Source organism: Manis javanica, chromosome 10, assembly GCF_040802235.1.
Source record: "Manis javanica isolate MJ-LG chromosome 10, MJ_LKY, whole genome shotgun sequence".
NCBI classification, from domain to species: Eukaryota; Metazoa; Chordata; class Mammalia; order Pholidota; family Manidae; genus Manis; species Manis javanica.
Window position 1 is genome coordinate 77,651,918 of NC_133165.1, and position 144,179 is coordinate 77,796,096.

The 144,179-nt window shown below is 38.3% G+C and overlaps 1 protein-coding gene and 1 long non-coding RNA gene across 3 annotated transcripts; one reads left to right on the forward strand and one right to left on the reverse strand.

Annotated features, from left to right (window-relative positions):
• Positions 1-43,464: 43,464 nt before the first annotated feature.
• Positions 43,465-46,249, reverse strand: LOC108390464 (uncharacterized). The gene is made up of 3 exons (XR_005054177.2): positions 46,102-46,249; positions 45,417-45,487; positions 43,465-44,219 (listed from the first exon to the last, which is right to left on the reverse strand). It is a non-coding gene; the product is annotated as an uncharacterized lncRNA (long non-coding RNA).
• A 61-nt stretch (positions 46,250-46,310) lies between these two features.
• Positions 46,311-91,096, forward strand: LRIG3 (leucine rich repeats and immunoglobulin like domains 3). Of its 2 annotated transcripts, none has more exons than XM_017649495.3 (19): positions 46,311-46,816; positions 52,373-52,444; positions 52,648-52,722; positions 72,836-72,967; positions 73,552-73,695; positions 74,717-74,860; positions 75,158-75,301; positions 75,707-75,850; positions 76,775-76,855; positions 77,716-77,787; positions 79,963-80,034; positions 80,498-80,661; positions 82,622-82,942; positions 84,046-84,327; positions 85,267-85,719; positions 86,476-86,631; positions 88,213-88,443; positions 88,542-88,817; positions 89,989-91,096. In XM_017649495.3, exons 1-19 carry the CDS (start codon positions 46,581-46,583, stop codon positions 90,231-90,233), a joined length of 3,444 nt encoding a protein of 1,147 aa, XP_017504984.2. In that variant the 5' UTR covers positions 46,311-46,580; the 3' UTR covers positions 90,234-91,096. The 2 variants fall into 2 exon arrangements, with proteins under 2 accessions (XP_017504984.2, XP_036848174.1); XM_036992279.2 differs by having other exon boundaries at positions 46,320-46,816; positions 88,300-88,443.
• The last annotated feature ends 53,083 nt before the right edge of the window (positions 91,097-144,179 follow it).

The window sequence follows — 144,179 nt, forward strand, 5'->3', positions numbered from 1 at the left end:
GTTTAGGTTCAGGTGAGGATCCTGGCCATAGGAACCTTCACTTTATCCACATGGGCATAATCAGTAGTGTGCTAGAGTCAAACCAGCTCCCAAAAGTTGATTGTGTCCTTGTCTTCTCAATTCTACATACAGTAAACTTGTGAGATTGAAACTGGCCATGGTGGAAGTATTTACACCACAGACACAGGGGAACACTGCAAAAATCAGAGCTTTTTTCCAGAGCCAGCTGTTGAACATTTACCATGAAATAAAATTTTTAGCTGACTGTAAAGTAGGGTATCATACCCACAGTGTGCTGACAGGGTTTAGTGACATTATTGAATTGTTTGATTTTGCTATTTTCTATGTTGACTGTAACTATTCTGGCTTCGAACGTGATCACCAAAGCAGTCCATATGTTTATTTGAACATGGTTTATTATAAACCATTAGGGCCATTATAGAAAATCATTAATGAAGAGCTTGATTTCTCATTATTTTAAAAAACAATTAACTTTCAAATTAGGATTGATCTGTCTTGCCAATGGGTTTCAGCCCCAGGCAAGTTTGCTATGGATTCAATGTGACCAAAGAAATTGACAGCAAAACGTTCTTTGGGTAAAAGGGTTATACCCTACTTTATTCTCACAGTGGCAGGTCAGTCACTAGAATCCCACTCACTCAGAGCAAGTCTGCATGCAGCAAGCTGGTCTCTATCTCTGGGCCCCTTTATCTGCACAGCCAACCTATGGGCCTCTGTCCTTGGTGCTGCCACCACTCCAGCCTCTGCTCTGCTCTCCTGCAGCCTTGCAGCCCTGCCACCGTGTCGTGCCCAGAGCACTGGGCAGAGCTCTTTATATAGTCAAATTGCCCACAGGTGTGCAGTGAGCTAGTCAACCACAGCCAGGTGAGAATCCTGGCCACAGGAACTCTCATTTTATCTGCACTCCACCCCTCCAGGATTCTCTCTTCTCAATCTATGTGCCCTCAGTCCTCTGCAATGGTCCCTGTGCAAGGAAGATTGAACATTGTTCTCCAGCCTCTCCAGCTAAAAGTCTTGCAGACACACAGGCTGGACTTGTGGCTCTGTCTCTGACCTCTGCCTCTTTGGTCTTAATGGGTGGAAGTGCTGCTCTGGTTTCAGCTGTTGCCATAGCTCCAGTAAGATCCTATTTGGCTTCCTGTCTAATTTCCTTCCATCTACTCCTGCCCTTATCAGATCAGCCCACATCTGGGTCCTCATAACCCTCATGGGGCCCCTCAAATTCCTCCTGTGAGTAACAGGTCTTCTTTCTTTCCGGGTTCTCCTTGCTTCAGCTACTGTACATGTCACCTCGTATTTTGTAATCGCTGCCTCAAGGCGGGCTGCACTGTCAGGGAAGACAACTTTCCTATCTCTGATCCCGAAAGAACAATTCCTTCCACCCCTAAGTCCTACAGCCACAGGCTCATCCTGAGTATAGGGGCGGAACATAGAGTGCTCCACGACCTGGGGAGGGGGCTGCTCCTCTCCTTGGGGAACTTTCAGCTGCTGGGTGTTTATTTTCTTTACAACCATTGGGCATGCTTTCAATACAGGAGGGGCCAGTGCCTCCAGCACCACCCCTTCACCCTTCCATAGCTCCTCCTTTTCTGGGGCTGATGGCACCTTTCTCTCCCCTCCCCTGAGTGCCTCCTCTGCTACAACCTTTACCTTTCCTACTGTGCCTCACAACAATGCCAGCTCAGTCTTCAGAAGCTCTCTTACCTTCAGCTCAATGCTTCGTAGCTGACGTTCCTGTGCCACCTCCGCCTGTGCTTCCCTCAGGAGTTTGTCTTTTTCCTTGATGGCCTCTTCCTCCTTCAGAACAACTGGCAGCGCTGCCATCTCGTCTCCAATGGCATCTTGCTGCAGGCAGTCTCGTGCTGCCTCCTCTCGCATCAAGGCCATTTCCCTCCTCAGGGAATCCACAGAAGTTTGCAGCTCACGTTCTCATGCTGCCATTTCTTGGGTCTCCTCTGTAGACTTAATTAATACTGTGAGAAGCAGCCAGCTCACAGTCCCCGCTGCCTCTCGGGCACTCTGCTTCTCAAAGGATCTGCTTACTATACCAAGGGCCACCCCCACTGCCTCAGGTGTCACCTCCACTTGCCTCCAGTCTTGGGTTGGGGCCCAGTCCTCTAGGAGGCAAGCCACCTCAGACCACATACCCATTGGGGGATGATCCACTGTTTCCCCACTCACAGGGGCAGCCTGCTGAAGCACCCCTCCCATAAGGGCAGCTTGTCTTTTCCTTGGTCAACAATGAATCCTGCCAACTACACCAGTTGTCTTGCCAATGTGTTTCAGCCCCAGGCAAGTTCACTATGGATTCAGTGGGACCAAAGAAATTGACAGCAAAACATTCTTGGGGTGAAAGGGTTATATCCTACTTTATTCTCACAGTGGCAGGTCAGTCACTGGAATCTCATTCACTCAGAGCAAGTGTGCATGCAGCAAGCCAGTCTCTGCCTCTGGGCCCCTCTGTCTGCACAGCCATCCTCTGGGCCCCTCTGTCCACACAGCCGTCCTCTGGGCCTCTGTCCTTGGTGCTGCCACCACTCCAGCCTCTGCTCTGCTTGCCTACATCCTTATAGCCTTGCAGCCTTGCCACTGTGTCATGCCCAGAGCACTGGGCGGAGCTCTTTATATAGAGTCAAATTGCTCACAGGTGTGCAGTGAGCTAGTCAACCAAGGCCAGGTGAGAATCTTGGCCACAGGAGCTCTTATTTTATCCACAATCTTAGACTCGAATTTAATGTGAAATGGCATGAGTGTTTACTGATAACATGTCCAGCCAATCGCAAAGATACATTTGTCTCGCAGCTTATTGGGGGATTTTATGGAGCTGTGATCTCACTCTGTCCTTTAGAGCTGGCAAAAGTTCCAGAAGGAAGGAGCTAGGAAGTTTGTAGTATGGTTTGGAGTTTGATTGGGTAATTTGCTTCTCCTTGTTTGGCCAGCATGGACAAGGGAATGGATCAGACCACACAGAAATGATACCACCTTTGCTCAGAGCTGAATCACACTCCTTTTATAATCAGGGTAAATCTGTCAAGAGAGCCTCCCAGAAGGAATTGTGAACTTGCAAAACCACAAACAATGGACTTGAGTTTGTTTCTATTAGAGAATTCTTTCCCAGACATTATGTCACTTTATTTTTCTTTAAATGTTGTTTGTGAACAGGTCTGTAACTGTAGTGCAGGAAATGTGTTGATTATACTTAACACAATGAAACTGTTTTCCAAACACTTTACAATTTTCATGCCAATAAAATAACTTGGAACACTTGGGAAAATAGGCAATTTATTCCTTAAATTGTTTATATATTCATTTATGAGGTTATTTTCTATTTCAAATATTCATATCTCATAGCTAAACTATTCTCTTGAGTTTGAAGTAGTCATTTTATCTAGTTAAGAAACACAAACAAAAATGTATCAATTTTCTTAAATAAATGATTAAACAGTATCAGATATTTACAAGTTGTTTTTCCAAGCTGGAAATGTATAGCTAAGCATTTCCTGAATATCAGCATATTACATTTATATACAGTATATTAGCAATGCAGAATCAATAGTTTTATAGACATGAAGGATGAAATGTCAAAAAAATCAAAGAACTATAAAATTTAGACACTGGAGTATTAAAAATCATGTCTGATTGTCTAGTGTAACAGATGAAAAAGCCAAATGGTTCAATGATTTGTTGGGGTCATACATCTAGTAGGTGGCTATAGTCTTGGTACTAAACCAGGCATTCCGATTTCTGAGAACCTTTTCAATAGCAGCATAGTCCTTTCAAGATATGCAGTCAACACCAAGCATTTGTAGTGTTTCGGCTGTACCTACAAATCTCCAAAGGAACTTTAGCACATTTCAAATAAACCAATTTGTTTGGTGTCTTCATTTTTAAAATTATACATTATAATGATGCACCTGTATAATGCATACTGCTGAAATATAGAATTACCTCTTCTTGGATAACCATGTTACATCCCAATTTGTCAGAAGTAGGCATTATATTTCTGGAGATATGTTCTGAGACCAGTATAAGTCAATACATTTCAGTAAGAATTATAATACACAGTTAGAGAAATTGAGGCAAAGAACATTACTTAGCATATCCAAACCACAGAGTCAGTTAGAATCAGGTCATTGCTTCCTTTCAAATTAGACTGCTTTCGATTTTACACATCAATTTAATTTTTGGTAACACAAAAGAAAACCACAAGGGCAATTCAGTGGCTTCAATTACCCACAGGAAACATTTACTTACAGATGCCTCTTCAGGGACTATCATAAAGGTTTCACATCAGGAAAAGGTCTTGGTATAGTGCAGATATGAATTCAGCCCTCGTGTAGGAAAACCCTACCACTAAGATGGAGGTCATTCTTTGGGAAGTTGATTATCTCCATTCTTTTAGCTCTACCCAAATTTCATATTCCTCCTACATGTGCAAGTTTTTATTTGTGAAGCTCAGTTATTAGCTTCAGACTTTTAGAGTAAGAAGGCATTTCAAAGATCATGCCTAATGTAGGAATTCCTTTAGCATTGTAAGTAGTCATCTAGCTTTGGCTTAAATATTTCTGTTGAGAGAGAATGCATGTATTCCATTCTCAAAAATCTTACACAGGCCCTATGCTGATGTATGAAAAGGGTATATCACTTCTGTGGAATACTTCCCAAAAATTCATACCACCAGTCTCATTATAATGAAATATCAGATAAATCCAAAATGAAGGACATTCTTCAAAACACCTGATCACAACTTTTTAAAGTGTTAAAGTCATGAAAGACAAGGAAAGACCAGGAAACTGTCACAGATTAGAGAAGATATGATGACTAAATACAGTGTGATATCCTAGACCAGAAAATGGAACACAAAAAATATACTGAGGAGTGATATCACCAAGAGGGTACATAGGTTGTTCCTACTTTGCTCCCCTCACAAGAGCGATTAACAGCTATTCAAGAACAAGACACCACTGAGAGAATTCTAGAATATGAGGCTGAAGCCTAGGTCGTCCATACTCAGGCAAGTTGCTGAGACATAAACCCACCTGCTATGGAGAGTGTCCTCCAGCCCCATCTGACCAGAAGGGCCTGAGAGGCAGATGGGCAGAGCCAGTTTGCAGAAAAAAGCCAGTGGCACTATTTGGTCAGGGAACTTGGGGGTACAGGTCAGCTTTAGTTAAGACAACAAAGAGCTTTACTACCTTTAGAGCTGTTTTCCCACTGTGTCTGTGCAGGAAATGTAATTCACAGTCTTGCTTATCACTGAGTACAGCCTTCAGGAACCTAGCCAGAGCAAACAGGAAGCTGCATAGCCCATTCAACACCCATATATACAGCAGCACCTGAACAGAGCACAGCCTGTGACTTCCCCACTGCAGAGCAAAACCAGTGGTGTCACGTGACCAGGGATTCGGTGCATACTCAGGTCTAATTCAGATCCCCAAACAACGAGCTATACAGGTCCTGCGTCTCATGTTGCTGCCATGCTAAGTCAGAGAAGGTAATTCATAGCCCCGAAGAGAACTGAATATAGTACCTAGTCTAAAGTAAGCCTGACCAGAGAATCTAGGCAACTGTGGAGCCCATCCTACAGATTCACTTGAGTAGGGAACTGAGCTAACAGTTCTACAGAACCTAACTCTGCCAGTAGCACACACACTCCTATCCCCTTCCTCAGCTCTAGCAGTTGCCTTGCCCCAAAATAGACCGGAAGAGCGCCCTATTTATCTAAGGACATTATCAGTAGACTAAGAAACCCAAACCATGCTGATTGGTGAAGAACGGTCTCTGCCTAAGCAAACCTGTAAAGTCTGGAAGAAGAGCCCAATTACTCAAATGCATGGATGCCAATGAAAGGAATCAAGGATCATGAAAAATCAGGTAAATATGACACCACCAAAGGAAACTAACAAAGTCCAGTAAAGCTCTAATAACTGATTCTAAAAAAATGGAGACCTATGCTCTGTCTAGCAAATAATTCAGAATAATCCTCTTGAGGAAGTTTAGTGAACTACAAGTAAACTCAGACAGAAACTTAAATGAAATTAGAAAAACAATGCATGAACAAAACAAAAAGTTCATCAAGGAAATAGCAACCATCAAAAAAAAAAAAAAAAACAAGCAGAAATCCTAGAGTTGAAAAATGCAGTAAGTGAACTGAAAAATTCAATAGAGTTCGGAAAGGAGATTCAACCATGAAGAAGAACTGGCAACCTAAAGAATAAGATAGAGGAGATTACACAGAGGAGCAAAAAGAAAAGGAATGAAAAAGTGAAAAAGCCTACAGGGCTTATAGGACACAATGAAAAATAATATTCACATTAGGGAAATTCCAGAAGGAGAAGAAAAAGACAAAGGGACAGATAGGATTTTTAAAGCATTAATGACTGAAAATTTCCCAAACCTGGGGAGAGAAATGGATATCTACATCCATGAGACCCAGGATACCAAATAAGTTAAACCCAAATAGGGCTACACTGGGACATGTTATAATTAAATTGTCAAAGTACAAAGACAAAGAATTTTAAGAGCAGCAAGAGAAAAGAGAGAAGTTAAATACAAGGTAACCCCCATAAGATTATGGGCATATTTCCCAAGAAAAATGTTTCAGGCCAGAAGAGAATAGGGTGACATATTCAAAATATTGAAAGAAAATAACTATTAACCAAGAATTCTATACCTGAGAAAGCTGTCCTTCAGAAACAAAGGAGGGATAAAGACTTTTCTGAGGAAAAAAAATAAGTTAAGAGAGTTCATTACCAACAGACCTACATTATTAGAAATGTGAAAGGGATTTTTTGAGTGGAAGTAAAAGAATGCCAATTAACATCATAAAAACAAAAAGGTAATGAAATCTCATTAGTAATGGTAAACATATAGTCATAGATTCTGCAATCTAGAAATAACAGTGGATAATTTACTTACAACTGTAGTTTTAAAAAGCAGTAAAAATAACCATAGCTTAAATCAATACTCTGTTATTGGTTACACAATTTAAAAAACACATAAATTGTAAAAGCAATAATTTAAAACATGAGGGAGAGGAGAAGATATTAAGTTTACTAATTCTATTGTAGTTGTTATTGTTTTAAAATAGAGTATCATAAGTTTAAGATATTTTATGTAAGCTTCATGATAATCACAAGGGAAAATCTTGTCATAATTGCACAAGACAACACAAAATAAAGCATAATGATAACAAAAAGCATCAAAACACACACAAAAAAGATAGCAGTATAAAAAACAGGGAACAACGGATCTGCAAAACAGCCAGAAATAACTGACAACATAGCAATAGTAAGCCCTTACCTATCAATCATTACTTTAAACATAAATTAACTAACTTCCCCAATTAAAAGACATAGAATAGCTGAATGGATAAAAAAAAAAAGATTCAATTCAACAGCATACCCCCCACAAGAGACTCACTTTAGCCTACATGGACTGAGAGTAAAGCAATGGAAAAAGACATTTCAAGCAAATGATAATCAAAAAGAAAAAAAAAAGCAAGGTTATAATTAAATTGTCACAGGACAAAAACAAAGAAAGAATTTTTAAAAGCAGCAAAAGAGAGAAGTTATATTCAAGAGAACCTCCATAAAGCTATGAGCAGATTTCTGAAAAGAAATGATGCAGGTCCAGAGAGAATAGGATGATATTTTCAAAATAATGAAAGAAAATAACTGTCAACCAAGAATTCTATAACTGGCAAAGCAAGCCTTCAGAAATTAAGAATGGATAAAGAATTTCCTAAACAAACAAAAGCTGAGGAAGTTCTAAAATACTTACATCAGACAAAAAAGTCTTTAAACTGGAAGTGGTAAAAAGAGACAAAGATCATTATATAATGACAAACAGATCAATGCCTCAAGAGGATGTAACAACTGTAATATTTATGCACCCAACATTGGGGCATCTAAATAACTAAAGAAAAAAACTATAAGAACTAAAACGAGAATTAAAAAGTAATGTGGAGAGGGGAGCCAAGATGGCGGCGTGAGTAGAGCAGTGGAAATCTCCTCCCAAAAACACATAGAGCTATGAAAATATAACAAAGAAAAATCTTCCTAAAATAGAGACCACAGGACACAGGACAACATCCAGACCACATCCACACCTGCAAGAACCCAGCGCCTTGTGAAGGGGGTAAGATACAAGCCCCAGCCCGGCGGGAACCGAGCGCCCCCCCCCCCGGCTCCCGGCGGGTGGAGAGAAACCGGAGCAGTTTTTTTTTTTGGCGAGCGCTTTTTGGAAGCCTTAGAGGGACGGGCCCCCGTTGCTGGGGAGGCGGGACCGGTGAGGAGGTGCCTGGGAACAGCGCCGGAGGACAAAGAATATCCCGCGTTTCTCCCTGCGAGACCTGGGGGCGGGTGCCTGAGACCGGTGCCTGAGGACGGAGGAGGTCGCGCGTTTTTCCCCTTTTTTTTTTTTTCTCTTTTTGGCAAGCGCTTTTTGGAAGCCTTGAAGGGACGGGGACCCCAGTGCTAGGGAGGCACGGTGGCGGGACTGGTGAGCGGGTGGCTGGGACCGGCGCCTGAGGACAAAGAATATCCCCCGTTTTTCCCTGCGGGACCGGTGGGCGGGTGCCTGAGACCGGCACTTGAGGACAGAGGAAATCGCGCGTTTTTCCCCTTTTTTTTTTCTCTTTTCTGCGAGTGCTTTTTGGAAGCCTAAAAGGGACAGGGACCCCGGTGCTAGGGAGGCAGGGCGGCGGGACTGGTGAGCGGGTGCCTGGGACCGGCACCTGAGGACAAAGAATATCCCGCATTTTTCCCTGTGGGACCGGTGGGTGGGTGCCTGAGACCAGCACCTGAGGACGGAAGAAATCGCGCGTTTTTCCCATTTTTTTTCTCTCTTTTTGCCAAGTGCTTTTTGGAAGCCTTGAAGGGACAGGGACCCCGGTGCTAGGGAGGCAGGGCGGCAGGACTGGTGAGCGGGTGCGTGGGACCAGTGCCTGAGGACAAAGAATATTGAGCGTTCCTTCCCTGCGGGACCGGTGGGTGGGTGCTTTTTGGAAGCCTTGAAAGGACAGGGACCCTGGTGCTAGGGAGACAGGGCAGCAGGACCAGTGCGCGGGTGCCTGGGACCGGCACCTGAGGAAAAAAAAAAAAAATCGCGTGCTTTTTCTTTTTTTTTTCCTTTCTGTTCCCTCTCTCATTGTTGCTGTTGTTGTTTTGGTTTGGAGAGTGCTTTTTGGAAATCTTAAAGGGGCAGGACAGGTCACTTAGACCAGAAGCAGGGAATCTGGGGATCTCTGGGCACTCTAACCCCCTGGGCAGCAGGGAGCACAGAGGCCCCTTACGGAGATAAATAGTCTCCTGGCTGCTCCCCCTCTAACGGGGCTCCACCATTTTGGAGGAACAGCCCCAGCCAGGCCAAGCCCACAGCAACAGTGGAGATAAACCCCAAAGCAACTGGGCAGGAAGCAGAAGCCCTGTCTGCGCACAGCTGCCCAGCACAAGCCACTAGAGGTCGCTATTCTCCCAGGAAAAGGCTACAAACCAACAAGAAGGGAAGCTCTTCCAGCGGTCACTTGTACCAGCTCTGCAGACTATCTCTATCACCATGAAAAGGCAAAACTACAGGCAGACAAAGATCACAGAGACAACACCTGAGAAGGAGACAGACCTAACTAGTCCTCCTGAAAAAGAATTCAAAATAAAAATCATGAACATGCTGACAGAGATGCAGAAAAAAATGCAAGAGCAATGGGATGAGATGCAGAGAAAAATGCAAGAGCAGTGGGATGAGATGCAGAGAAAAATGCAAGAGCAGTGGGATGAAGTCCGGAAGGAGATCACAGATGTCAGGAAAGAGATCACAGAAGTGAAACAATCCCTGGAAGGATTTATAAGCAGAATGGATAAGATGCAAGAGGCCATTGAAGGAATAGAAGCCAGAGAACAGGAACGTATAGAAGCTGACATAGAGAGAGATAAAAGGATCTCCAGGAATGAAACAACACTAAGAGAAATATGTGACCAATACAAAAGGAAAAACATTCGTATTATAGGGATACCAGAAGAGGAAGAAAGAGGAAAAGGGATAGAAAGGGTCTTTGAAGAAATAATTGCTGAAAACTTCCCCAAACTGGGGGAGGAAATAATCGAACAGACCATGGAATTATACAGAACCCCCAACAGAAAGGATCCAAGGAGGACAACACCAAGACACATAATAATTAAAATGGCAAGGATCAAGGACAAGGAAAGAGTTTTAAAGGCAGCTAGAGAGAAAAAGGTCACCTATAAAGGAAAACCAATCAGGCTAACATCAGACTTCTCAACAGAAACCCTACAGGCCAGAAGAGAATGGCATGATATACTTAATGCAATGAAACAGAAGGGCCTTGAACCAAGGATACTGTATCCAGCACGACTATCATTTAAATATGATGGTGGGATCAAACAATTCCCAGACAAGCAAAAGCTGAGGGAATTTGCTTCCCACAAACCACCTCTACAGGGCATCCTACAGGGACTGCTCTAGATGGGAGCACCCCTAAAAAGAGCACAGAACAAAACACACAACATATGAAGAAGGGAGTAGGAGGAATAAGAAGGGAGAGAAGAAAAGACTCTCCAGACAGTGTATATAACAGCTCAATAAGCGAGCTAAGTTAGGCAGTAAGATACTAAAGAAGCTAACCTTGAACCTTTGGTAACCACGAATCTAAAGCCTGCAATGGCAATAAGTACATATCTTTCAATAGTCACCCTAAATGTAAATGGACTTAATGCACCAATCAAAAGACATAGAGTAATAGAATGGATAAAAAAGCAAGACCCATCTATATGCTGCTTACAAGAAACTCACCTTAAACCCAAAGATAAGCATAGACTAAAAGTCAAGGGATGGAAAAACATATTTCAGGCAAACAACAGTGAGAAGAAAGCAGGGGTTGCAGTACTAATATCAGACAAAATAGACTTCAAAACAAAGAAAGTAACAAGAGATAAAGAAGGCCACTACATAATGATAAAGGGCTTAGTCCAACAAGAGGATATAACCATTCTAAATATATATGCACCCAATACAGGAGCACCAGCATATGTGAAGCAAATACTAACAGAACTAAAGAGGGAAATAGACTGCAATGCATTCATTGTAGGAGACTTCAACACACCACTCACCCCAAAGGATAGATCCACCGGGCAGAAAATAAGTAAAGACACACAGGCACTGAACAACACACTAGAACAGATGGACCTAATAGACATCTATAGAACTTTACATCCAAAAGCAACAGGATATACATTCTTCTCAAGTGCACATGGAACATTCTCTAGAATAGACCACATACTAGCTCACAAAAAGAGCCTCAGTAAATTCCACAATATTGAAATTCTACCAACCAATTTTTCAGACCACAAAGGTATGAAAGTAGAAATAAATTCTACAAAGAAAACAAAAAGGCTCACAAACACATGGAGGCTTAACAACATGCTACTAAATAATCAATGGATCAATGAACAAATCAAAATAGAGATCAAGGAATATATAGAAACAAATGACAACAACAACACTAAGCCCCAACTTCTGTGGGATGCAGCGAAAGCAGTCTTAAGAGGAAAGTATATAGCAATCCAGGCACACTTGAAGAAGGAAGAACAATCCCAAATGAATAGTCTAACATCACAATTATTAAAACTGGAAAAAGAAGAACAAATGAGGCCTAAAGTCAGCAGAAGGAGGGACATAATAAAGATCAGAGAAGAAATAAACAAAATTGAGAAGAATAAAACAATAGCAAAAATCAACGAAACCAAGAGCTGGTTCTTTGAGAAAATAAACAAAATAGATAAGCCTCTAGCCCAACTTATTAAGAGAAAAAGAGAGTCAACACAAATCAACATAATCAGAAATGAGAATGGAAAAATCACGACAGACTCCACAGAAATACAAAGAATTATTAAAGACTACTATGAAAACCTATATGCCAACAAGCTGGAAAACCTAGAAGAAATGGACAACTTCCTAGAAAAATACAACCTCCCAAGACTGACCAAGGAAGAAACACAAAAGTTAAACAAACCAATTACAAGCAAAGAAATTGAAACAGTAATCAAAAAACTACCCAAGAACAAAACCCCGGGGCCGGACGGATTTACCTCGGAATTTTATCAGACACACAGAGAAGACATAATACCCATTCTCCTTAAAGTGTTCCACAAAATAGAAGAAGAGGGAATACTCCCAAACTCATTCTATGAAGCCAACATCACCCTAATACCAAAACCAGGCAAAGACCCCACCAAAAAAGAAAATTACAGACCAATATCCCTGATGAACGTAGATGCAAAAATACTCAATAAAATATTAGCAAACAGAATTCAACAGTATATCAAAAGGATCATACACCATGACCAAGTGGGGTTCATCCCAGGGATGCAAGGATGGTACAACATTCGAAAATCCATCAACATCATCCACCACATCAACAAAAAGAAAGACAAAAACCACATGATCATCTCCATAGATGCTGAAAAAGCATTTGACAAAATTCAACATCCATTCATGATAAAAACTCTCAGCAAAATGGGAATAGAGGGCAAGTACCTCAACATAATAAAGGCCATATATGATAAACCCACAGCCAGCATTATACTGAACAGCGAGAAGCTGAAAGCATTTCCACTGAGATCGGGAACCAGACAGGGATGCCCACTCTCCCCACTGTTATTTAACATAGTACTGGAGGTCCTAGCCACGGCAATCAGACAAAACAAAGAAATACAAGGAATCCAGATTGGTAAAGAAGAAGTTAAACTGTCACTATTTGCAGATGATATGATACTGTACATAAAAAACCCTGAAGACTCCACTCCAAAACTACTAGAACTGATATCGGAATACAGCAAAGTTGCAGGATACAAAATCAACACACAGAAATCTGTAGCTTTCCTATACACTAACAACGAATCAATAGAAAGAGAAATCAGGAAAACAATTCCATTCACCATTGCATCAAAAAGAATAAAATACCTAGGAATAAACCTAACCAAGGAAGTGAAAGACTTATACTCTGAAAACTACAAGTCACTCTTAAGAGAAATTAAAGGGGACACTAATAAATGGAAACTCATCCCATGCTCATGGCTAGGAAGAATTAATATCGTCAAAATGGCCATCCTGCCGAAAGCAATATACAAATTTGATGCAATCCCTCTCAAATTACCAGCAACATTCTTCAATGAATTGGAACAAATAATTCAAAAATTCATATGGAAACACCAAAGACCCCGAATAGCCAAAGCAATCCTGAAAAAGAAGAATAAAGTAGGGGGGATCTCACTCCCCAACTTCAAGCTCTACTACAAAGCCATAGTAATCAAGACAATTTGGTACTGGCACAAGAACAGAGCCACAGACCAGTGGAACAGATTAGAGACCCCAGAAATTAACCCAAACATATATGGTCAATTAATATTTGATAAAGGAGCCATGGACATACAATGGCAAAATGACAGTCTCTTCAACAGATGGTGCTGGCAAAACTGGACAGCTACATGTAGGAGAATGAAACTGGACCATTGTCTAACCCCATATACAAAGGTAAACTCAAAATGGATCAAAGACCTGAATGTAAGTCACGAAACCATTAAACTCTTGGAAAAAAACATAGGCAAAAACCTCTTAGACATAAACATGAGTGATCTCTTCTTGAACATATCTCCCCGGGCAAGGAAAACAACAGCAAAAATGAGCAAGTGGGACTACATTAAGCTGAAAAGCTTCTGTACAGCGAAAGACACCATCAATAGAACAAAAAGGAACCCTACAGTATGGGAGAATATATTTGAAAATGACAGATCTGATAAAGGCTTGACGTCCAGAATATATAAAGAGCTCACACGCCTCAACAAACAAAAAACAAATAACCCAATTAAAAAATGGGCAGAGGAACTGAACAGACAGTTCTCCAAAAAAGAAATACAGATGGCCAAGAGACACATGAAAAGATGCTCCACATCGCTAATTATCAGAGAAATGCAAATTAAAACTACAATGAGGTATCACCTCACACCAGTAAGGATAGCTGCCATCCAAAAGACAAACAACAACAAATGTTGGCGAGGCTGTGGAGAAAGGGGAACCCTCCTACACTGCTGGTGGGAATGTAAATTAGTTCAACCATTGTGGAAAGCAGTATGGAGGTGCATCAAAATGCTCAAAACAGACCTACCATTTGACCCAGGAATTCCACTCCTAGGAATTTACCCTAAGAACGCAGCAATCAAGTTTGAGAAAGACAGATGCACTCCTATGTTTATCGCAGCACTATTTACAATAGCCAAGAATTGGAAGCAACCTAAATGTCCATCTGTAGATGAATGGATAAAGAAGATGTGGTACATATACACAATGGAATACTACTCAGCCATAAGAAGTGGAAAAATCCAATCATTTGCAGCAACATGGATGGAGCTGGAGAGTATTATGCTCAGTGAAATAAGCCAAGCGGAGAAAGAGAAATACCAAATGATTTCACTCATCTGAGGAGTATAGGAACAAAGGAAAAACTGAAGGAACAAAACAGCAGCAGAATTACAGAACCCAAAAATGGACTAACAGGTACCAAAGGGAAAGGAACTGGGGAGGATGGGTGGGCAGGGAGGGATAAGGGGGGGGAAGAAGAAGGGGGGTATTAAGATTAGCATGCATGGGGGGGAGGGAGAAAGGGGAGGGTGGGCTGCACAACACAGAGAGGACAAGTAGTGACTCTACAACATTTTGCTAAGCTGATGGACAGTAACCGTAATGTGGTTGTTAGGGGGGACCTGATATAGGGGAGAGCATAGTAAACATAGTATTCTTCAGGTAAGTGTAGATTAAAAATTTAAAAAAAAAAAAAAGAAAGAAAGAAAGAAAAGGGGGATTACTCCTTAACAGGATAAAACTATTGGTAAATCAAAGATCAACGCATGCTTTAAATATCCTTAATGTTGATCACTTAAAGGGTGTCAGATGATCAGCTATGGAGGTACTCTTTTCTGATAATATTCCTTTCTCTTAATTAAAAAAAAAAAAAAAAGCAGTTACTGTGTGCTGACCTCCAATGAGTTCTGCACAGTGGTATAGAGGGCATGTCAAAGTGTGGGCAAAGGGTCTGTTTGTTTCTACGCAGAAGATCAAGGCCTAGCTTGGATACCCAGAAAATGAACTAAGATACGATATGAGGAGGAGCTTCCGGCATCAGCACTCTCTGGAGGACTCGTGCCGGGGGATGATCATCAAAAAGCCTCCACAGGGATCCGGACGATGCTGCGGTTGTGGCTGCATCCAGCCCACCATCTCCTGGACTTGCCATGAGAAGGAGGAGGGAGATGTCTAGGCTGGCATGTGCATACAGTGAGACAACGAATTTGACTGGATCTGTACTGTTGGAACTCAACCAGGAGTTGGGAGGGGTGCAAGTTGTAGCACCCCAAAATCTCATGACTATAGACTATCTATGGTTAAAAGAACATATGGGATGTGAACAGATCCCAGAAATGGGCTGCTTTAATTTGTCTGATGGTTCAAGTACAGTTGGAAAATATCCATCATATCATAGATAAATTTTCACAAATGCCTAGGGTGCCTAAATGGTTTTCTTGGCTTCACTGGAGATGGCTGGTGATTATAGATTTGCTTTCTTTATGTCACCGTATTCCTATTATGTCAATATGTGTGTGCAAATTAGTTAGTAGTTTAAAACCTATACATACTTAAGGTACTATACAAGAAGATATGTCAAAGAAATAATCAATCCTCCCAAGTTTCCTTCATATGCTACATCTATAGCTTTTCTTCTTCCTTCCTAATTACAAACTTTAAATAGAATTCGTGCCTCATATCGAATTTACCGAGTATCATAATTCCTCCAGGTGGTAAAGATACCTCGAGACAAGTGCTGGGCATAGAAGCCACAGGGCATAAATCTGCAAAGAAGTAAAAAGCTAACCTTTGCAAACAATATGGCTTCTCTCTCACTTACCAACTTTACATTTCCCTGTATGGCCCCGGAAGATGACTGGTTAGCCAGAGACGGGTAAGATTCCTCAAGGGAGGAACAACCTAAGACAGGCACAGTCGCAGGGGGGGCATCAGGTGAGAATTTGGGGATCAACAGAGGTGAGGCTCAGAACCTCACCCCCCCTGCTTTGAGAGAAATCTTCTGCATCCGTGGATGTCTTGCTGCCCTTGTCTAGCCTGGATTAATACTTAGTCCATAGGCACACACCTGATCATCTGATCATCTACATTTGCCTTCTTACAGCACTAAACTATGTTTTCTACCTTTATCTTGCATCTACCTACCACTTCAGCATTTTATTAAAAATAAAAATAATAATAATAATAGGAGAAATGTGGGATCAACATATAAATCAAGTATAAAAATCAAATGAATATTCATATTTGACCTGATGGTTTATAGGTCATATTGCATGATCAAAACCGAAAGTTTCTGTGATGACTGCCCTTGTACTGTTCACCATGTAAGAATTTATTCACTCTGTAAGAATTCGTTCACCATGTAAGAACTTGTTCGTTATGCTTCAGAAGATTGGAGACTGACGAGAATTAGGCTTGAGATGGATTAATGATTGTACATTGAGCATTGACCCCCCTATACTGAATTTTATTGTTGTTAACAACCATTTGATCAATAAATATGAGAGATGCCCTCTCAAAAAAAAAAAAAAAAGTAATGTGATAATAGTTGGGGCCATAACACCCCATTTTCAACAATGGATAAATCATCCAGATAGAGAATTAATAAGGAAACAGTGGATTTGAACAACACTATAGACCAATGGCTCCAACAGCATATACAGAACATTCTGTTCAACAACAAAATGGATTCTTCTCAAGCACACATGGAACATTTTCTAAAACAGACCATATGTTAGGACTTAAAACAAATCTTAGCAAATAAAAAAGACTGAAATCATACCAATGTGTTCTCTGACCACAATGGCATGAAACTAGAAGTCAATAACAACAAAACTGGAAACTTCAGGAATATGTGGAAATTAAACAACACTCTCCTGAATGACCAATGGATCAAAGAAGAAATTAAAGGAAAAATAAAAATTTTCTTGAGACAAATTAAAATGGAAACACAATATACCAGAACTTGTGGGATGCAGCAAAAGCAGTTCTAAGGGGAAGTTCATGGCAATAAATGCCTGTGTTAAAAAGCAAGAAAAATCCTAAATAAACAACACTACCCCTTAAGGAATTCGAAAAAGAAGAACAAAGCCCAAAGTTAGCAGAATATAGGAAATAATGAAGGTTAAGACAGAAATAAATAAAATGGACAATGGAAAAATAATAGAAAAGATAAAATTAAAAGTTGATTCTTTGAAAAGATAAAAATTGACAAACCTGTAACTAGAATAAGCAAGGAAAAAATGGAATCAATAAAATTATAATGAAAAAGGAGACATGATAATAGACTCCACAGAAATTCAAAAGCTCATAAGAGGTTCCTATGAACAACTATTTGCCAACAAACTGGACAACTTCGAAGAAATGGAAAAGTTCTTAGAAACATACAACTTACCAAGACTGAATAAGGAATAAATAGAAAATCTGAATATACCAATTACTAGTAATGAGACTGAATCTGTAATCAAAAATCTCCCACTGAAGAAAATTGCAGTATCAAGTGTCTTCATTGGTGAATTTTACCAAACATTTAAAGAATGAACATCAATTCTTCAACTCTTTCAAACAGGTGAAGATGGAACACTTCTCAACAAATTAAAGGAGACCAGCATTATCCTAATACCAAAGGACATAAAAGGAAAGTGTCTGGAAAAGGACACTACTAGAAAAGATAACTATAGGCCAATATCCTAATGAACACAGATACAAAAATGCTCAATAAAATACTGACAAACTGAATTAAGCTGCCCATTAAAAACATGATATACCATGACTAAGCGGGGTTTATCCTGGGATGCAAGGATGGTCCAACAGATGCAAATCAATCAATATGATATATCACATTAACCAAATGAAAGAATCACATGATCAACTCATCAGCTACAGCAAAAGCATTTGACAAAATTCAATATTCATTCATGATAAAACTCTTGACAAATAGAAGGAACATATCTCAATAAAATAAAAGCCAAATAAAGCAAGGCCAAAGCTAATATCATATTCAGTGGTAAAAGGTTGAAAGTTTTACCTCTAAGATCAGGAAAAAAGGCAAGAATGCCCTCTCTCACCACTCCTATACAGTATAGTATTACAAGTCCTAGATAGAGCAATCATGCAAGAAAAAGAAATTAAAAGTATCAGAAAGGAAGCTATAAAATCATTTCTGCTTGCAGATGACTTGATTTTATATGTAGAAAGTCCTAAAGACTCAAGCAAAAAAAACTGGTAGATTTAACCAATGAATTCAGAAAAACTGCAGGATACAAAATTAACATACAAAAATTGGTACCATTTCTATACACTAACAATGAATTTTCTGGACAAGAAATAAATAAATTGATCCCATTTACATTATCATCAAAACCAACAAAATACTTAAGAGTATATTTAAATGAGGTGGTAAAAGATCTCTATTCTGAAAACTACAAGATATTGATGAAAGAAACCAAAGACATAAATAAATACAAAGTATCCCATGTTCATGGATTGGAAGAATATTGTTAAAACATCAATACTATCAAAAGCCATCTATAGATTCAGTGCAATCCCTATCAATATTCTAATGGCATTTTTTTAATGAAAGTAGAAAAAACACTCCTGAAATGTACATGGAACCATAAAAGACTTCAAAGAGGTGAAGAAATCCTGAGAAAGAATAATGAAACAGTAAGAACTTCATTTCCTGATTTCAAGCTGTATTATAAAGCTATAGTCATCAAAATAGCATGGTACTGGCATAAAAATGGACAAATAGACCAATAGAACAGAATCAAGAGCCCCAAAATAAACCAGTGAATTTACAATCAAGTAGTACTTACTAAAGGAGCCAAGAATACTCAACGGAGATAGACAATAAGTGATGCTGGGATATCTGAACAGTCACACATGAAAGAATAAAACTGGAACCATATACCAAGAATATACCATATCTTACACTACCCACAAAAGTTAACTCAAAATACATTAAAGAGTTAAATGCAAGAGCCAAAACCAGGAAACACCTAAAAGGAAACATAGGAAAAAAGCTCCTTGACATGGGTAATAATTTTTTTGGATATGACACCTAAAGACAAGAAAATAAAAAACAAGCATGTAGGAGAACACAAACTAAAAAGCTTCCACAAGCAAAAGAAACTATCAAGAAAGTAATTACAATGTACAAACTTGGGAAAATATTTTCAAACCATATCTCTGATAAGATGTTAATATTCAAAAAGACCTTATACAAGTCAATAGCAAAAAAGAAGGAAAAGCCAAATAACCCAATTATGGACAATGGACCTAAATAGACACTGGTCCAGAGAAGACATATAAGGGACTAACAGGTACATGAAAAGATGCTCAACATCACTAGTCATCAGGGATATGCAAATTAAAACCAAATGAGATATCACCTCACATCTGTTAGAATGGCCATTATCTAAAAAACGAGATAATAAATGCCAGTATGGATGTGGAGAAAAGGAAACCTGTGCACTGTTGGTGGGATTATAAATTGGTACAGCCACTATGAAAAACATTTTGGAGAATCCTCAAAAAATTAAAAATAGAACTACTATTTGATCCAGTAATTCCTCTTCTGGGAATATACCCAAAGGAAATGAAAACACTAACTTGATAAGATATCTGTACCCCATGTTCACAGCAGCATTATTTACAATAGCCGAGACTTGGCAACAACCTAAGTGTCCACTGATGGATCAATGTATGAAGAAGTTGTAGTATATACACACAGTGGAATATTATTCAGCCATAAAAAATGAAAAAATCCTACCATTTGTGACAACATGGATGGACCATGAAGGCCTTTTGCTAAGTAAAATAAGTCAGAAAGAGAAAAATATTATATCATCTCACTTATGTGGGATAAATATAAAAAAAGAACTTAGATGAAAAGAGATCAGACATGCTTACAACAGGTAGAGGGTGGGGGAAGGGAGAGTTAGAGGAAGGTGGCCAAATGGTACAGACTTCCGGCTACAAGATAAATAAGTATCAGGGATGTAATGTACAACATGATCACTGTGACTAACACAGCTACATTATATATAGGAAAGTTGTTAAGAGAGTAAATCATAAGAGCTCATCACAAGGAGAAAATATATTTCCTGTTTTTCTTTCTTTTTTTTATTGTATCTAAAAAGATGATGGATATTAGCTGAACCTACTGTGGTCATCATTTTACGATATATGTAAATCAAACAATGATGCTGTATGCTGTATGCCTTAAACATATACAGTAATATATGTTCATTACTTCTCAAAAAAAACTGGACAAAATACATTAGTGGAATAACTGGGGAAACCCAAATGTTAATTTCTTAGTTTTGATGAACATACCATGGTTATATAAAGTGTTTGTATTAGATATTTCATTGCATCAGATGTTACCAGTAGAGGATGCTGGATGAAGGGTATATAGGAAGCCTTATTAGCTTTGTAAATCTTCTCAAAGTATAAAATTATTTTAGAATAAAGTTAAGTAGAAATTCTCTTACAGAGATATTATTTCCATTTTATGCTGAAGAAACTAATCAACTAAGATGTGAGAGTGAGAGAGTGAATGTCTTACTTCAGCCTGTCCCTGACCTTTTTTCATGCCTTCATAATCAACATTTTGTTGAGAGGCTGCTTAAGAATAGCTGCTCAGAGTCTTGTTTTGAATTCAGTTTCTGCCATTCCCAATCTAGGCAAATTTCTTCACCTATTAAATGTCACATTTATTGGCACAACGTACAAGCTCAGTAACTGTCAGCCACCTACTAAATATCCACTGAAGGCACAGAAACCAACTTCGCTAATATCCAAAAAACCACTTTAACAGCAGTCCCCAAGCCTGGCTGAGCATTACAATCAACTGGAGAACTTTTGAAACAAAAGTAAATTCCCAGACCAATGTTCCATTTTTATAAATCTCCCCAGGTGATTCAAATGTGCAGACAAACTTGGGAACGACTGCTCTGTAGTATTTATAGTCACAAAAAGGGGAAGTCCTTTATACAGTGTTCCTTGAAAGTAAAGAATTTAAATCTAAGCCTCTGAATAAATAACCAATAGATCCAGTATAATAGGTAACATTAGACATAGTTGCACCTTTCCTAAGGGAGCATTGGGAAAGAGGCACTTGTATGTTATTTCTAAAAAAGGTATAACTGCAGAAACTTAATCTCCTAGCCAACCTAACATGCTATTACTTATTTATGTATTCTCATTGTTAATCACTCTGTATTTAAGCCTCTTGCTTTCATTTTTCAGTCTGCTAGAGCCAGGAACATGACCTTTCATTTAGCTTGAGTTTGCTCATTCAATTACTTGCTGTTATTTTTCAGAAAATAGTCATGACAAATTTGGACCCAGGTGGGAAAAACCTGCCTGGGACACAGGACTGAGTGAAGAGAAGGAATAAGACAGGACATCAAATGATGAAGGTGGGAAAAACCTGCCTGGGACACAGGACTGAGTGAAGAGAAGGAATAAGACAGGACATCAAATGACGATTTACATTTTCACCTGAGGGTTGGACCTACTGGTTAATGAAGACAGCATATATTAAAAATAGCCTCAAATACATATTACATATATATGTATATGTATACACACATATGTCTATGTGTTTGTGTGTGTGGATGAACACATATACGCATGTACATACACACAGACACACACACACACCGACACACACATATATATATATATATAGTTTTCTGACGTTTGGAGTCCAGGGAAGGGTAGACTGGAAGAAAATATAAGAGAATTTACCAGGCAGAAAGGAGAGAACACACTTCACTAGTGCTGGCTTCTGTTTTGAGAATAAAGATGTTTTCAGAGGACTCATCCTGCCTTTATTTCATAATATACCTTGAAATTCCCATATTCATGCTAAATACTACTTTAGAACAGATTTATATTTTGTCATTTTATATTCATGTTACAAGGAGGTCTCTGAGAACTGTGATTAAAAGCAACATTGTGGCTGTGCCTTTTAAGCATCTGTACATGCTTTGCAATCTTTGGTCTAATTTCTCTTCTTGCTGTGTCCCCTTAAAAGCTGCTCTGAGAACACAGCTTATTCAAAATCAATGAGCAATCCACATGTGGATTAGCTCCAGGGGCTTCATACAAAGACAAGGCAGTGGCTTATTAATGAACAAAGGTCAGGCTTGAGTTAGAGAATGGTTTCCCTATTGCTTAGGCCCCTGCCTTCTCTCATCACATCATAAAAGCTTCTAAAATGTAGGTACTCCCATTAATTAACTTTTAAAGAAGCTTGGAAGTTTATTTGTAAATGTGTTTTTTTTCATTGACTTGTGTTCATTATAATTTAGAAAACCATGACATTAAAATGTCTTCATAGTGAGCAATAAATTCTACTTCTGGAACTCTAAGAAAATGATCAGAAGTTCTAAGACTTATGTAAAAATAACTTGATCACAGCATTATTTGTAATATCAAAAATCTATAAACAATTGAAATGCTTCACTTACAGGGAACAGTTAGATATTAGGGTACAATCATACAGTGAAACATTAGGTAACTAAATTATGCTGATGAAGAATTATGAACATAGGAAATCCTTATAATAATAGGTTTGTAGAAAAGCAAAATGTAACATGTTGCTAAAGTATGATTTAAATTAAATATAAATGAGCATTTGCATGAGGCAGAGGATAGTAGTTAAATGTTCAGACTCTGTGGTCAGACTGCTTGAATTTACATTTGATTGTTTCACCATTGTACTCTGTGTGCTCTTGGTAAAGTTACTTAACTTCTCTGTATTTTAGTCCTCTGTAATAGGGAACAGTAATACTACCTACCCCATGTTTTTGTGCTGATCAAATGAGGAAATTTATATAAAACACATAGAGTAGAAATTTATATAAAGTGCATAGAATGTATATAAAATACTAGTTTATGTGCTTATATAAATTTCTTCATCTGGTAAATTCAATAAATAAACTATGAATTTACTGATTCATAATTCTCAATAAATGTTAGCTGTTGATGTAATTATTATTATTTTATTACTATTGTTATTATTATCACTTTTTTAATCTAGAAAGAAAGACCTAAATGTTTATAGTGGTTGATTAACTCTACATAGTAGACTTAACATGGGACCATTAGTGTCTATTTTTATTTTTCTGTGTTTTATAAATTAGGACAAGTCACACAAGTCTTTTCAAATCAAAGAAAAACAAAATCAACTGATGTAAACATGAAAAAAATGTTGTGACAATTTTCAAACTTTGAAATGCCAAAGTGTATGCACTATTGGGACACCCATGGCAAATTAGGAACACATGTCCAACACTGAACTACTAACATGTTAGTGTTATTTCTAAGTTACTGACTTCAGCTTCTTAGAATAAGAAGGGTTTCCCTAACTGCTGAGCTATAATTTAAGCCTGTTCCTGCCCACATAATTGTTAAAGTTAGACTAACACACTCCTAATTGATATACTTTATTTATGTCTGGTCTTTGAAGGAATACCCTTAAATATAACATAGCCAGCAATGGATAATTGGTTTGTTATGTTAAGTTGTGCTCCATCTCTATCATCAAAAAATATCAGGCAAATGGAAGACACAGATCCATGGAACAGAAAAGATCTTCCAATTTTGAAACAAAATGGCCTCAACCCCAACTAAATAAGTAGGATTATTACCACAGAAAAGAGGTGAAAAACTTATCACAGGATTTAGATGCCAATAAGTGACACATCTTAATTTGTTTTACATGCTGCCACCCTCAAAATTGCAAGTAAGAGTTGATACGACCTACAAGCTTTTCAAGTCTCTGATTTATTTGTCCCTTCAGTCCAACCGCCTCACACTCTCTCAAGAGCTCAGATTCCCACTCTGGGAATCCCATGTCATATTTAATTCAGTTGACACATGCAGAACCATCTCTTCTAAGAAAACTCTAAGGCTCAGTTTCAAAAGAATTTTTCATATGTTTCATATTTAAAACTATAAAACTAGAACCGACCAAATTCTGGAACAAATAACATACCAGTTCTATGATAGGTTTGTTTGTTTTTATTTTTAATTTTTATAACTTATGTATTACTCAGGACATGGTACGTTGTACCATGCAAATGTTTAAGCTGCACAAGTCCTTCAAACCAATTCCCTTGACAAAGGCGATAATTACAAAATAAACCAATTATAGATGGTTTATAAGATCACAATTGAGGCAAGCGGAAACAGTATTTCATTTTTTGGCAGCAGAACTTTCAAACAGACCCAAATTGGGTCATCCACAGTAATAAGAGGATGAGCCTACTGTTTAAGGCCAAATAATGTATATAGATGTTCTTTTAAAGAAAAAGCAGTGAAAAACAGAAAAGCATCCACATTTGATATAAAGTGCTAACTGTATGCCACAGGATAAAGCATTAGAATTCAAGGCAAGAAGCCTCATTTGTAGCTCCCATTCCTCATTTGTAGACCCCAAACAAGTTGCTTCATTCCTCCAGATCTTTGTTTTTTCCTTTATTCTGAAAATGAAGTTTTGGGGCAATGTTTGCAAAATATGCAGTATATGCTAAAATACATGTAATAAAATTAACTTTTTTCTCTATTGCTGCTTCATGAATTAAAACAAAAAAAACAGCTAAATGGATTTTTAGTGAGTTTGAAAGACATTTGGAGCTATCTGACTCCATGGAATATTTGCTTTGGAGACCTAGTAGCATCTCAGAAGTGAGACAATCCCCACTGCCAAAGCAATGAAGGAAACAGACTGATGTCAAAGTGAGAAGGGCAGACCATCCAAATTTCAGCAGTTGATTAGTAATGGAGCTGCTCCTTCCTTGGGTAACTACAATAGACAACTCAAGGGTGAAGAGTGGTAGGAATTTATTAATATGAAGGTTGCTAAGTATTTTTCTGGAACAATGCCAGTCTAGTTGCAATATAGATTTAAGCTGGTGCAGAGAGAGAAAGACAAGATTTAAGCTGGTGCTTTAATATATAGTTGGAAAGTACTTCAGGGTGATCTCCTTAGAGGAGTAGGTATCCCAATTTTTTCCATGGCAACCCCACTCCTCCTTCATCCCTAACATCTCTAGGACCTACTTTCTCAATTATATCCACAGTGAAGTATTTTCAGCCATTATTTTCTCTGTGTGATTTTCTACATCCTAAAAGCATGCCCTGCATCTTTTCCCCAGTCCAAAAGGCTCATCGTCTTATACCTACCAATATTCTTAAGAGACCAGCCTGTCTGCTGTCACTACTCCCTCACCCTCATTCACTATTCAGCCCACTGCAACTGGACTTTTGATCCTATACTCTGACCAAAGTATCAGTGACTGTCCCCACAGCCAACTCAGTGGCTACCTCTCAGTCCTCATCCTAGCCTTCTCTGCAGCACCCGACACACTCTTTCTGGGATATCAGACCCAATGCCATGGTTTTCACCACCATCTTCACACTGCTCTTTATCTCTGGCCCTGACCTCACTCAGGACCTCCAATCAGATCTACCTGCTAACTGGTTATTTCTCTCTAGATGTACCAAGGACACTTGAGACTTGAAATCTAAATCTATAAATTTTTACTGAATCCGCTGGTCCTGTATATTCCAGTAATGAGTTGGTGCCTCCTCCATTCATTCAGTCATGCAAACCAGCAGATACCTGGATTTCTCCTCATTTCCTTTCACCACCTCTCTAGCTCAGTTTAATACCTAAAAAACTTTTGCTTTCAGTCTCTAACTCCATTCCCAATGTCCTCAGTTGCTCACAGAAGAAATGTAGTGCTAGCCTCTGAAATGGACTCTGTACCCCTAGTCCCACCAGCCCAAAATCATTCCTCCCAGCTGAGTTTCTCAAGGCTCTGTTCTTAGCTTTATTTTTCCTCTGGAATCTTTTCCTGGACCATTTCACACACTCTCAGAGTTGCAGGCATTAGCATCAGCAGGTAGCTCCCCTATGAAAATCCTTACCCCTAACTTCTGTTCCAAACATCAGTATAAAATTACCAGTTGTCTGATGGATATTCAGCATATAGCAAACCTGACAACAAAAACTTGACTGATTTTCTTCTCCAAAAACTCCTCCTCCTCTTGCATTCAGTATTTAGGTTAATTGCAACACTCAACAATGTCTAAACTCAACTCAATTATCTTCTTCCCAAACCTGCTCTTCCTCTTGCCTTGGAGATTTGGAGAATGCATTTCAGAAAAACTAGGAGTCACCTTCAGCTCCTCCTCCCTGATCTCAGCCACATCCAACAGGTAAGGATAAAGATCCTGTTGACTACAAGCCTTAATGTCACTTTCAAATACATTCTTGATTTTCTATTTTGGGTTTGTATTTATTCATTCTGTTTTATTATGAAGGTAATTTAACTACATTATTTAAATCTCATAATTAGAGAAAGAGAAAAAAAACTTCACCAGCTTGACACAACCATTTGTTAGCATTTGGTGTATTTCTGGGTTTTTAGAGTGCCTTTTAAAATACAGCCATAATTATAACATACATGTAATTATATTCTGCATATGCTAATTAGCCTTTTCATCATATTTCTTCATGATGCTACACAGACCTTACATTATCATCTTAAATGGCTTCAATACTTAACATAGTGTATATTCTCACACTGATTTCACAGTTTCCCTAAAACAAATTTTTTGGGGAAATCTTTATTCCTATATTTTTCTGGACCTTCATAGGCAATTGGAAATTTAACAGATATTCAGAAAGAAATGTTTAGGAAACAGATGCAGCTTTTAAGGAATATTTTCTTCAGCTTATCTAAATGATAACAGGTAATATTTTGCATCAATCTTTTATTATTACCATTGTTCACCAAGAGGGCATAAGTACTGTTCCTAGGTCCTCAAGTCAAACTGATCAAGAATGTTAATACCAAATGAATGCTGATCCTGGTCTCACAGTAATTCTTAAACTGGGAGTCATTTAGTCTTCCCTTACCCCAGAACCACAGTAAAGGCATTAAGTTCAAAATCTATCTCATTCATTTACTTAGCTTATGATTTCAATCTGATTTATTTAGCTTCCTTAGCCTCAGTTTTCTACCCATAATATGGTGAGAATAACAATAATTACTACATAGTGTTGTCAGGAGGATCAAGGGATGGTACAGGATATATGAACTTCTTACACAAGTGTTTAGCATATTGCAAGCATGAAAAGTATTGGCCATTATAATCATTTCTCAGTCTTGCAGAGTAAAATTTGGACTCTGTCATTTATGTTCTTATTGCTGCGGAGTTAATAAACCTGAGACTATCTCTCATTTTTCACTTTATTTGCTGACCCACTCTTGGGTTTTCCTACTTGTCTCATTTTTCCATCCTCCATCACTGACAGACAGTAAAGAGTGTGAGTGAACAAGTATTCCATTTCAGTTCAATGCTTACCATTATCTTGTGTCACCCATCAGAGACCTGTGGCATTGTAACCACTTGACTCACCTTCGTGATGATGCATATCCTACCAAACTGACATTGAGATTGACTCCTTTCTACGTAACTCCTAAAAAGCAAAACATCCAGATCGTATTTTAAGAAATTGTAAAAAGCTGCTTTGACTGGATTTTACCAAACTGAGCATTTTTTTAATTGTTATGATCGAATGTACCCATGCTTTTAATATACATAAACATCACTTTGCTAACCACAGATTTCTCCTAGGTTTGAACAAGTGATGAAATACTGTTAAATTTTTCTAACAAATGAGTTCTGTGGGAAGAACCTCCCTGATATTCCATGACTATTTGATCTTTTCCTTTTCTCAATATTTTCTTAGGCTGATATATGAAAACCTACACAAGAAGAGGAAGTGAATGAAAAAAAATTATAGTTAGGAGGTATCAGGTGCCTCTCCCTCCACTTAGCCCCCAGTTGCAAAGAGTATGTACATCCTTAGGAAAATCTAACTTTTCTTGTTATGTAAGATAAACCGAAACCACCTCCAAATAAGGCACTATGTACTAGTCTGGTAAATAGTAATTACTATTAGAATATTATAAATATGACAATTACCAGACTGCCTGCTTGATCAGCTTGAGAAAATTACTAGGGAGACTTTACAGGTTTTGATAAAGAAGCAGTTTCTTTGTCTCAGTTTCCTCTGTCTCTATTTTCTTTTAAAATATTTCTGAAGTTAGTTTCTTAGATTAGCTGTGTATAGCCCCAAGTGTTAAATAATCCAATTCAAAAGTCAAGTAAGATTGAAACAGTATTTCCATAAAATATAATTAATAATTTAAAAGCAATATTTCAAGTTTCACCTTGAAGGTTCTATGTTTTTCTCCCAAGGCAATGCATATTTTTAAAATCCTCAAGTGATCTCCATTCATGTAGTTCAGACATGACTTTATTGTTTCTACTATTAAGTGGGAGAAAAAAACTCTTGAGCCATTAAAGGCTGAATGTACCCAATAAAAAACAAAGCAGGAAATTCAACTTATCAGTGCAATTTGAGTTGTTTAGGCAGTTGATTTAAATTACACACTGCAAACAGTGACAGTCTTCCTTCCTCTGCAAGGGCTCTCACTTACCATCCTTTTACCCGTTCTATTTTTTATTATACTGTTTCCCACAGGAAAGAAAAGTTCAGAACACAGAATTTAAATGCATGTAAGTCCAGATTTTACCCATTTATTTCTTGCAGATGGCTAGAAGCAAAATGTATACAATTTTATTTTCTCTAAAGATACACCCCAAATCACCAAAGTGTGAGATATGTTCTGTCAAATCATAAGTAGCCTTACTCAGTGAATTTTACCCTTTCCAAAGTCATTAGGAAAAAAGTGCATTTATCAAAGTATGAGCTAAAACAAAACCAATTGTATTATGCAACATTTCTTTAAAGTGACAGAGGAAAAGAGTGGTACCAGCAAAGGCAGGTGGCTGATAGCTCCACTTGTAAAAACATTATTATAAACAGACCAAGATGTTTTTGGAAAAAAAAAAAACCTTACCAGCTATTTCTTTTTAAAAAGGCACAAATGTTCCTAACTATGTTTCATATTATTACATTTTTATTGTCTGTCATTTACCAAGTTTTCACTGTGTGCCAAGCACTGTAGCAAACACATAAAAACACTATGTTAAGTCCTACAAGAATCATCTGAAACCAGATATCATTACACTCATTTTGCAGATTGGAAACTGAGCCTTAGAAACATTAAAAACTTTGCCAAAGATCACCCAGGATTTGAACCCAAGTTCTTAACCACCATGATAACTTGATCACATTTCTTTCTACCTTTCTTATTTTCAGTAGTTACTATTCATATGGTGCCAGGGGTTTGGCCATTATCATTAAATAATATTAATATGACCTATGCTTTCATTATTTTATGTCCAAGTAAATGATGTTCAACTTTCCTTGCCAATTTTTACAACAAATTTTTGTTTTGCTTTTTATGTTTAATCCAGTAAACATTTCATTTGGGCTTTTCTTGGGCCAACAAAATTACTTAGTTAGATCACCCGAAAGTTCAGTAGTTTTTTCCCTCATTTTCTGAAATATTTTCAACAGGTGCTCAGAAAATATAAAAGAGGTCCAAATTGTTAACAACAACACAAACTTGCTGGGCTTAGCCATCTTTCCATCACTACTACCCACGATTTTTACATCTGTACCTCTAAATGTCTCTTGAATCCATTTCTTTCTCTTGCATTACATGATTTCGATTCCTTATGCATGGAGTACTCAGACTCCTAACTAGTCTGCCTGGTATTTCTTTCCTACACAAAAGTATGTAAATACACAAAAGTATGTAACACATATATTTAATATTTAGTACTTAAAGATAATAATGAGACCTACACCCAGGGATCTACCAACTGGATGAAGGAACAGCCCCAGGAGCTTAGGAGCCTTTATGTGACCTTCCCAGATCACATTCTGTCCCTCTCCCAGAGGTGAACATTGTCCTATATTTTGTATTAATCATTCTATTGCTTCTCAATTTAGTTTTGTCACCTTGTATGTGATTCTTAAGAAATAAATTTTTAGTGTTGCCTCTTTAGAATTCTATTCAAATGGGCTCATCCTGTGCACATTCCTCAGCGATCTGCTTTTTTTCAACACTGTGTTTTGAGATGTATCCACGTTACTGTCTAGCTGTGGTTCACCTACAGTCTCTGCTGATAATATTTCTTTGTATGAACATTTCAAAAAAATGTATCCATGTTATAGGTTATATCCACTTGGGATAATTCTAATATTTTGCTATAATGAACATCCTGCTATGAATATTCTTACACAGGCCTCTGGTGTACACATGCTGGAGTTTCTCTACAGTACATCTGTAACAGCAGATTATGCATGGACTCTTCTGGTAGATAATTCCAAAAGGTTTATACCTTTTATATGTTTATGTGATTTCTCATTCCTCTACAGCAGGGACCCATGGGCCAAATCAAGCCTTCTGCCTGTTTTCACAAATAAAAGTTTATTGGAACTAAGCCACCGATTCATGACATATTACCTGTGGTGGCTTTTGTGAATCTTTGGCACCGCTGTTGTTCCAAGAGAACTTATGAGACTGGAAAGCCTAAAATATTTCCTATCTAGCCCTTTACAGAAACAGGTGCCAATGCCTACTTTGTATCTTTGTAAACAATTGATTTTTCTGACCTTTAAAATCTTTGTCACTTTGGTGCATATGAAATTTCTCATTGTGGCTTAACATGTAAATCCACTAAATTGAATTTAACTAATGACATCTATTATCTTTTCATATGCTTATGAGCTTCTCCTGTTTCTTCTTGTGTAAAATGTTTATTCATGCCTTTTGCCATTTTTTCTATTAGCTTTTGTTGGGTTTTCCCGCCACCTTCTTAAACCATAGGAGTTCTTTTTACATATAGTCAGCAATCATTTTTCAGTGACACATGTTGCAAATAACACAGTCCCTGGCTTATATTTTTGTTTATGGTATGTTTTGCTAAACAAAAACATTTCATTTAAATGCATGTTAAATATCTTAAAGGATGCTTCCATACCCCAACACCAGAACATAAAGATATTCTTGTATTATCTTCTAAAAGTATTTGTTTTAAATATTGCATTTCACAGTTAAGTCTTTATTGCACCTGAATTAATTGTATGGATGAGATGAGGTAAGACTCTGATTTCATTTTTTTCTGCAAAGATTGTCAATTTTCCCAGCATCATATTATTACATTGTTCTTCCTTCTTCCACTGATTTACAATGTCTGTTCTTCCAAAAGTCAGATTCCAGATAGAAAAGGATCTGTGTCCAGAGTCTTTAATTGGTCCAATTTGGTCTAATTGTCTTTCTCTACGACAACACATTGATAATACCTGGTTGTGCAAGTAACTCCACATTGATTATCTCTGTTCTTCCATATATATTTTAGAATTAATTTATTCAAGTCCATGAGAAACCAACTTGGAATCACTTAGAATTTTAGATAAAATTTTAGAGAATTCACTTCTTCATAATATAGGGCCTAAGAATATGGTATATATGTCTCTATATAGGTCTTCTTTAGTATCTTATAATATAATTTTATAATTTCCTTCAGAAAAAGCATGCATATTTTCATAGGTTTTTTGGTAGTGGTGATTGTTGTTATTGTTGATTGGAGGGATATTAGAATGTATTTTTCTGTTTTATTTTAATTACATTTCCTGATTGTTACAGCTACAATCAATCAGAATTGAGTTTTATATTTTGATTTTGCTGCAAATAAACCTGCAAATAAACCTGCAAAACTCTTTTATTGACTTAACATTAGTCAGAAGCAATGACAGTAGCATCTTCAGTTTGTTCTGGACCAGAAAAAGAATGTTTCTTGCATTTCACATTTAGTATAACCTTTATTGTACACTCCTGTGTATGACCTTTTAGGGCTGAGGAAGTTCCATTTTATTCCTAGTTTGCCAAGCATTTTCATCATGAATGAATGTTGAATTCTGTCAAACCCTTTCTTTACTGTTTTATTAATGCAGTTTAATATTTTTTCTCCTTCAGTTAGTGTAATAAATTATAGTAATTGATTTTCTACTATTAAACTAACCATGTATTACCAGGATAAACACTCTAACCCAATCATGAGCATAATTCTGACGAAATTATTTAAAGCAATAGATTTATTGCAAAATATACTTTAGTTTCACCTCAAACGTTTTGTTAAATAATAGTTTTGTTACCATTTAGTTCTAGATATTTATAATCCAATTGTTTTTTTAAATCTATGAGTTCTTTAAAAATGTGTTTTTAAGTGTTTAAATATGTTTTTTTCCCCTAGTTTCATACATGTTATCAATTTCTAACTTTGCTGGACTGTGTTTAAGAAATATGAGGTGTATGATATCAATCTTTTGACATTTGTTGAAGATATTTTTATGCTCTAGAATATAGTCATTCTCATAAAGTTCCCTGTGTGCTTGAAGAGAATATTTATTTTCCAATTGTGGAGTATAATCTCTGAATGTCAAACAGATCAAACTTATTAACTGTACTGCTCCAATCCTCTGTAGCCTTACTGATGTTTTTGTCTACTTGATCTATCAGTTACTGAGAGATATATTATAAGATCTCCTAGTATAATTTGACACTGTATTATTAGAAGTGCATATGAGACTAGAGCAATGATATCTCAGAGGTGAAGTCTTCATCTCCAGGAATGTCCCTTGACTTTAAGTTTAGCTTTCCAGATAATATAATAACTATATCAACTGTTTTGTTTTCCACTAAGTAGTAAACAAACTTTTTTTGCCCTTTGACTTTAAATCTTTATCCAAATATCTTAAGTGTCTGTCCTATAAACTGAATACAGCTGAATATTTGTATTTGTTTTAAAACTCAATCTGACATTTGTTATTTAACTGGAGAACTTAGTTCATTTACATTGATTGTGATTACGAATACATTTGGACTCTTTCTATACTCTGATGTGCTTTCTACTTTATTTCTCTTTCTTAATCACAGAAATGGGTGTTATTGAAACTTCAAAGAAAAGCAAAAGTTTTTTTAATTTTACATAGGCAGGATGTACACACTGCAAAAAGTAAAAAATAAAGAAAAGGAACAGTACTTTTTTAAATGCAATCAAACCTTCCATGTTCATTGTGTTATTGTACACCTGTCGATATTTATTTTATTTTTCACACATTCAATAGATTGGGTATAACGAGCTCTGTACACAAATATAATGCAGACATCTTTTGAGGAGGAAAGCTCTATTGTGTAATAATAGTGAAGGAAATTTCCTTAACATCATGTGATAGATTGGAGAAAAGAGATTAACATCCTAAAATGTAAAATATCAAGACTGCTCTAGTTTTCTGAGCATAAAATAAAAGCACAAAGATGCATTTGAGCACTCAGCACATGCTTATCCTTGACAAATACATCACTAAAATGAAACCAAAGAGTCACACCAAGTTTGAAAGCAAATCTTCATACTCCAAGCTGTTAACGTAAGACATTGTTTTAAGTCACAATTCCAGCATATTTTAAAGTCATTGAGCCTTAGCTCTTTCATGATATAATAACTCTCTGTTGTGTGAAACAAATCATCCTACTCTTGCAGCATCTTAACAAGTGATTAGAAGGTGAATTAGTTAATCAAAGGTCTGCTCATCTATATGTTGTCAAACTAAATTAGGACATAGTTTCACTGAATTAACCCATTGTTTAAATGTTGCATAAATAGAGCCTTAGTTTTAAAATTGAGAACTGGCAGCATTTCTTTTGAAGATTGCCAAGTCTGGAGCTATTAAAGGTTGTCCCATCCTATGGACCTTCCACGTGTGGGTGTCAAAGATCTTTTTTTCTTAATTAAGCTAAAATAGGTTGATGTCTGAATTACTTACTGGTTGCAAATTAAGTGTTTTTGGAAATCGTCCACATCTTCCAGGCCTAGAGGCTAATCCATGGTTCTCCAGATTTATGTAACTCTAGTGGTGAAAGCCGAAGAAGGGTTATCACAAGGGAAGAGGAAAGTGGGCAGTGAGGTGGGTGTTACTGAGCAGGACTTACCGAGTGTCCACTGCAGCATGTGTTGCTGTCATGAACAGTTTCTGTGAACTGTCAAGGCCAGCCCTGTTTCCACATTGGAAGGAGCTTTTAGAAAGTCACCGGTACCCTCGCCTTGCAGAGCTCTCCGGCTTAGTCCCGAACACCCATGCTGATCTGGCCTGTGTTCTCCACCCTACTTCTTTAAGTTCTGGGATCTGTGTAGTTTTCTGAAAATGCCCATATACCACTTTTTAGACCTGATATTCAGCATCATTTTTATTTTTCCACTTTGTTTCTTCCTTCTCCTTTTACTTAACACACATAGTCGCACACACACACACATACACATACACACCTCTTTTGAGCATGTAAAATGTGCTAGGCACTGGGCTAGGTTTGGGAAATTTTGTGGTTAATAAATGAGAAATAATTTGTGTGTTCTCCACCCAGGATGATTTGTTTTTGCAATAGTCCTTCTGCAAAATACCAAGCAGGACCCAGACAGATAGATGTCTTGGGCAAAGGCAGCAATCTGCTCAGTCACATCACATCAGACCTGGAGTATGCAGGTGAAGGACTCCGAATGCAAGAACAATTTTTTACTTGCTCTATGCTAAATACAGCTGCTTATATTTAGTTGCTGGGAATTGTTTTCCTTTTCCCCATTTGGGAAACTATCGTCAATGAAAAATTCAATGGTGAATCATCCAGACCCCACAAGGAGAGTATTGTGCTCCACTGAGGACACCTGTGGAGAGGGCCACCCTGGCAGTTCCCTGCAGAGTGGGTCTGCTGGGCACCCAGCCATCCCCCCAGGTCGGCTCTGACCCAGGTTACAGTAATACTAATGATTTGCTTTAATCCAACCAAAATAAGAGTAGGCAATCTTAAAGCTTTTAAAGAAAAGAAGAAATCTAGTTCTACCTTTGACCCAAGCTATTTTTTTTCAAATATTTAATGTTCAAAGTCACCATGTGCTTATATTTTTATTTCAAACCAGAAAGTCGCCCTTATTGTATTTAATCACCCTCTTATTTTAATTTGCAGACTTGCTTAATAATAAAGCATGTGCTGGACTTTAGCCTAATACATCATGTGTATAATAATATCAGAAACTCTTTTTAAAACTTATTAACTAGGAAATACATAAAATACTGACCTTGTGGGTGAATGTCCTGTGCATCCATTTTTAATCATTATTATGTTGCTAAAGAGTTGCAAGAGTGAGTTTTTAACATGGCTCCTGGGAGGTCATACTAGTCTTTATGGAGCACATTGCTCACAGCTGTGGTAAAACAGCCATCACTAAAAATCACAGCACGTTTTATTCCATGTCAATGACATCACTGGTATAATTTAACTATAATTCACATGTGGGAAGCAGTTGTCTACCAATGTGAAATCATCCTCAAACTGATTCTAAGTGGGTGGAGGTGGGGACTGTAACATAAAGCAATTTTATTATTTTATTTGCATTCATTATTAATGTAATTTTCTAAACATTTTGGATAATATCATCAGAAGCTCTATTTCTCCTCCTATGACAGCTGATATTTTTCAGATACTTCTTAAAGTGGTAATAGGAAGACACCTTTCTATAAGACCACTGTACCGCCTGAGATTCCCCCACTTCAGTTACAAATGTTCTAGTGTTTGTTTCATAAAGAAAGACTCTGTTCAGAAATGTGACAGTGAGGGACTTAATGCCTAAAACCTAAATTGGTGTCCTTCGAGAACCTGATAAGGAATTTGAAATTGTAATGGAAGAATACCAATAACAGGTAGATAATTGTAGGGTACTTAGGTTCTTGTTGCTACAGAGTAAGAAAGAAAGAAATAAGTGGAAAAGGGCCACTATTAAGTCTCTGTTGTCTTATCTCTGATTTTCATTTTCTTCATGATAACTGGAATGTCACCCTATTTGCCCTGTTGGGCAAAATTTCTGATTAATATATAGAATGAAATGAGCCCCAAATTGCTTTTTAATTAATAAGAACTAGCTTCTCCTCGACTTCTTTCATGCAAACAGGAGAAAAAATAAATAAACGTGTTCCCATGGGAGAATATAATCAAGGAGGCAAAGGGGAGGCCTGGGTAAGAGCACCCATCTGCATGGGCTACATTCTGCTCAAGGGGAATATTTGCCCCTAGAAACACAAAGGTTCTACTAGTTCTTCATTTAGACATTCAGCCTGGGCACACAAAGCTCTGATTATATGATAGCTCTGAGGATACAGACATTCAATGAAGTACCACTGACTACTATACCATGACAGGCATCGCTCTAGGCATGGAATTTCAGAGGCACACGGGACCATCTTCCCACTCTGCCAGGAGACTTAGGAGACTTATCTACTGGTAGAGGACATAAGCAGTAAAAAATATAGATACAATGCAAGTTCAGATAATGATAACACAAAGAAGAAAAATAATAGCTTCCCTGGGGGAGGGAGGGAAAGAGGGGAGGCTATTTTGAACCTGTGGTAAGGAAATTTCTCTGGGAGGTAAAATTTGAGCAGAGACCTTAATGAGGCGAGAATGAGCTAGGGCTGGCTGGGGAAGGCCTGAACAGCAAGAGAAACTGTCCTCAGGTGAGAATAACCCTTGTAAGTTCCAGAAATAAAAGGAAGGGGACCAAGTGTGGTGTTGCCAGTTGGAGAGTGGTACAGGATCAGAGCAGAGAGGTGAGAGATAAGGTCAGGGAAGTAAGCAGATTCTGTGACACCTTCTAGACCATGGTGAGAACTTTGGATTTTATTCAAAGTGTCAGAGAAACCATGGGAAAATAGAGACATAGATTTGTACTGCCTGTGGAGAACTGATTATAGGAATTCAAGAGCGGCACTGGAGATTGGGTAAGAGGTTTTTCCACTAATCCAGGTGAAAGGGGATGATAGTTGGCATTGGGTAGTGGGAGTGGAGGTGTGGCGACTGGTGCAAATCAGCACATGTTTTGAAACTAGAGCTGAGAGGTCTTGCTGATGGGGGAGGTGGGTTGTAAAGTGTGAGGGAAAGAGAAGGGTCCAGGACCACTGCTAGTAGTTGCACTAAATGACTGGGTGAAAGGGGTGTTCACACACACCCTGACAAGTACTGTACAAAAACATCCTTAGGAACTTCCTTGTCTTTGGCTTTTACATAAATAAAATTTAAGTGCTTTTTCTTTTGCCTTTAGTACATATAGACAACTGAAGAGTGTGGTCTGTTGAGCTGGTATTTCAGTGCTGGCTGATTGTACAAATGTATTTGTACAGCAGCATTTTCTTTATAGTTATGTATCATATAAATACTGCTTGGCATCACAGAGTGTATTCTCCTTGTCCATGTAAATATATGGGAAAGCATCCCTGTTTTTTCCAAATTTCCATACTGGTCCCAGGCAAACTTGATCACTCAGGATGGAGTCATGGTGTCTTTTTCTGTATTCCATAAAATTTGTCTGTGTTTGACAGGGCTGGGGGAAGACAAAAGAATATGAATCGTACATTCTCGATAAGGGTTTCATCACCCATGGAAAGAAACCAGAAGGAAGCCTACATGGTAACAGGAGAATTTGTTTCCTACAGTTTGAGAGTAGTGATTCTCAAGCTTTGCAGGGGTATATTACGATGAAGAGTCCCAGAAGCCATCTGCAGAATTTCTTCAGTAAGTTGGGAAAGTGGCCAAATAGTCTTTATGTTTATTAAGCCTCCCTTGTGTCTGATGCTTGAGTTATAGTAATCACCCCTAGAGAAACACTATCATCTATAGGTTGTTGCATTTTATCCAGCGCCTTCTATACAGTAGACAGTGGAATCATTTTCAGTTTAAAGTTTTAAAATCAAGTATGAAGGATGATAAATATGTTTTGAAGACTCTGTAACTAAACCTTTTATTCTTTTAAATATCAGAGTTTTAAGAAGCTGATTGCTCAAACTTCAGATCTAATCACATATAAAACACAGCTTAAAGAAATAACTGTAGTTACCAGATATGGATTGCCTTAGGATATTTTAGTTATTGTTAATGGAGGCAAGCACACTATATTTGAGTTATTTTGTAAAAGCTGCTTTTTAACTATATATGTGTGTGTGTGTGTGTGTGTGCTTTTGCCTAGGGCAAAACTTTTAGAAGGAGCTTTTGTGACTGCAGTCAGCATGTTCAAATTATGGACAATTTTGTCTCCAATATTTAATCTTGGATCACAAGAAGTATAATTACAAGATGGAGAACTCTACCCTCACCTTAAGATACTTAGCATGTACTCTCATTAACACTATAGGAAAAGGCCCAAACTATAAGAAAAAAATACAGTACGATTTACTACTCCCTTCATAAGATCACAAATTTCAAGAAAATACTCAACTTCTAATACTATACAATCATTCTGGGACAGACCCAAGGGCATTGAATGTAATTAATTATTCATGTCTCCTTTAACTTCCTATGGTACACTTTCATTAGATGAAATAAAGGTTTTGTTCAAATTCCTATTTTTAAAATATGTCCTGGCTTTTAAAATTTGTACCACTACATTAAATAATTTAATATTCTAGGACAAATTAATCAAATAAATGATTTTTAATAACATTTAAGAAGCATCTGAAAAAAATCAACACACTTTTTATGGATTACTTTCATGTACAGATTCATAAAATCAAAGATGAAAGCTCCTAATATTAGATGATAAGAGAAACTAAAAAATGATTTCACAACTTTTAACACAGGGGAGCTTGAATCTCTAGCATTTTTCTCATAACATTAGAAAATACAGATTTTTATCAGAATTCCAGTAAGTTCATTTTAATAATGTCTATTATATCATTCATATTGGAAACTGTCATGGTGATGGATGGCTTAATAAGTATAAATAAGATAATGAAATTATTATCTTATAACTGGAATTGGGTCTTTGAATGTAAGACAGAGTCTAACCCAAGCATCACTGAGAGGACTTGGGCAGAGTCCTCTAAAGGAAAGCCTCTGAGATGTTCCTGGGGCAATGGACTTGAGTGGCAACCTTTAAAAAAAAGCTGTATAGGAAACCAGAATTCAAAACTAACCAATCTGGGACACTTAAAAAAAAAATTTCTCCTTAGACTACACAAGAGTTAGAAAAGCATAAAAATAGACATTAGCTAATAAACCAAAAGCTAAAAGAAAATTCTGCTACCACATGTAAAGCATCTCTATTATTGGTATTTCATTTCTCTGGGCTTCTTGGATCACATTTATCCCATGCATGGTTCCCTGATTAGGAGCAGCCCTAGGCAAAACAGCAAAGTGAGCAAAACCCATTTCCCTTTTACATCTCTTTCCTCTTCTGATTGCCAACCACCTAGGTTCTCCTGCAAGCCAGATGTACTGCTATAGAACATTGAGTCTAAAATGCCAGAGACATCTTATGCAACAGTTCTGGAGGTGAGGTGTACTGACGTTGCAGAAGAGAACTTGCAGGAGACAGTGACGTGTGAGCACAGTTTGTCTCTCGTGGTTAGATTTCAAGCACCACTTTGATACCTAGGCAGGGACGTCAGCCTTATGTTTATTAAGGTGACTGATTATATACCTGCACAAGATAAATACTCTTTTTTCTAAGCTTGGGTCAACAAGTGAAAAAGAGAGGGAAGGAGAGCAAAGGGAGTGACTGGAGGTGACCACCTGCAAGAATTACCACGCAAGTTTCAGGCGTTCTCATTGACCCCAATCTGCTGACTGGAAACCCTTCCCTTGAGCATTCAGAAAACGTTAGGGACTCTTGCTTCTTCTGACTCCAGGGGAAAGCAGTGTAGTGTAGTGGTTAAGGGGTGCACTGTGGTCAGACCGACTGGGTTTGAAGCCTACTCCACCATAAGCAGATTGTTTAGCACCTCCATTCCTCAGATGCCTTAGCTGGTAACATGGGGATGACGCTCTATAGGGTAGCTGTAAGAAATGAACGAGTTCATTCATGTGGAATATTCAGACAGTAGTAAGAACAGTGACAGCTTGACAAATATTGGATGTCACCATCTGTGGAGTTGCAAGTGTCTTTCTTCCACTTTGCCACATAACCAAAAAAGAGACATTTCTGATCCTTGTGAGGGTGTTGAATGGAGGAAGAAAAGTCTGTGAGAAAGAGATTAAAGAATTACAGAAAGAGGAAAGCGAAGGAACACTTCTGACAATAGCTTCTATTTTCAAAAGCAGAAAAGCCCAAATAGCAGCAAGAGAGCAGGAGGCAGTTATTTATGTGGGCTGTAAAGATGAAGGCTCTGACTGAAAAGGGTATTCAAGTCGGAAACAACTGCAGTGGGAGTGGAGCAGGATGCCTGGCAGACATGGTTGTGCCTGAGGAAGCCAATAAGCAAGGTGCCTTGAAAACTTCTACATGCTCCATATCAGTATTTCGGTGGAAATATTTTTGGATGTGTGCATAACACATTAACATAACAGAAATGTGCAGAGCTTTGGAAAACTTGAGATTTTAGCAGGAAAGTATTCTATCTTTACTGTGACAGAAGAACAAGGTCATGTTGAAACTGACCCCTATAACTGAAATTCTTCTTCGTTCTATATTTGAAAATACTTATACAGATCAATATTGTGACCACTGTAGCTTGATAGCTTGGATTTAGGAACAGAGCAGAGATTCTAATGCAGGGAACTTGATTTTGAAAGTATTCATGACCAAGTCACTTAATACTTTGATAGCCAGACCTGGGCAAAAATCAAATAAAATGTGTAACAGGATGAAACTATAAATAAAAGCAAGAACTAACTCATTTAGGAGTGCTCTTGGTTTGGAAATGCAAATTACCTTTTAAAATAGTGTATGGGCCAACTGTTCATCCAAGAAATGGGAGAAAAAATATTCTGCAGAAAAGTTCCCAGGAGGGATATATGAGTCTTTTTAGTAAATATGCCTAATGATTCTTTTAACCTCACGGCATAAATCACAACAAACTTGAGTTATGCAGTAGCTTTTTGAGATGGCATAATAAAATTCCTATTAAAATTAGCAGAGTGTGTATAGCATGCTGTGATAACACATAGGTTAAGGGCCTATATTTATGCTTCAAAACAAAAGATTTTTTTGTTTTCCATTTAAAAATTAAGTGTTATATTCCTCATTTTATTCAGGACAAATAGTTGAGGATTTACTTAATCCCAAGATTCCACTGGTCAATAATCTCAGCAGAACATTTTTGTAGTTAACTCCCTTTATCTTCCTGAATAATGAAAAGGAAACGGCAACTTGGGAGTTAAGTAACAGTAACTAGAATCTATGTGAGGCTTTGTAGTTTCACAATACTGCATACAGCCAGTGTCATTGTCCCCCTGCTCTACAGGTGAGGACAAGGCAGCAGAACATGGTCGCATCATTCAGTAAGCTAGTTCAGGGCTTCTGAGCCCCTTGCCAGGCTTCTGAGCACCTTGTGTCCTCTACAACAAATTCTCAAGAACTTGGATTTCTGCATTTCTGACAGAGTAGGTTATTTTTATGTTGAGATTCCCTGTGGGGCTTTCATGTTGCCGCTGGCTACAGAAAAAAAATTTAACTGAGCAGAGATTGGAAGAAGAGGAGAGAGTGTCCTGAGGACCTTCCTGAAAGAATCCATTGCTGGGAAGGACACTGACCACCGTGGAGACTGTGAGGAACAATCACAGCCACCCTGAGCCTTCACTCATTCTCCTCCCCGGCCTCGGGGCTTAGAGCTCCCAGCAGCTCCAGCTAGACAGAGGTGATTTCCAGGGTATCCAGTTTTGTTCACAGTATGAGTTTCCGTCAGAGCACATGTTATTCCTGCGAGGGGAAGGAGAGGGAAGGTGACTTGAGAAATGAGTACAACAAAAGATAGCATATGTTTAATTTGTGGATAAGTAAGTGTTCCAATAACATTATTTTCAATTCAAGTAATAATTGCACAGTTGGCCAAGTTGGGAGAAACAGATGGATGGCTATTTTCATTTTTCTAAATATCTTCTTAAGAGTTAAGACGTGTTTCTAGCAAGAGTTCTGTAAAGTAAGATTCTATTCCCCTGCTCTTTAAGTGAAGCATTGCTTTTCTGTGTATGTGTGTGAGAGAAGAGGAAGTTGTCTATTTCTTCTAAAATGCCTTAATGAATAGGAAAAGATATTGTCTGGTTACAAAATACAGCAACATTTGCTTTGGGATTATCTGGGGATTTTTGTACTTTTCTTCCTCTGCCTTATCTCTCTTTGCTTTACACACTTCACACTTACACAAACTGTGTCATTCACTGTAATGATAAAGCAAGTACTGAGTGTTTAGCTTTCATTCTTGTCCTTAGATGTTAAAACTGACAGCTTAGCACCTCTCTTACTCTTTACGGGTGAGTCATTACCCTTGTGAACACGCAAGATAAGAAAGTCTCACACTTGCCAGAGGGAGAAAAAAAACAGGAAAACTGAAGAGAGCACTCTGGCTGGGTTATACTAACCACAGCATGGATGGTAGGAGGCGCTGAGAATGGATGGACTTGCCATTCACCACCACAAAGTTATAAATGAGAAACTGTCTGGTGTGACTTAGGTGACTTATAATACACAGTCAGTTTTCAACTACCCACTTAGCAGCGTAAACCTCTGAGTAGAGAAATCCCACACTTCATCTCATTTTAATTCAAATGTTAAAAGACCTCCATTCAAAATGAATCTACCTCACACTCAATCCTTAAGATTAGTTAAAACCCAGATGTCACTACAGTATGTGTGTGTGTGTGTGTGTGTGTGTACAAAGAAACTACATTATGAGAGTATCAGGAAATTCAGTGGCACATTAGGGCTGTTTCTGGGTCACTGTTATTCATTGATAAATTTGGAGAGATTAAAAAGAATTTTATGTTCCCCTTCCTCCTCTATTACAGACCATCTTTCTTGGCATTCTGCCTTCACTCCTACTATCTACATATGACAAAAGCAGCTGCACAGGGCTGTGAGGGACCTCAGAAACATTCAGTCCTTGCTTGCTCAGGAGATACCCTGGTGGAAGTTTTCTGTGCTCCATGAAGGGTTTCAGAAGTCTGTGAAAGTAGCACACAGATTTAATGTTCCCATATAGGACCAGTTCCTTTTTCTATTGACTGCATGGTTCAAAATACACTGAGAGGGAGAACAGCCATATTTAACGTGTGCTACATCCTTTCCATGTCAACATACTTTGCTCTGTCAACAACCCTGTGAAGTTTCAAGTCAGCATAAGCCACACCCATAAAACATCCTCTGCTAATTGATTCCCAATGATGATTACTTTAATGTGGAACAAGAATTTAAAGACGCTTGCAAAGCAATCTGTGTGAAGAAATCTCCTAGATGCATTTCTCCCCCGTTTTTACAGTGGCCTTGCCCATATTTAATCTGACAGTACTGTGGTTTAGTGACTACCTTTCAAGAATCTTTCCCAAGCTTCAAATTCATTATCATAAAAATGAAGTTACTTTCTGGTTGCACTCATATTTGGTTTACACAATATTTAATTTACCTGTGTAAGTATAGCTATAAACAAGTCTGGAACTACTGTGGTTCAACATCTGACTGGTAGGTGCAAACATGCAAAGGGTGTATTATTGAAGGGCTGGTAGCCTCTAGATTTCAGATAGTCCTGGGCATTAGTCAATAAACCTCACAGAGGTAACAGACAGGCACAGCTAATCCAATGAACTGATAAATGAAAATCATGTAAGAGAGTGTTTATTGTGTACCCAATTTACACAAAAATACTCAGATGGAGAAACTGAGATACTAAAAATCAGACTAAATTAAGTAACATCACATATCTGCTAAAACCTCAAAGGATATACAGGATGCATGGTTGTGTGGAAATTCTAAGCACTATCTAGGAAGTAGTAGAGTGAAAATGGCCAATTAACATTGCAGGGAATACTGGATGTGCTGGGAGTGCATTGGAGGGATAGTTAAAACAGGACTAAAGGAAGCCTTTGCCCAAAGAAGGATACTTAAGCTGCAGTGCAAATCAACCAGGTGGAGGTGGTGGGGGGCAGAGAGTGATCTGGACAGAGGGACCAGCAGTTGAAGGAGGGCCAAGGGCAAGGAGCCCAGCATGGGAAGAGAATTGTCAGTAGTTCCTAGAAGAAAAGGGAGATGATTAAATAAAATGACTTAGAGAGGTAAATACCGGAACAGAGGTCAAACACACACAATAAAGCCTGCATATTCACACTGAAGAATTTAAACTTTCCCCTGAGGACAAAAGGAATGAGGCACTTAAGTGACAGGCTCGGATTTGAGTTTTTGGGATACACTCATCTGCTTTGTGGAGAAAGGATTGGCATGCCAGATCAGAAAGAGGCCGTGGCAGTCCAAGCATGAGATGCTGGTGGTCTGAGTTTGCATAGCGTCTAGGGAGATAGAGAGGCGCTAGTCAATCAAGACTTGCTAATTGATTGAACATAGAGCTGCTGGTGAAAATGAGGAAATGGTAAGGTGAATCAGGCTTATGGGGCAGCCATCATCTGGTCTTACGGAGGTGTCATTCCTTGAGATACTGAGCTCAGGAGGATAAGGAGTAAGGTGCCACAATGGTGAGATTTAATTCTAGATATGCTACATTTGAACATCCAGTCTGATTTAACCTGTGGTGGTTCAATATATGAGTCTAGAGTTTAGAAGAAAGATCTGGGCTAGATATGGATATGGGTATAAATAGAATTCACAGAAGATGAAATACTATAAGGAGAGTGGGGAACAGGAAGAGAAATAAGCCAAACCTCCCCTAAATGGTAGCCAATTTCTGACTATCATGGCCACACAGGTGATGTGTCCACCAACAAGCCCCTCTCATGTCACCAAGTTTATACACAATGGCATGTGTATAATGGCATATCTCTTCTTTTTAAAAACTCTAATGCACTAGCCTGATTTTCCTTATACAATATAGCTTGGGAGACTGAGCTGGAAAACACACAGCATGAGTGTGGTATGCCTTGACCACTCCCAAGTAGGCAAAATGCTCATTCAAAACTGAGGTGCCATTGTTATATTTCCTAATTGTACATCATCAAAAAAGGTGGTGGAGTTGATGGGAATGGCAACTGGAAAAAAGATGAGATATCTCAAGTGATGTTCTCCACCTTTAAATTCTTTTCTCTCCCCTGTGAACGGATTGCTTACAAGGTGATTTGCTACAGTGCAAATCAGTGGGCCTTAGCCTTCCAGTCTCAACTTCAGCAGCCATTTCCACTCAGTGATGAGCAGTTCAAGCAGCCTCAACCCAGTTTTTGCCACAAACATGTTAGTTACTTTCTCTGGATCTATATCCTCACCCACAGGTGGAGGATGGTCCCAGATGATCTCTGAGGTCTCCATCAGTCCAACATCCTGTGATCCCATTCACCTGCAAGAGTCAGTCAGGCACAGACTTCACTGGGAAGCCCTGTAGGCCTGAATCTGCCCCCCACCCCCAACCACTCCCCGCTCCTGTTGAGGAGGCAGGCAAGTGTTTGCCTGATAGCATCTCTTCAGGGATTTGTCATCACTCAAAGCCCAGGTGGACCGTGGTGCCTGTATTAGTTTTGTCTTCCAAGGTCCTAGTTTTCATTTTGCTTTAAAATATTGCTGTGGCTCCTTTTATGATTCCTAGCTAGTGCTTGCAGTCTGTGACTGCCATCGCAATTGATTAGGTCATTTCCCCCCAGCTCTATTCAGTGTACGAGGCTGGCTATTTGTAACTCAATATACCATTTCCAGTACTGCAACTTTTACATTTTATTACTATTTTTATTTTTTGAGCTGACGTATGGAAAAAAACACTGACCAGCGTTAATGTTAAGAGAACCATATTTTCATTGAGGTCCTTATTTCATCTGTGGATGGTAGGATAATTTATATATATATTTTTTTTATTTAGAATTGAAAGGTTTCCTGACGGAGCGAACTTTACTCCCCTTAAGATCCCCAAAATACGTCCAGCTCCAAGAGCTGGCCTAATCGGCTCACATGTTAACTCACTCTCTCTTTCTTTTCAGCTCCTCTGATTCGTTTCCCAGGACGTAGTGAAGACTTCTGGCCCTAGGGACTGGAAAACGCAACTGGACCTTCTACAATCTCGGCTCCACTCTCTCCCGCGCTCGCACGGGGGCTGGAACCCGGCTGCGGTCACGTGGGCGCTGCGCCAGCCTTCCGGCCAATGGCCGCGCGTCGGCCCCGCACGCCCCGCCTCCCGCCTCGGCCGCGCCGGGACCTCGCGCAGCGCCGCGGGGAGGGCGCGAAAGTTTCTGCTGCGGGCTGCGCCGGGCTCCGCAAGCCGCTGCGCGTGCTGGCCGCTCTGCTGCGCACTGTGTCTCCCTTCGCTGCTCCAGGGCGGCGGGGGTTAGAAGAAAGGCGCTTACCCGAGCGCGCGAGAGGAGTGCTCGGGCGGCCGCTCTGGGCTGAAGTTCGTGCCGGGCCGAGCGCGCGCCGGCCACCGAGCCTAAGGCCGCAGGACCGCGATGGGCGCGCCGAGGCTCCGCGCGCCCGTCGCGGCGCTGGGGCTGCTGCTGTGTGCGGCACTGGGGCGCACGGGCCGGGCCGAGGGCGGCGGCCACGGGGCTCGGGGGCAGCCTCCCGGGGGCGCCGCCGAGCGCCTGTGCCCCGCTCCCTGCCGCTGCCTCGGCGGCCTCCTGGACTGTAGTCGCCAGAGGCTGGCGCGCCTGCCGGAGCCGCTCCCGCCCTGGGTCGCTCGGCTGTGAGTATTCTCCGGGCGCTGGGTGCGCAGCGCTGTATCCGGGGCCGCTCCCCTGGCCCACGCCTCGAGCGGAGCTCGGGGTGGACGGAAAGGAGAGGACTGGGCCTCAGTCTCCCTCCCGCGGTGCCTCGCGGGCCGCCCAGGTGGGCCTTTGGCGAGCCTGCCGGGCCGCAGGTGGGCGAGGGGAGCAGCCGCTGACAGCTCCTGCGGGCGGAGGCAGAGTTGTGCGCCTCGAGCTCGCCCCCGGGTTCAAACGCGCGCCCCTGCCCGGCCAGGGTGGGAGAAGTGGCCACCTGCGTGTTACCGGAGTCTGCATTTCTCCCGAGTGTATATGATCCTGGGGCTCAACTCTAGCTGCGACCTGGTTCAGGCCCTTTTCCAATTCCCCACCAGTAACTGAACGCGCACCTTTCCCTTGGGAAGCCCCCTCCACACAGATCGGCCACTGTTCAGTATGTAGCAGACACTCCTCTGTTCTTCCTCCTGCGCTTAATTTCTCACTAGGAAACTCCATAAATCCCCTTCCTCCACCAAATTGTAACCCATCCTCGTTCCGTTAAGAAGTTGGTAAGACTTAGCAGTAGATGAGGAAGGGAAAAACTATAGTTTTCAGTACCATAGTCGTGATTTCTGTGGCCTCTCAGCAAGTCCGGATAGTTGAGGAGAGAGCGGCTGGGTGCTGTTACGTAAGTTTTTGGATGTTAGCTGTGAAGTCTGAAAACCTGAAATCACTGCCAACTGCGTGGAAGAACAAGGAAGAAAATCTAGTTCAGTTGGAAAGGCTGATTCTTTCTAAATGTCATCTGTAATTCTCTCTCAGCCCTAGTTTTCCTAAAATTGGAGACTCGTGAAAATGTAAACAATCAAAACTGTGTTTCTTTTTTTTTTTTTAAATTATGTTTAAAAGAAAGAAAGGGCGGTCCATCCTCAATCTTTAGATTTGGGCCTACTAGAATTGCAATAGAAATGCTAAGTTCTTAAAACAATTCTGTAGTCTATATCCTAACGTCCTAATAATACTAGTAGGAAGTTTGGTCAAGATAGTTTAAGGAATTGTGTTTGTAAGTCATTGTGCTCATCAGAATCTTTATTTGTGAATTGTAGAATTGTTGACCACCAAAAGCATATGTGTTAATAAACCTTAGTTTAATAAAAAGTAGAATTCAGTCGATATTTAATCTCTTATAATGGGAAGTCTTATGTAGTGGTTTTTATTACAATTGAAGGAGATAAGGGCTTTAAGCTAAAGCAGGAAGACTTTCAATTAGTTGTGGCTAATTCTGTTCAGTTGCCTCTTGTGGAGGTCACGCTGCCTTATTCATGAAATGTGAATGGCTCTATTGACAACATATGGAAACGGACACTTGAATAATTGGAGGTGAACACCTATGAATAATAGAGGGATGAGAAAGAAAATTAATATAGTGCTTCCTGGGGTATGTTTAGAAATGCTTGGATCGTTCACCAAGTTTAATTTACATTCAGTAGTTTCTCAATGTCAAGTGGCCTATTGGATCTTGCCAGTGTACAGTATATTTTTTGTGTGTGAATTTGGATGTTTAAAAAAAGTACTACTTTTAATTAGAAATAGAGTTAAACCAAGAGGGGTTTGATACCTATTTAAACGTTGTCTTAAAAGAAGCTGACCTAATTAGGATTTTGTTTTGTAGATAATTTGGTGGCACACTAAAAACAAATTACAGTTTATTTGGTTAGCACAATCTTCAATTACATTTCCGCCAGCAGTAAATTGTCTCAGTAGAAGTCCACATTCCTTAAATGTATGTGAAAATAAGTTCCACTTGTATAAATAAGCACTAGGTCTGTTGTCAGAAGCCCCACTGTGATCACTCATTGGACTCCTCTGTCATTCTTGTACTTGTGTGACTTTTAACCAACTTTGTAGTTGTCACCAAACCATGTGTTCTAAATTCTTTATTGTAAATGTTTCTTTTGTGCCTAAAGCTCTAGAGGGCTCCTCTCTCTGCCTTTGAAAGGAGCAGAAAAACACATGGAATTGGGAATTGAGCTGTAACTTCTGTTACTTGGAGTTTGTAATAGGAGGCATAAGCTAGCTGCTACTTAAATTTTACATAATTAGAAAAACTTTAGAGTAGACTGTTGCACAGTTTAGAAATAAGTGGAAAAATGCATATCGTTCTTCCCCCTATGTTCCTTTTCTTTAGATAATAAAGATAGCAAAAATTTGCTTTAGGACTAGTTTAGGAAAGCACTGTTCAAAGTTTGCTGTCTATCTTTTGTTGAATTTGCAAATTTAAAAAAAAAACCTTCCTATACCTGTGTATGTATTTTTTCCACTTCATTCAGTTGTTATTTATTGACATAGAAATTCCATGTGTGAAAAGTTCAATAGTTTGAGCCCTGAAATAATGCTGTAGCTCTCTTTGCAAAAAGAAAGTTCTAATACTCTAATAAAAGTGACTCTTGAAACAGTAACTATTTGGAGCATTGCTTACAACTGCCTTTAAGGGCAAACTTACATTTTCATCCAGAGTGTGTACTTACACAGTTCTGAACCTAAAGAGTAGTGCTTGTTAGAATGTGTTACTTAGTCACAAAAGGCGAAGGTTGCTCAATTGCCAAGGAGAGCTTCAAGTATTATTAAAATCTCACTGGAATCTCAGAATTATTTCTTATCGCATGGAAGTGTTTGAGTTAGCTGGGCTCAGGCTAAAGTCTGAAGGGTACTTTCTGCAGGTGTGGCCTTTTTAGCGTTAGCCTGTTATAAATCCTTTTGTCGGTACCAGAATTGGGTTTGGGGTAGGGGTAATGGTCCTTATGGTTTTCACAGCTGTTTTTCTATATTTTCCAGACTAAAACTTGAACATAGCAGGCTGATTTATGAGTCATTTTGGATCAGTGTCTTAAAACAGCTACAGCCTGGCTTTTTGTTTTTCAGCTTTCCAGATTTTTGCTGAATTAGCAGCTCTGCAGGCCCCAGTGGGATTGATTAAGGAGCTTTGCTGGATTTGCATTTTAAAATTTGAGTTGGAAGTCAGATTTTCATATGCTGAAAGGAAGAAAATGATAGCTGGAACCAAGTGTTGTAAATTAATTATTTACATAGATGTTTATTCACTCGCTAATATACAGTAAGAAAGACTTCCTTCTACCATGTAGAGTTTGATTTTCAAGTATTTGGCCAGCAGAGTTCTGGGTAAATAGTTAACACCGCCCTACCTCACCACCTTCCCGTTTATGAACCTCACTGCAGAACCTTTAGAAAGGTTTCTTGGGGAGAATATTCATTAATGGAACTCTAAAAATAAAGATTCTGTGTTTATTGAATGCTCTTCTGGGTTTAAGAAAACATCGAAATTGTATAATTTGAATTTGTTTTTAATGGTCCAGCCATAAAAGCAATATAAGGAAAATTTAAGAAAATGTGACATCCTTTAACTGGAAAGTAATTATTCCTGAAACAAACTGCTTTAAATCTAAATTTAGGTTCATTAAAATTTCATGACTTTTAAGTATTTAGTAGTAAAAGGCAGCTAGGTGATTTTTTTTTTCTCCCACGCATAATGTGGTTTTAATTGTACACAAAGCTCAGGAATGGAAGTGTGTTGCAATAACTGAAAATTTTAAGGTTGCTAGCTCCTGCTTCTGAATTAGAAATGAGTAGACCCCAGCATGTGCACTGTCCTCTGAAGGCCGTTTCTCAGTTTAAAGGTCTTTTGTTGGAGATCTCATCCCATCATTAGTTGAAAAAAAAAAGTTCACCACCCAATCTCTCCTTTCTCACAGGTTTGTCCTGTGGAATAATCCTTGAAATGAAGTGACGTGTGTGGGTTTAGTTTTTCTAATTAAAAGGACAACCACCTGTGTTAAATGTAAATGCCAGATTGGTTCCCCCTTTCCTTTTAAAACTTGAAACAATGGGGAATGCAGTTTTATACTGGTTCAATGTTCTTTAGTTAAGCGAGTCCAAATGAAACTTTCTGTAGATTCAGACTACCTCCCAGGTGAAGGACACTTTTCCTTGGTTGTTTTTTTTAAACCCTGTGGGAAATCTCGGACTGTCTGTGGTGCTAAAAGTACACAGGTTTTGTTTGAATCCTAGCATGAGTTGTTCGGCTCACGGTTTCCTTGATGAACTCCAGATGGACGTGAGCTGGGCTGTGAGGGAAAGTGTCTGGCTCCAGCGTGGTGAGCATGCACAGCAGTGGTTGTAATTGCAGGATTTTTATAGTTTAAAGACTGTGCCAGATTTTTTTTCATGTTATAACTCTACCAGAACAAATCTACTCATGTCTGTTACTGTCTGGTAGGTCTTTAGGCAAACATGTTTCAAATAAAACCTTCGCAGATTTTTTTAGGTGAAATAGAGGAATCCAGGTTTACTCTCAAAACAAAAATGGAAAGACTGAAAGGCTCTCTGATTTCTAATTGTTAACCAATAGGTGTTCACTAAGTAACACTGTGCTTCTCTGGATATGGTTTTTCTGTCCTTTATTTTTTGGTGTATGCTTTTCTCCAATTAAGTTTGAGTATCTAAAACTTTGGTTATTTAAAAATCTTCATTTTTAACACTGAAAAAATTGATTTAGTAAGGGTTGGTAAACCTCTTTCAGTGGGAGAGCTATAAGCCATACTGTTTGCCAGCCTGACTTTCAGTAGCTGTCCAGGCATTTCATTTTCATTGTACCATGTGAAGGTACATATTCAGTGCCTTGACATATAAAGGGAATATAACCAAATATTTGCCAGATTTTGTTTCATATTTTGAACTTTAAATGCTGAGATGATGTCGTAGGCTAGAATATTGCATATGCCAGAGTTTTGTTTTGCTTTTTTAAGAAATGATGTCCTGTGGAAATTGTTTCTAAGTAAATTGAGTCTTCTAAGATTTATTTTAATGGTTGAGAAGAAATCTGGTCACAGGTCTCTGTAGTCTACTTTTTAGGTGGTTGATGCAGTTTAAAGTATACATTATATTATCAGCTACTGAGATTTGAGAAAATTGGGTTTAGGTTATTTTCTACACTCTCAACACATGTGCACACATACACAGATACCTGGGGCTTTAGTAATTTGGTACCTTAACCAAGAGAAACAAATATGTGTGAAAATCAGTATGTTTTGTTTAACTGTCATAAGGACATTGATGCTTAATTTTATGCTAATAAATAGGTTTCTTTAGAGGTTTGCATTTCAGCAACCTGCCTAATTAGCCGCTTTTCACAAGCCATGACTTCATTGTATCAAGTTGGAAGTGAGATGGTAAGAGATGGGGAGGGTGAAGCAAAACAACCAGTTCACAAAAGATCTGTTCACCCTGTGCCAAAAATATCTCCTAAAACTTTTCTGGTCTTATTTGAAACTGCCAGCCTCCTTAACTAATTTTGTCCTCAGAATTTGTGTTTTTGAGTTTGTCATTTTGGTTGCCATCTAATTTATGGATATGGTAGACCGATTATTTCTTCTGTTGTCACTAACATTGATAGAGATATTTCATAAATCCACTCTGTCTTGCACATCATTAAGCACTACTGGGTGTTTGAAACTGCTTATTTTATTTTTGTTTTATCATAGGGACTTAAGTCACAACAGATTGTCTTTCATCAAGGCAAGTTCCATGAGCCACCTTCAGAGCCTTCGAGAAGTGTGAGTCTTTGTTGTTTTCTGTTCGAGGTTTGAGTAAAATACAGTACCCATCATACTGTTTAACTAAAGAACATTTGGATAACAGTAAATCACTTAAAACTTTTAACTTGGGAGGTGTCTTTAAATTATTTTATGAAGCTTCACCTTTATGAATTACATAATTCCTAATAAGCTGTTTTTTCTTCTTTTTTGGGCATTTGTAGGAAACTGAACAACAATGAATTGGAAACCATCCCAAATCTAGGGCCAGTCTCGACAAATATTTCACTTCTTTCCTTGTAAGTAAATGTATGTTTTCAGGAACCATGGGTAGCAGTTTCATATGGGCTACAGATCATACAAGCAAAATAAGAAGACTTCCTTCAGTGGTTAATTGAGAAGTGTTCTTTAAATTCGTTGATTTGTCTTCCAGCCTTTCTCTCTTTCCCTCCTTAATTTTAAGTATGGTCATAACAACACACCTTACACTTCACACTCATTGCTGAAAAGGTCTCCAAGATTCAGAAAAGCTGACTTCACCCCACAGAGATGTGTATTTGATTATGTTCTAAAGGCTAGGACTTTAATTCTAGTACTACTCAATGGTTGACGGGATCTACGAATTAGGTATTACATGGTCCCTAGTGGAGAATGATCAGAGTTTAGTGAGGAGAAATGGGAGTTGGTAAGAAGACATTGGAATACCCTCTCTTAAGTGTTAGATTGAAGTTAAAAATACCACTGCATGTTATTTTGCAAATAAGAATTTTCAAATAAAATTGTGTTAAGTTTTCTGTATTGGACAGACAACATGTTTATATTTATGCAATGGAGATGTGGAATAATTTTGACTTTCAGCATTTAAGGTAACAAAAGGTGCATTGCTTAATTTCTAAAATTGAGTAGTTTACCACCTTAATCTTGAACAATTAAAGAATATATTTAAGCCACTGAAGTTAAAGATGTTTTCCTCCTTTAAACAATAAAAAAAACCACCGTTATTAGTTGCTTCTGGGAAAGGTGTTGGGTGAGTTGAAATTATACAGTAAATTTCAGGAAAGCTGTTCAATTAATTAAAGTGATCACTATCCAATTGCTTACATCTGGTGATTTATAGAGGAGGTTGGTTTTTACTGAGGGCCCAGGTCAGCTAAGTCACGGGTGTAGCCTCTGTGTCTGCTTTCCTCTGTTTGAATAAGACTAAGTGACATTTGATACTGATGTGGTTTTTCCAAAGATCAGAAACAGAAAGGAATGAAAGAAAAAGCAGTTGGTATTTGACAAATAAACTCTGAATTTAAACAACATTTTAATGCTAGCATTAATACCTGTTTTCTTAGTTTTTCACAGTTGCTTACAATTCTGGAGTCTAAATGAAGTGCTGATTTTAGTATCTTAAACATATCTAGCTGGGCTCATTTGACCAGTGAGGCCCTTTGAAATCCCAGGGAATGCTTTGTGCTGCTACCCTTTCCCTGTGTGTTGGCAGATGATGTCAGCATGTTCAGGAGTGTTTTGAGGGTCATTGCATGCTTCATGGCTCAGAGATCTGCAGTGGAGTTTTGGGATCTGGGTGAGGTGGGGAAAGTACTTTTCCCTATGATATGATGTAGAGTTGAAAGCGTAAGAAATTGTAAGGAAAGCAGAAACAAATAATTTACTGATTTTATATTTTAAAATTATAATTTGTAATTAGAAAACTGAAATGAAATCTGAAAAGTAAGAAACCTTTGAAATTTGAACTCTTCTCTGTATTTTTGTGTTTCACTTTAGTGAATGCTAAATAATCTACACTGAATTTGAATAATCTCGCTTGCCTCTTAATTTGTTACAGTGCTTATATAAACCAGGGATTGCTTCATTCATCTTACATAATGATAGATCATATTTATTACCTAGATTATATAAAATCTGCAAAGAATAATTCATGTGAAGGACCTGCTAGTTCAATATGGATAGTGAAAAATTGTTTTTATGCCTATGAAATATATTAAATGTTTACTTCTGTGGCTTTCTTCTGCAAACGTGTTTTCTCCTGTAGGCTTCTTTGGGTATTACAATATACAACCATTGCTTGTAAAGCACTCTTAATTTCTGTCTTGTGTAGGGTAGAGCATTTCTTTTTGTATAGAAGCACTTGAAAATAATCAGAAATAAAAATCACTAATTAAACATATTTCTGAAATTCCAAAAGAAATTATTAACCACACTATATGGCTCAGATTAGAAACAGTTAAGTCATGTATTTTTCAAAGCATTTCTCAGGACTATCTGACTTTTATTCTATCAAGCTTTTTTCTTTTTTTAAATTTGGTAGATGAGAACATTTTTCTGGGTAATTAGCACAAGTTAAGTAATTTGAAAACATAAGAAAGAAAAGGAAAAGTCAGCAGATGTCTTTGGCATAAGATTTAACATCAGTATTCATACTGTTGCTTCTCTGTGCAGTGGGGATTCCCCACACACACACCCGCTAGAGAGGCTGAATGTGGAGAAGATTGTACCTGGTAAGGCCTTCTTCTTTTCTCAGCTGCAGGAGACAGGAGCTAGTATTGGGTCAAAATGTGCCCTACATACAGAGATGAATTCACTTAGGGACCAGGTCTGATAAAGCTTGGGAAGCCTGGTAAAATGCCAGAATCCTGGATTGATGGTTGGATGAGCATTGAACTTACCCATTAGCAATGCTCATCTCTGACCTTTTCTGGGACCTTAATGTAAAAGACCTGGATAGACCTGCTTACATTTGAATGCCACACAACACTAGCTCAGAAGTCAGCTAGCATGGTAGGGGCAAGACAAAGTTTTCGTTTTTTATTTTCTCAATTTCCTAGACACAGCAAGATAGCATATTTTAAGGGAAGAAGTAGAGTAATCTTTGGAATGAACATACCTTGTAGAAGAACTGTTGACCTGGTGTAAGCAAGCTGACTTTACCAGATGTGGTAGCTCTGGCTCCTTGTGATATGGCATAAGCTCCTCCAGCATTGGACATTTGTGAATCCTGGGACCTGAGTCAGGGCAGTTAAGTCCTTGTTAGACAACATTATTGTTGAACAAAAGAGGTGTTATTGGTCTTGAATAGAGCTAGTGTGTCTTAATCATGACACTGATGGTTTATATGGTGTTGCCCAGTGTGCAGATATTTGCTCAGTGTTTCAGAGTTGAAAAGGAATAGGTCAGAGAATGTCAAAGGGGTACCTAGATTACTTTTTAGAAGTGTACATTTTCCTGATTCTATCCATGGAGATTTTTCAGTTAATGGGTTTGAGTGGGGCCTAGGAATATCCATTTGGACACATCTGCCTTGCTGATTCTGATCAAATCCTGCATAAACATTTTTGGAATTACTGATTGAGTCCAGTTTCCCATAATCAAATAAGCCTTTTTTCATATTTCTTATTTCCAACATAGAGCATGTCTCCCAAGTCTATCATTTTCTTCATTACCTGTCATTTTCCTAGAGAGTGGTTATCATAAATTCTGATCACTTGTTGGTGGGACCCCCAAGCGTGTGCTCTTCCAATAGATAGCCATTGAAGAGATTTAAAGCAGAGTATAGTGATTAGTTCTGCAATTCGAAGGTGGCACTCTGGTGTTAGGATGGAGATTGGACCAGAGGTGGCAGGAGGGTGGTGTGGTGGGACAGGTGACAAGGAAACCCCTACACAGGCCAGGAGCGGCCATGGAGCTGCCCTTCTGTGGGGCAGCTCTGGCCATGCAAGGAGATTGAAAGCAAAGCTCAAGTCAGATGGCTTGGAATTGCTGGCTCTTTCCTTTGCTTGGTTTGTACCTTTTCCAGGTCTCGCTGTCTGTATTTCTTCATCTGTATGAGAATAGCAGTGATTGCCCACAATTGCTCTCATAGGGTTGTTGTGAGGTTTGGACAGACGATACAGGTAAAACTACGTGGCATATGCAGAGTGCTCCTTGGAAGAGCAGTGACCCTGATGATGATCATTCATTCAGCTAAAATTTACTGAACAAACAGTGCCAGGCTCTGTCTTAAGTGCTGTGCACACAACAGTGAACAAGGCAGACAAACTCCCTCCTACCATGAAACTTCCATTCTAGGGAGGTATGAGAAAAAAAATAAATAAATGAATTTTAAAAGAAAAGTTAGCTTCAGTTTCTTGCTAATTGCTGAGAAGGAAATGAAAAGGAGGACAAAAGGGTAGAGCCCTGGCAGTTCCCTTTACAGAGCCTGCCAGGCACAGGACACTGTTCTAAGGTTGAGAGTCAACAGTGAACAAATCTCTGCCCTCATGGAGCTGACCTCCTCACAGGGGAAAGATAAAAATGAAATAAAGAAATGTGGTCAGAAGGTGATAGGTGCTCAGGAGAAAAACAAAGCAGAGGAGAGACATATAGGGGTGTGTGTGATAGAAGAGCCAGTTCACGAAGCGGGGGTCACTGGGAGGGTGATGATCAGGGCGTGATAGAGGGAGCCTCAGGGGTGTCTCCCTGCAGTGTCCTAGGGGTGAGGTTATCTCCTTAAGTCTCCCCTACCCTGTCCAGACCCATCTTGCCTTGTATATCCAGTTGTTTCATAGTAAGGAAGTGATTTTGTTTATATTTTTCTCTCCTACTGTACTTTGAGGCCTGTGTGGCTGACTCCTAATTTCCCTGGCACTAAATGCAGGTGCATGGCATGTAGTTGGTGCTTAATTAGTATATGAATTGAATTAAGGAATATTGATGGAACAGCCACATGCACTTAGCATTATTCATACAGGTCTCCTGAAAACCATCTATACCAGTGGCTAAAAATTTACAGCAAAGACAAAGCATACCCATGTGTCACTTAATTTGGTGTATGCGTGGTAAAACCAATAAAATAAGTTATCACCATGGCAATAATAATTAAACAAAAGAAAACAGAACAAGAGGAGTCACTTGAGCAGTGAAAGGGTTCAGCTCCCTACTCTCGCCATAAGCACATGCCCTGGAGTGAGTGTGAAGTGAAAGTGTGCGGGAAATAAAGCCTCCTCTCCTGTTTGCCTTTCTCAGTTTGAATATCTGGGCCCACCAAGGATGACTTTAATCTTCACAGATACATATTTTTATAGTCTTTCTGCCCAACATACCTGTGAACTACTTCATCAAGTCCTGAACTAAAACTTCAAAATACAAACTAAGAGCAAAACACAAAATTGATCTGTTCCAGCACTGAAGGCAAACTCACCCTATGGGACTTACTGAGAGAGAGAAAAAGTCTGCATGAAAATACTTGGCTGGTGTCTTAAGGGACCTTCAAGGATATACCAGTGGTAGATGGTTCTCCCCCAGGTCCGGCCACTGGCTGTAGAGCCTGATGCTGCCTGAGATGTGGCGCCTCCACGGCATGTGCCCTCCTGCAAGAGAGATGCTCTGGGGGTGCAGGGACAACTGAGAGCCCTCCTGCCCTTCCCTCAGAGCTCTGAGAGCAGATTTACATGCCTCCGAGAATGATCCTGGGTGGCAGGGAGTTGTGGCAGTTCATGTGGCATGAGCAGTAGTGATGTAGAATTCTAAGCAGGGTGGTGGCTTTTCCTTTTTGCTTCCGTTTTGAAAGTTCCACAAGTGCTGTATGTGTAGTTCTCCAGGGGCATTTGTCACACATTCCGTTTCAAGGTAGAACTCATGTCTTACTGAGCTTCCTGTCTCGGCAGCTCAGTCTAGTCTCTGGCGCATAGGTGGCTCTCATTTAATATCTAAGGAAATAAGAGATCACGGGCCCTTGAGCAATAGAGGAGAGAGCTGAGCTGGGAAGGGGCACAAGGTTTTCGTCCTATCTCACACTAATGACCTGTCTGACCTCAGGCAGAGTTAATTAACTCTTTATTTATCCGTAGATGTCTGCCCATCTGTCTCACACGGTTCCGGTAAAGGATCAAGTGGCATAACGCACATGAAAGGGCTCTGAAAAGTGTGAGCGGCAGCAGCTGCAGCCATGACACTCACAACAGGCCAGAAAGGATTCTTGAACAGGAGGCTCTGAGGCAGAGGCAGGATTTAGAAATGCTTTCCTGGTAGCAGTAGATGATGGAGAGAGAAAGAACTTTGCATTGGAGCTGATTTTTCAGGAAACCTTTCACTCCTTTCACATAGTTAAAAAAAAAAAAAAATTGGTGAGCACTCAATTATAATTAGTAACTGAAAAACGATACTAGCCTGAGGGCTTGTAATGTTACTAACATTATAAGGCAGATTTTGAACTGTTTAAGGTGTCCAATAGCACCCACTATGTGCTAGGTGCTGGGGAAGTAATAAAAATAAGACTTGGCCCCTGTCCTCAACAGGCTTGGATAACGAATAACAGGAGAAGACAGTGAGGAGACCTCCACGTAGGGTGATGCCCTGAGGGAGGAGATGTGCTTGTGGCCATCCCAGTGCAGGGCATGGTTGTAGCTTCAGTGTGTGTAGTGCGAGGTCTATAGAAGGAAGGAGACTTGAGTAAGCTCGCAGTGATCAGCTTAGGTATTTTACAGATAGGGAGAGTAAATTACACTTTATAAGCAGCGGAAAGAAATGACTCAGTTTCAATTAAGCACAGAATCTTCTTTTTTTCAGGCAGCTGTTAAGCAATGTTCATTTTCAAAATCAAGTGCCATATAGACAAATAATGTGACTTTGATAATTATCAGTTATGACTTGCCAAGAACCTGTTGTCTCTTCATCCATCCTTAGAACTGTTCTGTGATCTGTGCCCCACTTATGTTAGGACCACATCTCTTTTTCCCACAAAAGGGAATTGGCCATGGGGCAGGGGGGAGGTGACATATGAGTACAGACTTGTGTGTGATGACGAGTGTAGAGTTGAACTAGTGATTAGAAATCAGATCCACAGTATTCTGTTATCTGTAAATTGAACCCAGCACTGTATTAGGTGGGAATTTCATCCATAAGCACACTTTTCTCTTTACTTTCCCAAAATCAGACTAATAAAAAGGTCAGTTAGGAGATGGTGATTTAAGAGACCACTGCTTGATTGCATGGCACGATTCAACATGTGTCTCTATCCTGGCCTAGAATTTATTTAAATAATTCATCAAACTCATTTATAAATTTTAAAATATACTGATGCTTTCAGTATGTCTCTGAGTTCACAGCTCAGAGCTAAAGCTGCAAATAGGTAAGGACAAGTATTATATATACATTTTGAAGTGAAGATATAATTAACTAAGTAATTTTATAACTATTCAGGGAAGCTGAAATCATTGTTAGTTTTTAGCCAAAGCCTACATAAGTCAGTATTTGAAAAGAGGTCACCAGTTTGTCATAGTAATTAAGGAAGTTGGGGAGAAACTTTAGCCAAAATTATAGCTTCAGTTTTTGGGGAATCAGGGAGCTTTTTTCTGGTAAGTGGACACACACTGTATCCCATCTTTATCCACATCTGGGTGTAGATGAACTCATGGAATTTGACCACCTTACTTGAAAAATTCATCCCAAAATGTGGGCTTTATTGATGTGGATAAATGGATTTACTGATGTGTCTTCATATGTCAAGGATATTGCATTAGAGAGCTGCAATCTTCTGTACCACAAACAAGCCAAATGTTGTGTTTAATTGAAATAAGGTCACACGAAGCTCAGATCTTACAAAATAAACACATAAACATCTTAATATAATAAATTGTATTCTTTTATTGGGTTTTAATATGTTTATATGTGATTTTCACATAAAAGAGAGTATACTATACACAGAACTATATTTGTGAGACTCTCTATGTTTATCTTCACATTTAATCATAAACTGGTTCCCAGAATACAAGTTTGCTAGGTTTTTGAATTTTCAATTTAGAATGCCTGTATTCTAAACATAAATTTGTGATCATGTCCCAGCAGCTCTTTAAACACTTTAGGAATTTCCCATTGCTCTTAGATCAAGAGCAGAATCCTTCTCAAGACATAGAGTGTTCTGCACAACCTGAATCCTCCTCTCTAGAGTTGCTCCTCACTTCCAAGAATGTGCCAGCTTGTTCCTGCCCAGACCTCTTGGTAAATGCTTTTCCCTCTGCCCAGAATACTCACCTTCCCCCAACTTTTGCTAAGTCAGACTTAGGTCTCCCCTTATACATTTTCATACCTCCTTTATTATCAATGTCTACTTTATTATCATATATGCAATCATATTTTTCACTTGTATACTTGTGATTCTTTAATGTCCATTTCCCCACCAGAATGAATCTTGATAAAAGCCGAGATCATGTTTATCTTCATGCCCATTGTAACCCTAGCTTGTAGCTCAGTACCTGGCACATAGCAGATACTCAGTACTTGTTAGATGAATGGTCAAAGGCCCAGTCCAAATTAATACATACAGTTAATTATAGAATAAAGTATTCAGTTTACCTCTTTTATTCCTGCCTCTCCATACATACCTAAAATTGCTTTCATTAATGAAGCTTGGTTTTTCTAAGGTAACAACATTCTTAGATTTGGTGTAGTGACCCTCAGAGCAACCTTCTTCAGTGAGGGTTCTTGGAGCCCATAAGATTGACCCCCCAGTCTCTTGAACTTGACTTTCCAGTATGGCTTGCCACAAAAACTCCCATTTCCCAGTGATTGTCCTGAACCTATGTTCTCATTCCTGCCCTATCTTCCTGCCAGCTACTTTGATTGTTGCTTTGAATTGTCAAGTGTAACTTCTGCCAGAGACTTTATGCTGAATGAGGCTTGCGCTGCCAAGACAGACAAAACAAAGGTAAAGCCAGTTGCTTCTCATGATAGGGTAGCAAGATTCAACATGTGTCTCTATCCTGGCCTAGTTACTTTTCCTCCGCTTCCTTATTTTAGTATCTCTACCATCTTCCATAGACAGAGGCTCAGGGCTCTAGCTGAGTAAGACCAAAACAATGAAATAGGGTTCCAGCCAGTACCACCCTTCTTTCTTTGGCTGAAAGTTGCTTAATGCTAAAGTCAAAACATGAAAGAAGGTCAATTACAAATACCGTCGCCTCCTTTCTAGCAGTTATGACCACCTGGCTGGCTCTCTCCCTCTCTGCGAAGGTCAAAGGCAAATTAAACATTAAGGTAATACTTGGGCCACAGGTACCATACAGGTACTTGGTGTGTGTTCTTGGACTGCCAGTTTTGCTCCACATGAGCAGTTTAAAATGTTTTCATAATTACCATGGTATAGTCGTTGCCGAGTGGTTAAGGTAATGGACTAAAATGTTTTCATAACAAACAAGTAGAATCCAAATGAGCACCTTTTTTAGAAAAATAGGTGCTTTTTGAACCTAGTCACTGATTGCCGTGTAATCCTGTGCATGGCATTGGCCTAGGAGCAGAGGACAGTGCTCTCTAAAGATGAATGAATGTGTACAGACAAGAAAATAGCCAACTGATTGTATGAATCCCCTCCCTCTTACCCTCCTCATCTTGTTCTTTTTGCTTTCCCTTCCTCACCACCATCCCCATATAAGTCAAGAAAGGTGAGGGGATTAGATGCAGTTTGCTATATCATATAACTGGTCAAACCCATTATTTATTAGTTTTTAATGTCTGCATGCAATCCTAGTAACTTAGAACTGGAAGAGACATTTCTCCTAATAGAGAAATCGCTGGAAAAGAGATTACCCCACCTCCCCTTAATCACTTTCTTCCTTCCTTCCTTCTTGGGACAAAGCCTACTGCTTGGTGAAGAGCCTTTCCATTGTGAATAGTTCTGCTTGCCAGGACTTTTTATTTGTTAAACTGATCTCTGCCATTCTGTAACTTCTTTCTATTTTCCTAGTTCTGGGTATTGAGGAGAATAACTTTGTTCTATTTTCTGCATAATACTTAGAAGTCTTAAAATATAAGGTTTTTTTAAAGCTTTCTCTTCTGGCTCAAATTGCATTTCCCATTTCCTGTATGGCATGGGCTGTAGATCTTTGCTATCTACTGTGAGTCAGTACACACACAGATATTGAGTACTTGAAATGTGGCTACTATGGCTGAGGAGTTTAATTTTAATTGCATTTAATTTAAATATAGCCACACTTGGGCTGACCAGAATACTAGACACGGATGAAGCTTAAAGTTGTATCAGTATTTCAATGACAACAATACAATGTTGTATTATTGGCATAAACAGAGCTGTGGTCAACGAAGATCCTAAAGTCTACTGTCATTTTTGTAAGAACTGCTTTCAAATAGGCCTTGTTAAATGATTGATTAAAACATTCAAAATACTTACCCCAACTTAATTTCTCTAGTTGATTCTAGACCATCACATTAGTACATTGAAAGGTTTTGGATCGTGATTCAGCTAAAAGATGAGTTATATTGTAGTTCTGTGGCATTTGCACTTGATTATTCACTTCTCTGTCCATGTTGATACAGATGTCAACAGCATGAGGGCCATAGGCAGACCCAGTAGCAGCTACTAACAGCTTCCCTAAAAGTCCATGCCAGTCTGTGAACAAAGATAAGGGAAGGGATGTGAACTCCTGGCTACATGATCATCATCACCAAATTTTCTATGTCTTATTCACAAGGACATGTTAAATATTTGGTGAAATCAAGACGTTCTGTGTCTGTGATATTCCATTGGCCTGTGAACCATATCAGAAGATAAAATAATTTAGCCTGATGCATTCATGCAGAGATAATCCTCTGTATGAAAACTGTTTATTTATTTGGGGTTCAGAATAATGAGCCCATGTTTTCTGGTTCATAATGTTATCTTAAGTGGAAATTCTTTCTGTAATTTTTTACAACTTATACAAATGTAAGTTGGATGATATTTCATTTAAAAAATTACAGTAACTTTTATGAGGGAAGGTTCTGAGATTTATTTTGGTTTTTAGAGAAAAGCTATTCCTTTATTGGATTTCTGTTGATGATTTGCCACTAAGCAGGGAGGACTGAGTGCATTAATTTCATCCTGCTTCTTCCTAAAACTCCCTTAAAATGAAAGTAAAGACTAAAAAATGTAACCAGTGACTGGAACAAGGAGAAAATAGGAGACAGTCCAAATGAAAGGTGCCATAAAAATTTTGCAAGCAAATGGACAAATTGTAACTGACTTAAGAAAGTGGAGTAGATCCAGTAGAAGCAAATATTTTTCTGCTGCAGAACCATTCTGGATTCAGGAATTCAAAGTCTGTGAAGGGAAGAATAGGGCCTAGAGGAGGACTAAAAATAAGGGATTGGTTAAAAGTCATTTGTAAGAAGCAATGAGACCCCCAGTTCCTCCTGTAGATTCCTCCTCCAAAACCCAAAGCCCAGTGACTACCCCTCCCCTTAGGTTGACTGCCCCTGCCCTTAGCTTATTTACCTGTTAGCCCTCCCACATATGATAAAGTCAGTATCTGAAATGAATGGGAAAGGGAACCAGAAGCAGTGGAAGGAGAAGAGAACTTCAAAACCTATTGTCTCTGGAAAGAAAAGAGAAGATGTTTGCTAGGGTGTGTTTTCCTACATATAGCAACAATAACAATTATTCTTCACAGCAGTAATAGTAGTATAACTCCATTCACGTTCCCAGACCTGATTCGACCATGTATAGGTATGTGAGAAGGGGTCTTCCCACATATAACATCAAGCAATTCTTGAACACCAGCAGGGTGTCCAGGAACTCAACTCAATTCTGATGCTGTCTTCCCAGAGACAGTACCAGATTCCCAGGTAAAGGGCTCCGTCCTACAAGACTGCCCTCCATGTCCCACTCCAGATGCTGGCCGCAAACCCCAGGCAGTTACCTGTTCTACTGACCTACTGGCTACAGATTGGAGGTTCCCACGACCTCCCCGTTGGGTTCAATTAATTTGCTAGAGCGGCTAACAGAACTCAGGAAAACACTTAATGTTTCACAGTTAATAAAGGATTCTGTAAAGGATACAGGTTAACAGCCAGAGGAAGAGAGAGACAGGGCAAGGTACCAAGTAAAGAAGCTTCTGTCCTCGTGGAGCTTGGGGCCTGGCTTGGTGGCACGTGGAGGCGTTCTGGTTCCCCAAGCTTAGAAGCTCTCTCCGACTGAGAAGCAGGATCCAACAGAGCAGAGAGCAATAAGCTCTTCTCAGGGGTTTTTGTGAGGGCGTCATTGCATAGTCATGATTGACTAAATTATTTGCCATTGGCTGATTCAGCCTCCAGCCCCGACCCTTAAGTGGGGGGAGTCCTAAAGTCTCCTATTAACATGACAAAACACCCATTTCACCTTTAAGTCTGCAGTGTTTTCAGGAACTGTGGATGAAGACCAAGTATACCTGGGAAATATATATTTGGTCATATGAATGACCAAATATGTATTTCTTATGACTCATCATATTGCAGTGTTGTATCCACAAAACAAGAAAATAGTGGTAAAAAACAATAATAAAGAGGAATATTGAGAAAATAAGAAGTCTTGGAAGTTAAAAATATAACAGATACTCTAAAAATGCAAGAAGTGTTAGAAGAAAGTTGAAACTCTCAAGGAAGAACCCAAAGCCAGGAGAGGAAACGATGAGAAAATAGGAAGATCAAGTAGGAAGGCTAACATCTAATTGGAATTCTACGAAGAGACATATGGAAATGGAAGGAAGGTAATTATCAAAGATATGAAACAGTTTCCCAAAATGGAGATACACACTTGTAGGTTTAAAGGCCCTACTGTGTGCAAGAAATGAAAAAAACCTACACTGAGAGACATTACTGTGCAATTTCAGAATATAGGGGTAAAGAGAAGGAATGCACACCCAAAGCAGGTGACCTATAAGGTGATTCTATATATATACACACACACACACACACACACAGAAAAGTGATATACATAAGGTGATTTTCCAAGTGTGCACACCTGGGAACGTAGTAGAAATGCAGATTCTCAGGTCCCACCCAGACCTACGAAAGAGAAACCCAAGGGTGGGATTCAGCAGCCTGTGCTTCAGGAGCTCCTGCGCCCCTGGTTCTGGTGCCTGCTGAAGTTTGAGAAATGCTGAGGTGAGAATCGGAGTGGCCTCTGGCATAATGCAGTGATGGAATAAAACAATGTCTTTAAAATCCTATGGGAATCCTTTCTAATCTAACTCTGTACATATATTCCCAAACTGTTAATCCTATAAAGATGTTTCCAAACATGAAAAAAGTCACCTCTACACATGGTTTCTTGGATAAGTAATGGAGGACATGCCCCAGGAAAACAAGGGTAGATGCCAGTGAAGAGGAAGAGGGCACCCAGGGAGTGGGACTCCAATAGAGGGAAGAGGCCAGGTTCTGTAAGAGGCATCAGTTTTTACATGACGCTAGCAAGAAACTCTAGCACATCTGGTCATTTGTAGTGTTTGTCATCCAAATCCAGAAGCAGCTCCGTAGAGCTGGGAGAGATTCTATTTCCTCCTGTTGACAAGTGAGAAAATTAAGGTTCACAAAGTGTAGTAAATCAAAACCAAACCAGGAATTAAAATCTCCTTGCTGTGGAGTCTTCAGACCTATGGTCTGAACTGCTGCTTCAGAGAGTTCCTATTTTTAACAGGTTGGTTAATGCATGGAATCAGTTTTATGTATACTTTTTCTGGCTGGCCACTGTACTTGTCATAGTGTTTTCTGTTGTACGTATGAATCTTGAACCACAATTCTGATAAATCCTTACCAGCTGATCTAAAACTTGATGTAGAATTTCTGGACAAATCATGGCTGTCTGGTCATGTCAGGGCCCTGAACCCATTCATCTAATCCTGAATTCTGGGGAACCAAAGACAAATTCGAAGTTCTCTCTCACAAGTAAATCACAAGGTAGTTGGGAGATTCAGAGCCAGAGCTTAAACATAGCAGTCCTGCCATACTGAAGAAAGACAGCTATGGAAGACCTGTGTCTCAAAACAGAGGGAAGGAAAATGTTTAAATTCTACTAAATTAGAGTTACTTTTTCTTGTACACAATTAACTTACTACAGATTATAGTAATTGTTCAGTAAGTATCTTCTTTAGCATCTTAAGGGACTTGCCCTTAAATTTTTGTTTACATAAAGAACTAAATTGAATTTGCACTTGGGGATCAAAAAGAGTTGTTCTGTATGTGATGTGAACAGGTTTTTGACCTATATTTCTTTTCATTTCTATCGTGTTACAATTGGCACAGGAATAGGGCCCTGGTTATTATTGGACCTCTGTAGTAAAACATTGTGACCATCTTCATCCAGTTCATGATCCAGAAGATAATTATATTTTAGTTGACCTGGCTTTTCGCTGAAAGAACTGACTCTTTGCTCCTTACAGTGGCTCATTTGATGCTTAGTGTCATTAATTCTTAATTGAAAATCTTTCTCCTTGCAAGTTCCCTCAGTTGGCTTTATTCTTTGATGCCATAGTGCCAGGGGACCAGTCTAAACATGTGTTCTTTTAATGAAACTCCTTTTAGAAAGAAAGATGAACAGAGTTTATTTTTATCTGCACAGGATAGGTTCTTTGCCAAGTCTCTCTGCTGAAAGAAACCTAATATTATGGGGTGTTAGTTATTCAAGCCAAGGTAGTTTTCAAGGAAGCTTTTTTGGGGGGCAGTGGGGGCCAGTTATTGTTGGAAATGTAAGTGACCTTGAATGTGTTTGCAAATGCAGTGTTTTTTTTTTAACTTGAAATTCCTTTATAAATGGTGCTACACTGGTTGCTTGCGAGTTATATATAGAAATCAGTATTTTCTTGGGGCCATGCCAACTGTCCCAGTCAATACAAAAATGTCACAGTTTATGTGCTTTTTCTATGCTTGTATGGAATGACCACAGATTTAGCAATTTGTTAGCTGCAATAACTGAATTGGATTTAAGAGATATGGTTAGAGTAATGCATTCTCAGATTAGAGGGCATTGCAACATATAAAAAAAATGGTTTCAAATTAAATTTCACTGCACACACCCTCTCTAAAAGGAAAATGCCACATGCACATACCTTTTCTAAATAGCCAGAACTGCACGTCCTTACACATCACAGCAACAAAGCCTTAGGCTGTCTGTTATCTTGTGTAATAGGTAGGAGACAGTTGCAACTATTGACAGATATTTCTTATAAGAAGCTACAGTTTAATTGGTTCAGGAATTCCAATGTGAAAAAACCTGATATTCTGGTTCCTCGCAAAGAATATTATACTTCGTGACTCTCCTTTTAGACTCTGGAAATAAGCTAACACCATTTACATCCAGTTAAGAGTCCATGAAGTTCTTTGGGGTTCTTACGTTCCTGGAGGTCACAGTGGGTCAAGGAGTAGAACCATTCCCCACATACCAAGTGGTCATATCACTAACCTCATAAGTTTTATTATACTGTTATTATTTTAGTCTGGGTTTACATTCAGTGAGGTGTTCAGAGTATCAGAAGCAAACATGAACATTTCTTACACATGAGAATAGCACATTGGTCCATTTTCCTAATGATTATAGGCATTAAAATGCCAGTACTGGGCCATCCAGTAGCACCTCACACCTGAGCAAGAGGAAACCCTAGTCCACATCCTATGCTTTAGAAGCCCTCCCTTACCAGCAATGCAAACACATAGTAGTGGATAGAGTGAATGAGAACTCTAGTAGTGTTGAAATGGATCCCAGAGTCCAGAGGCTACAGAGCTGAAAGCCTGAGCCTGTATGTAGTCAGGAGAGGAGAAAAGCACAACCTATGCCTGGGGCAAGCAGAGAAAGACTGGTCTTCACCCCAAAGGGATGTCCAGGCAGACCAGTGCTGTTTTCCATCCTTTGTACCCCTAGATGGTACTTCTGCATGGGTCTCCCTGACCCCCACTGAGTCTTTCTGCCTACTGCTTCCAGAATAGCCTCTCTAAAATGCACATCTGATACTGTTATCCCACCATTTGAAATCTTCTGTCTTCCCGAGTTGGTCTTGAGATAAAGGCCAAATGCCTAATGAGGTTTCCAGGGTCTCACTTGACTCACTCGTCTCTCAGCCACCTCACTCTTGAACTTCCTCTTTCTCCAGTCTCCATCCGTGAACTCTGTACGCCAGCCATTAAGGCTTGCATTCATTTCCTCAAAGGGAAGAAGGTTTGCCTTGTTCTTGCTTCTGCTTGGAATGCCAGCTGCCTCCTTGCTGTGGGAAGTCTTGTGGACCACTCACATCCCTCCCATGGCTTTTTAGGAGCCTGTCCATCCTCCTCCCACTGTATTCCTTCCTCATGGTAGCGGCTGCCACTCCAGGACTGCTTGCATTTGCCTGCCTCTTCTCCTGACTAGAATTTAAGCTCCATGAGATCAGGAGCTATGTCCATTTTGTTCAGTGTTAGACCTTTAGCACCCTCAGAGCAAATTGGTAAAGTAGGCAGAAAGGTGAAATTAGCAACAAAAGGCAACTATTACGCTGGGCCTGAGGAGCCGAGGCTGAGACACCTGGGACTCTTGTTTTTCCTGTGGCCTTGAAGCCTGAGAGAGCTAGACAGACCAGCCCTCCAGGTCTGCATTTGTCCACAGGAGCTAATTACACTTGACCTCAGTAATGACTTGGCCATGCAATGCCTTGTACTACCAACATGGATGACAAAATATCCCGAGTCCTTAAGATGGATTTTCATGAGACTCAAATGCCCTCCAGTACTCAGGGGACCATATTGTGATTTTTGAACAATGGGAAGATAGCATTTCCACATTAACTTAAGTAATGGAAAAGGAATTTACACAGGTTTTGTTCTGTTTTTTGTTAAGCATTGTGCATTTTCTGCCCAAAATACTAATTAACTGCAATGCTGTGTTCATCAATTTTGGCATCTGTCCATATTTGGGGAAAAATTAAAGCTGAAGTCAAATTGAATCTGTCTTTGATAAGTGGCTATTTGTGACCCCCTCTATTATGAAATATGTGTATTTTGAGAGTTTTTTTAAACCCTTCTTTCATGATAGAAAGAATGTTTGTTTTTTTAACTGGTACATATCAGGTGGTTATTTGTCAATTAGTCTGAGAGCTAATATGGTATTTGGACTTAATTCAGTTCCATTAGAACAGAGTTAAACTTTGTGATACAGGGACTATTATCCTGGCAGTTGTAAGGGATTTTTGTGCTAGGAAGCAGGGCTACAAAGACGGCACTGTACGCGCTCCATCTGTAACTGAGCACTTTCACACTGCAGTTTAGAAAGTGTGCAGTCCAGGAAATTGCGGGCTTTGGCTAGAGCACACTTTAACTGCAAGGAAAATTTTATTTGCCACTCAAGTAATTGGCAGTTTTAATACCTTGTTCATAATTACCTTATAAACAAATGAATATATGAACCAAAGATTGTATGGCCTCTTATCTAACTTGTAGCCTATTCGACCAATGAGATAGATACCTGTGGGTCTCCTTCTCCCACAAAAACCCAATTTGCTCCATTTATTGTAGAAATCTATAGCTGAGAGTTTTCTTTCTGTTGTTAAATACACTGTGTGGCTGTACTAGCCCCACACAGCCTGGGGGCCAAAACCAGATGCAGAGTTTGATGGGAGGTAGTGGCTAGGGACCGGGGAAGGAGATGGAGGGCGGGTGCATTTCAGGTTTACTCTGCTATTTGTGGGAGGACATCCCAGTAATGCTAACATTTGGGTTTTGTATTTAAGAGAACATTTTTGTCCCCTAAGGTGTGGTTTTGTTTAACCCACATACCCTGATCCTAAGGCCCTGTGGCTGGTCTCTTGGACTGAATCCATCTCAGGGACCTAGAAATTGACTTATCGTCTCACTTGTGTTATCCTGTACCTCACAACTAGATCAAGGAGTTTATACACTGACAAATCTAGATGTGGGAAATAGTCAGAATCAGAGCTTATGGCTGACTTGACTCTAAATAAAGTCTGTAAGACTTTCTGGGAATCTTAGAGGCTTGATATTTGTACACAGGACTGCCAGTAGCTTTTTTCCAATCTTATTAACATAAATTCAGCTCTTAAGATGTAATCACGTATACATATTACCTTGCATAAGATTACTTAAAAAAATAGTGTTAGCTTCTTACATGACTTAGATCAATAAAGACAATTCACCACAGTACTTAAAAGGAGCATACAGAGGATCTGAACAATATTTTGAGAAGTTTGGTTAGTTTGTGGATGTCTGAATAGAAAATGTACAACCAATTTTCTACCCTGTTCTTCCTTGGAGGGAGAGCAGCACCTGACTTTTGCATGTATTCAGGAAGTCAGCCTTCTGCTCTGAGGGATCCCAAACACTTGCAAACCCCTGAGGCCACCAGCTACTCAGGGTGCAAGCACAGATTTGGGGACCCAGTCTCCAGGCCCTCCTTAGTGTTGGCATATGACTGCTCCATGAGCCAGTGTGGCTTCCCACATTAGTTGAAAACCAGAAGTTCAGCATTTCTGCAAGGATGGAAAGTAATGGGCCTTTCTGGAGGTTCATCTCCACAGAAGTGCTTAATTGCCAAAATATGTTTGAAACTTTTTTCTATGAAACAAGTCTTAAGGGATTGCTTTGGGACCAGTACGGACTTATTCTGTGAGGTGGCTCAGGAGTGCTCTGGACTCATTAGGTTAAAAGCTCTTGTGTCCTACTTTTAAAATCTATAAATTATCTACTCTGGAGTAATGTTCCTATGATTAAATGGCATAATAGATGAAAAATGGTTAGCATAGGGCTTAATACCTAATATGTCCTCAACATTTTTAGATTCTGTATGCCTTCCAAGACAGAGGTAAAGACATATCCCTCTTCAAAGGAGTTCACAGTATGGCTGAGAAGACCAGTGTAGAAGTGCAGTACAGGGGTTTGTGAAAATACGTAAGAAGTGTTCCTACTCAGGAACCTTCTGAGATGGTGAGGGTCCTGCAGGTTACAATAATGCAAGAGAGTTTAATAAGCCCAAAGCACTGTGGAACTAGTTATAGGTAAGAAAGATATACATATGAGATGTATTTTCTAAGTTTTCTCATTAAGTGATGGTTAACTGCAGACTACATGGAAACAGCAGCACATGACCTGTCACAGAGTCCTTGTTTCATAGTCCTTGGGTTATAAAGAGAAGACCTTTTTCTGTAGGTAGACTGTTAGCATCCCAGGCTTTCTACCATGACATGTTATTTTTCCCTGCCAGAAGATGGTCTAAGAAGTCCAAGTCACCTGGTCTAATAGGACAGTTAAGATGGCTTGCACATCAGTTTGATACCTAGTTTCTGGCAAGATTGTTTCTGGCATTTAATACTGATTTTCCCCTTAAAAGCTGCTGTATTGGTGACCGTTTAAGAGATCCTGCTTGACTCTTGTTTTGCTTTTCATTTGTGGTCTAGTATAATGTTCACCAAAAGAACTTTCCACAGTGTTGGAAATGTTCTGTATGTGCTCTGGCCTATTTGATAGCCACCAGGAAGATGTGGCTACCTAGGACCTGAAATGTGCTATTGTCACTAAGGAACTGAGTTTTAACATTTAATTTTAATTTAAAGGGCCTTATATGGCTACCACATAGGACAGCATGATCTAGCATTTAAGACTGTTAATATCAAATTTTTAAATCTGATTACTCCCAGGGATTATTTAGACTGGTGTGTTCTTATTTAATACTTAATATTCAAAGCCCTGGAGCATATCCACTTGATTTGAAGACTGGCAGTGCATTGAAACTGGTGAATTCCTAAAGAAAAGGAAAGCTTTCTAACTTGGCTTTAGAAGCCCCAGTCTGATGAGTATTTTAAGTTCATTGGCACCTGTAGTGTGGATACTTCCCAAGAGAAGAGTTAGAACGAGGTTAAGAATCAAGAAGAAAGAATAGGGTACTTAACACCTCAGCGCCTGGAACGCAAACCTGGTGCTAGTCATTTCACATACCTTTTTTTCCCCTGCTTTATTATCCCATGTTTGTTTGTTTTGTTTTCTTTTTATTGAAGTATCCTTCATACACAATCTTATATTGCCTCCAAATGTATAACACAGTGGTTCCAACAGTTACACATAGTATTAAGTCCTCACCTCCACTAGTGCAGTTACTATTATCAACATAGAAAGATGTTAGAGTTATTAACTGCATTCTCCATGCTGTACTACTGTCCCGAAGACCAGTTTATATTGCAATTGTGAATTATTATGCCAAATACCATCTGAAACCCCTTGCCAGTGGTAACTACTAGTCATTTCTCAGTGTCTATGAGTCTACTGCTATTTTGTTCCTTCTGTTCTGCTTTGTTTTTATATTCCGCAAATAAGTGAAATCACATTACATACCATTTAATAAGATAATGAGGAAGAAGAGCTATTAACAAAATAACAAAAATCAGTGTAAGTGCATAGCATCTAGGTAACCGTAACTGTTAAACACACCCAAATATAGTAGGAATTTTTTTCATATATTCTAATGCTGTGATTTACTATTTAATGCAAAGGTAAAGAGGCTAAAGAGTCTCTTTAACTTCTGTATGTACAGTTTATAGGGCAAATTAGTTTTGTATATTTCTGAAGAACAAGTTAGGAACAGACAATAAATTTCCTCTTTCAGGTTATTGTGCCATTAATCCTACTATCTGTGCCATCCTTTAATTCCAGAGCTGGAAACAAGATTGTTGAAATATTACCTGAACATCTGAAACAGTTTGAATCCCTTGAAACTTTGGACCTGAGCAGCAATATTATTTCAGAGCTTAAAACTGCTCTTCCACCTCTACACCTCAAATATCTGTAAGTCAAGTTTTCTTTAACAAAAAATTTCACCCAAGATGGAAATAGTGTTATAATTTAAAAATCAACTCTAAGATATAATGAACTCTGCCTGTTTTTTTTTTTTTACTGCTGATGGATCCAAAGATGTAACTTTCTTATTGACTGATAATTTGCTATAAGCCCAAATAGCCACAATCTTCATTTTATTCTTATACTTTTGGTTACAACAGATTAGACATCCTTTGTTAGGAAAACTCTATAGTGCTTCTTTTAAAAGAAATAATCAAAATTAAGCCACTACTGAGTTTGCTTATTAACAAGTGAATTTCATAAAAATTGGATAGGCATCTCTCACAAATTTTTGTAATCTTCAAATATTCCAATCAGTCTTTTCTCAGTAATATGTGTGAATCATAGTCATTATTGGTCCACAAGGACCCAGAGAATTAATTATTGTTAAGTGCCCATTGTTACAAATGAAGGTTGGGGTCTCCAGAGATTCCTTGTAATCCAGAGGCTTTACTTCCCACGCACTTTTAAAATACGTGTACTTTACTTCCCAAAGAACCAGAGCAAGCAGCTCATCTTCAACCTTCCAACAGGTATATCAACAGCAACCGCGTCACATCAATGGAACCTGGGTATTTCGACAATTTGGCCAACACTCTCCTTGTCCTGAAGCTGAATAGGAACCGCATCTCAGCTCTCCCACCCAAGATGTTTAAACTGCCCCAGCTGCAACACCTGTAAGTTAATGGGCCTATTGGATGCTGTTTCCTCACCTCTTATAAACCTAAGGTGTCCGTCCGCAAAAATCCACAATGTGCAAAAGGAGTTTAGAAGCAAGGTTATGGCTGTCTTCTCTTTGAGAGCTGGAGTTGTAGAATCTCTGAATTGGGAAGAGTCTTAAAAAGTCCCCTAATGCAGTCTCCTGCCTGACAAGGCCAGTTGGATTGTGAGCAGTGTAGTCACTGAACAGCCTCCACACAAGGGCTTCATTGTGCCACTGAAGAAATCATGGTGACTCTCAACAGCTGTGTTTTATGAGAATAATACAACTCCAGGAGGCTCTGATAGCTTAAGTGACTGTAATGAACTGTCTTGTTAATAATGGTAGAGTGATCTCTGAACAGGTTCCTACAATACAGTGGTTTTCAACCTTGGCTGCACGTTACAGACACTTGGGGAGCCTTTAAAAATCCTAATGCCCAGGCCACACCCTAGACCAATTATATTAGAACCTCTGGGGGTAAGACCCAGGCCTCCGTAACTTTTAAAACTCCCCAGGTGATTAGAGCATACAACCAACGTTGAGAATGAATGCCTTAAAGAGAAAACATTAAACACATACACACACACAAATCATGGAAGAGAGTAACATTTCTAAGTCCAGATTGAACAGGATAAACTTGATGGCCCTGCTCCTCAGTAAACCTCATGTTTTAACATAACATTCAATATTCTCATTCTGGATAATTAAAAAACATACATTAATTTGTTTACTTCTATACTGAGTGGACAACAGTTTAGAAATTAAAGTAGAGTCCAGTTTCAGTATTTTATTACTCCAAAAATACATTGTACATTTCAGAAGGAAATTCACACACTGCTAATCTTGAAATTCTCAATAAAAATGTTTAGAAATTTAAAACATTCTATCTGATTTAACACTGTCTGGTTTAGCTATATTGTAGTAATATCACATTTTATTACTACCTCCAGAGTTTGTCATATAAACTAACTCTTTAACTGTAATATCCAATGCAGTGAACTGAACCGAAACAAGATTAAAAATGTAGATGGGCTCACATTCCAAGGGCTTGGTGCTCTGAAGTCCCTGAAAATGCAAAGAAATGGAGTAACAAAACTTATGGATGGAGCTTTTTGGGGGTTGAGCAACATGGAAATCTTGTAAGTGTTCCTACTCAGACAGTATGATCCTGCTATGCTCAGGGACCATTCGATAGCTTTGATTTAAAGTCCTATGTTAAAATATCATAACTTACAACTTGATAATTTAATACTCTGTTCTTTTAGGAAATATGACCGAAAATTTCTCAGTACATGATATTTTTTGCTGATGTGTTTATGTAACAAAAGCTAAACATCTAGTAACAATAGGAATACGTAATAGGTTGTAATTGTGTCTTCTTTGAAGAGACTAGATAATGAACTTTGATCCTGTTCTGATTCTTCCTGTCTGTGTAGGCAGCTGGACCAAAACAACCTAACCGAGATAACCAAAGGCTGGCTTTACGGCTTGCTGATGCTGCAGGAGCTTCATCTCAGCCAGAACGCCATCAGCAGGATCAGCTCTGATGCCTGGGAGTTCTGCCAGAAGCTCAGCGAGCTGTGAGTTGCCTTTTGTCCTCGGGTCTGAGAGCAGGGACCGTGTGCAGGAGCATGTGCTTCCTCCACTGGTCTGTGAAACGTTCCTAACAGTTTCCAAGGTGACAGCTTTTTCACATGCCACCTTGTCATATTTTTGTTGTGACTACTTGAAGCCAACTCTGCTGTCTCAGTGATGTGACACATGGGCGAAAGCACTGAGAGCTATTTTCAAATAGAGAGCATTTATTTTTTGTAATTACTGGGATTAGAGATAACATATACTTGAGTATTATTAAGAAGGTAGAGTTTTAAAATGAGGATTATTGTGGTTTACGTATATTACCTATTTTTTGGAAAATGAAACATTGGGTTGAATTGGAAAACTAGAGCTCTTAATTTATTTTTTGTTCCTTTTTTTCTTGACAGGGACCTAACTTTTAATCACTTATCAAGGTTAGATGATTCAAGCTTCTTGGGCCTAAGCTTACTAAATACACTGCACATTGGAAATAACAAAGTCAGCTACATTGCTGACTGTGCCTTCCGGGGGCTTTCCAGTCTAAAGACTTTGTAAGTTACACATTTTGCTCTCTGTACGTAACCTAATTGGTTCCTAAATGTGCCCTCTTTTCCCCAAGCAGATTTCCTTTGTTGTGAAGGAAATGTGTACAGTCTCAGAAGTAGTGTCTTATTCTTTACCACATCAATTTGATTAAAATAGGTCCACTTCATCCATATGTGTTCCTTAAAGGAATTAAGAAAGACAGTCATCAGATTGTTCTGTGATTACAGTCAGCCTCCATAGTATCTCCCAGAAGTTGGTAAACTGCTCAGAAGGATACAGTTTTAAATCCACTCATTTTTCTTTATAAAAATGCAGATTAAAAATCACCCTGAGCAGAAGGATATTAAATGAGCAACAAAGGAAAATGCCTGTGTATCACACCAGTTATGTCCAGACTTGATCTCTGTCCTGAAAGAAAGGAGAGGGTAGATTGCTTGACCTTTGAAAAATCTCTCAAATGTTAATGTTATGCAACAGACTGTTGATTTTTGCACTGTCAGAAACTTTTGCTCTGCTCACTGTTTGAGGCATTATATAATTGAAGGACATGCTGTGTGCTTTGGCGAACTCCCGCTTGTGTGGTTGGAGCAGTGGTTTTAAAGTTTAATGTATTTTTCAGGCTATTCAAGTCTTTGAGAATTAGTCATCTTGATAGAAGAATTAATAGGGCCAGAGTCAACTGTCCCAATTTTGGGCAGAAACTTAAAATGTGGTTGAGAGAGGAGGGCATGGTATAAGCCATTATGTTGGAGAAAGAGTTTTCTATTGTTCTGAAAGGGGTGGAGATGATGTGGGGAATTAGGTGGAATTATTATAAATTGCATGCCACCTGGGTGGTGAGCTCAGCTCTCCAAGCACATCTCTAATGAGAATGCTTGTACCTTTTGTTAAGTATCTGGTACTAGTTTCAGCAACGTTCCTTTTTTTAGGGATTTGAAGAACAATGAAATTTCCTGGACTATTGAAGACATGAATGGTGCTTTCTCTGGGCTTGACAAACTGAGGCGGCTGTAAGTATGGTTTGCTTCCATATTCGTCTTATACTCTGACCTGAAAATTTTGCCTTAGTTGGAGTCAATTCTACAAGTTGACATTCTTAGAGAGTTTAGAAATAGGTGCTTAATCTGATTGCTATCCCTTGTCATGTCCCTGAATGAGGGCTGTTCTGCAAGATGTGTATTAATTCACTTGTCTGGAGTATTGCTGTTTCATTCAACACTTTGGTTAGTGTAACTTATTTTAACATTTAGATGAGAATTTTACATTGTTTTGAGTGTTCAGACTGTTGGGATTGTCATTGTGTAAAAGTTACTATAGTATTTCGAAGCTTTCACTGCCACAGGCATTTTTAAGGGGGATCCAGTAGCCACTGAATAGGTTCCAAGTAATACAGATAAACCCCATGCTGGTATTTAGCCATAAAATGGCTTTGTAGATGACCAAATTCTGTGTTTTAAGCGAATGGTTTTCAAGTTGAGTTCCATATAGCCCTAAACTTCTGTGGATGGTGGAGGCATCCCTAGGAATGGTGGGTAAAGAGAAAGTTTCCACTATTATCTGTTTTACTGGAGTTCTGCGACATTTACCTGAATACGTCTCTCCGTCTTCCTAAAATGAGTTTGAAAGTCACTGCTTTAAATTAACCGGTGGAGTGACTTTCCGAGTATCTATTTTGGCTGGGTTCTCTGCTGAATGCTTTGAAACCATGCTGAATTGTGTTATTGAAACAGATGGCATGGCTATACTTGTACAGGATATAGTGTTTATTGAAGAAAATAGAATTATTTACAGAAGGTTTAAATATTAACTCTTCATAAGAATTCTACCCCAAAATGGCTTTTATTAACTGATACCTTTTTTTCTTTCCCAGAACACTCCAGGGAAACCGGATTCGATCTATTACCAAAAAAGCCTTCACTGGTTTGGATGCATTAGAACACCTGTGAGTAGCTGGACTTTAGTTACCCTACAGGTAGTCTAATATGGTTATCTACTCACGTGTCACGAACAAGAAACTAGAATGTAATTTTTTCAGTATCTTCTCAGTACTCTAAAGTGTATTTACACATCTGCTTATCTTCTCCTTACCTACCTAACTGTAAATATGTCTGTAACAGAAGTATACAGGTATATACTTTTACCTTTGCGTTTAAGGACATTGTGACATATCATTATTGAGTTTTATTTTAGTTATTTTCTAGTGCTGATATTTAACTTTTTAAAAAACTACTGTATATTGTGTGCCCTCCATGTCAGGTGTTGTGTGGGTATTTATATATATTGTCTCATTTAATCACAAAACTTCAACAGCTATTATCACCTTTATTTTTCACTAAAGAAGTAGACATTCTGAGTATTCATTGATTCCATTGAACAGTTATAGGAAGGTGACTTGGACTTTAAAGATCAAAAAAGACAATTTCCCACAGTTCTTAAGAGCAACACTAAGAGTGTATTAACTCTACTTTGAGAAGTTTGGCTAGTTTGCTGTTGACTTCGCTTGATTATAAAATATACAACCCATTTAAACCTCTCCCTTTTTTCTTTGCTTGTTCCTTTTTTCTGCTGACTCACCAGCTAGCAGCTGGCAGAAGCAGAACTGAACCCTGGGCAGCCTCTGCCTTCACAGTGTCCTTGTATCACACTAGCCTTCCCTGTCTCTGCACCACCTTCCTTAGTGACTCCTGGTACATGTTCTTGAAATGATATTTAGGGACTCAGGTATTTTCAGCTGTGAGGAGAGCAAGCTAGTCAGCCTTCATAGGAGTCAGAACCTTCACGAACACCAAACCAACCAGCTCCCTACAACCATAGGTACATGTTTTTTACTTGCACAAAGTGCAAAGTAATGTAAAATATGTTTGCTTAACTATTAAGGAATTTTTGTAGCCAAAAGCTTTAATAGCTATTAACTTGGACAGAGAAGCTATAATTTAAAATAGACGTTTGGGTTGCACCCTCATTTGTGCTGTGGGTGGAGTGTAAGATGCAGCCGCTCCCCGTGGACTGCTTTGTCCTTGTCCTCCGACTTTCTGTTAGTTTGCAGGAGACTGGGCTTGCTCGCCCTGCTGACAGTGTGGCAGTTCCGTTTGTAGGAGGATTCTGCAAAGCAGAATTTGGAAGGGTAGACCAGTGTTGCTGGACTTCCTGAAATAAATTATTTTCAAAGGGAAACTAGCCAAAAGGGTTTGTCATCTGACCCATTCCATTTCTGGGAAAGTGGAATTAGTGGATCAGTGGAGTATTAACTCTGCTTCACTTTCTAAACCTTCTCAGCTCTCCCAGCCTCTTTCTCTGCCTCTGTTTGGTACCTTCATCTGTCTTCTGTTGCCACTTGTCTCATTTAGAACATCTTTTGTGTGTTCTGTGCCCATAAAGAAGGACAGGGTAGTTATTGTGGATGGTACTTTAATTCAAACTGCTTATAAGTACTAATTAAAAATAAAACTTGCCCAGAGTATTCTCTCATTTTGTAAATGTCCCACTTTAAGTGTTTGTTTTAGCAAGTGCATCTTGTCTGAACACCTTACTGTCTCCACAGTAGTGAGTTGTGTGTGGCCAAATAGGCTAGTGACTTGGAGCATAGGTTGTGAAATAGAAAATAATTGAGTTCAAATCTTATTTGCCCCTTTGATGCTGAGCAAGGTAAGTACTACTGTCTCTTTTGGTTACTGTGAGGATTAAGTGTAATAATATGTAAGTGTAAATCACAACATGGTGTATATCATAGAAACTATTCTAGACATGATTTTTGAAGGCATAACTCTGAGGAGTTTTATTTGTGTGTTTAAAAGTTACTAATGGTTACTAATTTGAATAATGGGAAATACAATAAAATAATACAGAACAGCTCAGGCCTTATAAGTCAAGTGACCTCTAAGTGATGATGTAAAGTGAGTCTCTCACCGTAACAGAGCCTCTGTACAGATGGCCTCGCTCTTCAGTCAGGCTTCCTATTGGGTTCTTCTGTAGTGGTCCTATTTGTGCATTCCCACACATAGAGTATTTGTTTGGTGAATGAAATGGGTAGTGTAGGCCCAACTTCCGCCTGAAGGATTGCAATGACCATATCTCACTCTAACATATTTGATTCGGTTGTTTTTTTTTTTTTTTTCAGAGACCTGAGTGACAATGCAATCATGTCATTACAAGGCAATGCCTTCTCACAGATGAAGAAACTTCAACAATTGTAAGCTTTTCTCTTCCTTCCAAGAGTTTCAAATAAAACATAGAAGGGGAACCTGTCATGGGGTGATACCATTCCAGATTATGTGATTATAAAAAGTGTCCAGCACATTATTAACATTACTTAATGTTGATAACAGAAAGCAAACAGAGTTGGTCCCTTTTTCTTTCTGTGATGAATTTGAGACCTAAATTTGGTGGGACCTAATCATAGTAAAGAATTTTTAGTATTAAGGTATTTTTGATGTATGAGCCCTTCTATCTCAATACGTCAATAAGAACAAAATGTTACTAAAAAAATGATGTTAGTTGTGTTTCTTGCATTTTAAGATGGACTGTAGAATATTTATTGCATGGGATGTCTGTATTTGGTTTCCACATTCATCACTTTGTTAATATTGAGTTTGGTTTACTTGTAGAAATCTGCCATTCATACAAAACAAATTGAATGTAATTACTCTTCTCAGGCATTTAAATACATCAAGCCTTTTGTGTGATTGCCAACTAAAATGGCTCCCTCAGTGGGTGGCGGAAAACAACTTCCAGAGCTTCATAAATGCCAGTTGTGCCCATCCTCAGCTGCTAAAAGGAAGAAGCATTTTTGCTGTTAGCCCAGATGGCTTTGTGTGTGGTGAGTATGAGTCTTACCTTTGCCTCTGTTCACTCTTTTTTTTCTATTTGGTTTTGAATAAATGTGTGTTCTCTTAATAAAACTTTATTTCTGCTGAGGTAGATGAAAATGGATCTGTAGTTTGCTGATTATTTTAATTTTAAAGATGAGGAAAAGAGTTTTCTAAAATTTATTCGTCTTTGTTTTGGCATCAGGTGGTTTGGTGGAAATAGGATTCTATCTTGGGAGAATTGAAGGAGAGTTACAGCCCTTCCACTTAACCAAATTCCCTAAATCTCAGTCTCTGCCTCTATGAAGTGGGAGTTCTGTCTGCTCTTCCCAACTTGAGGGGTTGTTGGAGATGTGGAAGAGCTCAATACAGAGACTGAGCTGACCCTGCATAAATGCTATTTATGTGGAATACAAAGAGAAAATTATTAGCTGGTGATTTATAGGCTGCTAAAAATTATATTGTTGATGGGTAAATCAACAGGTAACAAAGACTTTGAATTTATTATAAATAAATTTAAGGTTTGTTGTTTTAGCATCCAGGAATCTCAGCATTAGAAGAAATCTGCTTCCCCAAATGTCACATAGCTAGTTAGTAATCTAGATCAAAAGCCCAACTTTTCATCTTCCTGGAATGGTGTTCTGTCTGCTATACTGCAGTGCTGTGTACAACTCACTGCCATGGAGACCTTTGTAAACACAAATGTGCATATATATAGAACATGACATCATATTTAAATTTTAGCATGTTTGCTCAGATACTGCAGAACCTAATTTCACATTGGCCTTAAAAATGTATTGAAAATTGCTTTGCCTACTATTGTTTAGTTAAGTATAAGAAAAATATTTTTTTAGATTTGGAGCATTAACCAGTGCCAACAGTTTCTAGAAATAAAATGTCTGATATGTCTGATGTGGCTTTTGAATCTAAATAAGCTTTTGGCATTCATCTATAAGGGCCTGAGCTATGCCTTTCCCATGGCCCTTATTTCACAGTCTCTAGGACTAAGAGACGAACTTTTACTTTGAAACATACGTATATGGTATCCATAGATTTTTCACTCCCTCCATTGTGAATCAAAACATTGATTTTCTAGATGAGAATTTTAGAATAATTATACAAAAGAAGAAACTATCTTGATTAGTTCTGGCATTGGCGCTTCCCCGACACTCCATTCACACACATACGAGTTATTTTTTAGAGTACCCAAATAATACATTTTGGTAGATCTAATCTGTTTCCTTCTGGATTTGGACCATCTCTGAGAAACTAAATTTCAGAAAGGTAACTTTTCTAAAAAGTAACAGAACTAAAAATAACTGTTTGCAATGAAAGAGTTACTTAGCTCTAATTATAATGTGGCTCTGACAGAGTAGCACAGCAGCCTGATTGATTGTCCTCCCTAAACTCCAGGGGGAAGCCAGAGTCTCACACTGAGTTTTGGAGATGCTTTTTCTTTTGCTATAGCATTATTTTTTCTGCTCTACTTAAAGATTACTGCTCTTCAATAAGGGTTCTGTTTTTGGTAAATGGGGTTTTGATTGCTGTCTTTAGTTATGCTGCATTGATGTTTTGCTGCTACTTTGTGGAGAGCATGGGAAAAATTGTAGTTCCTACTAGTAGTACTTAAAGATGATCCATCAGTCTGGAATTTTCTTGACTTATTCCCTCTTATATTTATATTTAAAAAGGCACAAGAGGTCTAGAATAAACCATATTCCAAAACACAGTCTCCTCTCAGCTAATGATTGATAAATATGTCTCAGACTCTATTTGATGTGAACAAATTACTTTATAAACACTCTCCCAGGCTGTCATTTCAACACTGGGACTGCTAGTCCATCTGTGAAATACACAAAGGGTGAAACCTAAGCCACTATTTGTTTTGAGTTTCATGTTGTTCACATCTGAGTAGCATTTGGACTCTCAAGCCTTAAAATTGTTTTGTTTTCTCCTCTCTGTTTTGAACAGATGATTTTCCTAAACCCCAGATCACGGTTCAGCCAGAAACACAGTCGGCAATAAAAGGATCCAATTTGAGTTTTATCTGCTCGGCTGCCAGCAGCAGTGATTCTCCAATGACTTTTGCTTGGAAAAAAGACAATGAACTATTGCATGATGCTGAAATGGAAAATTATGCACACCTCCGGGCGCACGGTGGCGAGGTGATGGAGTACACCACAATCCTTCGGCTGCACAGCGTGGAATTTGCCAGTGAAGGGAAATACCAGTGTGTCATCTCTAATCACTTTGGATCGTCCTACTCTGTCAAAGCCAAGCTTACAGTAAATAGTATGTAACCTGACTTCCCTTTGCATTTAAAGACACCTTTAGAAACAGAAAGTACCTGGTTACCTCTTCTCTTATGCCTAACCCTGTCTTGTGCTCCCATCATTCTCCACTTAACCCTTTCGCTACCTCTCACTCCACAAAATTAATACTCTTGGTCATTTGTATCTAAGCAGGCAATTATTATGTTGAAGACAGTGTACTTAGTATGGTGGGTGTAACACAGAGATGAACCAGATACTCTGCTCTTTGGGCATACTCAGTGTACTAGTCTGATGTGGGAGGCCATAAAGTACAGTGTGAAAGCATACTGCCTCTAACTCAGAGATCTGGCTTTGCATCCTGCCACTCCTGCATATAGCTGTGTGACTTAGCAAGTTATTTAACGTCTCTGTGCCTCCATTCCACATCTTTCAATTAGAAATAGTACAACCTACCTTACAGATGTATGATAATCATTAGTAAAATAATTTGTATAAAGGACTTAGAATACCTGGAATACAGTAAGTGCTCAATAAATGCAGTAAGTCTCAGCTGCTGTCATAAAAGTATATCACTGTTTGCTCTGTGTGGCAGAGATACAGTTCTATGATAGGATCCTTACCACTTTATCATTTAATCATTTGTGTTTTCCATGGTGGAAGAGTTTATGTATGATTCATTAATGCATTCTTTCAACAAATGGCTGCTGAGACCTGACACACAGGGCAATTTTGAGTTTAAAACTGTAGGACAAAACATACATCTAAAGTCATAAACTCTTAGAGCCAGAAGGGACTTAAAAGAATTAAAGGGTAAAGTGAATGGTAGTCAGGGTACAAGAGATTAGTTGATATGCCCAAGATCTCACATATAATTACTAAGGAAACAAAAAGTAACAGAAAATAGCAGAAAGGCCTTCAGTCTGAAGATGGGCTACCTGTGTTTTGTCCTGACTCCATCACTTCTGAGCCTGTGAAGAGCTCACCTAATCTCTCCATCTCCACTTCAGATCACTTGTCTTGCAAGTAGAAGTAACCCCTGCCTTGCTTGTGTCATTTGCAAATTAAAGGATGAAAATGAACCTCTAAAACTCCACAGCAGTGATGCCCATGTTCTGATTTCAGTGCTTCCTTCATTCACCAAGACCCCCATGGACCTGACCATCCGTGCTGGGGCCATGGCACGCTTGGAGTGTGCTGCCCTGGGACACCCAGCTCCACAGATAGCTTGGCAGAAGGATGGGGGCACAGACTTCCCTGCTGCACGGGAGAGACGCATGCACGTTATGCCTGAGGATGACGTGTTCTTTATCGTGGATGTGAAGATAGAGGACATCGGGGTGTATAGCTGCACAGCTCAGAACAGTGCAGGGAGCATTTCTGCAAATGCAACTCTGACTGTCCTCGGTAAGTGGGTACTTAAACAGATCCTGTGGTATAAATTGGGCTTGACAATACTAGCTCATCCAAAGGCCCTACGTGTCCACGTTGTGAAGGTAAGAAATGACCTACAGACACTGTCCTTCCCTGGAGAGAACAAATGGCTTCTCAAAAGCATTGAAATGGGAGTGCAGTATGTCTCCAAGTCTGTGGCCAATGTGATGAGTGTGCTCCCATCTTTCAAGGAGAGGGAAAGTAAATGCTCTAATGCTTTCCCTTCGTCAGGAATTACCTTCCCCTACTCTTCCTGATGGTCAGTCTCCACCACTTGTCTTAACACTTAAAGAGTATGTGAGAAAATAAACACAGGGACAAATGGGGAAAGACCTATTTTCTCTGGTTACCATACCCTCAGGGAACCAGAGTTTGTCTTTTATCTTTTACCTAAACAGATGCTTTTAGAAAACATGAACATTAATCATACGTGTATCTTCAAAAGAGTTAAAGTAACCTATGAATGCCAAGTAATAAAAAAATTATTTTCCACATTATAATACAGGCCTAGACATCTAGCACTAGAAAGTTTCCCTTTAAAAATTTAAACATTCTGATTTTTTCCAATACACCCTTGTTGTCTGAAATTATTTTCATGTATTTCTTATTTCTAAAAAATTTAACTAAAATGTTTTATTTTGTCCCCTTCCACCACTCCCCAACCTCAACAAAACTGAGGGAGTTTAAGACCAAAAATATAATAAAGTTTATCCTCAACTGATGTTCTAAACCTAAGTAAATGCTAGCCAAACAATGAAATGAAATCCTAAACGTGGTATACATGTTAGGCTTTTAAAGAAGTATTAAGCGGTGGGAGGATGTGGACTAGGTCCAGTTTGAACTCAAGTGCTGGGTCTCATGGGCACAAACCCAACTTCATCAAGGAGCTGAAAGCCTGACTTGTCGCTGCAGAAACACCATCATTTTTACGGCCACTGTTGGACCGAACTGTCACCAAGGGGGAAACGGCCGTCCTGCAGTGCATCGCCGGAGGCAGCCCTCCTCCCAGGTTGAACTGGACCAAGGATGACAGCCCCTTGGTGGCCACCGAAAGGCACTTTTTTGCAGCAGGCCATCAGCTCCTGATCATCGTGGACTCTGATGTCAGTGATGCCGGGAAATACACATGTGAAATGTCCAACACGCTCGGCACTGAGAGAGGCAACGTGCGCCTCAGCGTGGTCCCCACTCCGACCTGCGACTCCCCTCAGGTGACTGCCTCATCACTAGGTGACGACGGATGGGCCACCGTGGGCGTCGTGATCATCGCAGTAGTTTGCTGCGTGGTGGGCACGTCGCTCGTGTGGGTGGTCATCATATACCACACCAGGCGCAGGAGCGAGGACTGCAGCATCACCAACACAGGTGTGTAAACAGAACCGGGTGCAGCAGTTGTGCGTTTGAGCCCACGGTAGTTTTATCCTGGAATGTGAGCCTTTCAGTCTGAGGCTGTGTTGGAAGGGTGACTCGTGTGTTTCAAGCTGCAGAAATAAGGCTAGCTAAAAACAACACCCCAGCCCAAAAAACAACTGACATTTAAACAATACTTTTCGTAAAACCTCATCAGAATACCCTGTGAGATGTGAAACAGTGCAGCTCCTTCACGAGATGGTGATGAAGAATCAGAAACAGCCTTTCAGTTACAAGGCTTAGCACTCTGCTGTGGTTTGTTCTTTGTCCCACGTGTGTAAATACACACGAGTGTGCAAAGACATATACATCTAGAAAGGATTCAAGTTACTGGTGGGAGAAGGGGCTATGACTTGTGTAATAATGTGCAAACTCCTGTATCACTGAATAACATGAAGTTGGCAATGAACATGGCAGAAGCCCAGCTTAATCCAAGAGTTTAGATACTACCCTGTGAAAGTTCCTAAGCCTTTTCGAAAACAAAACATTTGTTTTTGAAATTTTGAAGAGGCATCCCATAGGCAATAGAGTAAAAAATCAGCTCACACTTCCTAAAACAGCAGAGCCCTGATTTGCACAGTGAAGATCGTTTTGCAGGAGTAAATTTATCTGATTCGTACAGAAACCAAAACAGTATATACCGTTCATCAGGAAGTCTGTAGAGCATTTATGATTGTTCTTGGTTAAAAGAATGCTGTTGTTTGATTATAGATGAGACCAACTTGCCAGCAGATATCCCTAGTTATCTGTCATCTCAGGGAACGTTAGCTGACAGGCAAGATGGGTACATCTCAGAAAGTGGAAGCCACCACCAGTTCATCTCTTCTTCAGGAGGTGGATTTTTCCTACCACAACACGACAGTAATGGTAAGTGTTTAAAATGAGCATGTAGCTGTTTTGAAGTAAGCTCAATTGCAATATTAATTTTCATAAGAAACTGATACACTCAAATTTAAGAACTGGCCAAAGATCACTTGCAAAGCTGAAATTAAATAGTTTTATGCCCTTCTCTTAAATACTAGAAAAATCTTTGCATCTGACAATAAAAAAAGACAAGTAGGTTAATTAAAATTTAATTCTTCCATGCAATGTCATATTTCCTTTATGTTGTAAATGTTCTTTGACCCTGAATGTTCTCCTGACTTAAATATCATTAACTGATTTCATGCATGGTCTTAAAAGTGAGATGATTTAAAATCATTCTGTTAAAGAAATCTAATTCCACCTCTTGCGTTAAGAACTGTACAGTTTCCTTTGGTTTCTGATAGTTTCTTCATTATGGAATAATAATGGAGGCAGCATAATACAAGAGCACAGTCTTAGTTCAACACCCCCTTTGGATGGTCCCTGTGTATCCTTGGGCTTTCCTATTAGGTTGTTCTGAATTAAGTGCTAGTACACTATTAGGTGCTAGTACTTACCTATTGGGTTGTCATGAAAATTAAAGGAAGTGATAATGGAATACTGCATGGCGCTTGGCATCTGTTAAGGGATCAACAAGTGGAAGTCATTGACTTTATTTTCAAATGCTTTACCCAGTCTTTCCCACAAGCATTTATTGTGTGTCTGCTATGTGGTAGACTCTGTAGTTAGGAAGGAGAGTATTTATTTCCAGTCTCACAGTATAGTCAGTAGTGAGACAAAAAATTCAACAAATAATTACAAAGTGCTTGGCAAGGCAATGATAGAGGATATAGAGATAGAAAGGAAGATTTAAACTTGGATGTTCTGGTTAGACTCATTTGGGAGCAAGAGCAGTTCCAAGCTTGTTCAAATGTAGCAGGATTTACTCAAAAGACTTCTGCACAGGTCTGATGGGACAGAAGTGGAGCATAATAATGCTGTGTCCCTTGGAAGCTGGTGCTAAGAGACTGGTCCACTCTCAGAGCAGCTTTACTGAGTCACATTCTGCCTGTTTGCTTCTCTGAGCCACCACCCACCCTCTGCCTGCCCAGTTCCTGCTTCCCAGACATGTGGCCCATCCTACCATTTCCACCCCTTGCAATCTCTCTTATCCTTCAACTTCTATGTCTGCTACTAACTGCCATTTAATTTCTGGGTTGTTTAGCTCAGATAATCACAGTGGGATTTTTTTTTTCTTTTTTTTGGCTGAGCTCACCTTGGACCTGGGCTTTAAGAGGTAATTGACTAAGTGCCACTCCCTGGTTCTGGTCATCTGTGACATTCTGGAGGAAGGGGGCAGTGCTGATGGCATCATGCAGTTCAGACTGACTGCTGCAGCCATAGTGCCTCTACATAGATCAGTTTCTCGTGGAAACCAGGTGGAACCAGCAGCCAGGTTGCCACATCAAGTATAGTGGTTAATCAAGTCATCCTTCAATAAGATGTCAACTACTAATCCGTAGGCCTCAGTCAATTATTTAAAATCCCTACTGTAAATTTCTGCGATTTTTTTCTTTTATGTGATATCCTATCTAAAATTTTCAGCCATAAATATGGAAAATGCCAAAAATGGAAAGAATATTGAATGGTACTTGAATAAAATTGGTTCAGTGACTGAGATATGTTTTAAAGGAACATGCCACATTGACAACAGCAGTGAAGCTGATGTGGAACTTGTCACGGATCCATTCCTTTGTCCCTTTCTGGGATCCTCAGGCCCTGTGTATTTGAAGGGGAATGTGTATGGCTCAGATCCCTTTGAAGCCTATCATACAGGTATGTGGTTTTCTTATCTCTGTTCTGTTCTGTTTTCTGGAGAGACTTCTAGAAGCACTAATTGTGTCTCCTCCTGATCTTGTCTCCAAATGAAAAAGGCTATGGTCCTGACCCAAGAACAGCACTAATGGACCACTGTGAGGCCAGTTACATGACGACAAAGGAGTGCTGCTCATGCCCACATCCTTCAGAAGAGCCCTGTGGACAGAGGGTCAGGGAGACAGGGTGGCCTTCACACGGGAGGAGGTTCATCAGCGCTACTTACTCCCAAGATGAAGCACCGAGAACAAAAAGTTTGTGTCTAAACAAGTCGTCTTTAGATTTTAGTCCAAGTCCAGAGCCAGCGCCAGTCACTTCAAGTAATTCTTTCATGGGTAAGTTTATTACATTGTTAGACAGCTTGACTCAGGACCCGTAATCCAAGTTGCATGTGGGAGAGCAGTGAGAGCTCTGAATGCCAAACTGTGAAAAATGGGTTCCTGCTTTTTTTATTCTTTTTTTTTTGTAATGTACCGTCAGTATCCTGTAATGATACTGATCCTATTAGTATACGTGTTTCTAAGGGCAAAGCAGACATGGGAGATTTTACTTGATTGTGGATTTATTCCATAACTAAGCCTCGGCTTGCTGTGTAACACTGTGTGTGGCATCGTCTAGAAGACAAGTTTTGGGAATGACTTAGTAGCTCACTCTGTCAGCCATGTGGAAAAAGTGGTTTTGGGTACAACAGCCTTTGGGGTGGAGTTGTATGCACTGCGTGATTGTGGTTTGGGATGTCTGGTGGCTTATAACTGAACCCACACTCAGAGGGTAGCTGACGTCCTACCTGGAAACAACTGCTCATCAGCCAAGTTGGCTACTTTAGGCAAAAGAGACCATCCAAGCCTTGCAGCCCACGCTGCTGGTGGGAGACACTGGCTGGCACCAAGATTTGTGTGTAGATTTTTTAGTCTAGTGCATGGCACAGTGGCACGGAGGAACTGAGATCATCTTTTTACAAAATGGAGATATGGAAAAATGAACCACCACTTGTTTTTTAAAAACTAGAATTTTTAAATATTTTAGCCAGCTTTTAAGAAATTTTTTGTTTTATCATGGTATGATTATTTTTAGTCCTTATTGAAAAAATGAAAGTAATGTATTTTGTAAGACTGAGGCAGGAATTTGAGTCAATTGAATAATATTTTGCTGCTAAAGAAGAAAGGCTAAGACATAAGAATTATAGAAAAGCTTTCTATATTCAGGCACAATTTGCTTGTACATTAGGGAACTTCATTGCTCAATGCTTAATATTACTGTAGGTTATGAAGAATGGTAAAGGATGGTGCATGTACTCAGTGGCTATATAAGAGGAGTGCAGAAACCTTCTGCCCCATTCTGCAAGTTCTTTATCTGTCGGTGATAGACATACACTGATACCATTATACGGACTTGTAGAAAGTACTTCTTAATATTTATGGGGTAAGATGCTCCTTTTTTTGAAATGTGTCTTGACTTACGTGCTAGCGAAAGGACCCACACGCTCAAGGGGTTTCTTTCTTTCAGGAACGTTTGGAAAGCCTCTGAGGAGACCGCACCTGGATGCTTGGCCTGGCTTCGGGCAGCCATCGGGTTGTCAGCCAAGAGCCTTTCACTTGAAAGCTCATTCTTCCCCACACTTGGACTCTGAGTCAGAGGAAGATGGGAAAGAGAGGACAGATTTTCATCAAGAAAATCACACATGTACCTATAAACAGACCATAGAAAACCACAGGACTCCAAATTTTCAGTCTTATGACTTGGACACATAGGCTGAACAGAACCAAAGAAGAATTCTAACATACTACCTCAAGTGGACTTTTATTTAAAAGAGAATCCTATGTTTTTAAATGGACTTAGGAATTCGAAAAGATAAAATGTCTTATTTATACAGATGGACAAAATTACAAGAAGTTATACAAATTTTATACTGGGAGAACCTTTCATATAAGAATACCTTTTAAAACTATTTTATAACTTTTATGAAAAAGTTCTTAATGTAAATTAATGGTATAAATACATGACTATTTTATGTATTTTTATAATGCCAGAATTCTTTTTATTGAAATTGAGTACTAAAAGCATTTTAAAGAATACTCGTCTTGTTCCTTTTTTGACTAGAGGTCACTTCATTTTATTTTGCACATTACATTTAATAAGATGTATCATTTTGATCCCAGGTCCCATCTGTACAATAACAATTTTTACTGTTTCAACACATTTTAAAAGACTTAATTATTTCATATTATCACATCTCAAATTGATGAAAATTATACTCAGCACATTAAAATATGAGTAAAACATGACTGTTCTGCCTGCCTCCCAGGGTTGTAATACAGACTCAAATCAGATTAGTGTATGTGAAAGCATATTGTAAACAAGAAGAGGTACAAGGATTCGAGGTACATCAATTTATTTCTCTGCAAACAAAAGATTTGCTACAATCTGGTGGGATACAGTACAACTGCTCAGCCTATTTCCTGAGTGATGATAATGCCTTATGTGGTCTAATGCCTTGTGCTTTTCTGAAGAGTTTCCTGTTTACCACCCCTTTAGTTATAAGAGGAGAGTGGTTTATTGCACATTCCTGCAGTTGAAATGGCAATAGCAAAGGTGCCTTCTTAACCACTGTCCAGGTTATAAGGGGGATGCTGGTATAATTCTTGGCTATTCTCACGGTTTTCTGCTGGATGAGCAGTTCTTAGAGAAAAGATACTTTTTTGGTATTCCACAACATTCTTTAAGAATTAAAATATTTTCTTATTCTGGCTATCGTGGCTCTACTTGTCAAAAACTGAATATCAAATCTGTTACTTAAATATAATACTATTTAAAATACTTGTTTTTAGGTGAAAATGTCATAAGACTGGCATATATACACAAAAAAATGAATACAGTAATTTCAAAATTAAGTGACATGGTTTGTAGTAATTGAATGAAATAAAATTAAGTTTAATAATTCAGATGATGCAATAGAATTTTTTGTTTATTAAATCCTTGTTCACATCTGTAGCTAAAAACAAAAACAAAAAAAACTTGTCCAAGATAAATTGTCATGGAAGGAGTTAATACAGGACATTAAGCTTTAAAATCCAACCTGCTGAAGGTATGAATTTATGTCATTGTCACTTCTTTGAACTAAATTGAAAACATACTGGAGAAGCAGATTCTTCTCAGAGGATATGTTTGGGGTCAAGTTTTCCTGCTTATTGCATTTGAAATTTTGTTGGTGAGCCAGAAGCCTGGAACCCAGATTGCAGACAGATTTTCCTCCTTTAATTCAGATACCAGAGTCCAAGACGGGAAGTTGACACCTTTCCTTGGACCACTAGTGACTAACTACAGAGAAGTGACTTTGTATGCTTTGACTTTACGTTAATTGCCAGATTTCGAAATCTTACTGTTAATTTGTCCTCATTATTGCCAGATAGGATACAATTATTGATAGGGGCCTATTTGATAACTATGAACTTTCTTTTAAAGAATTTAATTTTTGAAGACTTCAGCACAAAGGTTTAAATCATTAATATCTGAAATTCAAAAATTAGATTCACTCTACATTAATAAGATTTTTCTCTTATTCTGCTTGTGTGCTGAAACTTACAGATTTCATATAATCTTAGCTGTCTGGAGTAACAGGAGCAGCTCAGTGTCTGACATTTTCAGGAAAAGCATCTGTACTTTCAGACCTCCATACTGAATTAATGAAATGAATTTACAAGGTATTAAGATGTCCTAAAATAACATAAACTTAAGAAAAAAATACAGATAAATATCAACTCACTTGACATTTATGAGGAGGAAAACAAAATTTTCAGTTTAATCTTTCTATTCTGATACAAGACCAATTCATGTAGTACATATCTTAATAGATGTTTGTACAACTTTTGTACTGTTTCTTTTAATTTCATTATTGATGCTAATACTCAGATACTGTTTATATATATTTTTTTTAGATACTGGGGGAGAATTATTCCTTAATTATGGCAACCAAAAATTTTATCAGTTAAATTTCTGTGGAACATTCAGTTTATTTTCACAATGTTCCTGCAGAAAGAAACCAAAATAAAGTCAACGGCACTCTTTCTAAGTACTTGATAGAAAAGAGGGAGATGATCTGGTATTGTACACACTTGAAGGGTTTTAATCCTTTTGATTTAATGTGACTGATAGGAAGTGATTTATAACGAGTATTACAATAGATACGCTACAGTGGTATTTTTCAAAGAGAATGAGAACCAAATGGTATTGCAGGATACCTTCTCTGCCCCTCCCACTCCTGAAACCTGCAGTGATTGGGCTTGTGTAATAGGATAATTTAGAGCTCAATATTTTTAAGACAGCATTCTGTTAACACATGATTAGCACAATTTCCTGCTAAAAATGCTACCAGAGTCTTCAAAGAGAGGGTACAGTTTCTTCACGAATTATTTCAGTATTCCAAATATCCAGTTACCAGAACTTACTTTTCCGTGAATCATTTCTTAAGTGTATGAGAACAAACAGTTTTGAGAGGTTTCAGATTTGACCAGAAATGACACAGAGTTATTTTAGTTGGTATTTTCTTGTAACAGAGAAGAGAATTTGCCCACATATGTTTACTGAATTACCCCAATATTTTGGGCCATTTCTTTTTTTGAGAAATCTGATACTGGTTGGGTATCTTTTAATAAAGATGTTTAATTGTACCTGAGGTATATTATCAAGATAAAACATACATCAGTGTCTGTATTATAGATTGAAATGTATACACTTTATCAAATATATTCTTACTGTTATAAGACATTGCAAGTTAATTTGCCATTCCTATTTAGTGTCAAAGATCTGAATTTTATATCCTGAAATCCATATCCTCCCATACGATGATTGATATCCACGAACACAAGAAATTATAACCAATATTCACATGTAGTTTTTTTTAGAATTATTTTTTGAACTAAAGAATTTTTGAGACTACATTTTAAAGAATAAGGCAAGCAATTCACAACAGTTACAATTTCATTCTTGCATTTCTACACTTTTTCATGTATTTGTTGGTTTTCATGTTTAGTTTTGATTTTTAACAAGTTTAACTTTTACCTTATATCTGAATGTAACACTTAATGCCTTCAAGAGATTGTCATTGGTAGTTATTTTGATATTTCTGCTTATGGCTTTATTTTGACCTATGTACACCTCAGTTCAAATTTGTTAGTAATGCACTATCAGTTGTCAAATTTTTAAAATATATTTAATTGTATATTTTGCATAGGTGATGTGAAAATGAGTATATGTCCTAATCAATGAGAGAGGAAGCAGGTTCATAAATAAAAACTTACAATGTGTTAAATGCCATAGCTTAGTAGGGCCCCTGTGATTGGCACTAATTTTGTCGCTAATGCTAACTGAACTACCTAGATATGTTACATGCACCTCAGTATTTTCTAGAGCAAGCTGATTATCTGCTTTTTTTCAATGTGCATCCCAACGGACTTAACAGTACTCCCTGTCTTGTGTAATCATCAGTACTCATCATTCCTGACTGATCACCATTCCTCTGGATTTTGCCCCTGAATTTTCTGGAGACTATGCCTTCCCTCTTATCCCATTGCCACAGCCAAGTTCAGACCCTTATCTGCCTCTTGCAGCGCTGTCTTCTTATCCCTTGTCTCTAACCCAATTCATTGTTTCACTATTATCAGAATTACTCTCCTAAAATAGATCTGAATTGGTCACTTTCTTGTTTAAACACCTTCAATGGCTACACTTTAAACCCTAGTTACAGTGTATAAGACCTTCACACGTTGATCCCAGCCCACCCCTCAAACCACACCCCCTCCCACCCACCTCCCAACTCCCAGCTGTCCAACAGTGTAGCACAGTAGCCCCTGACCAGCCCTGTGCAGCTCTCTGGCTGCATTTTGAACTACCTACAGCTCAGAGTTGAAATTTAGTGACAACACACCATCAGTTGTTCTGCATATTTTCTCCTCTGGTTCAGCAAGCATTTTTGAGTGGTTCTGAGTGCTGTCTTAGATGCTTGGACTATCATAGCATTCAAATTTTCTTCCCCAAAAAAACTCCTAGGCAGATGATAAAATTACTTACTGTCCTGTAATGTTTTTTCTCTCATATGGCAGAGTCCAGCTGAGAGACCACACTCTCAAAACCAAGCCTTTCCTTTTACTCTTTAAGCATAACAACTCCTCCCAGATCTTTATATGAACCATTGAGAAAATATTTTGGTTCATTTTTCTTATTGATAAACTACATTCCTTAGGCGTCCTTTTAACCTGTTGAAAGCTACATTTTCATGGCTTTTGCAGGTCTAATGATATCTTCACCTCTTGAATTATGGTTTAGCTTAGTATAAAGTGATAGTCTTCCCTTAGCATTTCAAAAATATTACTCCCTTTTCTTCCAAGACCACGTGTTGAAATCAGTTATAGGAATAATTGTCATTCTTTTGTGGCTAATCCATCTTTTCCCTCTGGTTGCTTTTAAGATTTTTCACTTTATCTTTCATGATTTTAAAATTCACTTTGATGGGTCTAGATATGGGTTTATTTTTGTTTAACATACCTGATACTAAGGATGAATTTTTAATCTGAAAACTCATGTCCTCAATTCTGGAAAGTTATTTTTTATGAAATTGCGTATCTGTTTTTGAATTCTCAAGTGACCCTTTAAGATGGGTTTTGGAGCCTCAAATAATCTTTCATAATTTTCATTGACTCTCCTTTTGTATTCTTTCTAGGAAAATGCTCAGTAGTATCTTAATTCTCTATTTACATTCTAGAAGGTCCTCTTCTTTCAAAGTCAAGGACTCTCTATATACATGATTACTAGCTGTTTCAGGTGTTAACCATTTCTTCCTGAATTATATCAGCAAGTTTGTGTTTCACAGTTTTCTCTGGGTCTTTTTTGTGTCTCTCAGGATCTTAAACAAAATGATTTCAAAATCACATATAGATTGTTCCATTATTTTAATTTTTCCAAGACTAGACTGGCACACTTGATCTTGTTGACTGTTTCTTTCAATGCTAGTTTTGCTTATGTGCTTTGGAATTTTTGTTGGAAGGTTTTTATAATTTTTCCATGTTCCATGTAGGACCACTTTTCCCTCTACAGTGGTTTTTGATTGCTTTGGGGGCACTGCTGGACGCCTAGTCTAGAAACAGGTTTTACATTCAAAGCTAGGGAGATCTGGGGGGCACTTTCCAGATTCAGTCACAGGAGCTGGCAGGCAGCTTGCTTCATGTCCCACCTGCCTCCTTCAAGCACCGCAGATGCAGATTGACAGACACCTCAGCCCCGGTCAAGGGGCACTGCTATTTCATTGCATTCCAAGGTGGAGAGTCCTGCCACAGTGTCCAATTTCATGCAGCGAGCCTGGCTTCATTCCATCTGTCACCTGGGGAAATCTTGGCTCCTGGTCAAACAACTGGTCTACTTGCCAATTTTCTGAGTTAGAGTTTAATAGAACCATGACTTTGGCCTCTTACTGTTACATTTATGCTGCTGTTGTGGTTTGAATCTGGTCATATCACTTTTGAGTGTGGCTATGTCATTCATATATATGTACCTATATATAGCTCACATATCCATTCATACATATATACATACTTACACGGTTTTACTTGCTGGGTGAAGATTCAAGTGAGAAAGCATAATGTCATCTGGACCAGAAAGAGATCTTCTAATTGAAGTTGGAAGTAACTGTGAGGGAGAAACTAAAGAAGACATCAAAGTTCTAGGTTTGGGGATTAGATGGATGGTAGCCCCATTAACTGAGATATAGAACACAATACTTTGGAGAGAGAAGATAATGAATTTTATTCTGTACAATTTGAGGCACTTACAAGAAAGCCAAGTGGAGATTTCAATAGGCTGTTGGAAAAAAAAGTACAAATCTTGGGAGAGTGAGAAATGCTCCTGGTGGAGAGGTGCCATTGATGCGTGTGTCAGTCAGTCTCAGTCCTGAAAGGGTGTGAGAGGAAGACCCTGTAGAGTGAGCAGGGAAGAGAGCCAGAATGTACCACGGAGAAAGTGGAGTTAGCAATGAAGACGGAAAAGGGTTTTCAGAAAGGTGAAAGGAAAATAGAGCAAAGAAGGGATTTTAAATGTATTAATTGACTAGTATTCTTCTTGATTTAACAAGTATTGAGCATGTCATATATGTCCAGTGTTCCACTTGCAGAGAATACAAGGACCAACTAAGAGTTCCTCCTCTCACTGAACTTGTGGAGGACAGACAGTAGGCAAAATAAATGAGTTAAGTATATGGTACGTTACATAGTGACAAATGCTAAAAAGGAAAATAAAGACGTGTGTTTGGCAGTATCAGGGGTAGGGGCTAAAATTTAAATGGGGTGGCCAGAGAAAATTCTCTCTCATTTGAGCTATGTCCTGAAAAAAGTGAGGGATCCAGCTCTGTTGATACCTGGGGGCAGAGAATTCCATACAGACTGGATAAACTGGGAGTCCAGAGGTGTTGAAATAGGCTGGGGGTGGGGGTGCTCAAGGGAGAAAAGAGTAGATGCCAGAGAGAGAACACAGAGGCAGATCGTGGGGGCTTACAGGCCACTCACTGCAAGGACTTTGGCCTTTCTCAGTGGAGCAACCACAGATTTTGAGGGGTTTTTATCAGAGGAAAGATATATGTTAATAGGGTCAGGCAATGGCCATATTGATAATAGACTAAAGACAGCAAGGTTGGAAGCAAAAAGATGAATTGTGTGACTTTCCATAAACCAAACAAGATGTGATAGACCTTTGGACTGGAGTCATAGTTGTAAAGGTAGTGAGGGTTATATTGTGTATATATTTTGAATTTAGAGTCAGCAGGATTTGATGATGTGTTGAATGTGGAGTATGAGAGAAAAAGTGGGGTCAGGAACTGACTGTAAGAGTTTTGGTCTGAGCAACTTCAGGGTTGGAATTATCTAATCTCAGGTGAGAAAGGCTGGGGGAAGACCATGATAGTAGAGAATGTCAGCCCAGTTTTGGGCAAATGCATGAATTCTTAATGACATCCAAGTGGAAATGTCAAGTTGGTAGTTGAATATGTGAGTCTGGAGTGAATGTATAAATTCAAGAGTTGTTATCATAGACATGGTTTTTAAAGTGCCCGCTTGAACATTGTGGGGTGCAAATTATTTTACTGCATATCAACCTGATTGAGTGTGTATGTTACTGGCTCTATGATGTCTCTTACTTGGCTTCTGGAATCCCACCCCTCCCCTCCACCTCCCATGAGAATACCACACTCTTTAAGAGACTATTTCCAGTTACCATTACTTTGCAAAAGTTACATTGTACTCACATGATGCTTTGACCCAGATGAGCATGATTGAGGCATACAGTGGCCCAGGTACATGGTGACCATTATGTATGTGGTGACAAGGCATGCTGGGCTCTCTGTGGCCCAAGTACATGGGGATGGAGACCCACGGTAACCAAGGGCTGCTGCAGCCTATCCACCTGGACACGGGCACAAGAAAGCAACCATACTGTGGTCAAGATACACTATGGTCAAAGCGCTCCAGTGCCACACAAAGCTCTGCTGTGTCAGATGGTCTCTGTGCAAGCTCCATGGTTTGGGAGCTCTTGTATAAATCATTTGTGCCCAAGGACCGATGTAGAGAACATATGTCTTGGGCATGCTCTCCCTTTTCACCTTTAGTGGATTTCTCCAGGTTCCATCAACTCGGACCTAACCTGAAGCCAGGTGTTTCTAAATGACTAATGTAAATTTATGTTTCTAATTCAGGAGGAGTGGAATCTAAGTATAAAAGACCTAGGACAGCTTTTGTAAATGCAGATTTACAATGCTGTCATTGATACATTCCATACAATGAAGAGGAAAGCATTTTGAAGGAGTTGCTTGGTTTCTTATCCATGTCCCCCCCCACAATCGCCAGGAAAAATGAAGCCCACCTTTTAGGGCCAGATGTTCTTTACAGTTAAGTGATAACGTGGCAGGGAGAGGCTAAGCTCATTCAACTTTCCACAAAGTAATAAAAGTTTATACAACTTTGTTAACATCTGAAATTTTAAACATGCTGCACAAAAATCAAACAAAAAGAAAAATATGGTGTCTATGTTTAATTCTATTTGCAATCTCCCATGTCTATGGGAGACTTGGCAGTCGGGTAGTCTGAAGGGGGCCCAGCCTCACACCCACCTTCCCTCCACCTCTTTCCTACAGATACGAATATAAATCAATTAGGGGCTGACACAGCAATTGGCTGCCTGACAAATGTTCCATAATAATGCCGCTCAAGAGAATGTGGAATTTCTGAGGTGCTGGTTATAACACTTTCAATATAGCTGTAAATTCCATGCCATGTCAGCACAGGTGGAAAGCTGAGTCGTAAATAAAATGTTTCCCCAATTCCTAAAGAGCTCCCTAGATGATTGGCCAAAGCAAGTTGTGATTTAATTCAACCACTTAAACTTTCAGAAATTGAAAACAAGACCTTCATCAAATTCAGACCAAAAAATGGGGGAGGAGAGGAGAGTGCGTATAGAGAATGGGAGGAAGGAAGAAAGGGAAAGAACACTGGCAGCCAAGCCTTCCAATGAGCAAAGGCTGCTGTAGCTGAAGCAGTCAGAGCACTGGCTCTGGAAAATAGTAAAGGGACAGACTGTGGCTAGACATGTGCTCGGTTCCGTGGGACTTATCAAGGGGGCAGAGCAGCTGGCCCCCTCCTCCCCCACAACCTGTCGTGCACACAGTGACTTCAGCTTTCCACTGTAGTTCAATGTCTAATGATTAACACTAGTTTAATCACTCATGATTAATGTGGCTCTACCAGACCCGCCTCCACTTCAAGAAACCTTGTACGCTTATGCCCGTTACTTTATTTGCATGGGGGATGAAGGGAGAACTGTAGTTCCCATGATTCTTTTCTGGGGATCTCCCCCAGGATAGGTAGTTCTTCAAGTATTCCCCACAGCTCTTAGCACAGCTCTGAGAACATAGCATACACTCCAGTACTATAGTGCAGAATGAATAAAACCAAAGGTGTGCTCAAAGATGCATTACTTCAGGACACACAAAGTAAGTAGGGCAGTATTAGCAAGTTTAGCTGAAGACCTACAAGGAGTCTCAAGACGGAGTCTCATTACTTGGTTAAAGTTCTTAATTGTAGTTAAACATGTCATTGTGTCCAAATATATTTTGATTATTTATTGGAAGGGTTAAAAACTTCCTAGGATACAAGTATCAAAACATATTACCACCTGAATTGATGCTAATACATACTCTTATTTTCAGAGAGATGCCTAAGCAGAATGAATTTCTTATTGCCAAGAGAGTAATTGGTTTTATTTTTATGTTCTCCCATTTCACATTTTACCTAGCTTCTCTGCCAAAGTTATGAATAGTACTCAGATGTGTGTTTGTGCAATTCTGAGTATGCTCCTAGGATCCTCTCCTAAAGATGCTAAGTATCATAAATGTATCATTAAGGTCCTATCTGATATAATAGCCATGAAGACATTACAGAAGAGCTGATGATAAGTCTATTATTTACAAAATGATTAATATTTTTCATAGTTGTAAATCAAAGTTACATTTACTTTCCGGTTCATGGGACTAATTTTGACTTTCATTGGGGACATCAGTAATTCCCGGTGTGGCTGAATTTCATGAGTGTTTATAAATCTCTTAACTCTTGACTTGTACTTCAATAATCTAATTCACCAAGTATTTTTATTATCAATCTTGTCAGATAAGACTAAACCCCTACTTAATCAAAAGTAATTAAGTAGTTAATAATTGTGTATTAATGTTTTGGTTAATATATTTAAATCTTTGTTTGCTATTATAGATATTATCTATATAATACCATGAAGTAGAAGACCTGAAAAGCAAATCTCCCACCCATCCATCTCTATAAACTCCATTCTTACCCTCATCGTGCTCTACCGTCAGCAATATTTATATTCAACTATGCTATGCTTTTCCTAGCCTCCAAGTTTCAAACTATACTACAGTTTCTCCAGAAGATAAGTCCCCTGTCCATTTGATTAACTGCAGCTCATTCTTAAGGTTCAGCTTCAAGATCCCTTTCCCCAGGCAGCTTTGGCAGACTCCCGCGATGTGGTAAGTGTTCCTGGGCTTCCTGGTCTCTTGTTGAGAAAATAGGAGCAAACAGAAGAGAATTTTCACAAACTCAACCACTACTCACCTATCTGCCTCAATGCCCAAATAACCTTCCATTGCTCTGGTTATTTTGGGTGAACGGTCAGTTCTCTAACCAAAGGCTTGACCCCTCTCTACTATATCCAGTCTATGCATTACCCCAGATCAGTGCACTGTCCTTGTCCTCTGCCTAGAGCAACCTAACAATGGTTTACACAATCAAAGAGCCAGGTTCACGCTGCCTCCATCACCAGTGATACAGGATTCAGTCTGGGGCCACTAGGGGAGCTTCTCCTGGTGTGGGCACAGCCCAGGGGTAACTGCTCCACTTCTTTGCTGTGCATACCCACCTCTTTCCTCCCCCGGCGGGTTTTCCCTCAGGGAAGCAACTTTCACAGATTGGAGACATGAACTGTTTCTCTAAAGATGTCCTGCAAGACTGAGCAGGCAATTTGTCACCAAGCTACGGACTGATAATGTTCTCTCATATTTGTTTCCTTCCTTTCCCACCACACTCCCTTTATCCTCATTCCTGCTGCCTTGTGATTTTACCCTGCCAAGAAAATAACATATGAAGCTTTGCTTTCCTAGGGAACCACGTTAAGACACTTTTTGTGCCGACTCAAGGCCACTGAACTGGCAATTTCCCCTCTTTTGCATCAATTTTTCTCTCTGTTCTAGATTTTTTAAAGGACACAAAACACTTATTTGTATCCTTATTATTTCATATTAAAAATAAAAATCTGGATGCCAATTCTTTCTCCATCTGCTCCATTTTTCTCCTTTTTAAAAATTGTTCTATTTTTCTAACCATAAAACTCTTAGAACAGTTATAGCTAACTCCTCAGCTCAGGTACTTTAATAAATCCATCCCTTCAGGCTGGATTTGAACCTAAACAGTACAACTTCGAGCCTAGTTTCTTAACCCCTGTGAAAGTGAGATTGAAAATTTTCATGTTTATTGGTTCTTTTTCTTGCTTTCCTGAATTTATTACTTGACATTCTCCCACTGTTCACTTAGGGTGTTCACCTTCTTTTGATATGTAAGAAATATTTATACACTAACTATTAAAATACACCATCCAAATGTTTATCAGAAGAGTTGCTTGTCTTAATTCTATGTATAGTAACTAGGCTTAAAGAAGTTTTGAATTTTGTGTAATCAAATATACCTGCTTCTTTCATGGCTTCTGCTTTGCTGTAATATTTAGTAAATAATCTTCATACCAGAGGTATAGAAATAGCCACCTATATTTTCTTCTGTTTTTTTTAGGGGTTCACCTTTTATATTTAAATTGTTGGTCCACCCAGAGTTTATTTTGATGTGAGGAAGGGACCTAACTTTTTTTCAGGTGATTTAATAGTGTTCCAAGACCATTTATTAAACTATCCATTCATTTTCTATTGATACAAAATGTTTCTTTATCACATACTAAATTCTTGTGTCTACTTGAATCAGTTTTTGTATTTTTAACCTCCCGTAATTCTGGGAAGGCATATTTCAAATTGCCATCTTACAGTTTCTTTAGCATTATGATTTGGAAAGAATATGGGTTTTGGACTCTAGATGTGTGGATGCATAATTTTAGCCAAACAATTTCCTTAGTTAAACAAAAAGAAATCATAGTACTTGCCCAACTAGTAGCTAAAGTTATTGTGCAGTAAAAACAAATTTTAATGAAAAAAAATATTTAGCCAAAAAACAATGCCAATGTTTTTCAGTTGTCACAATACATGATAGGCATTGAAACATCATTTTAAAACATTAATGGTAGAAAATAATTTCTTTACTTAAATTAGCTTGAGTAAAAGCAACTATTGTGTCAATTCATATTTAATGTATAGTGCTGCTCTGAAACCAGATCAATATTTTCATTCCTTATAAAGAAGGAAGTACCTTTTGATACACAGGGCAAGTCTTCCCCTGTGTCTATTTGGTAGCCAGTTTTCCCTATCCCATTACCTCTCTTTTTTTATTGATTTATAGTTGATACACAATATTAGATTAGTTTCAAGTGTACAACATAGTGATTCAACAGCTATCTACATTATTAAATGCTCACCCTATTAAATAGGTATAGTTATTATCTGTCAACATAGAAAGATGTTACAGAACCACTGACTATATTCTCCATGCTATATTTTCATCCCTGTGACCAACTTACATTATAATTAAGAATTTTTGTGCCCTTTTATCCCACCCACCGCAAACCCTCTCCCATGGTAACAACCAGTCACTTGTCAGTGTCTAGGGGTCTGTTTCTGTTTTGTTCATTTGTTTTGTTCAGATTCTATATATAAGTGAAAGCATATGGTATGTCTGTCTCTGCCTGGCTTATTTCACATAGCATAATATCCTCTAGGTCTGTCCACGTTGTTGCAAATGACAAGATTTCTTTCTCTTTCATGGCTGAATAATATTCCATTGTGTTTATGTACCACCTTTTCTTTATCCATTCATCTATGGGTGGAAACTTAGGTTGCTTCCATATCTTGGCTATTGTAAATAATGTGGCAATAAACACAGGGGTGTATATATCTTTTTGAATCAGAGATTTTGTTTTCTTTGAATAAAATCCCAGAAATAGAGTTATTGAGTCATATGGTATTTCTATTTTTAGTTTCTTGAGGAAATTCTCTACTGCTTCCCACAGTGGCTACATCAATTTACATTCCCACCAATAGTTTCCTTTTCTCCACATCCTGACCAACACTTGTTATTTCCTTGTCTTTTGGATAGTGGTCATTCTAACTGGTGTGAAGTGATATTTCATGTGGTTTTGATTTGCATTTCCTGATGATTAGTGATGCGGAGCATCTTTTTATGTGCCTGTTGTTTCTGTATTTCTTCTTCACAGAAATGTCTGTTTGGGTCCTCTGCCTATTTTTTAATTGGCTTACTTGTTTTTTTGGTGTTGAGTCATATGAGTCCTTACATATAATTTTGGATAAAGCACCTTATCAGATAAATCATTTGAGAACATATTCTCCCATGCAGTAGGTTGCCTTTTGTTTTGTTGGTGGTTTCCTTTGCTGCACAGGAGTTTTTAGTTTGATGTTGTCCCACTTGTTTATTTTTGTTTTTCTCTCCTTTGCCCAGGGAGACATATCCAGAAAAAAATTGCTCATGTTGATATTCGAGAGATTTCTGCCTATATTTTCTACTGAGAGTTTTATAGTTCCATGTCTTATATTTAGGTCTTTAATCCATTTAGAGTTTTCTTTTGTGTATGGTGTTAGACAGTGATTCATCCCCTCTCTTCAATAATGTTTCCTTTGACAAGTCAATGGAGTACTTTTCTTCAGAGTATGGCAGCAGATGTGCACATATGTCCCCAAACTGATAGTTACTGATGCCAGAAGATCACTGCCAGCCCTGAGAAGTGCCTGTGCAGATTGCCCCTCCTTGTGAGCTGAAGACCCCATGGTACCCACATGCAACTCAGAGGCCCACAAGTCTGCTCAAAATATTTGTACCCACTTTTTATAGTGAGAAGAATTAAGGACTCCTGATGCTCGAGGGTGGGTCTAGTCAGAGTGGCAGTCACTCGATGAGAAAGACACCAGATACCCTGGAGATAATCCTCACTTAAATATCTCCTCAATTTTTGGTGATGACCTGAAATGGAAACTTCTTTGGCTTTGCCTACTCTTTTCTGGTTGTGCAAAGAGCCTGCAGTAGGTCCCTCAAACCCAAGTGGCGGTGCTGCCTCCAGCACTATGACAAAAGCATTTAGGATATATGTGTACTAATGTCTTCAGACATATATATAACTCTTCCTTACCTGAACCCCATGTCATCTGAAACCTCTTTTGCACAGGTTAAGAATTTGCCATCCTACAATAGAGTTATTTGTGTTTTAGTTCTCTATTTTCCCAGAGTGAGAACATAGTTCTGTTATATAGTCATTCAGTATATGTGAGTTAGTTGGAATAAAAGTCAGTGTTTGGGGGAAATTATCAAAAACCATCGGAAAACAAACCCTCCAAACACAACGGGGAAACCGAAAACTATTTTGTTACTCTAAGACAATTTTGGCTTTCATAATCCATTAAAGAAAAATGTATTTATTATTACTCAAGGTTTTCCACAGGCATGCCCCAAGCCCTCTCCTGGTGGCTACCTTCCATTATTCTGCAACGACTTGAACATCCTTTTGGGCATGGCCCTCAAAAAGAGAAGATGTAGCAGCCCATCACTGACTCTGTATTGCTTCCCTCTCACTGTTCCATGCATCAAATATTGCCCATTTTAAATGATCCATCTCAAAACTGAGTTCCTCTGAGAAGTCTTATATTCTTTCTTACACAGACATCCACATCCATAGCTGTTACATTCTTCATTACCCATTTGAACTTCATTACTAAATGGTATTGTCAATTACTTTTAACATATTTATGTTGTCTGTATAGCTGGACCATTAATTCTTTGAGGGAGCATATGGATGGCTTTTTGAACTCATTTTTTAAAACTAATCCAATGCTTCAGTTAATACTAAAGTAATATTTGCCCAATTAAATTGCATTCCTAGCACACATAATATGTCTAAGAGTTTTGATAGGCAGCTTAAAAACTCTGTCTGGAACCTGCCCTTCACTTTATCATTCATTTCTCCTTTCTCTTCTTCCTGTTACAGCCCATTGTACCCAAGGGCTGCTCAACAAATGTTAATGGCCATGATCTTTTCAATCAGCAATTTGTAAAGTGGGTGATTATTGTCTATAAGTGACAAGGGAGATACTAGTTTCTATTTATGCTAATAAAAGACTTGAATGATGAAGACAAATATCTACAAACAGTGAATGGCAAAAACTAAACTCCTTACCTCTTCCAAAGCAAATAGGGTCCAGATTTGGGAGGAAGAGTGACACCTATTGTTCAGGAAATGCTCATTGATGTTTCCCTTTGTTACTTGCATTGATTCATGCCTGTGTCAACAATATGAGCTATAAATAATGGCATGTCTAATGCAAAATGGTGCTTGCCAGACCTTTGTAGATTTGGACATCTGATACCAGAATATTTAGTTTGTGAAGTTTATTGGCAGTTCACACATTTGGCAGCAGCTGTATTTTAATCCATGCCCATTTAAACAGCAAGTCATTAAAGATGGGAAAAGGACTACATGAAACACAACTAAGGCACGTTTTCTAAATAACTAAAAAACCATGAATATGAAGGAGTAATTCCATCAAGAGTGCCTGGTGAAATACGACTTCTTTGAATAAAATTATAGTGATGTAAATTTAAAGAAAAAAAATGAAGATTTAAGTTTTATGTTACATGTGACCTATATAAAAATAACTTCTCCTAAAGGTCATTGTCAACAGTCAAGAGGACCCTGACTTTTATGTGGTCAATTTGTATTTTTTCAAAGATGGAGAATGGCCCAGTGGGGATAGTCTGTCACTCAGCTGTCATCAACTTCAACACTTCCAGTGGCCAGAATTTCACTCATTATACCTTGAGGCAGATACAACAATATAACATTGAAATACTTGCCTTAGCTTTGTTACAGTGCTGTTGAGCATATTCAATGGTAAAATGTATGTGAAAGCATTTTGAAATGTATGCAGCACTCCTACAAGGCATAATGAACACAATGAAAGCCATGTCTATTCAGAATTCTAGAGGAATTAGGTTATCTGCATAACATAACTTTTCAAACTTGATTAACCCTTTAAATATTATGCAATATAAATTGCAAACTGTGCTAGAGGTTGATATTTCTAAAACATATAAGCATCTTTGTTTAAAAAGTTGGCCCCAAAGATAATTTAAATTCCTCTATATGGTTCACAATCAACATTTTGAATAAAGACTCTCATTTATATATGATTTATAAATTACAAAGTTATTTTATTCACATGTAAACCAAAATAATATTTGCTATGTTCTAGATACAGTGTAAATAGTGGCACAAAGTCCGTATCTTCAAGGCAGTCTCGAAATAAGTTGGTTTTAAAACAATGTAAATGTGCAAAGTAAAGAACAGGAAAAGGAGCATTTGGACCTAAAGTTGTGAAAGATATAATGGGAAAATTCCAAGAGGAACTGATAACATAGAATGTTTACATGTCAATCAGGTGAAAGAGGAGGGGCAGGGCAGAAGGGACAAGGAAAGGAATTCTAGGCAGGGAAATAGCACGAACGAAGGCGCCAGTAACCTGCTGTACAAGAACTGGCTGAGAAGAGGAGAGAAACAGGTCTGAACTATATTCCTGTTTTGCTCTTTCAAATTTAAAAACTCAGAGGGAGGAGTCAGTAGAAAATGAAGAGAGAGAGTGCACAGGATGAAGATGGAAAGAAACAATGTAACAAAAGGAATGAAATCAAGCCAATAGAGAGTTTAGTGTTACATAAGAAGAGGCACCTTACATTCTGAGTCTGAGGGAAATAGGAGACTAGAGGAGGGTAAGTTTGTAGGAAAACAAAACTCAAGGAAGTTTGTATCTGGCCAACTCTTAGGGCCTTTGCCTTTTTTTTTTTCCATTTGTTCAGCTTTAGTGGAATATAACAACTTGCATATGATGAAATTCACCGATCTTAGGTGTATAATTTGATCAGTTTTTACCAATGTATGCAATAGTACAATGATCACCACAATTATGACATAGAACATATTCAACAACCCCAGAACGTCCATCATATGATGTTGAGGCCAATCCCTTTCCTCCACCTCCAGAAACCCCTGATCTGATTTCTGTTGTCATAATTTGCTTTTTCTAAAGTTTCTTTTAAGTGGAGTCATATCATCTTTTGTATCTGGCTTCTTTCATTTGAGATTCAATTGTGTTGTTGCGTGTTTCAGCAATTCATTCATTTTTATTGCTGAAGGGTATGCCTTGCATAGATGCCACAATCTATCAATCTATCGGTTGATGGACATTTAGGTTCTTCCAAGATTTAGGCTTTTTATAAATAAGACTTCAATAAGCAATCAAACACAAGTATGTTTGTTGACATAGATTTTCCTGTTTCTTCTGCAAATACCTAGATGTGAAATGGGTGGGTAAAATGGTAAATGGATGTCTAACTTTTGTAAAAGACTTCCAAACTGTTTCCAAAGTAGTTGTGCCATTTTACCTTCCTACTAGCAGTGTATGAGAGTTCCAGGTGTTCTCCATCCACCAGTGCTTGATAGTCAGTCTTAAACATTTTAGACATTCTAATACGTGTGCAGTGACATTTCATTAAACTTTTTCAAATAATGAATGATATTGAGAATCTTTTCACATTTCTGTTTACCATTCACATATATTCTTTGGTGAAGTGTCTGTTTATATCTTTAGATATTTTCTATTGAGGTAGTTACTTTCACATTATTGACTTTTGGAATTTTTTGTGTATTCTGTATATAAGTCTTTTATCAGATATGTGATTTGCAAATATTTTCTTGTCAGCTGTAGCTTAACTTTTTTATCTCTTAATGGTGTGTCTATCAAAGAGCAGTTTTTAATTTTAATGAGATCAAATATATGGTATTTTCCCATTGATCATGCTGTGGTGTTGTATCTAAGAAATATTTGCCTAACCTAATGTTGTAAGAATATTCTCCTATGTTCTTTTCTGTAAGGTTTTTAAATTTTAGGTTTTATATTTTGGCCTGTGATCCATTTTAAGTAATTTTTGTACATGGTACAAAAATACAAATATATGTGATATATATGTGGCATATGAATCAAGTTTTGTGGTGGTGGTGGTTTGCTTATGGCTATGCAGTAGTTCCAGCACCATCTGTTAAAGAGATCTATTTTTACACCACTGAATTGTCTTTGCTATAGAATGTCAATTGACCCTAAATATGTAGTACTTTCGATTTAGTTCTATTGATCACTCCACTGATTTCTAATACCACACTGTCTTGATTATTGTAGCTTTCTAAGAAGTTGTGAAGTCAGATAGTGCAAGTCCTCTACAGTGGGCTGAATAGAGGTTCCTCAAAATACATATTCATGTCATAATTCCTGGAACCTGTGAATATTAGTTTATTTGGAAAAAGAGTCTTTGCCAATGCAATTATGTTAAGGATTTTGAGATAAGGAAATTATCCTCAATTATCTGAGTGGGCTCTAAGTCCTTATAAGTGTCCTTTTAAGAGATACACAGATGAGAAGACAGACACAGAGGATGTATTGTGATTGCAGAGACAGAGATTGAAGTGATGTGGCCATAAGACCTCAAGTCAAGGAATGCTGACAACCTCTAGAAGGTACAAGAGGCAAGACATGGATTCTCTGCTAGAGCCCCCAGAGAAGTACAGCCCTGCTGACACCTGATTTCATATTTCTGGCCTCCAGAACTGTGGGAGGATACATTTCTGTTGTTTTAAGCCCCCCAGTTTATTATAACTCGTTCAGGCAGCCACAGGAAACTAATACATCCTTCAACTACGTTTTTCTCTCTCAAAGTTGCTTTGGCCATTCTGTGCACTTTGCATTTCCTTATGAATTTTAGAAATAGCTACAAAATAAAAGATGTCAGGAACTTTGGGATTGCATTCAATCTATAGATCATTTGGGGATAATTAACATCTTAACGTTATTGATACTTTCAATCCACACATATAGTTTGTCTGTGAATAGTTTTTAGATTTTTATTAAATTCCTTCAACAATATTTTTGTAGTTTTTCGAATATAGGTCTTACACATCTTCTATCAGATTTATCCAAAAATAATTCATATTTTTGGTGCTATTGAAAATGGCATTATTTTAAATATTCAATTTATGATTGTTTACTACTAGTCTATAGAAGTACAATGAATTTTGAATATTAATCCTTTATAGACAAACTTGCTAAACTAACTTATTAGTTACAGGAACTTTTTTTAGATTACACAGAATTTCCTCTATAGCCGATAGTGTCTTCAGCAAATAAAAGACTTCTTTTCCAAGATGAGAAAGATGCCTTTGATTTCTTTTAATTGCTTTATTACACTGATGAGGATATCCAGTATACATTGAGTACAAGTGGTAAGAGGACTTCTATGCATTATTCTGATCTTAGGGAGAAATAATTCAGTCATTTGCCATTAAAAATGTTAGCTATAGGTTTTTCATAGTTTTTTTTAAAACAAAAGTTACTTTCTATTCCTTATTTTCAGATTTTTAAAAAAATCAGGAATGAATGTTGAACTAGTCAAAGGATATTTCTGTATCTATTGAGATGACCATGTGGTTTTTTGTTATTGTTTTTGTTTTCTTTTGGTCTATTAATATGGTAAATTACATTGTTTGGTTTTTAAATGCAATGTTAAACCAACCTTACATTTCTTGAATAAACTAGATATGGTCATTAGGTCTTATATCATTAGTATATTGTTAGATTCGCCTTGCTAAATATTTCTTCCAGAATTTTTGTATCTACAATCATAAGGAATAGAAGTCTGTGATCTTTTCTTATAATGCCTTTGTCTGATTTTGATATCAGAATGATGCTGGCCTCATAAAACAAATTAGGAAATATTCTGGCTGATTCAAATTTCTGAAAGTGATTGTGAAAATTAATATCATTTTTTACTTACATGTTTGGTAGAAATGACCAATGAAGTCATCTGACTTGCAGGTTTTGTTTACTTGTTTGTTTCATAAGACTTTTAATGAAAAAGTACAAATTAATTACTTTAATAGTTATAGGGCTATTTAATGAAAAAGTACAAATTAATTACTTTAATAGTTATAGGGCTATTCAGGTTATCTGTTTCTTCTTAAGTGAACTGTGTCTTTCAAAGAAGCGATCCATTTTATCTAAGTTGTTGAATTTATTACCATAAACATTTTAATGACATTTCCTTATTTTTTAAATAACTGTAGAACGTGTACTGATTATCAGCTCTGTCATTCCTAATATTGGTAATTTTTGTCTTATTTGATGATTTTGTCTAGTGGTTTACAATTTGATTGAGCTTCTAAAAATCTTTAGTTTTCATTAATTTTCTCTATTATTTTTTTCTTTTATTAATTTCCACTCTAACTTTACTATTTTTTTATTTGGCTCACTTTGTATTTATTTTATTCTTCTTTTTCTAGTTTCTTAAGGTGGAGGTATGGGTCATTGATTTCTTCTTTTCTAATATAGTTATTCAGTGTTATAATTTTCCCTGTAAGTACCATTTCAGCTACACCCCACACTTCATAGTATGTTCTATTTTCATTTTCATTCATTCTAAACACTTTCTAATTTCCTTTTTGATTTACTTTTGATCCCCAAGCTATTTAGAAGTACACTGTTGAGATCTCAAACATTTAGAAATTTTCTGGATATTTCTATGTTATTGATTTCTAATTTAATTACATTGTGATTACAGGGCTCAGTTTGTGTGATTTAAAGTTTGTGTGAGTTGAGAATTTCTGGGTCAGAATATGATCTCACTAGGAATTGGACTCTGGCTGGAAAGAACATGTATTCTTATGTTGTCAGTGAAGTTTTTTATAATTGTTCATTAGATTAAGATGGTTGGTAATGTTGTTCAGGTCTTCTATTTTGTTTTGTTTAGGTCTCCTTTTCTACTAATAATTGAGAGACAATGTTGAACTCTCCAAATATATTTTTGTGTTCTCTATTTCTCTTTGGAGCTCTTTTGGTTTGCTCCATTTATTTTGAGCACAGTTATTAGGTGGATGAACATTTAAGATCCTTATCTCCACTTGATTAATTAACCACTTTATCATTAAGAAATTGCACTTTTATTCCTTGATAATTTACTTATCTGAAATTTATCTTGTCTCATATTAGTAAGCCCATTCCAGCTTTCATTTGTTTAGTGTTAACAGTATATATATTTTTCTCATGCTCTTACTTTTAACCAATTCTGTCTTTATACTTAAAGTAAGTTTCTTGTAAGTGGCATATAGTTGGGTCTTTCTAATTCAGTCCTACAACTTCTGACTTTTAGATATTTAGACCATTAACATTTCATGTGAATATTGATATGGCTGAATTTTAATCTGCCATCTTTTTATTTTTTTTCTTATTTCTCACATCTATTTCCTTTCATTTTTATGATTCCATTTTATTTTTGTCATTGGCTTATTTACTATAACTCTTTGTTATATTACTTCAGTGGCTGCACTGGAGTTCATAATATACATATCTGACATCACAATCTCCCTTCAGGCAATAGAATATCACTTCATATGTAATATACAACAGTAAACTTCCATTTGTCCTTGTGTTTGTTACTAATTCATTGCACCACTATATGTGTTATAATCCCATAACACATTGCTTAGTTTTAAACAGTCGACTCTCTTTTATGGAGATTTAAATTATAAGAAAAAAGGCTTTATATTTACCCATGTAGTTACCACTTCTGATGTAATTTATTCCTTTGTGTAGGTCTGGGTTTCCATCTGATACAATTTTTCTTCTGCTTGAAGGACTTTCTTTAACATTTTTGGCTGTGTAGGTCTGTGAGTGATAGTTTCTTTCAGTCTAGGGTTAGTTTTCCCCATTTACCTTCCAGTGTCCTAACTCATGCCCTGTCAGTTATGACATTTCTACCCTAGCTGTTGGAGAACCATTTCCTCTAGTTCCTTCAGGTGACTCTTCTCCCAGCTTAGGTAACTTCCTCACACGTGTCCTGATAAGTATGTAACTGAGTACGTGAGGAGTAACCTCCCCAAATTTCCAGGATTCCTTCTCTGTGCAGCTCTCTCCTCTCTGGCTTTCTTCTCTGGGAACTCAAGTCATTTTGGACTCAAAGGAGTCGCAGGTCCACCTCCTTAACTCAGGGAGACCACCAGTTCCACCTGAGTATCCTCCTCACAGCGCTGCTGCTTCCAGGGAACCCTCTCCAGGCACAACCCTGAGGCATGGTGGGGCTCACCCTGTTTGTTTTCATCTCTCCAGGACCACTTCCCTCTGTTGCCTGAAGTTCAGTATCATGAAAACTATTTATCTTACACAGTCTTCTGGTTTTTCTATTGTTTCAGTAGAAAAGGTAAATCTGATCCCCATTACTCCATCTTTTTGGGAAATGAAGAGGAAGTGAATTTTTATTATATTTAATTTTAATTGATTTAAATGTGAATAGTTACATGGGGCCATACTGAATAGCACAGAAAGTACTGATTACAGAGGTATTCACCTTGTGAAGTTTCATTGAACTATGTCAGAATTGACCTGCTTTTGTGGATGTGTTACACTTCAACAACAACACAAAATGTTTGAAGAATTAAAATGTTTTCCCAAAACTTCCTCATCTGAGGTATCCTTTTTTTCTGGGTCACTGATGAAGAAAGCAGATGATTTGGGCTTTGTTTTATTTAACAAAATTTTAGCAAGACAGAGATAACCAAGTAATACCCTCAACTTTTTTCCAGGAAAGATAAAAGGCTGAGTGGTAAGTAAAGCATGTCTACTTAACCTATAGGTACTGTGTTCACATTACAAACTTAAGGATGGTGTCATCTTTAAATCCCAGTGAAGTTAAATTGAGGTGGTAAAAGATCTATAGCGCATAATGGCTTTACATAATATCTCATACCTGATTATTCTTCTTTCATACTTAACTCAGTTTAGTTTCTGCCTTTTAGAAAGTTTCTAAAAATATACATAGCCCTCGCTAATTCAACCTGACTCTCTTTGCACGTGACAGATAGTTGGGGAGGCGATGTGTATTGATTGCCTGAGGAGAGCTATAAAATGGGTCATGTTTTCATTTTTTGTAAAACTCTGAATTTATCTACAACCTGGGTTTTATTATCTTTTAGTACAAATCGAATATTTATTCATAATGAAGTAATAAATCATAATAAAACATTCATTGCTGAAAGTTGAAAAATACCACAAACATGACAAAATCCACAAAAAACTAAATGTTTACTAGTGAACTGCCTAACACACATCTGTAATATTCTAAATCTTTAGCTCTTTATCTGATAAAACTGTTTTCTATAATCTTTTCATAGAGAGAAGGGAAAAGTAGTTAAGTCTGCCAGAATTTTCTTTTTCTCCTTTCAACTTGTTATAATATCAATATAAAATGTTTAGAGTTTTGTCAAAGTTGGGATAAACTCTATCTAGTTCCTTCATCCATGAGTTGTAAGAACCATGGTATTTCATATTTCTTGTGCAATGACTAATTTTATTTTGTTTTTCAGATATATTGAGACATAAATGACATATAATTGTATACATTTAAAGTATACAACATGACGACTTGTTATAATATATATTATGAAATGATTACCACAGTAAGGTTAGCTAAGCCACCTATGACTTCACAGTTACCATTCGTGTGTGTGTTTTAAGATCAACACTCTTAACAACTTGCAAGTATGAAGTATAGCATTCAGTATTATTAACTGTAGTCACTATGATGTTCCTTACATTCCACGAACTTACTCATCTTATAACTGGACATTTGTACCTTTTACCACCTCTACCCATTTTCTCTATCCTGTAGCCCAGCCACCACCAATCCACCCTCTGCTTCTATGAGTTCAGTTGTTTTTAAGATTCCCATGTAAGTGAAAGCATGCAGAACTTGTCTTTCTCTGCCTGACTTACTTCACTTGCCATAATACCCTCAAGATCCATCCATGTTGTCATAAATGACAGGATTTCCTTCTTTTTTATGGCTGAGTAGTAGTCTATTGTACCTTATGCCACAATTTCTTTATCCATTCATCTGTCCATAGACACTTAGGCTGTTTTCATGTCTTGGCTATTGTAAACAATGCTGCTATGAACTTGGGGGTGCAGGTATTTCTCGAAAATAGTGATTTCTATTCCTTCAGATACATACCCAGAGATTGCTGAATTGCATGGCAGTTCTATTTTTAATTATTTGAGGAATGTCCATACTGTTTTCCATAGTGGCTGTACCCATTTACATTCTCACCAGTGGTTCCTAAGGGTTCTCTTTTCTCTACATCCTTACCAATACTTGCTATCTTTTTCTTTTTTTATGATAGCTGTTCTAATAGATGTGAGGTGATAACACTGTGGTTTTGGATTTGTATTTCCCTGATGATTAGTGATGTTGAGTGTCTTTTCAAGTACCTGTTGGCTATTCATCTATCTTCTTGGGGAAAACATCTATGCAGGTTGTCTGCCCATATTTTAATCAGTTTTTAAAATTAAAAATAAACCTTTTTTTGCTATTCTGTTTGTATTAGTGCCTATCAATTTGGGAGAACTTGAGTTACATGATGGTGAAAGAGCTTTGTTTACTTTCATGCTCTGAATAAACAGCTGTTGTTATTTCACCACCATCATTACTTTTAATTAGAAAAACAAGAAGATTGTGTGGAAACTCTGTTAACTGGTAACTAAACTCTTCCAACACTAATGACTCATCCAGACATTTTTATGACATGTTTATGACAAAATTATTGCTTATTATAATGACTCTTATTAAGTTCTCATCAATGATTCATTTCTTTTTGTTGACCTTGAATGTCTTATGACTATTGCAAGATGGCTCTCTGGTCAGACAGAACAGACTCCATAGGGTGACCATCCTTATGAGCTGTGTAGCTTGGCCACCTTACTTACTCTAAAAATCTCAGTTTCTTTTCCTGCAGATAAGGATAGTAATATAATATGATATTACAATAGTAGGGCTGCTATCAAGTTTAAATGAATTTATATATTTAATCCCAAGTAGAGATTAAGAATGTAATATTGCAATTGTTCTTTTACTGCCAAAATCAGACTGAGAAATAGGTAAAATTAGTACTTAAGTAGAATGATGCAAAAAAATTCATGTAAGAGTATAACATTTCTTTAACTTGCATTCACTATGTGCTTTAAAATACCCTCTGAAAAATGTGTCAGTGTCTAGTTTTCCTATTCAAGAAAACAGAAACTTTATAAAAGATTAAACAGACAAAGCACAGCAAAATACTGAAATCTAAATTTTTCTGAGGGAATTGGGGATTTTGCCTTTATTTTATGATTTTTACACCTAGTAGTATGAACAATTTGCTCCTCATAAAATTAAAAGTGCCTTCAGAACTATCACAGTTACATACTAGAAGAGAATTTGCCAGCAAGAATTTTATTATAAGATGGGATTGTGCAGCAAATATAATTGTTTCAGCTACAATTAGGAAATAATTTCAACTAGTTCTCTGAGGAACCTTGATTAATGTAGATTAGGTGGGGAATCAAAGGAGTTTAAGTTCCTGGATTTACTAAATTCAATTTAAGGTACTACTTTGGGATAACACATAAAATGCTTCACTCAATAAGTATTAGTAAGATGAAATAAAATAAATCACTTCATGCTTCTAGAAACCATAATGATTTTACACTATTACCTGGAGAAGAAAAAATAAAATATTTAAAACCTATATATACATAATATGGATTGAAATCCATAACTGTGTGAAAATTTATAGATGCTAGAAAGCCTGATAAATTTGATGTTTGCATTTAATTGCTTTCTTTTTTAATCTTCAAGTAAAGAAAGCAACTTAAAGACATCTTAAAGAATCCATACATATTTCCTTATTTCTAAAGCAAGAGTTTCCCTCTAGGCACAAATGTTCTAGAAGCTTCCAACAGACAAAAGGACCGAAATAGTTGTTGGGACAAATGTGATGCTGAGATTCTGAGGGGTGTTTGAGTGACAGAAATGGCTTCCCTTCTTTAAAAGGTTGAGATGTAACCAGGACAGCACAGTCCTCAAGACTGGGGGAGAGAGAAAATGCAAACCGAGTCTTATTTTTTCTTACCTCTCCTCCTACTGGCCTTGGTGTTAGCAAGGTGGAGTTACAGGTGGGAGACTTTGGGCTGCACATAAGAGAAACTCAACTCAAAATGACTTAAACAACAAGGAACATTTTGCCGGAGTCCAGCTCCAGCAGGGGGATGTGAAGCCCAAAAGGATGAGACAGAGTCGGTGCATGGAGAGAGAGGACAAGGAGTCAGATGGAGGTGGTCTCTCGACAAAGTGCCGATGACAACTTTATTTATACCATTTTGCACAAGGATATGATTATTTTTTATTATTCTGATGATTCATTAGTATAGGCAGTTGGTTAGTAAGTATAGGCAAGCTTTTTTCTTTCTTTTCCTTTCTAATCTATTCATGGTTGGTCAAGTGTTAGACAGGTGATTGTTTTTCTGTTCCTTGACCGAAACTTTTCCTATCAACATGTACTCTATTGTATTTTACGTTTCTATGCAATGCAGTTTTTAAGTAGTGCATGTGACTGTAGGAGCATGCAGTATGTAGCAGCGACTATGGAGTCTATCAGCTCAGGGTGAAATACAGGTCATTTAGTGCCACAGTTAGCTAGGATTCTTTCCCACAAAAATATTCTTAGAGGCTTTAATAAATTTATAATCAATCTAAAATCATAAAATCGTATCTTCACCTCTTTATAGGGCACAGTAGGCAGCAAACTAAATTTCCCCTTCTTATCTACATTTCTCTTTCTTCTGTGTGGATACTAAAATCTCCCTGACATATGCTACACAGGTCTCCATGTCTCCACTACTGCAGGGACTAAACAAGTTCTTACATGGTGAACAATGCAAGAGCATTCATATCATAGAAACTGTTTCTGTTTTAACTACAAACCTTAAACTATAAACAATCACTTCAAAGATTATTCATTTGATTTTTATACTTTATATATGAATCTAATAGAATGTTAATGTAGTAGGTAAATGCAAGATATAGATAGAAAGCATGATTTAGAACTGTAAGAATGCAGGTGTAGATGATCAGGTTTGTGCCTACAGACCAGGTCTTAATCCAAGCTGAACAAGGGCAACAAAACATCCACAGGTGTAGAAGATTTCTCTCAAAACTGGGGGGGTGAGGTTCTAAGCCTCACCTCTGTTGGCCCCCTTTTTCTCACCTGATGGCCCCCGTGTCACTGTGCCTGTCTTAGGTTGTTCCTCCCTTGAGGAATCTTACCCGTCTCTGGCTAACCAGCCATCTTCCGGGGCCATACAGGGACATGTAAAGCTGGCAAGTGAGAGAGAAGTAATGTTCTTTGAAAATGTTAGTTTTCACTTCTTTGCAGATTTTTGCTCTGTGGCTTCTATGCCCAACACTTGTTTTGAGGTATCTGCACTTTCTGGAAAATTATGGTACTTGGTAATTTCACGTATAAGGCACAAATTCTAGTAAATGTCTGTAATTAGGAAAGAAGAAAAACAAACTATAGAAGTAGTAGAGGGAAGAAAACATGAGATGATTAAGTAAGTGTCAACAGGGTTATTCTATTCAACATTCTCTCATAACTCTATTTCTATAAAACTTTCCATCACTAGTTTCACTAGCATTATAAACAAGGGGGGCATTCTCAGTGGAAATGGGGTGGTCAATGTTTGACTAACTAACAGCAGATTTCAGTACTTTATGCTAAGATTGCCATTTGGCCACTGCGTGTTCCATTCTTCAGGAGCACTGTCCTGAAAAGCTTCTGGGAAGTTTATGTTCTCATCTTTTCCACACTGCTTAGCAAAGGTTAGCTTAGTCTTTGGCAACAATGCAAGCAAAAACAAAGCCAATAGTATAATGGAGGATAACAAAATCAAGGTGGGTAATAGAGGGAGCAAGCTGTGAAGGCCCCTGCCTTATGGGGGTCTTCTTCTAGCCTGAGCTTCGCTACACAGTTTGAGTAGCATGGCTCCCAGCAATCTTGAGGGAGGACAGATCCTAAATTGGTTAATGTAATGGTTTAAACACTCATTGTTTGCAGATGACATGATATTATACATAAAAAAAACTCTAAATAATCCATTCCCAAACTACTAAAACTAATATCTGAGTTCAGCAAAGTTGTAGGATAAAAAATTAATACACAGAAATGTGTTACATTCCTATACACTAACGATAAACTAGCAGAAAGAGAAATCAGGAAAATAATTCTATTTACAATTGCACCAAAAAGAATAAAATACCTAGGAATAAACCTAATCAAGGAAGTGAAAGGCCTATACCTTGAAAACTACAAGACACTCTTGAGAGAAATTAAAGAGGACACTAATAAATTCATCCCATGCTCTTGGGTAGGAAGAATTAATATTGTCAAAATGGCCATCCTGCTAAAGCAATCTACAGATTCAATGCAATCTCTATCAAAATACAGACAGCATTCTTCAATGAACTGGAACAAATAGTTCTAAAATTCATATGGAACCACAAAAGACCCCAAATAGCCAAAGCAATCCTGAGAAGGAAGAATAAAGCTGGGGGATTATGCTCCCCAACATCAAGCTCTACTATAAAGCCACAGTAATCAAGTCAATTTAGTACTGGCATAAGAACAGACCCATAGACCAATGGAACAGACTAGAGAGTCCAGATATTAATCCAAGTATATATGGTCAATTAACATACGATAAAGGAGCCATGGATATACAAAGGGGAAATGACAGCTTCTTCAATGGCTGGTGTTGGCAAAACTGGACAGCTACATGTAAGAGAATAAAACTGGATTAATATCTAACTCTATACACAAAAGTAAACTCGAAATGGATCAAAGACTTGAATGTAAGTCATGAAACCATAAAACTCTTAGAAGAAAACATAGGTAAAACTCTCTTGAATATAAACATGAACAACTTCTTCATGAACAAAAGGAAAGGGGAAGGGAAACAAAAGAAAAATTAAACAACTGGGACTATTTCAAACTAAAAACCTTCTGTACAGCAAAGGAGACGGTCAGTAGAACAGAAAGGCATCCTACAGTATGGGAGAATATATTCATAAATGACATAAATGATAAGGGGTTGACATCCAAAATATATAAAGAGCTTATACACCTCGACAACCAAAAAGCAAATAACCTGAGTAAAAAATGGGCAGAGGATCTGAACAGATACTTCTCCAAAGAAGAAATTCAGGTGGCCAACAGGCACATAAAAAGATGCTCCACATCACTAATCATCAGAAGAATGCAAATTAAAACCACAATGAGGTATCACCTCACACCAGTTAGGATGGCCAACATCCAAAAGACAAACAACAAATGCTGGTGAGGATGCAGAGAAAGGAGAACCCTCCTACACTGGTGGTGGGAATGTAAATTATTTCAACCATTGTGGAAAGCAGTATGAAGGTTCCTCTAAAAACTAAAAATAGAAATACCATTTGACACAGGAATTCCACTCCTAGGAATTTACCCTAAGAAAACAGGATCACAGATTCAAAAAGACATATACACCCCTTTATTTATTACAGCACTATTTACAATAGCCAAGAAATGGAAGCAATGTAAGTGTCCATCAGTAGATGAATGGATAAAGAAGATTTGGTACATATACACAATGGAATACTATTCAGCCATAAGAAGAAAACAAATCCTACCATTTGCAACATGGATGGAGCTAAAGGGTATTATGCTCAGTGAAATAAGCCAGGCAGAGAAAGACAAGTACCAAATGATTTCACTCATCTGTGGAATATAAGAACAAAGCAAAACTGAAGGAAAAAAACAGCAGTAGACTCACAGAACCCAAAAATGATTAACAGTTACCAAAGGGAAAGGGACAGGGGAGGGTGGGTGGGAAGGGAGGGATAAGAAGATTAAGGGGCATTACGATTAGCACACATAATATAGGGGGGGACACAGGGAAAGAAGTATAGCACAGAGAAGACAAGTAGTGACTCTATAGCATCTTATTATGCTGATGGACAGTGACTGTGATGAGGTATGTGGTAGGGACTTGAAAATGGGGGGGATTCTAGTAACCACAATGTTGCTCATGTGATTGTATATTAGTGATACCTTAATTTAAAAAATGGTTTTAACGCATCATCCAGGAACCAGGCCCTTTCCACACTGGCAAACACAACACATAGCAGGAGGAAAAAAGAGTCCTTTAAAAAGGTGGAAACCTTCCCAAAGACTCACAGCTATCTTCCCTTCCCATCTCACTGGCAGATATTGGTCATGTGCCCTCTCAAAACCAGTTAGTGGCAAGGGTATGGGCTTATTCTCTTTTCCTTCTCTGGAAAAAAGCTAAATGCTAAATATTTTAGGCTTGTGGGCCACACTATCTCTGTTGCACTATTCACCTTAAATGCTCTAGTGCAAAAGGAACCATACATGATACATAGACACATGGGAGTGACTGTTCCAACATAACTGTATTTATAAAAATAGTTGGCAGGACAGAGTCAGCTCATGGGTCACAGTTTGCTGACCCCTGCCTTAGAACAATTGGGATTTCCTTTTCATAGTGTCTGAAACACAGGGGAAATATGCTGGGGTAAAAACTTTTCTTTCTGTTCTTTTACTCCAAGATCATGTCCAAGAATTTAGAGATCCTGAGTTCTGAGCTTCCTGCTCAACCTTTTTTTCTTGCCTTTTTCTATTGGAAAGAGGCATTCAAGCATTCCATTTGCCCATGTTTCTTTCTCAAGACTTTTGTAACAAAGTATACTTGAGAGTTCTTCTAAGGAAAGTCCCACTGCCCACAGTAATCTTTCTTAGTCTTTGATTCCACCAATTTGATTCATTTGGAAGCACCATAAAGCAAGGTATCATTTATTCACAGCTTCATATCCATCAATTTAATTTGGTTGCTTTCACCTCAAACTCTGATAAGAGTAATGTGGTGTCACTGAAATAAAGGTAAGAAGGAGTAGTGGGAAATAGGGAATAGATCTCCGCTTCAAGACTGTGAGCTGAGCATAAATGTCTCTTCCCTTCTTTTCCCCCTTTTGATACTATATTGAAATGAAAATAATGGAACAAAAATGTTATAAATCTTTAGCAATGAAGAAAACAGAGAGACTCATCAGCAGATAAAAACATGAATACATTTCTGGAAAGTATGTAGGAAAGTATTTAGTGAGGAGGCAGAGTAAAGGAAGCTAGAATTACCTCGGCATGAGAAGAAAAGGGGCTATAAGCAAAGGAGGGGCTTTGTGCCCAGCACAACCTTGGAGAGGCTTTGCATGATGGGGTAGTGGGTAGAAAATAAAGACCAGAGCAAGAAGAGGGTTTGAGAACAAGAGGACAGAATAAGTTTGTATGCAGACCCTTGACTCTTGCTGATTTCCTTAAACTATCTCTGTATTTGTAATGATGGAGCACTTATCCTAGGCTAAATACTAGAGGATTCATCTCTAAGAGGAGCCTTCTCTCAGACGGCTCACCATACTGCAGAGCTTTTCCAACAGAGCTCTCTTCCCAAGTGCACAAATTCTATCACCTCATTCATTCATGTATTCCACTCACTTAATTCAACAAATATTTATTGAGAGCTTAATAGGCAGTGGGAAAAAATAGCACACCAAAATCTCTGTTCTCATGTAACTTACAATATTAAAAGGATTACCAGACCTGTGAGAAAAAAAATGACATGAGAGACAAAGACCAAAAATTTTTAATGATCTAAAATAAAATACACTTTGGGTTCTTTGCTCAGGGTATCACAAGACTTGGAATGAAGGTGTTGGCCAGGTCAAGTTCTTGTCTGGAAGTTCTTAGGAAAAATCTGCTTTCAAATTCATTCTTCTTGACAGAATTCAGTTTCTTGTAGCTGTAGGAATGAGGTTCCTGATTCCTTGCTGGCTGTGAGCTGGGGCCACTCCAGCATCTAGAGGCTACCTGAATTCCACAGCAAGTGACTCCTTCCATCTTCAAGCCAGCAATGGTGCATTGAATAATTTGTGTGCTTCCAACTCTGGCTTCCTTTTCTGTTGACTAGCAAAAAGAAAGGAAGGAAGGAAGGAAGGAAGGAAGGAAGGAAGGAAGGGAGAAAGGGAAGAAGAGAGGGAGGGAGAAAGAACCCTTTCTGTTTTTAAAAGGTTCATGTAATCAATTCAAGCCTCCAGTAGCCTTGTTTATGGTTAACTGTACCATAAACATAACCTAGATAATGAGAGGAAAGCCCATCTTGTTCACAGACCCTGGAATTATTTAGGTCATATAGATCAGGGTGGTACACAATCTTGGGTGAAATATTAGAGTTCTCCCTACACTAGACCTTTCATACAAAATTTCAAACCCAAAGTGATTGAAAAATTCCAGAATAGAAAAAACATATCACATACGATGGAATGAGAAACAAACCAGTATCAGACTTATCATCAGCAACAATGGCTTTTAGAAGGAAATAAAACAGTGCTTCCAAATTTCTAAGAGAATTCTTTTGTTCAAAATTTTATTTCCAGCCAATTTGTCACTCAAGTATATTGTTCAATATAGATATTTTCTGTATTCAGAATAAAGATATTTTCAGATATTCAAGGAGTCATAAAATGTTTGCTTCCCATGTACCCTTTCTTAAGAATTAAAAGAAATAGAAAATCACCAAAGAAGACACCAGATTCAGCTCACAGCAGATCCAAAACAGGATAGCAGTAAAGGGAACACCCAAGAGGGAAACTGCTTGTTAGGTTGAAAAATAATCACAGTCTAGTGTGGAGCCAGAAAAAAAAAAGGCTTCAGTTTCTTCTACCCTAAAATGACCATAATAATAGTACCTATTTCACAAGGTCATTACAAAAACTGAATAATATTTATAAAGTGTTTAGAACAGTATCATACACTTATAAACATTTCATAAGTCTTCATGAAATAAATTTAGAGGTAACTACAAGAAAAACTAAAAAAAAGAAATGTTCATGGGAGATGGGTCAGGGATTATGCTTTTTAGTTGAGTTCTTTCTATTCCATATAATTTTTTTTTAAGTGGAGAGAATTTAACTAGTTTAAGAGTAATAGAAGGTGACATGTATGGCAAGTAGTTCCTTCCTAAGTTTGACCTGAAGAGGGGAGGGACAACACAGTACGGCAGCATGAGGAGGAAATGAGGTTGAAGTGCATGTTTTCTCTAAAGTTGAAGATCCAAGAAAAGAGAGAAAACTCTTGGCACTTGCTCCGCTGTCTCCCTCAGTTCTCTCGGTCAGCCTGAAGAGGAATAATGAGAATATCATACTTTGATATAGACATTGAGTATTTTTTTAATTTTATGTCAAGTGCAAATAAAAACATCTTCAGAGAAATTGCTATTTGTATTATTGATCTCTAACATGTAAGTAAAGACAAAGTGCTTGCCGCAGGGTCTGCCGTGGGGTCCTACTGCTCTGAGTCATTACCTGTGAGCACACAGGTAAACAAGACCGACCAATGGAGAGCAACGCAGCCCTGACTGCCCTCTTTGCTCCCTGGCCCTTCTGGCTCCATTTCACGCCAGCACGAGAGAAATGGCAGCCACACATGGACATGCAGACTGTCGTCACCAGAAACACAGGGGGCTCAGATCCTGCATTTACACCAAGTTGTATCCAAATACTGAACCTACTGGAAATGTTCCTTGGAGGAGAGTCCAGGTGGAGGCCGAGTGACTGGCTGCAAGTCTTCTCAGTTCATAATTCGATTCACTTTAAAGCTGGTAGGAGTTTCCTGTGTATTTTTTATAGTTTGGGGCCATCAAGCTTAACTATAGTCACTGAATCAGTGCTCAGGGCCATGCTTTTCGAAGTGTGGATTATGGACCAGTATTGACTCAGGAACTGTTTATTCCCAGTTTGTGATGGTAAGAAAAATAAATATTCTTATAGCAGTTTGACAGAGTAACATCATAACTTTTGAACTCATTCCTAAATTTGTATATCTTTTTTTTTAAATTACATTTTCCTAGTAATTCTTTTCTTTTTTTTTAGACTAATGCATCACCACAAAAAGTGACAAATTGGAATTTTTAAAAAATCCCCCACCATGTGTAATTTGAATGCTTCTTTAGAGCTCCCTCGAGGGGAGCCCTGGCCTTGAGCGGACTGGGGTTCTAGCTTCCCACCTGCCAGCCAGAAACCATGGGTAAGTCTTTTAACTTTAAGGCTTCCTATCCTCCTCTTTCACATAAGGGTAATAACTCATAGCTCAGAGACCTGCTGTGGGGAGAATGAAATAAAGGATTGGAAATTGATTGCTCTCCCATATAGAAGGCACAAATCCAGGTGCACCCGACTGTCATAGCTGTCCTGTATAGGATTAAAGAATCTCTGTAGTTTCTAGGGGAAATAGCTCTTCATGAAGATGTTGTGTATCTTAACTCCGTTTCGGGTTCTTTGGCTATGTGTCTCACTCTGATGTTGTCTGTCTTGAGCTGTGCAGTGGCAGGTGCCTTTTTAGAGTGATTAGTGAGCAAGTAGCACGACTCCAGCTTTCATGTCCCCGCACATTGTTTTGCTTGTTGGCAGTGTCTTGCTTCGCTAACTTAGTGCATTGAATGGAATATGGTTGGCAAACCCTATAATGTTGCGTTATAACGTCATTAATCTTTCACATGCCTTCTGTAGATTCTGCTGATCTTACACTAAGAAAATGGACCTGGCTTACCTTCAGAGATTCATCAAAACTACCTGAGGGAATGCAGTTCCTTTAAGACCTCTTTCCTGTTTTATTTTTATAGAATAATCATACATTTTATTAGCTGATTGAGGTGGGATCCATGCATGAGAGGTTTAGGGAATTTGTATCCAATTAACAAGGGCCCTCTCTGCTCTGTAGTAGTAGATGCGTTTTTTAAAAATGTAATTTATATAACTCCAATCTTTCTTAAATCTTTTTAGACTTTGTGTTCAGGATAGAAATTGTCTTTTTCAAGAAGGTTTACTTCACTGGGTGTAAAGCTATAATATCTTGGCAGTAAAATAGCCCCAAAGGGATAATTCTGTGCAACAATTCAATCTTTATGCCAATTAAGTTGGTATGATCTATCTCACCATCATCACACAAAATAGGTTTTAGGACATCTCCTCACCTCTTGCTCAGAGAAAGCCATCAAATTTATTTGGTCCCACTCAGATCTAAGATCATATATCTTTTTTTTCAGAGCTTTGTGGCTTGTAATAACAAAAAAAAGTATGGAAACAAACCAGTTTTCATGGCTGCCTTTCAATCAGCATGTAACACACTTTCTGTTTGTCTTCACCAGAAATAAATTGCATTTTAAATCCCTGCTCTCTTTAAATATGTCAGATATGGGGCATATGACATCATCTCTGAAGTGGAAACTTCTTGAGATGGCATTGTTAGGAAGTCTCAGCAAAAGTATTTTGCACATCCTTAACATCATTCTAGAATAGGTTTTATTTCCCTGGAAGATACTAGCACCCTCCTGAGATTAAGAAATTACTGTAATTTTTATGTGAAAAGAGAGTTTTTACTGATAGACTTTAACGTGCTTCAGAAAAGAAAGACAGAGTAGCTTAAATATATAACCTCCTTTCTTCACTCCTAGTTGCCCAAATCCTATTCCTCTGTATCCTGCAACTCACTCCTCCTATGGCTTCATTTTGCCTCAGATCTTTGTGACATACCTTTACTAATATCCACACAGTTGAGTCCCTTGGAGAGACAGCTGATACATTCACAAGGACACAAACATCAGAAACAGATGTTTTGGAGGGCCAGGAGTTGTGTGTGCTAACTTCTAGGGACAAAAGAAACATGAATTGGGGCTTTAATTTATGGTTGCCATGTTTTCCCTACTCTATGTTTAATGTTTACCTAATTGCTTTTATCAGTTAGACTCACTGGCAGCATTTTACCTTTTTTAATAGCTGCATGTTCTCCTCCCCTTCCTTTTGTGTAGCGCTCTCTGAAAGATACTATTCTTATGTGACAGATGGATGCACCTGCACAGGAAAGTGATTTTGTCATTAACATCCGTGTACCCAGACTATTCGTGCTAAGGAACCACCTCACTCACATAAGGACACAAGAGCAGTCTCGCTTTTGAGAGGAACCGTATCTCCTAAGTTGAAATGGAAAAAATGCTTTCAGATGAAATGATTTTCATTAGAATTATTTGTGAGGGATGAAGATAAAGAGGAGACGGCAGTTCAGAGAACAAAGATTTCCCAATACACTTTTCAGAGTCTGGAAGCGGTAGCTGATGGTGGCGGTGGAGCAGAGAGGTCAGGCAGGTGCCGTGGAAACACAACAATGGCAATGGATTCTGGACATACTGGATCACCATAAATGGAGCTCTCATTTTTCTCTTACCTGCACACCTTCTGTGTGTGAACCAATCAATGTCACTGGCCGTATTGATCAGACATGTCCTGTGTTCCTTAATTCCTCCTGTTCTAGGTCAAACCTGGAACAGGGAACAAATCCCTTTCCTCTTTGGAAGGAGGTGGATGGCACATCCTCAGTGCAATGAAGGACATCACTAAACTTATTCACACAAAAAAAAACACTCTCCTTTGCTTAGACCCATTTCTATTAGACCTATTTCTGTATTTCCAGGAATCCATTCTGGGTTTTTAATTTAGAATGCATTCATTATTCATTAATTCAGTATGCATTCATTCCTTAATTTAGAAATATTTATTGAGTGCCTACTCTGTGCCACTGACCGAATTGGGTGTGGGGGAATGTGCCATGCCTTACCTCAGAAAGCTTACACTCTACTTTGAGAAACTTAGACATGAAATGACAAACTAACTACAACTTTGAATATGAATTACAGTCACAGCAAAAAATGAATGCACCCTATAGTGTCTTTCGTTTTGAGTAGAGGGTATCTTTTGAAGCACTATTCTATCATAGTACTGTTTTTTTTCTGTACCAGACAAAAATTGAAGTCTTCAATTTTGTAGGTAATGGCTTTAAAGCACAAAAGATCAGGTGACTTCTCAAAGTCTCATTTGTATGTGCTCATTGTTCCCTGTCTATATGTCAATATGTTTCTTTGTTATCACTTTACATAGTCATTTGTTGATATTAAATTAAATAATTAATCTCTACTCCTTACTTTATAATACATAGTGAAATTCCATTTCATATCATTCAGATTTACCACCAGGTGGATACAATGTTTTTGAAAAACTTTTTTTAAATAAAAAATTACAGGAATTTCTGAGTAGCACAACACATCAGGAATATAGAAATCCAGAAAAGGGTCAGATGATAGGTAATTAAGCAATTCAGGTAGTAGGACAGGGCAGGTACTTTTCTAACAGGAGTGGTGGACCTTGACAAACAATTGGAGATGAATTCGTCTCGCTTCACATCAGGGACCCTTCAATATGCCTCCCAGTCACACCACTTTTTCATGGTGCTCACAGACTTTCTCGTTCTTTAGGTCACTTTGTCCCCCCAGTGACCCTGCAGGGATGTTAGCATGAGCACGGCCCTCCTGGCTCACAGGGAAGCTTAAGTCTGTCCTGTGCAACCCAGCTAACAAGGAACAATGATAGCACTGAGGGTCAGGTCTTTTGGTTTCAAGTTTGCCGGGAGTCTGCTGCTTGACAGTGCCCTTCCCTTTGGCGGCCACCTCTAACCTAACAGCTCCAGTGGCTCTCCAGGATCCCCAATGGGACAAAAGAATCAAGGTCATAACACCAAGACCCTACATTTAGAAGGAACTTCAGATGTCTTGCCGTGTGGAAAGTTTATGTCCAGTGCAGAAAATTTAGAAAATGTAAACAACAAAATCACCCGTAATTTCCTCAGTCTACTATCACCAGTTTAAAGATATATGTATATACCCTTCCAGTGTTTTTTTTCTCTACCTTAGTTTTTTTACAAAAACAGATTACATAGTACTTCCATTTTATTTCACATTTTACTCCATACTGATATTTGCCTACTCTGTGATTTTGAGGCTGCAATGTTTCTTTTGTAAGAATGACCTTAATTAATTTACTTATTTAACCAATCTCCAATTGTCAGGTACCATTTTTTTTTCCTGCCAATATATATATGGTGGCAGTGGTATGCTGATCTGTTTTTCTGGGTTAGAAAATAAAACACTGGTTAGTAATATCTGTCAAATTCCCCGGTGTAACTATTTCCACCAAGATTCCAATTGTACAATAACTGTCTTGCAAATTTCCTAAAAATTTAATAGTAGGTTGCAAACTTACAAGTTCTAGCTCTAACACACCTCTGCATGGCGAGGATACATATCGTTTTAGATGAACCTTTTTCATATCTTTCATTTTTTGCTTTTTATTTCATAAAGAAAAATAAATGGAAAACTTATTTAATAATAAATGCTAGAGTGGTGCATATAACTCATGTCATTATTAATGAAGGTTCATCCTCATTTGTAATGATTATTGATATTTATATCTTTTTTTAGATACTTTTTCTTAACCAAATATTAGGTCATCTTCCTATCTCTCATTTGTGTTGGAAGATCTAATGAATTTAGGGCAAGCTTTGAAATATATATATAATATTTAGAGGTTACTTGAGTTTGCAAACTTAAAACATCCTCTGGGCCACATCTGGGCAGTAGTATAAGACAGATGTGGCTTGTGATGCTGGCTCCACCAAAGCAGAGATTGTTAAATTTGAGCCTCTTTATTAACTTCTCTGAGGCTCAATTTCCTCATTTGCAAAACAGAAACCATGTTGTTTATTTCACAGGATTATTGTCAGGGTGTTCTATAAGATTTACAGACTCTTTTGATGGTAGAACGCAACAGTGACACTTGGGGAGGAGGAAGGCAGAACTAGTTACTTAAAACTCCATCAGTGAGCACAGGGGGCTGTTCCCTGGGACCAGATACCAGCAAGCTGGCCTGTAGAGGGCAGCTTTTGTGTAGGAAGCCGAATGGATATATTAGGTAGCCTTTGCAGGTTTTCTGTTTTTCTGTGGATTGGCTAATTTGAATAACTTCTCTCTGTCTCCCATGTGTGGCTTATCCCTGACCTGCGACCTAGCCCCAGGGTGACTGAGGCTGATGCACAGTGGCCTGTGGAGTGCATTAGGGAAGCTGTTGAGATGTGGGCTTAACCAGCTCAAGAAGGGGAACTGGCCAGACATCAGTCAGGGCATCAAAACTGGGTCATGACAGCATGTGTTTGTATGTGTGTGTGTGTGTGTACATATACATACATACATATATATACCTATGTGTATATACATATATATATGTATATGTGTATTTGAGTAAATTAGGGAGATAATGTATTTGAAGCACTGGCAGGGTGACTGACCCAAAGACTACTTTTCTAACCCCTTCACCTTCATTTAACATCTCTCATAGAACAGGAAAATGAACATGATCAACAAAAAACTATAATAGTGTACTTTTTAATGTTTTTGTGGTTTTATCTTCAAATTGAAAGTTGGGGTAATAGTGGTTCTTAACATTCTAGAGTCAAAGGCTCATTGAGAATCCTTGGAAAGTTATCAACACGCTCCCCTGAAATGTGTGATTGTATACAGAGAATTTTGCCACAGTTTATTTTGTTACATAGAGCCGCATTTACAGAAGCATTTATTTTGGTAAGAGCTCACAGAGCACTCTGCCTCCACTTTCTTTTCTGCAGGAGCAGTTTGGTCAAAAGAGATTATGGGTCTTCAGTAAAAGCCTGTGTTAGTTACTGCAGGGCATCCAAACAGAAAGCTGCCAAATTAGCAAGGCTAGAAGTTCCCCCAACCAATCCAGGCCAGCATTGAGCCCCTCCTCGTCAAATCAATTACAATGGGCTCCCTTTAATCCCAAATGAAAGTGAAACTTCTTCCTCAGGTTCAGCCAAATCCTCTGAGACTTATCTTCCAGAAAATCACAGATTTCTGCACATAGTGAAAAAAAAATATGTTTCCATTTCTTAGAAACTTCTTGAAGAAATTCCACTTTTCATAAAGGGGGTCATAAAGCAGTAAGTAGGGTTTATTTCAAGATAATTAGCAAAAGCATTGATGTTAATACACTCTGATGTATCCGTAATAATCAATTTAGCAGATAGTTACTAAGCACCAGCTCTGTGTCAGGACCTCATTAGACTTGAGGGATACAGCAGCGGGTGAGAAGGAGGGCTACATCACCCCAAAACACGATGACATGGAGAGCTTCTATCTCCAGCCAACACAAACAGCCCAGATGTGCTGCCAAACAGTTCAAGTGCTCTACCTAACCATAAAATACCAACGTTTTTCTTCCTGTCGAAGACACTGTATTTTTCTTCTTAACAACCCAGAGACATCATTTTCCTTGAAGTTTTCCGGACAGACATAAAATAGGAATGCGTTTTTGGTAGTATCCTAATTTATGTGTTCCACAAACATATAGAGTGCCTGCTGCACGCTCTTCACTGTGCATGCAGTGGGACACAGCACAGACCTGATCCCATGCCTTCCAGAAGGCTGTGAAGAAGAAAGCCATGAACCTTTGGTGTTTGGAGACATCAGTAATTCCATCCAGTTTATGCTGAGGACACTGACATGTCTGCCAATTCCTCTCAGACCTTCTTCAAATTTTTTAAGTGATATATCCCCATTTCTGCAGTGGATGATGTAGACAGAGGCACAAACCACAAACCAAGGCACAAACCACATCAATTTCTAAAGCATGGATTCCTGAAGCCTCTCCAGTCGACGTCACATCTCTACTTGGCAGTACAATAAAAAAAACTGACAACTTCAGTTTTGCACTGGGACTTAGCGCGAGCATTTATAGGTTTGTCTGTCTACCACACTGCTAACAAAATTCTTCTTTCATTCTAAGCATGTAGTTGAACAAGAGCTACCATGGTTCTGTAACTGGATCCTATTCAGCAGCCACAGCCATTGAACTAATAAGGATTTGCACCTGAACCAGACTGCGCAGATAAATCTTTTCTATAATTAAGAATTTAAGAAAAGCATAAATTTAAGAAAATATCAGAACTACCTCAGAGTCATTATCTTAGTTTTAAAAATATAAATCAAATCATGTTTCTCCCCTGATTAAAATCATCCAGTGATTTGCCATTGCTCTTAAAATAAAAACCAGTTACTCACCTATGCCTACCTAGGTCTCCAGAACAGCTTCTGCCTACCTTCCCAACGTCACTTTTTGTCACTCTACTCCTCATTCATCCTCTCTGATTCCTTCTGTCCCTGAAATATGGCATGCTCATTCCAGTCTCAAAGACTATATTTAGTGTCCTCCTAAAAATTGAAAGAGCATCCTCTAATTTTCCCAGGACAGATTCCCCTTATCTTCAAGTTTCAGCCTTTCTTGAATCTCAGTCTAAAGCAGCCCCCTCCCCAAATCACCTTGATCTCCATTACCCTTTTCCTTTGCTTTCGTATCCTTATTATTACCTGAAATCCTATTATTTTGGTGCATTTGTTTACTTCTCACCTACTTTCCTTTCTAGTTGATTTGTCAGACCAGTTCACTGCTGTAGCCCCAAGGCCTGTAAGAGTACCTGATACATTGTGACAATCAATAATCAATGTTAATAAATATTTGTTGAATGAATAAAGGATTGAATTATCCTATAATATGTAATAGTTAGGAACTGCTGTCTTCTGTGTTTTCTGCCAGCTGGACCTGAGAAGTAGAGGAAAGTACAGAGAAGGAAGAAAAATGAAACCTATGTGCAGAGATTTGCTTTAATGGGAGACCGAGAGTCCAAGAGCACTCAAATCCTGATTCCAGATCATTCCCTAGATTCAAGTGCATTCCTCTGGTCTTCCCTGAATTCTCAGATCCCTATAATCAATACTTTTTTTTGGCTGAAGCTAATTTAAGTAAGATTTCTGTTAACTCTAATGAAAAAAATTTTTAATTGAAGTATGATCTTAAGCATTTGATTTCATAATTTCACTCTCCTATTAGCATTAATGTAACAACTTCCCAAAATAAGATTGTTGGTGCACAACCTCGGGAGTTACTCAAGAAAACTGCCCCCCATGCCCAGAGGGTAAGGAGAGACTGAAGAAAGAGGCAGAACACTCCAGATTGGTGGAGGCAGGCTTAGCAGACAAGGTAACTCACATGTGAGGCTTGTCTTGGGTGGCTGTGAGCTGAGTAGATCTCTGCACCCACCAGAAGCTTAGAAGTTTGTATAGATACCGCAACTGTGTTCAGTCAAGTATTCAGTCCAAATGGTCTCAACAATACCTTGTCTCTCAAGACTGTGTCCTGGGAATAGCAACTAGTGTGGGTGTAGTGGGTAGAAGGTACATTCCAAGGACAGAGGAGGGAGGGAGGAGCCTTGGATTGCCCAGGTCCAGCTCGCAGGTCATCTGGCAGTCACATCCTCTCCGCAACCTTCTCCAACAGAGATACTGAACATTTTTGTCACCTCAGGGTATTTGCTGTGTCCCTTCCAGGAAGTGTTCCATTTCCACTTAGATGACATTACTTCCTGACTTCTACTACATAGATTAGTTATGCCTGATCTTAAGGAATATAAATGAAATCATACAATATGCATTTCCATGTCTTACATCTTCCATTCGGCATGTTTTTGACATCATACTTTACCTCCCCCAGTCAAGGCTTCATTAATGTGCTTCCTTTTTATCTCTGAGTAGTATTCCATCATATGAATGTACATGATTTGTTTTTCCAAAAAGGATTTTTAATTTGGACATTGCACATTGGCTGAGTGAAGATCGGGTGGGAATGGTGAGAATGCCTTACTTAAGACCAGGAGGGGAGTTGGTATAACTGTGGAGCAAAGCAGTTGGTTATCCGTCTTCTTTTGTATCTTCTGTCCAGGATTTTTAGGGGTTTTGGTGGCAAATGTCATAATATTCTAGTAGGCTGGCTACTTTGTTCAGGCTTCATTAAGGGATTTTCACAAAAGGAATGATTTTCAGTTCAAGTTGGCTCAAGAATAATAGCTTAAATTTACAGTCTCTGCCTTGGAGCAGCTGAGGGTCAGCTCATCCTTTACCAGGCTGAACTGCCTTAACCAAATCGTCAGTTGTATTCTATCCTGCAATTAAAACAAATCAATTAGATTCTAGAAGTAGAAATGGGAATATCTGTGTGATCCCAGAGAACTTAAGGTGCCCCCCAAAGCACCAATGCCCCTGGGGCAGACACATTAATGACCCCTCTCTCTGTAAAGCACATTCAGCCAGGGCTGAGATACAACCTGGAGTTTGGGGGCTCTTTACATAATAAAAGTACAAACTTCCTTGTCCCAATCTATTATTTTTCCATCCATGAGAAATACTTTAAATTAAGAAAGAGATGGAAAGAGTCTTAAAAGACCAGTTCTCTAAAGTAGAATCTGAGAAAACAAGACCCAGGTCAGGCTAGAAGGTCAAAGAACACACTCAATGATATTTCTCTTACTGGTTATTTAAAAAATAGAATTATCTCAAATGAAATTGTCGATCAAACAATATTTTATAGAAATTGTTTTCACAGAGAACCCAGTAATTCAAGGCCCAAGTACAGGCACTGATAAGAACTCAATTACAAAGGTGATTTAGCCTCCTACAGAGAAACCCTCCAAACCCCAACCTTGAATTTACAGGCAATTCCCTACAATCAGTGGATGGAATAATCAAGAATGCTCTTCACTCTCAAAGAAGAGTATTAACAAATGGATGTCCAAGGTACTTGCTTACCTTATAATTGACCTTGTAACCATTTACATCAGAATGCTATGAATCAGTGACCAGTTTACACTGCAACTTTTTTCATTCCTTTAACCAAGTTTTATTATAATCATATCACTTTTCTTTCCCACCGCTGTTCATTGGTTAGGTTACATGTTAAATAAGTGATTGAGATTAAAAGGAATAGGACAGGGTGGTATTCAGAAAGCCTGGCCACAGAGAATTATTGCTCAGGTATTTATACTGCAGGGCAACTATAATTTGGGGGCCCCAAATCCACTGTTTGGGAGTTCACTGTTTGGGAACTTCACCTGAGAAAATTGGAGAATTTTAAGCAGGACTTTTTTGGAGTTACATTTAGAGAACACTATGATGTGCACCAGGGGGGCCAAGGGTGTACAGTAAATTTCTGTGCATTATACCAAGTAATACCAGTATTCTTGTTTCTAAGTTTCATTGTTTCTAAGACCTTACATTACCCCTTTCATCCACTGGTGGTAGCAGGAAGAGCTACACTCCTGTAATGTTAACCCTGGCCACGGTTGATCAGTCTCTGGAAGCCCCAAGCTGGGTCAACTGGATCCCTGTCTGGGAATTTTGGAACTTACGTTGTCTAAAAAACCAAAATCAATCCTTTCTAGGTTACTGAATTTACTCATTTTATGAAAAACATGGATATGTTGCAGATCATATTTTCTATCATGGTGGAAGCTGATCTGCAGAAACAGAATGAAGCAGGTGGACAGAAATGAGCAAAGAAAAAAAAGAGTTTGAATAATGTTATATCTCTTGTTCTAGTTTCTTTCTGAGGTCCAGGTAATTCTCATCTTTGAGTTCAATGAGTTAACATAATATGGCAGTAATTTCCTTTGTGTGCTTGAACTAGTTTGAGTTGTTTCTGATGGTTGTAAATGAACAAAGTACACAGTTCCAACATTTTCAGATTGAGCTTTCTCCTAAAACCCACATTGTTTAATATACATTGGAAACGTGCTTAGTTAACTTTATGATTCTTTTGGCAAGAACACTATTACCCAAAAAAGCACTGTTTATCTCCTGTAATGTTTGGCAATGAAAGTTAAACTGAGGGATCTTTAAGTTTCATTGTACCATTTTTTTTCTTTGGCATTTTCTAACTTGAGCGGTGCCTTATATGAGCAATCTGTAGTGAGATATTTATAGTCTTAATAGCAGAATACATTTTCTCCTAATGTTTATGAATGAAAAGTTACCCTAGACATCATAAAATGGCAACAGTGACAAACATTTGTCATGTAAGTGTCTGTAGTAGTGCCTCAGGCCACTGAACAGTTGCTTTAACTAATACTTTCTAACTGGACATTATTAATTTGATACAATTTGTCCAAAGGATACTTTTCAATGTAATAAAAACAAAATGAAGAAATTCATTTAGACCAACTCTGAATCTTACCCTTGGACCTCCTGGGAAGCTCATGTCCCAGGACCTTAAAGGATGTATTTTTCTTTCATTATCATTTTAGATACCTTTTCCTTCTCAGCCCAGAAATGATTTGGCTCTCTACAGCAGACAGAGTGGCCTCCTACTGATTTGGAATATTAGTGAGTATTGAGGTATGTGGAACACAGGAAAGGGTGCCCCTTGTGAATCATAATCTTCCTCTCCGAGCGCCGCATACACAGGAACCATAGGGCACCAGTAGTCTCAGGACCTCCACAGCCCCCAGAACTGTGGCTTGCATCCAGTCCTACCCACTAGCTTCCCTGGGCTCCAGAGCTTTGTTTTGAAAACCATGGTTGCTTGTTCCAGGCTAGAATGTGGGGAAAGAGCAATTCTACTTTTTCATATGTGATCCCACTTACTTCCAAGAGCCTTAATGACAGCGCCCTTCACTTCTGCCTGTCTTTCCTCAACTCACTTGTGTTTAATCTAAAACATAGTAAATGAACATAAAAAGTTTAAGCTAGCAGGGCCCTTACTGATTATCAAACACCTTTCATCATTTTACAGATCACATGATTGAGTTTCAGAGAGCTGAACAAATGTGTCCAAGGACACATGGTTAATTAGCAATGGAAGTGGCGTCTTGCATCCGAGACTCTGGACTCTAAAATCATTGCTTTTTTTTATGACACCAGATTTATAGCAGATAGTGCAGAGGGAAAGATTTCCAGGTTTCTTGTTAATATCAGAAATCAACTATGCAATATTTTTTAGGTAGCAAGCTCTTACTCATTGCTTTTTTTACTGAAATTTTAAAGAAATTCTCATCAATTACTCTAAGCACATGGAAATTAGGCATCAAAGGAGAAAATCAGGAATAGTAGAACACAGATCTGCAAGCAGGTGCCTCTCCTTTACAGGGGGAGTATTTAATTTCCAATTACTAGTCTGCAAAAAGACATCCAAAATGTTTCAGAACGAGTTACTATCCAATATGGAATGTTCCCTGCTGCTTCTGCTAGCCAACATTTCATTTCTTCTTGAAACCACCTCTGCATTTATGTAAAAAAAATCCAGGGAGATAATCTCCTGATACTCAATTCTTGGAATTGCTGTATTGAGCAAAAATATGTATCGTGTCCCTGAACCATTATTTTCTTGCTTGTACTGGTTTTTCTTTGGCTTGAGTTGAAGTATTGGGAATTTCAATCACTGTAAAGTGGAAGGTAAATGCTGTTCTCATGTTAAAAATTATGGAAATATGAAGCAGTTCCCTTAAACTGCATCAGAAAACCCCAAATTGGCAGAATATTATACAGTTATCTGATGTTTTAGGGCCACACCATTCCTCCACCTTTCAAATATTAAACTTGGATACTTCCAATCTGCTCCAAAGGACTCATATTAATAAACCAACTCAGTGTTGTCAGGAGATACAAAATGACACATGAAGTTATATATTAATGAAAGTAGAGCTGTTTGGTTTATCAAGTGTTATTGGCTTTATCCACCAAGCTTGAGGTTTGGACTGAAGGAGGGTAACTCCAGGACCTTCCTACAAATTGTCACTTGGTAGCAATACAAGGAAGTGAGGAGTAGGCTGAAGGAATCAGAAGGCTTCTCAGCATGCCATTCCCAAGTACATATTGCCATTTTTCATTTTAATACAGTATTCTTATTTCACAGAGGAACAGTAAGGGATTACACTTCTTGATAATAGGAATTGGTGTGTGCTACCAAATTCTTTTTACATTTTCCTGATAAGCTAAGGCACCTCAAAAATGAGAAAATACAAATCTTCTTTGTAGCAATTAATCTTTACATCAGCCCCTTAAAATAATCCAAAGGAAGAAGCACCCAGCTGTGAAACAGTAATGGAACTGAGAAAGAGAGACGTGACTAAGGCTGCGGCAGGGCTCTCGGAAATAGGTGTATTCTGACCTAAATTTTGTGAGAGAGGCAGATTCCTAGATGTATCTTGGGGCCTGCAGCTGCCAGGAATGTTTTCTGGGTGGTCACAGAGCTTATTAATCATTTCTCTGTGTTCACTAGCCTGGTGGCAAGTTGATGTGCAGAGGGCTCAAAATAACTGGGTAAAGTTGGCAAATGGCATCATTTTATTGGCTTGCCTAGACCCTTTCAAAGCCCAACCTCCTTTGCATGGCCTATGAGGCATTCCCTGATGTAACCCTGAATCCCTCTTTCACATCATCTCTGCCTATTCCCTTTGTCCTGTCCTAAGCTTTCAGTCATGCTCCTGTGCCTTTGTAAATTCTGCTCCTGTGGTTTAATACCCTTCCTCCCTTGTCAGCCTGGGGAGCCATGCAGCTTTCAGACTCGAGCTCAAGCTCCACCCACCACAGACACTTCATTCCTTCCTGTTCTATCCTCATTACAAGCCCAATCACTTTTTGGCTACTATTGGAACTATTCTGTAAGCACAAGATCCAGCCATACTTTTATTGTAGAAGCGAGCTATACACCAAATTCTGTGTTTTCAGCCCTAAGTATCTAAAATTTGTATGTGGGAAGAAGGTCAAGAGGAATGAAAATCATGCAGATCCAAAAGCCAGGCTAAATATGGAATTGGAAGAAAGGTTCCAAGCTGGAGACTCCGTTTTCCAGAGGGAGAGAGGAAAAAAGTGATAGGAACACAAATCTGAAGTTAGGACTGAAATGGTAGAGCGGCCCAAGGGGAATGGGAAGATGGAGACTATGGACAGCAAATGGCCCAAACGCTATTCAGGTCCCAGGTGTCTGATTATGCAGAGTAGGGTCACAGGAAACTTTCTTTGGGTTGAGGAACAGAAAATCCAGTCACAGAGGACAATATAGGAATCCAGTCTATGAATAGTTCAGGAACAAGGAACAAAATCTAAGAAAAACCCAGGAGTAGATCAATCAGAATATATTATGCCAAGTCATTCACTTGCCTGTTTCTGCTTATATTTTTTATGTCAAGGACAAGTCCCAGTCACAGAATTTCTAGGACTATCCATACCTGTGGAGTGGTGAAAGTCGTGTTTAATAGTTAAGCTGTGGAGTCAAACTGCCTGGGCTAAAAGCCTGAGGCCATCATTTTCCCCGCTGAGAGGCATTAGTCAGTTATTTAACCTCTGTGAGCTCTAAAACAGGGCTGAAAATAGCACCCACTTCATAGAGCTGTTGGGAAAATTGAATGAGTTAATCCACTAGAAGAATTTAACTCAGAGACTGGAAGATTCAGAGTGGGAAGCTAGGCAGTAAATTATACTTCTAGAGAAATTCAGGGTAAGAAACACTTACTTACTTACTTAATTTATTTTTCATCCATTCCCCCATTTCTGTATGGCAACTACTATAGCATTTAATTTTTTGTATAGAATTAAAATTATTTCTCTTTCTATTATTTGCTTTTATCAAGTAATTATCACAATGTCCTTTAAGAAAAAAATCCACCAATTAAAAAAAGATACCCCTTTGAACTGAAATAAGAACATAGAAATATATAACCATATATATAAAACCAAATATATGTATTTATAAATATGCACATTTATATCATGTATAGGTCATAAGTATATAGCCAAATATATAACCAATCTAAAGATATACAAAAGAAACTTTTCAGTTTTATTTGCTAGTTGATATAGTAGTTCAAATAAAGATTTGATTACAGTTTTTAAAAATGCTTAAATAATATAACCTGATAAAATATTATTTGCTTTTGTGTATATAGGCAATTACACATTGGATCGATTGTTCTGCAGTCCTCTGGACCCTGATGCTTCCAGCTTTCAACTCCTCCAGCCCTCAGGTGAGCTATCATGGTCCTTGGGGTTCAGGAGGGAGCTGCAGTCACCACACAGGTATTCCAAGGAGCAAAAAAGGGAGGAACAGGGCTGCACTGTCCCTTTAAGAATGCATCCCAGAAACGGTCACACCACTTCCCTACACTTATTACTGGTGAAAACTTAAGTCATTTTACTACCAGTAGCAGAGAAGACTGAGAAATAAAATCTGTGTTCAGATGATGACATACTCAACTAAAAATGGGGGATTTTATTACTGTAGTAGAAGAGGAAATACTGAGGGCAACTAACAGCCTTTACCAGAACTGGCTTTCATGTTCTCCAAGAGGACTGGGGTATTAACCTCGTAACTCAGCCAAGATAAAAACATTTGTATGAAGGGAATTTGCTTGCCTTTTAGTAAGTTGAAACTAGACTTTCATGTGTTTCTCCATATCCTTGTATTTTGTTTCAAGGTAATAGATACTGGTCAGTATTTCTGCCTAAAATAACCTTCATTGTGCAACTATTTCTCAGGCTAAAAATCCAATTTCTAGATCAGAAACAGTATTTTGGAGGTGTTTACTCCTAGACTGGAGCCACAGAAACCCTGGAGTATTTAAAACTGCATAATATGTGTATATTTCTTGACCAATGGCTCTCTGTGTCATTCCCTATAGTTACCCCTTTTTAGCTAGCAAATTCTTGCTCATTCTCAAAACCATTAAATAGCCCATCTTTGTCAATCTCCTGCACTTCGAGGTGCATCCAGCTTTGCCCTCCATGCTCCCGTAGCACATCACCTTTGACCTGTGGGTCACACTTGTCACATGGTACAGTGACAATTTGTATTCCTATCCTCTTGAGTCAACTGTGCATCTGAGAAAACACACAGGCACTCAGAAGTATTTGTTTAAGGAATGAATTGACTCCTTCCCCAAAAGGTAATAATTTATACGGCATTATTTCAGCAAAATTCCCTTTTATTAACAGAAGTACAACATGAATAATAACAACCACATTGATAAACGGTGATTCTGGTGGCAGTGGCAGCTACTACTATTTTTCTGGAGCATAATAAGAATGGCTAAGTGTCAAGAAACTGATATATAACATGTCAAAGCTCTATAAAGCCTTTAAAATTAAGTATTATTATCCATGTTTTACAGCTGAGAAAGTTAAGGCCCAAATAAATTGCATAGCCTGCAAATGGTAGAACTGTCTACCCCAAACTGCTATGAACTCTATTTCTTTATGAGCACATCACTCTTAGGTTAGGCAGAGAACACTACCCTCTTTGGACTTGCTTTGAAATGCACACACTCTTGAGAGGCGGTGTCACTCAAGTCCCTGGCACGCAGGTTGGCTTCCTTGATTAAATCCCTCTCCTTATGACTGAAGGGGCAGGCGATGCCCATCCTGAAGGAGGACAAAAGGTTTGAGATGACTGTGGAGAAGCCCATGACCCAGATCCAGTCTAGCCCGGGTTGGGCTTTCTCTGGAGGATTAGGCATGTCAGTGAAAAATTGTATTCATTTCCTCCTGTCCCAGATTATTGGAAGACCTACTCACAGCTGCTTTACTTGCAAAAGTCTTCATTCTGTGCACACACTCACACCTGAGCATATACACACATAGCCTCTTCTACTTCCCAGAGAAAATAAAACAAACTGGCTAAAAAGCCTTCATCTGCCATCAAATCTGTGATAAACCTGTGACACTGTCATCAAATTTATAAGCCTTCCTGCACCCTTGCCTCTCATCTCTCTGGTTTTGTTCCCTCTTTTGAAAGTTCAAGGAAGTAACCCTCCATCTGAGATGAATCTCCCACACTTCCCACAGTTTCTCCAGAAACTCACACTATTCATTATTGTTTTCTTCTTTCTTGGTCCTTGAATTTCTATTGCTCCTTTCCCATCATTGTTTAAACACATGCAATTCACTTTTGTGTTTAAAAGAACCACCATCTTTGCATGATTGCCTCGTGATTGCTGCTGTGTTTCTGTCCTCCTTCACCAAGCCTTGAGGAAGTTGCCTGTGCTCAGCAGCTCCCACTGGAAGTGTCAAACTAACCACAAGCTTCACCTACTTAACCATACCCACAGCTGAACTCATGCTCTTCCCTCAAACCCAGTCTTCTCCCAGTGTTCTCCCGATTAACGAATGACATTACTATATACCCAGTTGCTCAAAATGGAAACTTGGAAGTTACCATTTCCTCTCCAGATAAAGAGCAGGGTTCTGCGTGGCCTGACATCCTGTCGACCTGAGGTGATTTGGACCTGGGTGGTAGACACCCTCTAGATGACCATCTGGGATCCTGCCCTGGTATGCATTCCCTTGTGAATGCTCTCCTCCGAGTGCAGGTTGCACTTACTGACTCGCTTCTAATAAATAGAATATGGCACAAGTAATGGGATGTCACTTCCAAGATGAAGTTATGAGAGGACGGGTTTACATATTGGGTGTTTCTCCCTCTCTCTCTCTCTCTCTCTCTCTCTCTCTCTCTCTCTCTCTCTCTCTCTCTCTCTCTCTCTCTCTGTTATTCTTAGCACTTGTATTGAGGAAAGCTAGCTGCCACATCATGAGGTCACTCAGATGACCTTGCAGAGAGGCTCACACATCAAGGAACTTGAGTCTTCAATTGCAAATGGTATGTGAGGAACAAAAAAGTCTCATTATTGTTTTAATTTGCATTTCTCTGATGACATATAATGTGGAGCATCTTTTCATACACTTATTCATACACTTATTCATATATTATGTATCTTTTTAGTTGAGGTGTCTGTTAAGGTCTTCGGTCTATTGTCCAATTGGGTTGTTTTTCTTATTGTTGAATTTGAAGAGCTCTTCACCTATTTTTTATAACAGTCCTTTATCAGATATGGTGCTGAGAACTGTATGAGGAAAGTAGGAAATCAGAAGATTCTTCAGCCCCAGTGAGGCCCTAGCTGAAGGCGTGACTGCAACCTCACAAGAGACTCTGAACCAGCTAAACTGTTTGTTGTTTTAACTTGCAAGTTTTGGGTAATTTGAAATATAGCAAAAGATAACCAGTACACATTTGAAGAAGAACATGTTCTTGTGGACTTACAGAAACCACATAGCTCCCTACCCATAGTAACTTCATTGTTTTGTAGAGATTGTGAAACAGACTAGGAATATTGTATAGATATTGATCTATTTACATGTTTTCCTATAAATTAACTTGCAGCAAAAGTTTGTTTTTAGTGTGAATCATCTTTTTTTAAGAGTATTTTTGAGCAGCTTTAGGCTTACAGTAAACTGAGAGAAAGGTACAGATATATACCCCTGCCCTCACACTCATACTTTTCTCCATTATCAACATTCCCCCACCAGACTGGTAGGTTTGTTACAATAAACCTACACAGACACATCACAGTTGCCCTAAGTCCACAGCTTACATCAGGGTTCGTTGCTGGTGCTGTACATTCTATGGTGCTGGACAAATGTTTAATGACATGTACCATCGTTATAGTAACATTCAGAGTATTCTATTACCCTGATAATCTGTGCTCTGCCTACTCATTCCTCCCTTCCTCACTCCCTGAATTGTCTTTTACTTCTGAAAAACTTGAACTGTTACACAAATGTAAAAAAGATGAAGTTAAATATCCACGATTCATGACCTCTAGGCTTTGAGCAAATAACCTGATAAAGCTTATGAGCCCACAGTTGACGCAGCCTCACCTTCACATATCCTGGTGAAATGTTGGGTGGCAAGGTTTTTATTACCAGCCTGAAGACTTGTGGGAAACTCCTACAAGTTCCACACACATTACTGTATCCCAATTCCTGTGTACAGTTTTTAATAATTTTTATTTCAAAGTTCATATTAGGAGATATTTTCATTTCTCTTTCAAATGAATGTAAACAAAGTTTGTTTAACTCCCAGCCCCCTTCCTCTTCCTGTATTTTTAATTCATTTCTTACCTGCAATTTCTTTTTTTCCACTTTTGTATCCAAAGATAATGGTCATTTACTTCTCATTAATTTTATGCCCAATCACAAAGAATGCACGGACCGCAGGTAAGGACAATATAACAAAAAGTAGTAGTATGGGCAGTGACTAAGGTCGGACTTTATAGCTTAGGTAAAAATAAAGATGCAAAATTTTAGTTCATTTTTTCTCTGAGAAGAATAATGTGCTATAATATGTTTAGTTCTCTATGATAACCAGTAAACTCTCATTTAACAAAAACAAATGCAGGTATCCCAGAGCATTAAAATCGAAAAACAGATTTCAAAAGAAACACCAGTAGAAATAATCACATGATTGAGCTAGATGTCAGAATTATAAAAAAGATCTCCATAATAAATATTAGAGCCCCAAACAACTTAGTACCAAACTTTTAACATGAATAAGTAACAATAATTAAATTAATAAGAGTGTGATATGTAACCCTCCCTTCCTCATTCCCTGAATTATCTTTTACTTCTGAAAAACTTCAACTGTTGCATAATAAGAAAAACGCTCTAAAAATATTCAATAATAAATTTTTGAGAAATCTTTGTAACAACATTGAAGTTTTACATTAACTGATATATAGTATCTTTAATAGAACTAAAATGGCAATGTCATATTTCACTTAAATGTAATGCAGAAAATAAAGACTGATTATTTTTAAAAGAATCATTTAACTCAAGTTATCTGATTTTGTTTTAAATGGGTGTTATGTGGGTAGAAAAAGTATAGAAATAGTTATTATGAGTATATTAATCAAGCATTGCTGGAGAAAGTATTATTTAGAAGTAATCATTAAAGCAAAATTAAGAAAAGACTTTCCTATTACAACTAGTTAATTTAATGTAAAATTTTAGCAGTTAATACTCTTCACCATTTATTTTTTCATGAGCTATGGACTTTATGAATGTGGCACCTGGTGGGAAACTGATTGATAACAATAGATTTAAAAAAAAACAGCACCAAAGAATCTTCCATGCTGAAACTGATAATACCAGTTACCATGCTGCTGATAGATCCCTGGTTCCATATATCTTTCAAATTAATGAGAAAACCACCTTTTATTCATTACTGTTTCTACACACACACATGTACACACATACAGAATCTTACTCCCAAAACATCGTTAATATCTATAAATATTTTTGCTTGATAACTTCTGTA

Coding starts and splice junctions, on each gene's coding strand:
- LRIG3 (XM_017649495.3), top strand. CDS start 46,581: ATGGGCGCGCCGAGGCTCCGCGCGCCCGTCGCGGCGCTGGGGCTGCTG. Junction 52,723..72,835: donor AATATTTCACTTCTTTCCTT/GTAAGTAAATGT, acceptor CTTTAATTCCAG/AGCTGGAAACAAGATTGTTG. Junction 82,943..84,045: donor AGCCAAGCTTACAGTAAATA/GTATGTAACCTG, acceptor TTCTGATTTCAG/TGCTTCCTTCATTCACCAAG.